Source organism: Squalius cephalus (genome assembly GCF_949319135.1).
Source record: "Squalius cephalus genome assembly, chromosome: 1".
In the NCBI taxonomy this organism is placed as follows: Eukaryota; Metazoa; Chordata; class Actinopteri; order Cypriniformes; family Leuciscidae; genus Squalius; species Squalius cephalus.
The window spans coordinates 48310044-48432654 of record NC_137122.1 but is presented as its reverse complement, the minus strand read 5'-3'; the positions used below and the strand labels follow the sequence as shown (position 1 = coordinate 48432654).

Genomic DNA, 122611 nt, shown 5'->3' with positions numbered 1-122611 from the left:
AAATATAGGCCTATACAAAAAAAAATTCTTCTGTAATACGGACCTGGGTTTTAGTAAATGCCTGCTAAATCATTCCAAATAAAATAATGGTCTAGTCCATAGCGCAGTAGATCTCTGGTGGTCTTGAGGTATAATGGCTCTGCAAAAAACACGTCATTTAATGGCCATTTTAAATGGTTTTAAAATTAGGGCTGGGGTTACTTTAGCAGGCAACATTTTAAATTCAATTTACCATTTGAAAGTAGCGTAGCTAAAACACCTGGGAAATGAATAATTTACAAAAAGCAAAGCTTTCGTGAGAAACAAAAAAAAAACAAAAAAAAAAACACCGTGGTAACATTTCAATGTAGCCTACGAAGATTTCGCAAAAGGACTCAATTAATGATCAATTTCAAGCATTATTGGTAATTAGGATGGGAATGAGGTAGAGGATTTTTTTTATTAGCCTATAACTGTTTTTCTTTCATCATATATGAAAAGGATACGAGAAAACTGAATAAAATTGTAATTAAAGAAAATATTTATTTTATTAATATTCCTTATATATATGTATATATATGTGTATATATATATGTATATATATATATATATATATATACTTACATATATATATATATATATGTATACATATATATATATATATATATATATATATACGTATATATACATATATATACATACATATATATATATATATATATATATATATATATATATAAATATTATTTATATATAGCCTACATATCCCATAGAAAGAGTAATAGAGATATGGCCTGCTGGACCACAGACACAGTGAGTGTCAGTAGGCCTATATGGGAGTGTAGACATTAGATGTAAAGAGAGGACATTTATGTGCTGATGAATGGGAGGGTGGTCAGGGAATGAGTGAACAAAGGGCTGGTTAGAAAGAGGTTTAGATAGCACATGTTGGGAGAAAGAGAATGTTTGGATAGAAGAGGGGAAAGTCACGCTAATTTATACTCGGCTAATTGGAACCAGCGCAGGCCCTGCACCTGAGATGCATTCCACACAACTGCAACATGGGAGAGGGACGGGGGGGGGGAAAGGGAGTATACGTGTGTGTTTGAAAGCGCAGGATGGTGTGTGTATCTCCGAGTGTTTTTGTTAAGTCAGAGGTCAGGGTTTTTTTTTAACATGGAGCAAAAGGTCAGCATCAATGGTGTCTTTGTTATCTAGCATCTCACAGCGGTCGGAGTGTGTCGAGAATCGTTTCGTCGTGACGGTCGCACAAAGCTACTCACAGTCAGACCACCCTGCTTTTGCGCACACACACACACGCTCATAAAGTTTCTCCAATCAGTTTGGAAAATCTGGAGCGCACAGTCACTATTATGATCTAACGAACAGGCCTTTATAGTGGCAGATGGACATCATCATGCTAAAATTCTCACTCAAACATGGATGCTTAAGTCATAAAGCAGATTGCCAGATGTTAAGAATAGGCTATATCACTGTATCAGTCCAGCTGGTATGAAGTGCCAACTTTGGTTTGTCTGCCATCTCGATGCTGAATAGAAGCGTCTGATAGCAATTTTAACCGTTGTACAGATGATCTATACAGTGGTGATGATGTGCCTCATATCTTGGCTCAGTTGGCTGGCATTAGACATCTGTCAAGGAGGCTCTGAGTTGTACATTAATCTGTCTCGCCTCACACACGCAGCTATGCAACCTATCAATATCCTGAGCTGTGAACGGATGGCCCGGCAGCGTGTACACGCTCACTGAGTACACACATATAAATCCCAGGAGAATAAAAGCTAGATAAATAGATGTGTGGGGAAAAAAACTAAATTCCATTAAAAATAAAAACATGAGCCGGGTTGAAAGACAACGGCTGCAGTCAGACATATGGGGAGCATATTGGTCACAATGCTATATCCCCCTCTCATTTTTCTGCTTTTTTCACCTCTCCCTGGAAAGGGAAGAATTGAAACAGAGATTCAGATGTGGCGGAGAGTGTTTTGTTTCCCTCAGAGAAGGGCTGCATCACTCAGGAAGTTCAGGACAGGGGTTTTTTCATGCTCTTTTGAAGCTATCTTTTCCAGTTTCATTGGCCGTGACAGACAGCTCGATGTTTACACACACATTAATGACTTTGTGCGTCGTGCTCGGTTCATTAGTGGTTGCTGCACAGACGCAAGCTCTCTTCGTGTCTATTCCCAGTCTATTCCCGACTCAAAGTGCATCAAAGAGGCCGCAGCACGTCTGCTTTTTCTGCCTTTCATGACGCATACACGCACAAACATGCCCATTTTGCCCCATTTCTGCACAATCACAGGACACATTGATAACAGGTGAAATAAAAACAGACTGTGAAGTCCAGATACATTGCACCTCTGGGTGCAAATTTGAACACAAATAATATCATTAATAAAATAATGTCAAATAATTATATATGAAGAGTGCCATCTGAAATCTTCTTCTAGAATGATCATTTTTATCAAGCTTGTATATTTAAGTTCAGTAATTTCACTTAAATGACAATGAACAGGTAATTTTCATTGCCATTTAAGTGAAATTACTGAATTTAAATATACAAGCTTGATAAAAAAGATCATTCTAGAAGAAATTTTCAGATGGCACTTAGAGGCTTTTGCATCCGAACTCTTCATATATACAGTGCTATGCATAAGTTTAGACACCCATGCTAAAGTTGACTAAAAAGAGGAATAAAAAATCATCTTTTGGAAATTGAACTTAATGCCTTAATTTAAAAAATTAGGAAAAATCCAACCTTTAAGGACACCAATTTTCTTTGTGAATGAATAATGTATCGTAAATAAATAAATGTTCTTCCTTAAAATACAGGGTGCATAAGTTTAGACACCCCTATGTTAAATTCCCATAGAGGCAGGCAGATTTTTATTTGTAAGTATTTTTTTTAATTTTTTTTTTTAGGATACTATGCATCCTGATAAAGTTCCCTTGGCCTTTGGAATTAAAATAGCCCCACATCATCACATAGCCTTCACCATACCTAGAGATTGGCATGGAGTACTTTCCATAAGATCATCTCTCAATGCAAATCAAACCAGCTATTAGGCTAACTGAAATAAAACCATGCCAATCTCTAGGTATGGTGAAGGCTATGTGATGATGTGGGGCTATTTTAATTCCAAAGGCCAAGGGAACTTTATCAGGATGCATAGTATCCTAAAAAAAAAATGTAAAAAAAATACTTAAAAATAAAAATCTGCCTGCCTCTATGGGAATTTAACATAGGGGTGTCCAGACTTATGCACCCTGTATTTTAAGGAAGAACATTTATTTATTTACGATACATTATTCATTCACAAAGAAAATTGGTGTCCTTAAAGGTTGGATTTTTCCTAATTTTTTAAATTAAGGCATTAAGTTCAGTTTCCAAAAGATGATTTTTTTATTCCTCTTTTTTAGTCAACTTTAGTATGGGTGTCTAAACTTATGCATAGCACTGTATATATGAATGTTGTAAAATCAAGTAAATAAATACACAATAAATACATAATTTTTGATCAGCCAATATGAAACAGGATTAAAGTCTATATGAAATGGTGTTCATCTATATTAGAAACAATCATTTCAAAAAATGAAATTTGTAATTTCAGATAGAAATGTATTTTTCATTAAACATTACAATTTTTCGTTCGAAAATATACCGATGAATTGTTCACTGAATAATGTGCATTAAAGTTGTGATGAACCAGGGAGACAAATCATCCATATTGTGACTTACATCAGAGTGAAAAGATTAATAAAAAAAAAAAAAAAAAGTTTAAAAAGGGGAGGGGTTTAAGCAGATTAAATGATTGGATTTGGAGGAGTCAATCACTTTGCCAGAGTGAAGTCTTTTCACTGGAAGATCAAGTAATGACATTTTGATTAAATAAAATTCAACACCATTACGAATCAGTCACAATAAGACCAATAACGCGCATTTAGAAAAAAGAAGAGTGAATTTTCATGCCGACATTAAGAAAAGTCCTTTTTTAGCTGGGTTCAAGCTTTCTTTCATAAATGAGCAACAGTACTGATGAAATTATCCTGTGAATTATTCCCCCAGGCAAATTGTAGCCATTTCTGTTTTCTATTTCCCCCTCCTCCCAGTCTTCTGCTGGATGCATGCTTTCAAAAGGACCACAGTAAAAAAATCAGAGGTCTGGCCTTTAGGCCCAACTCACTGCCTTTCATTTGAGATTTCAGATGAAGGACATAATTTTCTCTCTTTCTCTCGGCCTCCCTCTCATCATTTTCTGTCTTCCTTTTAATGGGTGGTGAGAAACTTGGGGTTTGGGGTTCTTATATGATTAGTTCGCGCAAAAATGAAAATTCAGTCATTATTTACTCACCCTCATGTCATTCCAAACCCCTTTGCTTTTATTTCTTTCTGGAACAAAAAAAAGGAGATGGTTAACACAGCTATTTTGTGTTCAACAAAGTCTGTCAAACACACATATTTTTGGGTGAACTGTTCCTTTAAATGAAACCAAAACTGGTTTCAAACCCAATTGCAGTGTTTCTCTCTGCCTTGACACCAGATGATCGCTGTTTCACAGTACTCTTTAGCTCAAGGTCTCGCGTGTGCATGTTTTGCATTTGAAGTAACACAACTGGATAGTACTTCTGAACACAAGTATCTAAACGATCTAATAGCCAGAGCATCAAAGAAAATGTGTTTTACAGGCTTTATGTTTCTTGTCATTTCAAACCCTTTTTTTTAGGCTTATTCCTTACGGTACGGGTCAACAAGCACTAACATCAGCCTCACGATCAAACATATCCATTAAAAAACAAAGACAGCCCTGCATGATGCAGTTGCCCCATTAGCATTTCAGTCTCCCTGGTTGTCAGATTGACATCGGGTTACGAATTACATGACGGTATCCTAACAGACCCGACTCTTCCATTACGCAAGTGTGCGGTCGGGCCAGGATTAAGGCCCTGATCCGCTGTGTTGGACAGGAGCAATCCTGGTCAGATCTGCATTGTATTAATTCATCCTTGAAGCGGAATCCAGATCTCTCGCTGCGTCTGGTAATGGGAGGAACAGTATGCTTGCTTTGGCTTGACCCCGAGCCGCGATCAGACCGGAGAATGGTGTCCATTACAAAGAGCAGTGAGCTCTCTATGCAATGTTCAAACACATCCCGTAGGCCTGCACTTCAAACGTGGGCTGTACCCACTCACCAGCAGCAGCATGTCAGTTAGTGAGGCCCGCACAATTAATCAATTAAGGGCCTGTGCGGAGCGCAGCGAGGCCCCCGTCCTGCTGCGATTTGAGGGAAGGATCATTAGTACTCACTCTTGAGTCACTTTAAGATCACTCAAGTCTGCATTCAGATGAGGTATGTGCGGTAAACGTTGTTTTTCATGGCATTAGGCTGTTAGAGGTTCTTAATGATCTGCATTATTTCTGAACAGTGCTTCTGAATTAATTCACATGTTCACTTTTTTTAATGAATCATCCAGAAAGGCTCATAAAACAGTCTTGATCCAAGTAATTGTTTCGAATCAGTCTAATGTGTCACTTACTGACTGAGTCTTTTTGATGAAAGACTCAGTGAAATGATAAAGTGGATACACTCTCAGAAAAAAAGGTACAAAAGCTGTCACTGGGACTGTACCTTTTTAAATATTGGTACCTTAATGGTACATATTAGTACCTAAAAGGAACAAATTAGTACCTAAAAGGAACAAAAGTGTACCTTTTGAAAGGGTACAGCCCCAGTGACAGCTTTTGTACCTTTTTTTCTGAGAGTGTACCTTGAATACAGTGCATCGCTTTGGAGAAAAGTCCCATAAACGATGATCATGTTTCTTGTAAAGAAAGTTGGTAATAATATTTCACAATATTAGTGTGAAATACTGACTGACCCCAAACTTTTGAATGGTACTGAAGTTAATGTTAACAGTATATGAAAAAAATATTCTTCAAACTACCATTAAATAGAACCACAATCAGACACCAAAGTCATTCAAATCGATTCGTATTACCAACTATACTTCACAATATGATGCACATTGCAATAAATATTTTGAATGTATTTAGTTTTTTTGGATGCAACATCATGACCTGATTCTATAGGGATAGTTCACCCAAAAATGAAGATTCTGTCATCAATTACTCTCCCTTTCGTTCATCTTCGGAACACAAATGAAGATGTTTTTGATGAAATCTGAGAGCTTTCTGTCCCTTCGTTGACAGCTACGCAACTACCACTTTGATGCTTCAAAAAGTTCAGTGTAAAACTAATCCATATGAATTGAGCGGTTTAGTCCAAATTTTCTGAAGAGACACGATAGCTTTATGATGAACCAATTTAATTTAGGCTTTTATTCACATTGATCAGAAAACATAAACACAACCTAAACCAAACCTGATGACGCGTGTGAACAAACCTCATTGGTTCTTCCCTTTGACTGAAATAATATGAATGTACACACAAATAAATGAAAAAACAAATATATAAGGTATCGGTGCAATATTCTGAGAATATTGTATTAGGAGCCTTATAGATTGATTGATTTTATTTCTAGTACTTGTGCAAAAAAAAAATATTTTAAGGTTTCAAAAGACTTCTATTTACTTTACAGTCCAGCTGAATGTAGACATTGCAAAGTAAACCTTTAAAAGTAAAGTGCTTTTGAGAGCAATACCTCATAGCTATAGACTTCAGTTGTGCACAAATGTAATAAATAAACACCACCATTTTACGCACTGAAATGTTGCCAGTGCCCCATAAACATTAAGTTTGATTGTGTGCGTATAAAAAAATAAGCACTCGACGTGCTATTATGAAAGCAAACTTTTGTTGGTCCATTTTCATTTTGTAATTTGGCCAGGGCTATTATCAATGCTTTATAGGTTGCCTGAAAGCCACACACACTGTTACATACTGACTCTAAACAATCACTGCTGTGCACACACACACACACACACACATGAAAACAGCGCTAATAGGAAAAAGATGAGGGGACTGCAGTCTCTCCTCCAGGGCTGGGCGCTGGACATCAGTGTTCTTCAGAAGATTACAGTCAAACAGCAGACGCGTGCTGTGCGTGTAGTTCATCTCCAGCATCTCTTTGATTTATAGTATGTTACACACGTTTTATGGTTTTTAAGGCTGTTTTTTTTTTTAAATGAAGCATTTTAACAATTTTGATACATGAAATATAATCCCATTTTAAACCTCTCTTGGGTTAAACAAATTATTAGTAATTCTAATAGGCTACACTAGCATCCCCATAAAGGTTTATCCTAGTTGAATGAATGACATTTTTTGACTGTTACATACTTCTATCTGTATTTTCATGGTGTTACAGTCAAGTTACATATTACCAATTTACTTTACTTGACAAAACAGCATTTTATTAAATAAAATGTTTGATGGCACATAACAACCATCTGTGTGATTTTTGTTAAAGGGATAGTTCACCCTAAAAATGAAACTGAAGCCATCATTTACTCACCCTGGTGTTGTTAGCGGGGTGTCCATTCAGAAGAAGAACAATGGCCAAGGTCAGGATTTTTGTTAAATAATATTACATTTAGATTGTTTTTTCCCCAAACCCTTCATAACACACGTGTTGCATCATTCTGTGATACTTTTGCATCTTTTTTAAAAGTTTGATGCTGGTCGCTATTCACTGCCATTATATGGACGAGCGCGAGGGGACGTTAAAAAAAAATTCTTCTTAAATTTTCCTTAAGCCCTTAACTGTCAGTCCCATTTCTGGGACACACTTGGCAGATTGTTGTAGAAGTAATATATATATATATAATATATATATATATATATATATATGAAAGTGAAATTTTAAAAAAAGTTATAAAGTTTAAGTTTATGAAAATGTAAAATGTACAAATAAAATTATTTTTATTTGACATAAAATATATATTTTAAAAAACATGTTTTACTCTAAAGCTTTAAAAATAATTCCAAGCCATAACTCTGAACAAGTTGTGTTCCAAATTTGAAGTTTATATCTCAAAAAAGTAGCTTTCAGTGAAATTTTGTTCGGGCGCAGTACTAAACTTTCCCACTAGATACCAACCAGTCTTTGGTGACCATATAAGGACTCTTCCATTTCAATATTTGAGTGATGTGAACCATATATTTCCATAATTTTCATACTATTTATGAAGTAGACATCCTATTCAGAAATAATATGGGCAGTTTGGCAGTACATGATTTGAATTCGACCTCTAACACATAAGACATACGGAAAAAACACGGATTTGTAGCCTATAGCTCACCACTGCATCACAAATGGAGAATCTATCATTTTTTCTTTATTTAAAACATTTTCAGAGCTTTTTTTTCTTCAAAAAATAGAATGGATGGTTTTGAACTCTTGGCATGAAAACAAGAGGTTTCTACCAATATTTCATGATTTTTCATGTTCAACGCTATTGTTATTTCAAAATAAAGGTCTAAACACGCATTATGAGTCTGAAAATATAGCCTACTTGTTGCAAATGAATAAATTGTTATTTGTATTGAGAATAAGACACCAAATATGCAAACTATAGATTGTAAGCTTTCAAATGATTTTTAGTTTGTCAATATTACTTAGGTTTAGATTAAGATAATGTTTTAAATGTATAGGCCTAATGGCAAACGTCCCACCGGTGACAGTTAAGAAGATTCGTTTTTTTTGTTTTTTTTTTAAACATGGAAACGGTATTTCTATGGTAAAATTGTAATCTTGTTACTGTATGCTACCTTATTAATTTAAAAATAGTAAGGATGAAAACCTAGCTACATTTATAATCGATCCCGCAGAGTCTCAGTCCTTTGCATAATAAACCATTTTTCACATTTCCGGTTTTCTCAGAAGCGGAAGTCGTCATAGTTGGGTAAACTTAGATATATCAGTGAATGAGAGACTACATCAAATATATATATTTGTGTAATTTGCTCAAATAGCAAAAGAAAAACTTCACCATAGTGTTTTCATAACTTTCAAAAAGAGGGAAAAAATAGAGAGGAGATTGATAACGGCAGTCGCAAGTGAGAAAGATGTCAACTTCACATCACTCCCACAGCCGCTGTATTAGAAACACCTTCACAGCAGCATTTCTTGTAATATGTTGCAATTGTAATATAATACAAAGTATAGCCTAGTGTTATAAATGTACATCAATTAAAAAAAAAAATTAAATATAAAAAACTTTGCAGGATTTACGATGCTGATGACCTTTAAAATGCGTCATCAGTCATCACAGTCTCGCTGCGCGAGCTAACGACTAAAAGAGATGACTTGCGCTCTGTGATAAAAAATTGTCATTCGGTTACATTCGCTTCGGCTTTCGTCTTTCTCAGCCCACAGGCCGCGATCATCAGAGAGCAATGTCGAGGCGTCTGCAGTTTGCTCCTGCTCCTCACTGAGTGCACCACAAGGCCCTTTATCAACAATATCTCCGCTGAGGGGCGAGGCGGCTGCATAACTCATCCTTACTGTATTAATGATGGGCCAGTTGCGACTCCGCGAGACTTTGGCCAGTGTTACGCATACCGGCACAAATCATCACGGTGTCAGTTCTCAAGGGCATCGGGTCCTTTTGAGAGCTAACCATATCACCACAGCATTCATGAAAAGAGTGTTCACAAGGTTTGTGGTGTTTTAAAAAAAAATTTTTTTTTTTTATTTATTATGTGAGGGAACAAACTAGTTTTGGTATGTTTATATTATTTTCCCTCCGTATTTCAAGTGTTTTTTTTTCTCTTCATATTAATCCATAGTTCCCTCCTTTTCATTCTTTCCATTGCTTTCTTTTACACATTTCTTCCTCATTTTCTCATCTTTCTCTCTTCCTGACCTCATCCAGACGCATGTCCAATAGGACAGAATAATATTTGGACAGGTGTTCCTTTTTAAACACGTTATCCACAAGTCCAAGTACGCAGGGGACCCCGCACTACATAATTCCTGCGCCGTTTCTTTAAGAAGATGGATCTGAGGTTAAAATATACAGTACTGGCTGAGTCATACACAGTCTGCTATACTGTAATCTATAGAGCACTACATCCGTAATCCCTGACAATAAAAATCTGTTTAGCACCAATTTTCCTTTATTTTTTAAACGTTCTTTTTTCCTGTTTCAAACAACTGCAAAAAGACACATCTGGAAGACAGATGTGCGTCCCACAGCAAGCTCTCTCTCTCTGCTTAGAAACATGAGAGCAGGCTTGTGTCTCTCTCTCTCCCTGGGCGGACCACCCACATAAGGAAACGCCTTGCTGTACTGAAGGCAGAAATACAGGGATGGGTTTTTTTGATGGATGGGTTTAGCAGACTATCACTTATGTCAATGTCAAAAACATAAAGCTGCTCTCGCAAAAGAGGGCGAGAGAGAGACGTGTTTGCATATGTCTGTCTGATGTCTTTCTGCAGTGGCATAAAAGCCTTTTCACAATATCCTTGTCTGCTCATGGCTTCTGAAGCTGTTAATAGACTATGGAGTGGACTGATTGAGTGTCTTTTTTTGGAAAGAGAGACAACATTTCTGTTTAAACTGATAAATCCCATACAGATGACATGTGGCACACAATAGATGTATAATACATATATGGATATATAGTCCAGTCATTTTAAGCCAAAATGGGGGTCAACCTTGAACAAATTGCAACAGAAGCAAACTCAACTGATTTTGTATCCTCAATATGTCCTGAGTAAGGGAAAAAAAGCCCAGAAGAATCCCATTAGGGGAAAGTTTCGAAAAAGACCCAAATAGCCTTTTCATTCTTTTTCTCACGTGAGGGTAAAAATTTTAACGTTTGGATATCACCATGAAAATTACCGAGTTGATTACTTACATCAAGACAAACAAAAAATGTATTACAAGTTTTTTGAAATAGTTTGTTAACATGGACAAACAGTGCATAATCTAATTACGTATACTAATTTGCATAAATACCACAATAGATCTAAATATTGGGTATAGCCAGGTAAAAATGTGTTCCATTCAGACCCTTAACATTAAGTATTTTACTGTTATGTGTCAACAAGATTCAACAACACATTTTCACCTGGCTATACCCAATGTTTAGATCTATTGTGGTATTTATGCAAATTAGCACATACGTAATTAGATTATGCACCGTTTGTCCATGTTAACAAACTATTTAAAAAAACTTGTAATACATTTTTTGTTTGTCTTGATGCAAGTAATCAACTCAGTAATTTTCATGGTGATATCTAAAGGTTAAAATTTTTACCCTATTCACGTGAGAAAAAGAATGAATAGGCGAAGCGAAACTTTCCCCTAATGGGATTCTTCTGGGCTTTTTTTCCTTACTCAGGACATATTGAGGATACAAAATCAGTTGAGTTTGCTTCTGTTAAAATTTGTTCAACCTTTTTTCATAAAATGACTGGACTAATATGATACGGTGGTACCTAAACAGTTTTGAGACACATAAACAGCACTTGATGTGTATAAATATCTTCATATTAAACAAAAAAACATGACATTAAATGGCATTTATTTTGAAGAATGATATAACACAAGCGCATTTTTAGTCAAAACGTTTAATATAACAAAGTCTGTGAGGTTATAAATAATAAAACAATATATATAATATTTGGAAACTTTCTGGTTGTTTAACATTATTGATCATAATTATAGCTAATGTTATGAACTACACCTGTGTGAATTTGAGGAGAACCGACTTACATCCATTAAAAACTGATAAAGTCACTTTCCAAATACTTTTTTGGTGCCACTAAAAATGATGATTTTATGTAAATAATAATAATAATAAATGTCATATGTCCAAATATGCTACTTATTTAATAGGCTCTTTAAATATAATACATACTTTTAAATGTATATATACTATAGTTAATAAAATATAATTTAAAATATTAAGAAAATACAATGTTTTCTAACTATTATGAAATATTTTTTTTTTAAAAAGCCAATTTAATTAAGTAAGGTATAATCCACAGCTAGCTGTAATTTAAATGAGGGCAAAAAAACACCCTCCGCGTGGATTATCCCGCTTATATACCACGGTAATTTGCCAGCATTGACAACTTAAAGCTGTTATTGATGTTTGCAGCGCAATATTTTTGTTATATATCGATCTGCAAGTGATGAATGCATCTGTGTGCTCATTAATATATAACAGTGATTAAACTGACTGGAACTACCTGTGCATTAAACAGCTTTATTGCACACCTTCCAGCCAATCAGAATCGAGTATTCAGACCATGGTGTAATCACAAATAAATATTGGAATATATATTTTTTATACATACATGCCTATGTGTGCGCATGGGATTTCATATTTGAAATATTATTTCTTAACTCCAAATGAACGACTGAAACCTGTAATTGGAGAGACTAAATGTGCATAGAAATAAAACACGCAAATTAGTCACACCATCACTGATTGTTTAAATTATGCAGTTTTATTTTCACACTCCAGAACAGCTGCAGATATATTTGAACTGCAAACCAATTAAGTGACAAAATTGCACATGAAAAGCGCTTATATGAGGAGCGTTATTAATTTATGATCATGCAGCATGCATTTGTTCCATAGCAGCTGATTAGTGCAGCATTGACCTAATAAAAACACTTTTGCACCTAGATCCAGAGATGTTTGCAGTCTGTAAACAAATTCGGACTTTATAGTGTGCTTCGAGTTCAGTCCTCACTTCAAAGAGTGTGAGTAGTGATACAGTGAGTTTAACTTGTGTACGTGTGGAGTGAAGCTTTTTGGTGACAGTGTTAACACAGTAATCTTCACTCCGTTACTCTGAAACAGATGCTTATTAAACTCATCCAGCTTTTAAGGCAAAAAAAGCTTTAGTGCAAAACGAAGGGTGCACACAATAAGAGAAATTAATCTCAAAGACACATCTAAACCCTTCTCTTCATTCACTATTAAAAGTAGTCTGGCTTTTTGGACTCTTTAATCACTCAAATGTTTGGTAACACTTTATAATATTTTTCATGAACAACATTAACAAACGGTATTACATTTTCCATGCTTAACGGATCAAGTTCGTGTACATTTATAGCTGGAATCCCTTGTATTTTGCTGTATTTTTATTAGATTTTTTTTTTGTCTAGATTTTTTTAGATTTAGATATTGGGATTTTATGCATTTATATATTCATTGGATTTTTATAAAAAACAAATAGTGATTTTTATACACTATTTCTTTAAATTTGATCGGTCTAAAATGAACATTTAAGGATTCTGAAAATTAAAATGTTTAAAATGTATTTAAAAAAATAATATTCTGCACTATTTCCGTATGAGAAATTAGTGTGACCCTTGAACTTCATGTTCATTTTTCAATTCAACTTTTCACTCAAATTGTTAAGTTGCAATGAAAAAAAAAATTGTATTTAACTAGAAACATGCAAAAGCATTTCATTGTGTTCATTATCCAATTCTATATTCACATTGGAATGTATAAGAAAAACTTTTTTGGCGTTTCATGGTAATGAAAAATACAATAAGCTGTTACCAAATTCAAGTGCTCAATTGGTTTTTCGTTTCCGTCTACCCATCTCCGTTGCCACAGAGCCCACCGTTGCTCCCATGGCCCCTCCTAAGGGCCCCCCGACGAACAGCCCCACGAACGACCCCAGTAAAGTACTGCCCCTCACCATATTTGGGAGCCACAGAAGCCACTCGACCACGCTGTCCCACAACCAGCGCAAGAATGAGGAGTCAGGCGTGGAGACGCAGAGGTCTGCGATTCCCTCAACCACCAGATCGTCCACGCTTCTCTCTGCTTCGGCCCTTATTCCCTCCGAATCGTCTTCCCCTCTGCTTCTCAAGATCTCCTCCTCCTTCTCTTTCACTCTCCTCTCTGCCTCCTTCAAGAGAGGGCAGGTGTAGAATTGAGTCCCGCTTTCTTCGGCCATCTGCTCCACCTTTATCAGCAGCTCCTCCAGCTCCTTCTCTCCTGCGCTCGCTCCTGCCCGCAGCGGGTGACGTCGATCCCCGCACTTCTGCACGAGCTCCAGTAAGTCGACCCGATCTGTGCTGAGATACTCATCCAGTGAAACGTCCTCAGGCAGGCGGTCCATGCGAGTGAAGAGCACCATTGCGTGCTTACTAACCGCTTCAGGACCAAACACCTTCTCGATGGTCTCCAAAATCTGGAGCTCCAGGTTGCTGGGCCGGTGAACAGGGACACAGAGCAGGAAAGCGTGGGGCCCCGGGGCCGATAAAGCCGCGCAGAGCGAAAACTGGCGGCGGACGTCCTCAGCGGGACGCTCGATGCACAGGCAGTCAGGTGTGTCCACGACAGCCACCTGCAAAGAAGAAAACCGAGTTTTAGAAACAGGACCTTTCAATAAACATAAAAGAACACTATGTAGAATAGCAGAGTCCACACACCACAACTGTAACGACAACCACAGCAAGAAACAATATGTTGGAATCACTTTCAGAACCAGCTGATAAATGATAAAAGCACTGACAGCCAATCAAAATCCATCCTGCTTGAAAAAGTTTAAGCATTTAGTAAAGTTCTAGAAGTTTATGCTCTGTATCATCTTTTCACTTCTTTAGTTCATTTTACTTTAATTCATTTTATAACTGTATCATTTATCTCTTTTAATTCCTTTTATAACTCTTTTAATTACCCTTGCTTTTATTTTGTGATTATTTTTATTCCTTTCTATGTAAAGCACTTTGAATTGCCATAGTGTATGAAATGTGCTATATAAATAAACTTGCCTTGCCTAATATAGTTTAATAGTATAAAATGCATAAAATATTTTATATACTTTTAATATTTAATTTTTTTATATACATTTTATTTATAATATATTTGGTAACACTTTGCAATAAGGTGCCATTAGTTAACATTAATGCATTAACTAACATTAACTAAAAATGAGCAATATATTTGTTGCAGTATTTATTAATATCTGTTAACATTAGCTAATAAAAATGCAACTGTTCATCATGTTAGCTCAGGTCTATCAAATAATAAACAACTTTTAATGTATTAGTAAATGGTGAATTTAACATTAACTCAGATTAATAAATGTCATAGAGGTATTTTTCATTGTTAGTTCATGTTAACTAATGTATATTAATTTATATTTGTTTCTCATGATCTTTTTGAATCAAAGGTTTAATGGTACAAAGGTTTTATATTTGTAGACAAATATAAATTGTGCTAACATGTGAATTTATTTACTAAACAAAAATTAACTAAATGTAATTCAATTTCCCAGGTGGCATCTCAATTTTTTAAACTATTGGTTTTATAATTGCACTTTTCTAAAACAACCAAACAAACAAAAGGCAGTTAAAGTTTGCTATTTGTAAAATTTGTATGATAACTGTTATGGTTTATGATGTGCATATATAAATGTGAACAGACAAAAATATTACACATAGACGTCATGTTATGAAATGGTTTTGATATGCCTAGTCACATAATAGGAAATCACATACTTGCCTTGATGCAACTTTATTTCTATGACCTTTTTTTAAAAACTACATGTGCTGGACTGAATAATCAGGTAGCCTCTCGTTGAGTTTAAGAGCTACATGAACCCACCTGTCGTCCTGCCAGCGTCCCGCGTCTCTTCTGACAGGCAGTGACTGGAGTCTCAGGGCCAGGACAGTCGGACTCAGATGTCGGGCCGCCCAGGATGGCATCGACCGCAGTGCTTTTCCCCGCACCCGCTGAGCCCAGCAGCACCAGTCTCAACTCTAGAACCACAGACAGAAACGGACAAACTGAGAGTTATTACAGACAGCCATGAGTTACAAAGAAACCACTGTCCTCTAAATAATAACTTACGAAAATACTAGGAAATCTTTCAGTTGACTTATTTAGATTTTAGTTGTACTCTTGAATAAATAATGCAAGGGAAATGGGATCATGATCCCCTGTCATGTTAGTGGTTTTATGAGTGTTACTGCAATAACTCATTAAAAAAATTCATACATTTAATTACTGAAAATTCCACCACAATACTGGCATATTAAATCGTTTGTAATTTATCATTGCATGGCAAATTCATTTTTACACTTTTTTTAAAGTCCACATTTGCTACTATTTACATCATTTTGAGTTTGATTTTAAAATCTTCTTATTCAATATTTGAATATTATGCCTGAATAAATATACACAATGTATCTTCACACTATAATACCAGCTGGATTATAGGAATATATAAGACATGCAGAAAATAGGAACAACAACATAGTTTATTTAAAGCTTCGTACTGTTAAATATATATCTTTTTTTAAATCAAGGTCAGTTAGTGGTGTGAAAAATTATTACAAATCTGGTTTTAGCAAAGCAACAAGCAAAAATTGTTTCTATATAATAATGTGAAAGACAATAGTGTTAGCATCACATAATTTTGATGCAATACCGCCACCTAAAGACTGAACTGATACATAACACCTTTTATGATACGAAATATCTGTAATGCAACTTAAAGGGATAGTTCAACCAAAAATGAACATTCTGTCATAATTTGCTCACCCTCGTGTAAATTTTGTAACCTTGTTTTGTTTCAAGCCAAAAATATAATTGAGCTAAGTGGCGGTCTAAAAGGGCCACATTAGTCACTTTTTTACAGTGATACTCCAAAGTAACACCATGGTAGGCACATGCCCAAAAGCAAGGTATTAGGCTGGTACCATGTCCACAACAACCTTGGTGATTTGTTTTAGTAAATCAGATTAAAAACATTATGCCAAACCTTGTTCCTTTGGCTCTGTCCACCCTCCTCCTCCACTGCTTTCTGGTGTTTCTTTCTCCTCCTCGTGAATTTCATCTTGTGTTGTAGTTCCCTCCATAGTCTGCACCTTGAAAGGACACAACAGAGCATAATGTATTGTGCAGTATAGACTATGAATTGTCATCTAATGGGAAAATGGAGGACATCATTCCATTCACATGACTCAGCAGAGAGGAACTGCCAGAAAAACACTGCACATTTCACATTACCTCAGCAGTCAAGCACTGTTCAAACTGCCTCATTTCAACTGACAGCTTAAAACTTAAGTGTTCAGCTTCCACTGAAAGTGTGGTGTCTGCTTTTGATTATGTGAAAGCTGATAAATAAAACAAGCTTGAAAAGCTTACCTTAACTGAGAAATTGATCTATTGTGTGTGTAGCGTCAGCTTATGAGCTGGCCTGCTTGTGTTCCTCTGCACTTCCTGTTTCTCCTCCTGCTGTTCAGCCAAAACACTGCTGGTAGTGTGGCTCTGCCCGAACATGTGATGCCTCCTCCTCCTCCTCTCTGTCTATGAAACACACCTCTTTTACAGAGACTTCTTAAAGGTGTGTCCATGAATGCTGTTTTCATAATCAGAGTGGATAAATGGCTAGTTTTACAGCATTTCTATGGTCTGAAACCACAAACAGGAAGTTGAGCACTCTTCCTAAGTTCACTGTTCAAACATGTGCATGCTCAATGTTTTCCCTGTTTAGCTTCCGTCTTGTCATTTCACAGGGTTATTAAATCTTGTGGTAACAAATGGTTCTTGGGAAAGTGGTAGGACAGGAATTTCTAGGTTGAAAAGGCTAAATATGAATGTATCAAGTAACAATAACTCCATTTGTGTTTTAACACATGCAATGTATGTGCATAAATACAATAATGTGTTATATTTACATTGTAATAAACTGCCAAAGAAATGTTCCAACTAACAGAAGAAAAACAATGTTTGAAGTGGGGCATAGTTCACCCAAAAACTAAAAATCTGTCATTATTTACTCACCCTATGACTTTCTTTGTTCTGCAGAACATAAACAATATTTTGTAGAATTTTGGTAACTAAGCGGTTTCAGTTACTATTGATTTCCAATGTAATTTTTGTCCATAAGTCAATGGGAACTGAAACAGTTTGGTAACCAGAATTCTTCAAAATATCTTTTATGTTCTGCATAAGAAGGAATCTCATACAGGTTTGGAACGACATGAGGGTGATTAAATGATAACAGAATTTTCATTTTTTTCTTTGGTGAACTATCCCTTTAATGAAAAATTATCATAGTGAATGTGATGAACTACACAAATGTAGTTACTCTTGAATCGTATAATCTGAAACAATCTAATACATTGAAATTCAGAAGTCTGGAAACATTAATGTTTTTGAAAGTAGTCTCAATCTCACTGAGGTGGCATTTATTTGATCAAAAATACTGTAAAAAAGTAATAATGTGAAATATTATTACAATTTAAATGAACTCGTTTCTGTTGTAATATATTTTAAAATGTAATTTATTCCTGTGATGACAAATCTGAATTTTCTTTTTTTTTTTTTTACAGTATTTTTAATCAAATAAATGATTAAGAGACTACTTAAAAAAAAACTTTAATGTTTCCAAACTTTTGACTGGCAGTCCAAATATTTTTTGGAGGCCACCGTATGTGCACATCAGGAAAATTCATTTATAAAAATATTTTATAACAACAAACCCACTTTAGATCTTTGAGATTTAATGGAAATAAGTCAATGCAAAATGCACATGTATCAATGCAAATATATTTTACTTATTTTTCCATCTTCTAAAACTACCAACAATCACTTGTTTGAAATGATCACTTTAAAGGTGAACTAAATGGTTGGTGCAGCAAGAAATTATTTTATGACTACTGATAGCCATCAAGTTGGACACCGCATCAAGCGACACTTCAGTTGATGCCACTGTAAAATATTCACAGGCATATTTGATAAAGTTATTCGGCAACCGGAAGTGAGCTATAATTGGCAGGTTAGCCAGATGTGATAAGTATTCATCTGATCATGTGATTTCAAAATGAAGGCTAGTGGGACCCACTGATATGACTGGGGTCTTCATGTCATGTAAGTGTACATTATTATAAAAATATTTGTGAAATGAGCTATGGTTTCTTAAGGTATAAAACATTTAAAAAAAACTAAAAAAAAAACTTAGTGCACCTTTAAAATGATTTTATACATGCTTGTCCTGTAAACGTGCCAAAACTTGAAAACTACAGGGGTTGGACAATGAAACTGAAACACTGGCCAATATAGAGTTGGAGGTTTCATGTCTGTATATGCGGGGCCTGGTGGCCAATCTTCACTGATTCCACATCCCATCAGTAAGAGCAGAGTGAAGGTTGAATTAGCAGAGCAACAGCACAGCTGAACATAAAATATTGCAATACACAACATAACGGGAGACATATCAGAGCTCAAAAGAGGCAGAAGTGGTGCGTGTTTTGCTGCCTCATCTGTGACCAGGACAGCAAGTCTTTGTGGTGAATCGAGAGCTGTGGGATCCAGGGTACATCCAACAGGAGTAACTGTCGACACAAGAGGAAGCTGTCTGAAAGGGATGTCCAGGTACAACCCAGATTGTATCCAAAAAACATAAAATCACAGCTGGCCAACTCACTGCAGAATTAAATGAGCACCTCGACTCCTGTTTCCACCAAAACTGTTTGTCAGGAGCTTCAGAGTCTTCATGGCAGGGCTGCTACGGCCAAACCTTTGGTCACTCGTGCCAGTGCCAAAAGTTGGTTTCATTGGTGCAGGCAGAGGAAATCTTGGGCTGTGGACAATGTGAAACATGTATGGCTGCGTTTGGTTTGGGCTGCGATATCATGGCATTCCCTACTGTGCTTGATGGGCGCATCACTGCCAAGGCCAACCGAAACATTCTGGAGGACCGTGTGCTCCTAATGCTTCAAACATTGTATCCTGAAGGGGTTTGAAGGGCATCAGCATGATAATGCACCAACACACACAGCAAGACTTGTGACAGAAGGGCTTGATGAACATGAAAGTGAAGTTGAACATCTCCAATGGCCTGCACTATCACCAGATCTAAATATTTTGAGCCACTTTGGGGAATTTTGGAGGAGAAAGTCAGAAAACGTTTTCAGCATCACATAGTAACCTGTCCACTGTTCTAGAAGAGGAATGGCTCAAAATCCCTCTGGCCACTGTGAAGAACTTGTGTCTGTCATTCCTAAGATGAACTGATGCTGTATTAGCTGCAAAAGGAGGCCCTACACCACAATAATAATTACTGTGGTCTAAAACCAGGTGTTTCACTTTCATTGTCCAACCCCAGTATATTATTACAACATTTACATTACAAAAATACAATATGTAAAACATGAAATGATGATAGCGCAGTTAAACTGCAGTTGATATAAATTAAGTCAATGTTAAATTAGAAAACAACAACATTGGGCCATAAAACTAAACTGCATATATTTGTATAAAACATAAAAAGCATGTGAATTTGATCACATATACTCAACAAACACATCTTTAAACAGACCTTGACATTTTGAGACGCCAACACAAACACAAAAGGGAAACTTCAAAAGTGTCCTCTAAAATAGGATTTTTTTTTTCTTTTTCTAACAACAATAAAAAAATGACTAACATTTTAAATACAATTTTTTAAAAACATGTCAGAGATTAAGAATGTCCACTGATCAGAAAAAGTTAAAAAACCAACTCTGGTCCTCTGTTTGGTGCTTCTAGGAATATGTCCAAATGTAACCCAGTCTCTTGTAAGTGCCTTTTAAGAGATTCATAGTCCAGGCATTATGTAAGCGATGTTGTCCAAAGTGTTTGACTGCAAAGAAAAAGTAGGTGAGGGTCAGGAGAAGAGTTGAAATCATTTGAATCGCAAATAAGAAGCTTTTGTAAACATTTTGTAGAAAACAAGTGAATTGTTCTGGACCCCATAATAAAAATTTGTGCAATGTGTGAAAGTGTGTCTCACCAGGACGTTGCGTGGACAGCCGTTGAGCTGGGGAACTTGTGCGGTCAGGCAGGTTAATGGACCAAGAGCACATAAAATCGAGTCCAACAGAACCGAAAGACTGCCAGACACCGCCACCATCCCCTGCAGGACGAACAGAGACGTTTATGGAGATGATCTACACTGATGAGACAAAACATTATGAACACATGCCTAATATGGCTGTTAGTCCTCTGTGTGTTGCCAAAACAGCACCGGCCCGCTGAGGCATGGTCTCTACAAGACCCCTGAAGGTGTCCTGTGGTATTTGACACCCAGACCTTAGCTGCAGGTCCTTCAAGCCCAGTAGGTCGTGAGGTGGATCAAACTGGTTGGTCCAGCACATCTTACAGATTATCCTGCTGAAAGAGCCACTTCCACCAGGGAACACCAGTGTCATGAAGGGGTGTACCTGGTCTGCAACAATGTTTAGCTTGGTGGCACGTGTCAAATTGACGTCCACATGAATGGCCGGACTCAGGGTTTCCCAGCAGAACATTGTCCAGAGCGTCACACTCCCTCCATTGGCTTGACATCATCGTCCCACAGTGCATCACTTTCCCATCACGGCCGTCCACATGATGTAAAAGAAAACAGGACTCAGGTAACCTTCTTCCACTGCTTTAAAGTCCAGTTCAGACACTCGCGTGCCCATTGTAGGTGCTTTCAAAGGTGGACAAGGGTCATCATGGGCTCTGATTGGTCAGTGTCTACGCAGCAGAGTGTGTTGTGACACATTCCTCCCATGACCATCATTGCCCTCGTGCACAGATGAGTCTTGGGGCGTCTAACACCCTGTCTCTGGTTTGAGGTTCGTCCCTCCTCGAACACTGCTGATAAATCCAGTTATGGCCTTGCCATAACAGTTTGGCCCGTGTCAAAGTCGCCCAGATCTTTTTTCCTGCCCATTTCTCCTGCATCCAACATGTTGATTACGAGAACTGATTGTTTGCTTTCTATCTAATCTACCCAGATCTTAATATGTGTGCTTGTTAGGAGATGATCAACGATATTCGCTTCACCCGTGACTGCTCATAATGTTTTGGCTCATCAGTGTATATGTGGAAAGCCCCCTAAAAGGGACATTTTTGTGATACAAACCTCCGTTTCCTGAAGTCGGTGTCCAATCAGAGACAGCGACTCGCCCAACAGCTGCAGGTGAGCTGCTGCATCTATGGGGTCCACATCAGGCACCCGCACCGGAGACAACGACATACCCAGAGACGAGCGGCCCTGAGGGGCCAGTCCTGCTCCTAAACTCACACCTTTACTGGAGCCTGAGACAAGCAGATACACAGGTACTAAAGAAAGGGCTCAAGAAATATGTCGATACATGAGAAAAAATTAAATGTGTAAGATAGTTAACTGAGAAAAAGCTTTGGTCTCACTTTTACTTTTATTGTCTGAGGTTGTTAAGGTTTTCCGCTTGACCGTCATAGCTTCAGCTTTATTCTGCTTGTGCTGGAGATATTGAGCTTTCTGTCTCCAAACCTTCAGTGTCAGAAAGAGGACAGAAAGAGAGGAAATGCAACACTGTCCCACATCTGACTGAAATTACAAAACGCTGCCATTAAGTGTTTGAAGCCAACATGAAACGACCCATTTTACTTGTTATTTCCTTCAGATCGTGGCAAGATGTGACAAATTACTTGCTACTTTCAGTTTTGTTATTGTTAACTAAAACTTTTAAAAATGGTTTTCGGTAATTGAAATAAAGCTGAAATAAAACATAAATATTAGATGAAAAATATTGCCTGTTTTGCTTAGTTTAGAAATGCTAACTAACTGAAATAGTTTAAGCTGATGTACTAAAATTAATTAAAATAAAATAAGTTTGATCAAATAAATTAAAGCTAAATATAAATAATAAAAAAATGACAAAAGCACATTCAATTACTAAAACTTAAAATAAAAGAAATTTCAACTAAAAATCTAAAAATACCTCATTCAAAATATTAATAAATTATTAATAGCATATAAATAATACTAAAATTACTCTGGCCTCTTTATGAGCATTAACTAGCATTACATATATATATATATATAGTGAGGAAAATAAGTATTTGAACACCCTGCTATTTTGCAAGTTCTCCCACTTGGAAATCATGGAGGGGTCTGAAATTGTCATCGTAGGTGCATGTCCACTGTGAGAGACATAATCTAAAAAAAAAATTCCAGAAATCACAATATATGATTTTTTAACTATTTATTTGTATGATACAGCTGCAAATAAGTATTTGAACACCTGTCTATCAGCTAGAATTCTGACCCTCAAAGACCGGTTAGTCTGCCTTTAAAATGTCCACCTCCACTCCATTTATTATCCTAAATTAGATGCACCTGTTTGAGGTCGTTAGCTGCATAAAGACACCTGTCCACCCCATACAATCAGTAAGAATCCAACTACTAACATGGCCAAGACCAAAGAGCTGTCCAAAGACACTAGAGACAAAATTGTACACCTCCACAAGGCTGGAAAGGGCTACGGGGAAATTGCCAAGCAGCTTGGTGAAAAAAGGTCCACTGTTGGAGCAATCATTAGAAAATGGAAGAAGCTAAACATGACTGTCAATCTCCCTCGGACTGGGGCTCCATGCAAGATCTCACCTCGTGGGGTCTCAATGATCCTAAGAAAGGTGAGAAATCAGCCCAGAACTACACGGGAGGAGCTGGTCAATGACCTGAAAAGAGCTGGGACCACCGTTTCCAAGGTTACTGTTGGTAATACACTAAGACGTCATGGTTTGAAATCATGCATGGCACGGAAGGTTCCCCTGCTTAAACCAGCACATGTCAAGGCCCGTCTTAAGTTTCCCAATGACCATTTGGATGATCCAGAGGAGTCATGGGAGAAAGTCATGTGGTCAGATGAGACCAAAATAGAACTTTTTGGCCATAATTCCACTAAACTTGTTTGGAGGAAGAAGAATGATGAGTACCATCCCAAGAACACCATCCCTACTGTGAAGCTTGGGGGTGGTAGCATCATGCTTTGGGGGTGTTTTTCTGCACATGGGACAGGGCGACTGCACTGTATTAAGGAGAGGATGACCGGGGCCATGTATTGCGAGATTTTGGAGAACAACCTCCTTCCCTCAGTTAGAGCATTGAAGATGGGTCGAGGCTGGGTCTTCCAACATGACAATGACCCGAAGCACACAGCCAGGATAACCAAGGAGTGGCTCTGTAAGAAGCATATCAAGGTTCTGGCGTGGCCTAGCCAGTCTCCAGACCTAAACCCAATAATAGAGAATCTTTGGAGGGAGCTCAAACTCCGTGTTTCTCAGCGACAGCCCAGGAACCTGACTGATCTAGAGAAGATCTGTGTGGAGGAGTGGGCCAAAATCCCTCCTGCAGTGTGTGCAAACCTGGTGAAAAACTACAGGAAACGTTTGACCTCTGTAATTGCAAACAAAGGCTACTGTACCAAATATTAACATTGATTTTCTCAGGTGTTCAAATACTTATTTGCAGCTGTATCATACAAATAAATAGTTAAAAAATCATACATTGTGATTTATGGATTTTTTTTTTTAGATTATCTCTCTCACAGTGGACATGCACCTACGATGACAATTTCAGACCCCTCCATGATTTCTAAGTGGGAGAACTTGCAAAATAGCAGGGTGTTCAAATACTTATTTTCCTCACTGTCTATATAAATGTATTGACAAATTATACATAATCCATTACAATAGCCTAAAAAACAATGACAAAATGACCATTAGTTAACATTAACCAGTGGAAAAGGAAAGTCATATGAGAAATGGAGCAAGTTACATTTTGATAAAAGATACTAAAGACACAATAATACACACAATGCACAATAACAAGTCATTTATTTTATTTGAAATCTATAAAGTAAAGGTAAAAGGTGCTGACCAGTTTGTCTTTTTCAGGCAGCTGTTTCCACACCTCTGCGAGTTTCTTACTCAGCTCCCCGAAGACTGAGGCGGAAAAAAAAAGAACAAATATTCAACCAATCACAAACCAGCACAGATGATTGACAGATCAGGTGCAGAGAACAACAGCACTCACCTAATCCAGGCTGCTCTGCGTTGATATTGACCCTGTACTCTTTACAGAACACCTGATAGGCTGTCATGTTCTTCTTCTTCGGCTGACAGGATGAATGACAGAACATTAAAATGACTGCAAAAATAAAGGTGTTTACACCGGTGTAAGAAAGAGATTTAATTTACCTTGTCCTTGTCATGTTTCTCTTTCTCCTTTTCCTCCTTCTTCTTCTTCTTCTCACCCATCAGTTCAATGCTTTGATGGTGATGGGACGAGGTGGGTGGAGCCATTGCGTACATGCCACCAGAAGTGCTGTGATTGGATGAGCTGTGAGAATGGGAGTGGCTTCTAGACTGATCACCTGATTAGCAGAGAGAGACAAGTTTAAATTCAGTAAAAATCAGATTCAGTGTAACCACAGTAAAATGAAAAACAACAATCCATCGGTTTTAGCTTTAAGGCAAGACGCAAAAACATTCACTGCATCCGAAATCACAACTGTCTGAGTAGGTACTACATTTGAATGTGAATTTACTTCGCAACCGTTAAAACAGTCTGTTCTGTATAGTATGAATATGGGTATTATGAATGAAATGGGGTGTCTTGCCTTAAAGAAATGTGTCTCACCTGGACAGCTTTTCTTCCCTCCACTTCCTTTGCTGTGTTTCTTCTCCCTGGATCCTTTCTCTCTGTCTCGCTCTCTATCCTTTTTCTTTTTGCTCTTCTTGCTCTTTTTCTTCTTTTTTGAAAGATGTGTGTACGAGTCGTCAATCACCAGCTCGCCGGCCTCTAGTTCTCCTCCTGAAGATGAGCTGTCTCCTCCCATGCCTCCGTAATGACCTGATGAATACCAACAGAAAAAATTATTGGTTAGTGTCTGTGAGGGTTTCATTTCTTTGTTTTTTAGAGCTTTTGGACAATTGGATGTTGAAAGTTTGTAATTATTCAGACACCACAAGTAAAGATTGACCAGTATTGACTTTTTATGACTGATACTGACACAGATTATGTTTCAGTTAAAGAAAAATAGATTCAGCAAAAAAAAAAAAAAAAAAAAAAAAAAAAAAATGTTTTTTCAATATACAATATTAAAATGTATTACTTTTTTATTTTCTTTAAATAAAAATTACTACTATTGTTGATATTTATGCCATTATATTTATACGTTGTTGTTATTCATCTAAATCTAAACCAAGGCTGCATTTATTTGATCAATCATTCAGTAAAAACACTAATATTGTGAAATATTATTACAATTTAAAATATCTGTTGACTATTTGAATATCCTTTAAAATGTAATTTACTCCTGTGATGGTAAAGCTGAATTTTCAGCATTATTACTCCAGTCTTCAGTGTCACATGAAGTCATGTGTCACAGTGTCCTTCAGAAATCATTATAATATGATGATTTGGTGCTCAATAAACATTTATTATTATTATCAATGTTCAAAAGAGTGATAATTTTTGTGTGATTAATAGAAAGTTCAAAATATGTTTTTACTGTCATTTTTGATCAATTTAATGCAATCTTGCTGAATAAAAGAATGTTTCTTTTTTCAAAAACAATTCTTACTGACCCAAAACTTTTGTGTATATCTTTGTTTTAGATATTAAAACTTTATTTCTCACTTAAAAATAAATGGTTATTATTCAATTATTATTATTAAATATAATCTTATTTAATGAAACAATACATTGAATAGGTTACTATACATGTGAATACAGTTATTGGGTGCTTTGCTTTAAAGATCCACCAATGTCATGTATCAGTAGACCCGTATTACTCGAAAACTCATATTAAAGAACAGATTAAACTGAAAAGTGTAATTCCCCACTCACCCACGACCTCCACCTCTTTCCCCACAACAGGCAGCGGCTCTCGGCTGTGCTGCTTTTTCTTGGGTGGCTTCGGCATCATTTTGTCTTTGTCTTTCTCCTTCTTCATCCCTCCTTTCTTCGAGCTGGAGGACGAATGATGGCCTGCCACACCCGAAGAGGAAGAAGAATGGACCGGGAAGGAGAATCCCTCGTTCGTCCCGACACCTTCGTTCTTCTCTTTTGAAGAAAGGATGAGCTTCATCTTCAGTCCTTCAGCTTCACAGAGCGTCAGCGGCTCTCCTTTTCCAGCTCCTCCGTGGAACAGCAGTGACTTAGAGGAGGAGGAATGCTTTTTAGACGAGGACGAGCCGGGCGGACGCGAGTGCGAGAAGGAGTGGCTGCTCTTAGAGCCGCTGTCCTGTTTGCGGTCTTTGGAGGAGTGCGAGGAGGCGTGGGGAGGGTAGGAGGGTTTTTTGTAGAAGTGCGGGGTGGGGTCGGTGCCCGTGGCCAGCGGGGAGGTAATGGCCTCCAGGAGGCCCATGGCTGTGTCTGTGGAGTGGGACGAGGAGGAGAGGGAGGGCGAGTGATCTGAAGACTTGCGCTTCTTCTTGTGGGGCGGCTGACCAGAGCTGTGATGGTCTGTGGGAAGAGTTTAGAAACCATTTTAAAGCTGCATTATATTGTTATTGAGCAAGTTCATAAGACATCAGTGTTCAAAACTGTCCTCTTAGCTTACCCCGATTCGTAACGTAAGCTTATAAATATGATTTAGAATTTGAGCTATAAGACACGTGCATTTCGATTCCAGTGTGAGCATTTTAATATGACTTTAAACCATTCAAGTGCAAGAAGACCCGCGCGCTGTTTTCTGTGCTGCGCACACGTACGCACAGAAGGCCGTCTGACATACTGAATAGTGTGCGATACTGAACTGAGTTCTCTTCCGCGTCTTTTTGTATTTGAACAGACAAACTGTCTTAAAGGAGAACTCCGGTCAATTTTAACATTGAGCTCATTTTTTTGTACATTTGGAGTGCTGTCAGTACAGAGAACAACGACAAAAATCGGTGTTGCCTACACCGTGTTATCCTCTTTTTAAAATTTGCACCCTGTTGACTTCAATGGGGCAAGTTTTAAACCTGCTTTTAGCCTCTTAACATCCTTGATGTGTCATTACAAGTGCCCAGCCATGTGAGTGATTCCTTCAGAGTGAACACGAGTGAGTCTGACTGCAGTAGATGTGCAAGATATGAATAAAAATGATGTTATTTTAGCCAGCGCTCATACCTGTATTTACATCCTGTTTTCGGTTGAAGTCCACAGTAATCGATTGTCGAGTTCGGGCGCATGATCGTACGTACTAAACCTATGCGCGTGAACTCGACAATCGACTACTGTGGACTTCAACTGAAAACAGAATGTAAATACAGGTATGTGCGCTGGCTGAAATAACATCATTTTTATTTATGTCTTTCACATCTACTGCAGTCAGATTCACTCGTGTTCACTCTGATGGAATCACTCACATTGGCTGGGCACTTGTAATGACACATCAAGGATGTTAAGAGGCTAAAAGCAGGTTTAAAACTTGCCCCATTGAAGTCAACAGGGTGCAAATTTTAAAAAGAGGATAACACGGTGTAGGCAACACCGATTTTTGTCGTTGTTCTCTGTACTGACAGCACTCCAAATTTACACAAAAATGAGCTCAATGTTAAAATTGATCGGAGTTCTCCTTTAAGTGAACATAAACAGCTGACAAAGAAAACGCATGTGTAAGGATCTGTGCAGCTCTTAAAGTGACAGCAGCCTAATGTTCCTGCTGCCGTCTTTACAATAACATTAATCAAACAACAAAAGACAAAGCTGTTCTTGACTGAATAACTTTTGTAACTATATTTGTAATGTATATTTTATTTATAAAGTACAGTGATATTTTACATTTGATTACAGTTTCTGTCCCTGAATTCTTTTTTTCGAATAGAAATCGATATAGGAATCGTTAAGAATCGGAATCCATATGCAATGACAGATCCGCTCTGATGTGGCGATCACAGATTCATCTGCGCAGAGGAGCAGTGCCGAAGCACAACCCACGTAAAAAAACAAAAAAACTAAAATAATAGTAATAATAACTCCACATTTAATTTGCAATTTTATGTTTCAAACAGAGATGGCGGTAGAGAGGCAAAAGTTCAGCACTGGAGCTTTAAAGGGATAGTTCACTTTGAAATTAAATTTTGGTATGTTTCAGCTTACCTCAAGGGCATCCAAGATGTAGGTGTCTTTTTTTCCGCAGTAGTTTCAATTTTGATATTTTTAGGTCAAACCGTTCTTGTCTGTCAGTCATATAATGCAGGTCTGTGGTCACTGTCTCAAAGAGCATGCACAGAGTCCAAATTAAAACAATTCCCCATCGTCCAAATTAAACAATTCCTCATCGTAAGTACACATTGATGGCCTAAGACACGAAACGACCGGTTTGTGTGAGAAAACGAACAGTATTTATATCGTTTTTACCTCTTGTAACACAGCCACGTCCAAGTGATCTGGTGCAGACTGGTGCATAGATATATACACTAGATGTCGCCTTGGCTACGGCAGTTCTTAACAAATGCCGTAGCCAAGGCGACATCTAGTGTATATATCTATGCACCAGTCTGTGTACACGTCACACAGCAGGATGCGCGCGCCCCCTCAGATCACTTGGACGTGGCTGTGTATAAGAGGTAAAAACCATATAAATACTGTTCGTTTTCTCACACAAACCGCTCGTTTCGTGTCTTAGGCCATCAATGTGTACTTACGATGGGGAATTGTTTTAATTTGGACGATGGGGAATTGTTTAATTTGGACTTCTCTGTGCATGCTCTTTGAGACAGTGACCACAGACCTGCATTAAATGACTGACAGACAAGAACGGTTTGACCTAAAAATATCAATATTGAAACTACTGCGGAAAAAAAGACACCTACATCTTGGATGCCCTTGAGTTAAGCTAAAACATACCAAAATTTAATTTCAAAGTGAACTATCCCTTTAAGTATTTGAATTAGAAAAAGTACTAACAGTGATCATAGGCGCCGATCGAGCACCCACAGAAAAACACAAGATGTTCTTCATTCATTTAAACCAATCAAAAAAATATATTGAGATTCGGGATCTCTCTGATTGGTGAATCCTACATTGGGTCCCAGCGGGTCAACAAACTGACACAAAAGCATGTGCTTTCTGTTTTTGTACAATGATAAATTGAATTCAAAGTTATTAACTCCAAAATCATCAGGTATATCAGTGAGAGAGCGACTCGCAACAAAACTCTTGGAAAGAATGTGTGTTTTTGCTTGGTTGGTAATGTATTTGCAGTCCATGTGTTGCTACTCACGAGAGATTCATTCATCAAGCACCTCGGTACGCAAGTTTTCATCAAGTATGTAAAAGTATTCATCAAGTATTCATACAGAAACAGAAATCTGAACTTATGGCAGTGATAATAGTAAATTTGTTAATAATATTATAAAATGATTAAAATTGTATACAGTTATTATATATAATAATTATTAATATTTTGAATGTAATTTAAAAATGATTTAACAACAAACTACATATATAATATTAGATTATTCAAAAAGCAGCTAAATATAAAAATATGTACAATAATATAGAAACAAAAATATAAAATGTTAACGTAATATAAAAATAAAAACGTAAGACTAACGTAAGACTACTGTAATCAATGAACAACATTCAACGTAGTGCACTATTTGCATAGTACACATGAAAAGCAATTTAACTGAGTAGCAGCCCATGAGGAATGTTTTAATAATGTTTCTGTAGCTTTAGAGGCTCGATTTCATTTAGAATGTTCCCTTAGAAAGTAACATCCTAGCAAGAAGCTCTGGAACACTTTTAATTTTGGATATGTTGGAACAGACAAAATAAAACAAGACAAAACTCCTCACCTCTGTGATAGTAGTCATCGCTCAAGTGCTTCTTTTTTTTCTTGTGAGAATCTCCTCCTAATAGGAAAAGGTCAGAATCCTAAAAAGACAACAGTGCGTGTTGAAATAGGCATGATATGTACCACAAAGATAATGTTAGTGAGGAAATGGTTACTGATCTAATACTAGAGCTACAATGGGAATGCTCTGAGTAGGGATGCTCTGATCAGGGTTTTACAAACGATACAATTACTGATAATTGTTATCTAAATCGGCATACGGATTCCCAATTATTGAAAGGTACGTTATGTAACTTGGTTGGTGATTTAGCTGCTCAATGTTCACCTTTCTCTATTGTTGTGACAACTAACCTTTCCACTCACACACCATACACACGTCAAAGTAACAGGAGCAACTTCCAGCGAAAAACCATCCAGCCCGGTCTAAAATATAAACTTACAATAGACTTACCATAGTGAATCAGGGTAAGACAAAACGCGTTTTGGAATAAGGATTGATAATGTATTGACTCATTATTTAAATGTTGTTAATTTTGAACAAAAAAGGTTACATAGTGTAACTTTAAAGCTACAATATGTAAGATTTTTGTAATAAAATATCCAAAAATCACTTGCACAGTGTGATATATTTCCTGCAGTTGTGTAATTACAATATCCCAAAAGTTCCCAAAAATTTTTAATTTCAGAGAAATTCCAATTTTAAATAATGGCTCGTCCCTGTCGCCCTGTCCCACTTGTCCGCGCAATATCCGCGTTATCATAAACATTATTAGATCCATCAGCATGATGGCAAGTTCCATAATTCGGTTTATGCGTCATCAACATATGCCTTTGTTACTGTAAGAGGTTAGCGAGCCCTAGCGGAGAAAAAAATTACATATTGTAGCTTTAATGAAATAAACAAAAATATACATTATAAAAAAGACATTTTTAAGAGGCTTGATAAAAATAAGTAGGCTTACACAAAATATTATCTATATTAAAATACATAACATTACGCAACTACCACTTTCAAGCCCCAAAAAGGTAACAAAGGCATCATAAAAGTATCTCCAACGCACATTCATGAGAGTGATGCGTGTTGTGTTGACGCGAGAGCAGATGTTGTTGCGTGAATGTGCGTTGGAGACTAGTATTTTGAAAATAAAGTGATAAATCATGTTTTTTTGTGCAAACAAAGCACTCAAGTCGCTTAATACAACTAAGGTTAAACCACTGGAGTCACAGTGGTCATCAGTTTCATGATCTCCTCTCTACCTTTGGTTTGAAAGTGGTAGTTGCATAGACTGTCAATGGAGGGACAGAAAGCTCTCAGATTTAACTGAAAAGATGAACGAATGTCTTCCAGGTTTGTAACGACATGATGGTGAGTAATTAATGACGGAATTTTTAATTTTGGGTGAACTAACACTTTAATAAGGGGAAACAGATGCTACTGCTATGGGAGTTGTTTAATATAGATCTGTGAATTGTATCCCACTTTGTAACCAACATTATTATTATTTTACTTACCCTTGAGGAAGACTAAGGCAGCACTTACATTTTTCATATTTTCTCGACACTTTTAATACTATCACGCAGGTGATGACAGGAAGTGATGCTGAGGGCATCACTTAATAGAAATAGAAAATAGAAAGCTTTTTGTCAGTTTATGTGATCAGACAAGTGGCGAGATGAGTCATAGGAAGTGAGTATCAGCCGAGTGATCGCAGCATCCCTAAGCAAGAGTCAATGACAAGTACCCTGAGAGGGAAAAACACAGATCCAAATCCTTCTCAGGCCAGATGTCATATCTAACTAGGTAACATAACATCAAGTCGCGTGTTTTATTAACATCATTAGAATCTACAAACAGGCAACACAGTTACGGAACATATATACTGGTAAAATCAATGGACGGCAATAATTCTTGTTAATGTGATGCAACTTGATGTTGGATGTCACCGTTAACTCCCTGCTGTTACCTTGTGGTGTTTCTTGGAGGTTTTGAGCACCTGCGCTGCGATTTCTTCTTCCTCTCTCAACAGGTCTTTATACGAGCGCCTCTTCTCTCTTTGGCTGCGACCAGCAACAAGACCGACCTCTCCTTCCATTCCCGAAATATCTACAAGAAATGCAGTTTCGCAGTAGGTTTTCAATGGACATGTTTGAGTGTATTAACATGCTTTTGTCTGACAATCATTACCCATCATTCCTTTCTTCTTTATCTCCTCAAAGGCCATAGTCATTCTTGGTTCTTCGGGTGGGACTGGTCAGTCTTGTGACTCTAATGCACAAAAACAGATTAAAATCATCAAGCTCAGTCAAAAAAACACTCTTGACTAGAACAAAGTATTTGAAGAACAAACTATCTTCAAAGACCTTTCCAGCTTAGGTAACTAATAATTCTGTTTCTTGCGCTTGCGCTTCGGTATGTACTAGTTATCTGTACAACTTTGTTGCAGCCATTGTTTTGCATGAAATTTGATTATAAATATTGTATTTTTCGGTTGGTCCTCAGGTTTAGTCTACTTGTTTTCTTATCTACCACTTTTAGAAATATCTAAGTCTTTTAGCGATAAAAGTGTATTACACAATATATCACTTTTGTGTTCAGCAGTAGAATGAAATTCATACAGTTTTGCAACAACTTGAGGGTGAGTAAATGATGACAGAATTGTCATTTTTGGGTGAACTGTCCCTTTAATGTGGAGTGACAGATAGACAGACAGACCTGCTCTTCAAGTGGCATGTGAAGCATCCATTTCACTACTATTTACAGCACAAAATAAACATGAATGAACATCAGAGGGTATGTTGAAAAATCCAGTAGGCCTACAACTTACTGAATGTATCATGTCTCATGTAATCGCTCAATCAGTGTTTCAACTGCGGATAAAACAATGTCATAACATTTACCTCAGAAAAGCTATTCAGCATCCATGAACTGTAATTCAATCAATTCAATTCAATATCGATACAAATCCCAATTCTCACTCCAAGCTGAACTCAAAAGTTGGCAGCCCTGATTTTATACTAAAAGATCATTAACACTTTATTTAGTATTTGTTACACAAGTTACATGTAGTTACTATAGTAATAGCTTGTGCATAATTTCAAAATGTAACTAACCCTAAACCAAACCAAACCCTAATCCTAACCTAACCCTATAGTAAGAACATGTAGTTAATTAATATTGCTCAGTATAATTACACTGTAACAGGGACACCTTAAAATAAAGTGTAACCAAGATAATTTGATTATGGACAAAAAGCCACAAAAGTTTGCAATTACTATACAAATAAAACTGAATTCAATAATATGATGCTTAACATATTAAAAATGTAAAACCAAATAAATGAAATGAACTAATACTGGAAAAACTATGGAAAAAAAACAGAACTCATTACAAAAACAGTTCTTCGTCTTCTGATTACGATAAAAGGTTTCTTCTAATATGATAATGTTGCATGCAGAAGTGTTAGACAACTCTGAAGATGTGCTACTGGAAGCACACACACTCATTAGTGACAGATCAGACTCAGCAACACACATCAGCTTTCCTCCAGCCGCAAGTTTAGTCAAGCTTCCAGTGACATTCGCCGGAATCCCAACAACACGAACGAGGAGATCTGCCTCCCTCAACACTCATTATTGCACATTTCCCGCCTACTTTTGAAGAAATGCACACTCACACACCCCCTTCCCCTCGCTTCATCAAGATCCAGCGCTTCCCTGTTTCAGCTCAAGTGTATTCGGGCAGCTGCGGACGTGTCGCGCGTCTCTGACGGATCGCCCAGCGCGCGCAGACCCGCGGCTGCGGTGCACATAGGCCGGTATCGGGTTACAACTCGATCAACGGAGCGTTCTCACCATGCAATTTTATGGGGGTTTTCAGTACTGCAAAAATGGCACGGAATGCATGCAAGCTATATGCAGAAATCAGAAATTTTGTGCAAAAATGTGCGAAATATTACCTCGGGTTGGATGTGGGTTTAGTTGGCGCGCGACGCCATCTTTGATGGGAGTCAACAACAAAGCAGCCAAAGATGAGGAGGAGGGACTTTGAGACCAGAGAGTGTATCACAACAATGAAAGCCCTCTTTTTTTACAAACCAACTGACAATAAAAGTATGAAATAGCGATATTTACTATATCAAAGCGATATGCAAATTCACAGCTTATGCTTTAGTGTTAATATTGTTACATCATTGCATCAAAGACAGAGTCCACATACACTCTTAACATTATGTAATTTATTTGGCTGTCTTTCAAATAGATATACAGTAAACAGTGACATAATAGGCTACCATAAAGGCATAACAGAAAGGAATTGTTCCAGGAACAAAAATAAAAGGCAGTTCATCATGTTCTCAGTCAAAATTGAATTTAAATAACCGGAATTACACAGTTGTGTTATACATGTAGGCATGTCATCATATATAAATAGTTTCTCCTATTTTCTAAACAAAAGCCACAGGTGTCCCATCCTCTCAGGTCTTTTCTTCCATCCATCTCTACCTGTCTCCTATATTCTGCATCTGAATACTGAGAGACGTGAAGCTGGCCAGCAGGTCCGTCACCTCGTCCACCTGCGGATCACATGAAAGATTTTGCAACGTCCCAAAGATACAATGATATCAGAGACAGAGAACGGTACTTAAAAGGATTCAGCAGATGCACAATATATCAGCACCTTATTGGTTTTGATTTTTTTTTAAATGTAATGTTGCATAACAATATTATTTTTATTTTTTTTTTCCTTTTTACAAATTAGAATAGTTATAACATTACCAATTTGTTGGTTATCGGCCAGAACATGCAAACAGAACGCTGACTTCTGAGTACATGCGCTCTACAGCTTGATCTTAGATGTGTGTGAGCTGTACCTGCTTTCTGGTGCGGGTGTTCTGCAGCTGGTTTGAGATGTGCTCTAGTTTCTCTCTCTCCTCACTCTGTCCCATTATATTCAGATATGCCCGCAGCATTTGAATGATCTACAGACATATTCAGAGATCATTGGTTCATCTTCCAATACAGCACATATACAACAGGAGCCTAGTATAATATATTATTATATTATGTACATATTAGAAACCTTAGTCTGGCTCATATTAATTAACATTGTGTTTGCCATGTAGTTATTACAATTACATTTATGCATTCGGCAGAAGCTTTTACCCAAAGCGACATTCATAGTAGACAGTAAGACTTCAAGAAGAATCAAAATTAAAATTAAATCGCAATATGGCTTAGTACCATAATCAAATGTGATTTTGTTATATAAATATATGTGCTGTGCAGTGCCAGTCCTCCCTATAAGCAAATTATGCAAGGTCCATAGGGCCCCCGAACCACCAGGGGGCCCCTTGCTCTCAAAGATTCTTTAAGTAGCATATCACTTTATAATGTAAACATATTTTTTATAACATGCAAATAGAAATGCGGATTCAACTTTAGCGGAGTCAAGTGGAAACTTTTTTTTTTCTAATACTTAATGATTTATATTTATTTAATAACTGTTTTGGACTCGGACATCATGCAGTGTGGCATATGCGTCTTGATTCAGGAAAAAAAAAGAAAATGTGCCAAGAATGAAGTACGTAAGAATTTAAAATGTTACACAAATGCATATTTAGCCTTGACAAACCAATAAAAAACAACAATGCTCAAATACAGATCTCCAGGTTCAATGTTAGAAACACCCCATGATGAAATGTAATTTTCAGTTTGTGTCAGTATACATCAATAATCAAAACGTTCTTGTGCATGGTTAAAAAACACATTCCTGTTCAATCATGCAAGCTGTCCTGTGAGTTCTGTCAAGCGCTTTAAAAGCAATGTCCATTAGTCTAAAGTTAGTACGTTTATATAATTATTGATGTATTTACATATGTTTACTTAAGCTTTCTTGGGTAAACTATATTTATCATGCTTTAGTTTAGTTATTGAATCATGCATTTGGAAAATCATTTCAGCGATTTTGTCCCAGAAGTGTAGGAGCGGCACTGGCACTGCGTGTTTCAGAGTGAAGCGAAGCACTGTGATCTGGTGTTTTCAGCGTCTCAGAGCGGTTCGGTTCTTCATAAATGCTTCACTTTAAGGACTCCCTGCGTTTTGAAAATTAAGAAATTTAACACAGCCATAAATATTAGTTTTGAAAAGTTACAGTTGTAATGTAAAATAAAACTATATTATTTTCATTAGATACATGTTTTTTTTTATATATTTCAGTGAAATATTACAATAGTAATATTTATTATATTTTGATTGACCTTTTTTTTTTAGTAATAATAAGAATTATTATTATAACTACAATTTTTTCATAGCCATATTGATATATAATAAAACATTTTGGCTATATTGTGCCAACACCAAAACATGCAGAGGAAACTAAGTTATGTCAGCCCCTATTTAAATGTTTATAATTATTTAAAAAAAACTAATTGGAGTGCAAACATTTTGTCATTTTAAATGTTATTACAAAAATGTGTAATTTACAGGTTTGTATACAATAATAATTTAAACTTTTAAAATTATAGTCAGGGTTCCCACTCTAAACCAAATGTCAAATTCCCTGACTTTTCCCTGACTTTCACTGACTAAAAAGATGAATTTCCATGACCTATAATGAACGGCAAAATGTGAACGGCTGCGAAGTGCACCCTCACCCATATTTGATAGCTCAATAGTAGTTTTACAAACTTTACATTTAGCTTTTCTGTCGTCTACTTTTAACACCCAGTCTTTAAATTGTTCATTTTGTAGCCAAAGCTCTTGAAATTTACATTTTTCTGGCATGTTTGCCTTAGTCGAGTGCAGTCACCTGTACCTGTTAACTAAGTGATTTCCAATTGGGCAGGAAGGGAATAAATATGGCGCTCAAAATAGCCTAAGCACAACAATACAGAAAGATTTGTGAAACAGTGCGATTAAAAAAATCGGTATAGAAAAATTACATTTTGATAAATGGAAACTAAAATTTAAAGCAACAAACTAAATTCCCTGATATTCCATGACTTGGACAAAAAATATATATAAAATTCCCTGACTTTCAATGTCTGGAATAGACCTTTTAAATTCCATGACATTCCAGAAATTCCATGACCCGTGGGAACCCTGTATAGTAATGTGCAAACTGACTGTGTAGTTTACCGCATTAGTTGAGAGACATTCTTTTGTCCTTGCCACGTAATGTTCCCGATGTATATTTAAATGAATCGAATCGCACTGAATCGTAACATTCGTGTCAATACCCAGCCCTAGCATTAAGTCCATCAGACATGTGTTAATGACCTGTGTGACCTCTCCTCTGAGGGTTTCTAGACTACGGGAGTCTCCCTCTTGTAAGATGTTGAGCTTTGAACGGGCAAGATGAAGAGGAGTCCTTCCAGCACGGTCCAGAGCATCAACACGGGCACCTGAGGGAACGTTCATAATGTAAATTTATTACGAATTTGTTAAGAGATATCAGAAAGATCTCGGATGAATAAGATTTAGATCCATTGGTTTTTCCGTCATAGATAATCAATCGTACCTCCTCGCAGTAAGGTAGTGATGACAGGCACATGGTTGGTGCAGGCAGCTGTAAAAGGCAATTTAAGTCACCGTAAGCTTATTAGAATATAGACTTAATTATACATAATGATGCAAATTAATATGTGACCAAACAAATTTGCTAATGCACATTCTTACCCAGATGCAGTGGTGTGTTTCCGAGGCTGTCTCTCTGGTTTGGGTCAGCACCATAACTCAGCAACAGCTGAACTACATTGTTAAAAGTGGAGATGGAAAGAGAAAATGGAAAATGTTTAAAGAGGACCTATTATGATCTTTAACAAAGTTTTAATTTTGTTTTAGGGGTCTATTAGAATAGATTGTCATGCTTCCAATCAACATTCTATACATCACCTCTCTTTCAAATGTGCTCTGATTGGTCGGCTGGACCAGAGTGTTGTGATTGGTCAACTGCTTCGAGTGTCTTTCCGAAATGCCACGCCCCTTACCATTACAGTGAGTTTCAACACACTAAACCAGGGGCCTCATTTATAAAGCTTGCGTACGCACAAAACGGGGCTGAAAACATTCGTACGCCAGTTCCTGCGCAAAAGGTGGGATTTATAAAGAAAAACTTGACGGGAAAATTTGCGCACCTGCACGCAAACTCTGACCCATGCGTACGAACGTTTTGGAGATGGAGCACTTTGGCGACACCGATGGTGAGCTGGAGTTAAATGTATTTTTGGTCACTTTTATACAGAAAATCTAAAGAAAATTAAACATATACAGAAAGATTATACAAATACAATTTCAATCACCAAGCCTGTCACTTGAAGCAAATATCCATTCCTTCTTAAATGTCCGCGGCAGCGAGCGTGTTGAGCCGTTTAGTGAAACTGACGCAAATAACAGTTTAAATAAATAAAATACTTCTGATATAAACATTTATATTAAATATGCCATTCAAATTAATGGAGTTAAACACTTAAACATGAAATCATTACTGAAGTTACAACATTTTTTTAAATTCAATCAATAGACATATTTGTTGTGGATGCGATTGTTTTTGAACACTTTTCCTGTGGCGTGCTTTAATGTTTTAACCACAGAGAGAATTGCTTATCATGATAATACCAGATTGTCTGAGAAAATAGTTTCGTGCAAATAATGCCCAAGACCTATCTGTTTCCATTAAAAATATAAATCAATTAAAAATACAATTCGGCCAGTGGAAAAGATTGAGAAAAACTTTCTCTGAAATGTATTTTACACTATTTGATTTATGTAGGCTATTCAAAAATAAGGCAAGGATAGACAACTACTTGATTTGTATTAATGTAATGTTTCTAGTACCGTTTATATCATTTGCATATGATTATTCATCCACGTGATAACGTTTAAGCTATCACGTGGATGAATAATCATATGCAAATGATATTTGTAGATGAGGATCTGCATAGTAAAACTAGGCGTTGTAAGCTCCATATATGGTTATTTCGGGTGGAGACGCATGTGCGCACAATCTTCCGCTGACTGGGATTTATAAAGTGAATTCTGCGCAGGTTCTGGCGTACGAACGGTTTTATAAGTCTGAATATTTTTTTGCGTACGCCATTTTTGGCTTTCGGGCGCACGTACACTTTTAGTAAGGTTCCTACGCACAGTTTTATAAATGAGGCCCCAGGTCTCGCCCCTTTATCTTGAGTATGCCTTGGGCGGCCGCGGGAGTGACTTAAATGAGAATATTGTGACGTGTTCATTCCCGGAAGAAAAATCAAGACTGCAATCGAGGCGTTTCAGGGAGTTCAGAAACAGTTACTAATATAAAGAATGACTCCCTTTGGAACGGACCTTGTGCTTTGCAGCGTTTATTTTTTGTATTTCTTTGCTTAACTGCTTTAAAATGGCTTTTTTGTTCACTTTTAGACAAAGCATTTTTAAAACGTAAATTTTTTAATTTGTAACTGCTGTTCGAACGTTATCTTGGCAAATTTGTTTGCGATCAAATATTCATTATCTCTACTCTCCATAATTAAGGTAGTTGGTACATTATTACCAGTTTAAACTAATATCAGGTCATTTACGTCTCTGCGAGAATTGGTTGATATACCAAGGGAGGCTAGCTTCTCTATGGAGAGACAGAAAGCTCTCAGATTTCATCAAAAAGATCTCCGTTTGTGTTTCGAAGACGAACAAAAGTCTTACGGGTTTGGAATGACATGAGGGTGAGTAAATGATGACAGAATTAAATTTTTGGGTGAACAAACCCTTTAATTTCAATCAGTTTTGTCTTATCTTACCAATACTCTCGTTTCCATTGCAGGAGGAGAAGTGTAAGGCCGTCCTGCCCTTGTCATCAGCAGCACAAGGATCAGTATCATCTTCCAGCAATCTACGAACTAGAAGGGAAAAAAAGGGAACAGACTTTAATTTCACTGTAGATCAAATCTTAGCATCAAGTGTGTCCACTACTGTCACGCTGATGATTCTCACCCGTGTCAATATCATTGGAGTTGGCAGCTTCTCTGAGCCTCTTCACAGCTTGAAGGAGAAAACGATACAGAATAATTGGTTAACAGAACAGATCATGGTTAAGACAACTGAATATAATAATAAAAACAGATCATGGTTAAGACAACTGAATATAATAATAAAAACAATCTGTTTTGACGATCAACACGTTCACAAAAATCACACAAATTAGGATTTTAAACACTAGCTAATTACACATTCAATAATACAAACATCACAGAAAATAAAACAGCTTATATATAAGTTTGGAAACATTACTATTTTTAATGTTTTTGAAAGAGGTCTCTTATGCTCATCAAGCCTGCATTTCTATTTTAAATAAATTCTGTTCTTTTTTAAGTTTTTATTCATCAAAGAATCATGATAAAAAGGTAATCGCAGGTTATAAAAAATATATATATTAAGCAGCTAAAATTGTTTCCAATATTGAGAATCAAATATTAGAATGATCTCTGAAGGATATTGTGACACTGAAAACTGGAGTACGGATTCTGAAAATTCAGCTTTGCATCACAGAATTAAATTATATTTTAAAGTATATTGAAATAGAAAACCATTATTTTACATAGTAAAAAATATTTCACAATATTCTGAATTTTAAATGCAGCCCTGATGAGCATTCCTGTTCCTTCCTGTTACCTATTTGTGTGGTACAAAATAGTCTAATAATTAACCAACATTTACATAGTAGGCAATACATGTATAGCACCAAGAAAAAATATATCTTTATTATTAGAGATGTAACAATTGTAATGTGTTATTTTGTCATTTCAGTTCATGCACACATACACACACACACACCATAGAGGTCTTTTCCAATGGGCCCTATTTTCCTCCGGGCTCTTCCAAGCCGCCTCACTCTGCTCGTTGTGATCTTGCCCGGTGAACTCCGTCCCGCCTGTAGCAGTTCACCGGGCTTCCATAGCAGGTGCAGATACCGGAGGTCCGTGTCCGCGGACGGTCGGGTTCGGTTGAGTCTCAGTGCGCTCAGCGTGTCCAGCCGCGAGATACTGAACCCGACCGCACCTGCAGCAGCCTCCATCGGCGTCTCACCCTCGCTTCTCTCGGGGTCTCTCACCGCAGGCCCGGTCGCTACCGTGTACTCGCCCTCCGAACTGGACCGCTCGCCGTCCGAGGCAGCGGCAACAAGTGGGCTCGACACGTCCATATCAATAAGGCGTTTACTCGACTAATGTCAGCATGTACCAACAGAATGTAACTGTATCTGTTGCACAAATCTAACGCAACATTGTCGCACAAGCGCTATTCTTCAAGACTGCATTTCAAGCGAGGGTTTTTAAATAAAGAAACAGAGCTGCTTTTGCGTTCATTGCGATTTAATATTGTGAGGTCGAATATGAATCGTTCCGTGTTCTAAAAAGCAGAGAACTATGAGCCCAATTGAGCCAAAATGGCGCAGTTTCAATGTTTTGCGCTTGTTTTTTAGTAAAACGCGCCCGCATTGCTTAGTCTGCAGTCATCGTGACCTAGATAGCCAATCAGCATCGATGTTGTTAAGGGACTCGTCCGTTCAGAGAAGGTATGGTGGTAGCGTAATGAATGCGGACTTGATTTCCATAAAAGGTGATTTCCCACTTATTATATTTGATAAAAACAAAGAATAGGGGTTTGAATTAAATGGCCCCAAATGCCTTAAAATAATAAGTAATACATATTTAAATAATTAAATGTTTATTAAAATATTTCAAATTCAGGAATTGTACATGCCTAGCTCTCATCCTACATTCATGATACAATCGTCAGAAAATGTGGGATTTTTTTTATTACATACTAATATTAGGTTTTATTTCAGAACCAATGTTTTTGAGAACTACTTTTCTAATATTCCAGTCTTTTCAATAACAAAATGACTACAATAACGCTTTTATAAACGTGTTTTTATTTTTTATGATACAATGCAATATTTATTTTTTTATTATATAATCTATAGTTTAGTTGTGATACTAAGGTAAGCACAAACACACACCTTTCTGAAATTAATTATTTAGAGATGGGATGTCTTTATTGTAGTTATAAATATATAAGTACATGCATGTCAACACATGAAAATACTTTATATAACTCTAACAATAGTATAAAAATATAAGTTATACATTGTACTGCAACACCAAACCCAACACCATAAAACAGTAAATAAAGTTAAACTTTGGCTTATAAAAACTACGGCAAGGTAATACTCATTATTTCATTGACATTTAACCGTATGTTTGATCATAGTCTGAGCGCGCTGGATGTGGGATGTTTTCTATAAAAATGTAAGCAGATTCCATGAGAAGTGGGAGGTAGATGAACAGATGATTTTATAAGCAGAACAGATTCAGTCTTTGGTACCATTAATGCCCCTCAAAGGTCAAAGTTCACTGTTGAAACGACTGCAGCGGCAGCATGTTTCAGGTTTTCAGGAACATCTCCCTGATGATCTGCCATGAGTCCTGCCTCACGGGCATGTTTCCATAGGTGGCTGTTTCCCACAATGCCCTGCTTTCTTAAGTAACCTTGGCGGCAGAAGAGGGGTGGTGTACGACTGGTGAGGGACAGAAGGAAACAGGATTCTGGGGGAAAAGGACACATAGAAGCACATATTAAATGATTAAGTCTTGCAAGAACAGTTGCAAATGTTATTTTTCTGACATATACACTTCTATTAAAAAATTTGGGGTCGGTACTTTTTTTTAATGTTCTGAAAGTCTCTTATGCTCAGCAAGGCTGCATTTATTTGATCAAAAATACAGTAAAAACTGTAATATTGTGAAATACAGTGCTATGCATAAGTTTAGACACCCATGCTAAAGTTGACTAAAAAGAGGAATAAAAAATCATCTTTTGGAAATTGAACTTAATGCCTTAATTAAAAAAATTAGGAAAAATCCAACCTTTAAGGATACCAATTTTCTTTGTGAATGAATAATGTATCGTAAATAAATAAATGTTCTTCCTTAAAATACAGGGTGCATAAGTTTGGACACCCCTATGTTAAATTCCCATAGAGGCAGGCAGATTTTTATTTTTAAAAGCCAGTTACTTCATGGATCCAGGATACTATGCATCCTGATAAAGTTCCCTTGGCCTTTGGAATTAAAATAGCCCCACATCATCACATAGCCTTCACCATACCTAGAGATTGGCATGGGGTACTTTCCATAAGATCATCTCTCAATGCAAATCAAACCAGCTATTAGGCTAACTGAAATAAAACCATGCCAATCTCTAGGTATGGTGAAGGCTATTTAAGGCTACTTAAGGCGTTAAGTTCAATTTCCAAAAGATGATTTTTTATTCCTCTTTTTAGTCAACTTTAGCATGGGTGTCTAAACTTATGCATAGCACTGTATTATTACAATTTAAAATAACTGTTTTCTATTTGAATATATTTCATTTATTCCTGTGATGTAAAGCTGAATTTTCAGCAGCCATTACTCCAGACTTCAGTCACATTCTGAATAAAAACATCAATTTCTTTAAAAAAAAAAAAAAAAAAAAAACTTTACCGACCCCAAACTTCTGAACAGTGATGTAAGACCAGCAAACAAAGTCTGTTCTAAAAACGCCACGGGAACAGTGAGTTGCAATGTTCCTAAAACGTTAAAATGTCCAGTTTTCTTGTCGTGATTAAAACATTATGTTAGTAACACGGTAATGTTAGTACAGCATTGTACAGTTAGTATGTTACAATATAACATTCTTTGAACAAGCAAATCCAAACTTTTGTATTGTAAAATATCCAGAATGTGGATATCATTGGCACTCAAATGTCGGACATTTGTGTAGAGTACGTACTGACCAGCATAAAAGGCCCTGAGGTCAGTTTGGAGGCAGTGCTCGAGGAAGCGTCTGAGAGGTTGGCTGTGTGATATGGGCTGATCCCATTCAGTCAGGAAGTCCTCGACCATGTGATGAACGGCCCCGGGTCGCGGCAGTGGCCAGCCAACTGGACGCTGTCTCATATCTTTCTCTATAGGAACATAAAGCACACTTATTTTAATATTCCAGTACATGGCTGTGGGACATCAACAGAAAGTCCAAATATACAATCTCATACAATTCCACATATGTGAGAGAAGCTCTTCACCTGTAGGTAGTGTGTTGTAGTAATACAGGACGGGATGGAGGAAGTTGGACCTCCAGGCTTTGGTCCATTCTGACTCAGCCCGACCGGGCCCAAGCGTATCAGTCCGGTTCAGTCCATACTGCATGACCAAGACCAGAAGACCATGATCTGAGAGAGGCCGACCAGATAGAGCAGACAGCTGGGGCAGAGCCTGCAGGGGAAACTCCTCCAGATACTCACAGTAAGACCTGTGGAAGGAGGATTCAGAGCAGCCACATTTCATTTGACTTACAGTTACAGCCCCTTCAATATGTCATCAAGGATAATCCTTGAGTTTTGTGTCCACTGGACGTTTAGAAAGACTTAAACTACTGTTGAAAGTTTGGGTTTGGAAAATAATACTTTGATTCAGGAAGACGCATTAAATTGATCAAAAGTGACAAATCTTTTGTAACATCATAAATTTACCATTTCAAATAAATGCTTTCTATTTATTAAATATTCCTGAATGAAAATGTATCATGGTTTCCAAAAATAATAACATGAAGCAGCACAACTGTTTTTCAACATTGATAATAATAGTAAATGTTTGATCAAGGAATGATTTTTGATGGATCATGTGACACTGAAGACTGGAGTAATGTTTGATATCACAGGAATAAATTACATTAAAATAGAAAACAGCTATTTTAAATTGTAATAATATTTCGCAATATTACTGATTTTACTGTTTTTTGATCAAATAAATGCAGCCTTGTTCTTTTAAAAACATTTAAAAAAAATCTAAAATCCAAACCAGTTAAAAAAATTTGACCAATAGTGTTTATTGAGTATTTCATCCGCAGAATGATTGACACCCAGATACGACATATTGTCTCTTGAAACATCTCTTACCCTCGCAGTAAAATAATGTCCCCAAGAACCGCAAACATTTGGTACGGTCCAGAGGCTTCATTCACCCTCTTAAGAATCCAAGACTGCAGCTGACTGATGGGTAATGTTGTAGCAGGCCAGGCAACGTTATGGTAGCGTTGCTCCAGGATTTTATGAACAGCACGCACTGTAGTGGCAAAACAGAGAAACTTTAATATGACCTACATTCTTATGATGTGAAATCTTATGCTTAAGTGAGGTGTAATGCTTACCAGTGTAGCGGAACCCATGAACAAATCCACCGGCGGACGATCGATAATCTCTGGAGTGGGCTGCCGTACCCAGGACAAACATGTTGGGCGTCCCTCGTCCTTCATACCAGGCTGTTACTCCTGGCAAGCGGCCTCGGGCACCGCTGCTTTGGGGCGGCCGCGCAGATCTGGATAAATTATGAAAATACTTTGTCAATCTGAAAATAATTCACATTCAGAAACGTAATCGTTCAAATCTTACCCATCAAAGATGGAGAAGTTAAAACGGAAGCCCAGGCAGCGGATCACTCGGTCGTACGGCTGTCTGAGGGAGAAGTTATCAGTGTGGTAACCAGGCAGATTTTGACCGGTGACCTCTGAAATGTTCTTGCCATTCTCGTCATCAAGCAGTTCAGTAAGAGTTAAATACAGCGGCTCCTTTCCCACCACCGATGTTACACTTCTTTTCTTTGCTGTTCTTCTTTTCCCACCATCTTTTCCTCTACGGACAATGGCGATATCCTCCAGTCTTCCCTCTACTAGACCATCTAGAGATTTCAACTGGTACGTGTCTAATAGCTCATTATTTACTGCCCTAAAAAAACAGAAATATTAAAGTCACCATGAATTCAGAATTCAGAACGTTGCAGTTTTTATTATAAATGATTTATCCATGCATGTCATCTTTTTTTTTTTTTTTATTCACGTGCACCCTGCAAACAACATCTCTTCAAGATGCGTGTCTCGATGGAGGGCGAGACTGAGGGGCCGTTTACACGACGCCATTTTTAACTGAAAACATTCCATGCGTTTTTGGTCCTTCATTTACACAATGTTGGCGTTTTGAGGGCCTGAAAACACAAACATTGGAAAATGGGTTTCAAAGTGCAAGTTCTTAAAAAACGATACCGTTACCGTCTCCATGTAAACTATAAAAACGTAAATTTGTGAAAACGTGACGTCAAGCGTATTGCGTGTTCAGTCTATAGGCACATAGTGTTTAATGTGACATCGCCAACTACTGGCCTGGCAGCTTAATAAAGTGTTTTAGTCGTTTTCGCGGATCCTTGTGAAATGGGATTGTTTTAACAACGTTGTTGCCTATACGCGGAAAAAAGCAAAGAAGGTAAAACTTTTCCGTGTTTAGTACATCGTTTTCGTGTAAACACCATAAATATCCTCACAACAAACTGGCATTCAGATCTGCCTTCATTTAATTAGCAACACCCAACTTCCTACAATCCAATCAATTCCCGAAGGACAAATTCCAGTCCTGCCCTACATTCTTTCTCATTCCAAAAGCCGTTTTACTTGGATCACAATATGGTATTTACTACTTCACAATATGGAAGCAAAGCCTATCGCAACTTCCATTTCATGCTGACTTTAAATTCAACTTAAGATATGTAAATTTTGACTTAAGGTGCGGTAACATTAGCCAAATTCCATAGGCAAAAAAGGTCTATTGTCAATATGTATGAAGTAGGAATGTGCGAGAGACTGCTATTAGCCGATATTGGAAATAAGTTTACATTTTTTATTTAGCACATTTATGTTTTGCTTTATTTTATTATTATTTGTTACAAAGGCTATGTTCAATGTGGCTATATGGGGGGATTAACCAACGAAAAAAAAAAAAGAAAAAAAAAAATCAACCCACGGCAGCAACTTATAAGTAGCCCAATTCCACGGGACTTGGCAACACTGATTGTAATCATCTCATAATCAGTGCCCTCTGATTTTAGTGGAAGGGTCAAGGTTTAGTGCTGTGATTATTTGAGAAGAACAGGATTGAAACGTTAATCCTACCTGCATAAATGTGACCATGGACCACAAAACCAGTCACATGAGTCATTTTATGAGATTTATACCTCATCTGGAAGCTGAATGAATACACTTTCCATTAAAGTATGGTTTGTTATGATAGGGCAATATTTGGCTGAGATACAATTATTTGAAAATCTGGAATCTGAGGGTGCAAAAAAAATCGAAACATTGAGAAAATCGCCTTTAAAGTTGTTCATTTATGTTCGCGATTGTGCTGCATTCACTCAGAAAAATACACGTTTTATACATTTACGGTAGGAAATTTACAAAATATCTTCATGGAACATGATCTTTACTTAATATCCTAATGATTTTTGGCATAAAAGAAAAATCAATAATTTTGACCCATACAATGTATTGTTTGCTATTGCCACAAATATACCAGTGCGACTTGTGACTGGTTTTGTGATCCAGGGTCACAAATCACTTGTGAATTTTTGGTTGCAGACTTGAAAACATTAATTGAATGCATTTAAATTAAATACCTGAGGTCCCCAACGTAGTGTGTCTGCCATGCGAGACGTACTGGGCTGGGACTATACAAGTGAATCCGGCTCGCTCTTCCCAAGATGCTTTGGGCTGTCTCAAAGGCGGAGTTTCCTTTGCCGAGGATTAACACAGCTTGTTCTTTAAACTCCTCGGGATCAGTGGGAATAGACTCATAACCCTCCACCAGGTCAGAGCCAAGAAAATCCACCTGCTGAGGAACCCAAAGGCCTGTAGACACCAACAGGACACTATAGAGACCAAAAAAATAATTAAATGACATAAAACATGTTATGAAGGCATTTCAGAAAGCACTTGAAAATATTATTAAATAAAAATAAATGAATGTAGTTACTATACCCGCACTGATAATTGACACCATTCTGATCGGACAGGATGTAGCCTCGGTTTCCATTAAATTCTGATGCTTTAATTTTCCCTATATCAGCTCCATATTTAACCTTCAGCCCCAGCTCTTTCTCAAACATTGAAAGGTAACGTGGGAAGTCATCAGCATTGGGGTAAAGCTCCCGGCTTATTCGCTGAAACAGGAGGTCGGGCCTGTCACTCAACAGGGAGTTCCAATCATGACGCAAGTTGAATTCCTTGTTCCGCCTCCCAGTGTATATTTTATTAATGCTGATGAGCTTTCTGTGCCGAGGATATCTGAAAGGAATACAGTAAAGAAACAATGGTTCAGCTTCAAGACAGAAAGTTTGCAACCTATATAAATAAATGTTAAGATACTGAAAGCAAATGAGTTGCATATTGAAACATATTGAATTATGTTTCATGTTACATTAGATAAAACTACCATAAATGTATGTTTTACTCAATTATGTTCCCTTTTTACTGCAGTATTTTGCAATAATTTAGTTCACATTCCTAGTTGAAATTGCTGTAGCTCAGTTTAAGAAAGCATCCTTTGTCATTCAGATTTTCACGTACATGTTGAAGAAGCTTCCAGGTCCTGTGTTTCTCTCCAGAATGATGTAATCTCTCTGGCTCCGGGACAGAAAGTAGCCCATCTGGAGCCCTGCAGGACCAGCTCCCAGCACACAGTACTCATGGCTCACGGTGCTGTTACGGCCGTGAAGAGCAGAACCAGAAGTGGCCAGGGACAGGACACACAGGAGCCTGGAGAGAAGCTGAATCACACTCATGAGGCCTTGGGATGGAAATAAAAACAGCAGTTTATTAGAGCCAGCCGCTCTACCTGTGATAAACGGTTCCCCTTTAAATCATTACTGATCATTAATCATGCATTTGTTCGGTTTTATTAAAACTAAAATTAACTGCAGATGGATGCATGCTGAGAATAATAAGCTTTTAAACTATAACTACATCATATAATAAAGCATACACAATAAACACATTACTAAGAATAAAGGTAAACACAGTAATTGAGAATAGAAATACAAACTATAAAATCATAGACATTATATAATACTTTTTTATATATATTATGTACATGTTTACTGTGGCTCCCCTGTTCCAATACTGGGATGCGGTGGCAACATCCAACACATGTAAGAGCGAAAAACACAGTATAGTGTAAATATATTGGCATTAAATCAACGTACCGTCAAATACAGCTGCTCCTGTGATCCTTTAGCAACAGAAAGTATGGAAATAAAAGGCAGGCATTTCGTAAACTACATCTTTGCGATTGCACGGATTTCATAACATCTTCCACGGACAGAGCGTGCTTTTGACGTCACGAAATGGATGGACGTCTAACCAATGAGAGACCAGAGGGGCGTGGTCTTCACGCCCACATAAAAGCTGGTTCTGTTGATTCTTATGGCAACTAAATGTTTTGTTTTTATTTCCTGCAATTTTTTAATTAAAAAAAAGAAAAAAAGTAGACTATATTTTTTTTTGAAAGTTACATTAAAACTGTTATTATGCACTCATCATTTATTTTTTTATTTTTTCAAATGCTTTCCAGATGTTTCGCTTTTATTGTTTTACCCTTGTCTCAGACCCAGACTTTCTTTATTATTTAATTGCGTGTATTTGCTTAACAAAGATTGCACGCATGTGTTGGACATTGTTGGCAGATAAATTAAACGAACTAGTATTAGTCGAACTAGATGAACTAGTCCTATAAAAGAGATATTTTTTTATAGAAAATATTTTAAATATTTTAAATTATGATTTTTTACTAAAATATGTATATTTAATAAAACTGAAATCAAGATTTTTATTTTGAAATCATTTACAAAAAAAACAAACAAAAAAGCAAATTATTGCATTAAACTACACTGTCATGTTTCTGAGATTTTGCTGTGTCATGTTTAGAAACACACCAACAAAGAAACAGTACAGTCATGAAATCATCGCCAACTATAAAATGCCCCATAATATATTTAAAAAAAAAAACTTTATTACTCTTAATAACAAACTTTGCAACACACTTTCTAACTTTATAACCCATATAAACATATTTGACTGAAACAACTTATGCTGATGTCATGAGAAACCATTGAGATTTCTCAGTCGAAAAAAATCTCCAGTCATGGTAAGTGTAAGCATGTGGAACTAAGTCGACATTTTCACTTCCCTTTTCACTAAACCTAGTGACTCAGATGGGAAGGAAAGCGTATAAAAACGAAGTGGCGCAGTTAGAGAGATCATAGCCTCTGTGGACACTGACTGAAGAACCAGAGACACAGCAACAAACACACACAGGGACATCGACATCGCAAGTAAGATGGTAAAACTTTATATAAATATGTTACAGTGGACATTGTGACATTTGATAACAAATATTTGTTGTTTTAGGGATGGAATCCATGAAAAGCAAACCGAGAGATGGCACTGACAGGTAAAAAAAAATGTCTATTAATTTAACCACATTAATTTCATAGTGATTATGAGAACAGCATTTAAGCCTTAAGTAAATCATACCAAAAGTAGACGCTACAGCAATTGCAGATGTAATGGATATTGTTACAGTGCTAGATATAGCCTACAGGCTCGAATCGAGTCAGTGATTCTTAAAAGCATGAGTATAAATCAGTGAGTGAGTGTGTCATGTGTTCTTTGCAGTGATCTGTCTGAGCTGATAAAAGCAGCCACCAAAGACAGTCATGTCCGAGCTGAGAACACACAACTGATGCTCAACTACCAGAGAGGACAGATCACGCAAACACAGTACAAGGTAAATATAACTGTACAAAGATCATATATTTCCAATCAGGATGCAAAAAAAAAAAACAATGGGGATTGTATTAATAGCCTATTATAAATTGAAACAATAAAGGGGTTTAAAATAAATGTTTTTAGGAAAATATGAGGAATTGTATTTTTAAAACATTCTAAAAGCTTACAATATAACCAACTAAAAGTACCAAAAATGATCACGAGAGTGCTGAGGTTTTTGGGGGCATGCAACATAGCAGTATGGTTTTTCAGACATGTACCATAATAAAACAGGGTATTTTTAAATACTTTAGATTACTATATAAATTCCATGGAAGATGAATTTAGTAATCATTCAACTCTATAATTTATATCAAAGTAACGTGATGATACCATCTGATGTGCCAACTGTGGGCCCTAACTAATGACTATTTTGATAATTGATTTATCAGTCGAACATGTCTTTGATTAATCAATTTATTACATTTTAAATTTGTGAATTTACAGATAATGTGCAAATTTAAGGCTATAAATTTAAATGTATGAATTATGCTACATATTGTTTGCAAAAAGTTTAAAATAGATTAAATATCTCTTAAACAGATATCATCAGATTTCACATTATCAATAATAATAATAATAAATATTATTATTAATATATTGATTGATTGATTGATTGAATAATAAATAGTGTTAAGAAGTCTGAGAAACTTCAACAAGAAGTCAGTACTTTTTTCGTAAGGTTAAGTGGGGTTTATATAGAACACTAGGGTTCTTGACTTCATTTTAAAGAACGCTTTATGACAAAATGGTTCTATAGTCATAATACTTTCATGTTTAACAGGTTATTTAATTTTTTTCCTAGTAATATAGTATGTTTACGAGCTGTTTAATTTGTAAAATTTAATTTCAATAAAAAATTAATTAAAACTAAATCCATAAAGTGATCCCATGATGAGAACCCCTAAAAGGTTCTATATATGAAGCGTCTGACAGAACCATTTAAGGTTCTATAGAACCTTTTCTTCTAAGAGTGTACTAACAGCTAACTTCATCTGTGTCATGTGTAATAACTTCAAGTTGCTCTCCATGTGTTTCCAGCTTCTGCTGTGTTCTCTGTATGAGATCTACCAAGCGCTAGAGGAAGAGCTGGACAAGAACGCTGACCATCCTTCCGTTCAGCCCATCTACTTCCCTCAGGAGCTGGCCAGACTGGAGTCTCTGGAGCTGGACCTGGAGCACTTCTTTGGTCCCCACTGGAGGAAGAGAATAACAGTGCCTGCCGCCACACACAGATACGCACAGAGATTGAGAGAGGCGAGTGTGTCAATCATCTCTTTCAGTGGAATCCATGAGGATGTGAAATTTGAGCAGATTCTCGTTCTAACTCAGCGCTCTCTGTTCCCTTTAGATTGGCAAGGACAGTCCGGATCTTCTGGTGGCACATGCCTATACACGATATCTCGGCGACCTGTCTGGAGGCCAAGTGCTGGGCAAAATTACCCAGAAATCCTTGGGACTGAGCGGCACCAAGGGGATTGTATTCTTCTCGTTTCCTGGAGTGACGAGCCCCAACAGATTCAAGCAGCTGTACAGGAGCAGAATGAACAGCATTGAGTTAACAGAACAGCAGAGACGGGAAGTGCTGGATGAGGCTACCAGAGCTTTTGAGTTCAACATTGAGGTCAGCACTGATATCTTCTTTTATATATATATATATATATCTATATATCTATATATATACATATCTATATATCTATATCTATATATCTATATCTATATGTATCTATATATATATATATATATATATATATATATATATATATATATATATATATAGATAGATAGATAGATAGATATTTTGGGGTCAGTTACATTTTTTAAAAATAAATTAATACTTTTATTCAGCAAGGATGCATTAGATTGATCAAAAGTAAGATATTTGTTACAGCTGAAAATTCAGCTTTGCCGCACAAGAATAAATTACATTTGAAAATATATTAAATTAGAAAACTGTTATTTTATATTTTAATATTTCACAATATAATTTTTTATTGTATTTTTAATCAAATTAATGCAGCCTTGGTGAGAATATATAACTTCTTTGAAAAACATTAAAAAATATTACTATGGATAGATGGATGGATATAGAACAATAATCGATGGATGGATAGATGGATATAGAACAATAATCGATAGATGGATATAGAACAATAATCGATGGATGGATGGATATAGAATGATTATCAATGGATGGATATAGAATGATAATCGATGGATAGATGGATGGATGGATATAGAATGATAATTGATGGATAGATGGATGGATATAGAACAATAATCAATGCATGGATGGATATAGAACAATAATAGACAGATAGATGGATGGATATAGAACAATAATCGATGGATGGATGGAGATAGAACGATAATAAATAGATAGATGGATGGCTATAGAATAATAATCGATGGATATAGAACAATAATCGATGGATGGATGGATATAGAATGATTATCGATGGATAGATGGATGGATATAGAACAATAATCGATGGATAGATGGATGGATATAGAACAATAATCAATGCATGGATGGATATAGAACAATAATAGACAGATAGATGGATGGATATAGAACAATAATCGATGGATGGATGGAGATAGAACGATAATAAATAGATAGATGGATGGCTATAGAATAATAATCGATGGATATAGAACAATAATCGATGGATGGATGGATGGATATAGAACGATAATTGATGGATAGATGGATGATATAGAACAATAATCGATGGATGGATGGATATAGAACGATAATTGATGGATAGATGGATGGATATAGAATGATAATTAATGGATCGAAAGATGGATTATTGATAGACGGAGATAGAACGAGGGATAGATAGATGGAGATAGATCCAAAAGTAATTCAAAGTCTAGACGTTCTTACAAGAAAATAAGGTTGAAAAATTAGGCGCGACTTTAAAAGTTTGTTTTTATGTCATTTCAGGTTTTTGATGATCTTCAGAAAATGCTGAGCATCACAGAGGAAGCTTCAAGTGAGTATCAAGAAATAAGTCAAACATTAGCTAGAAATAGTACATGTATACGGTAGTGTTTTTGTTACAATCTTGCTTTTTGTTTGTTTAGGTGGAAAAGGAAACGACGCAGCGTCCAAAACTCCAACAACCTTCTCCAACTCTCCGATGCTCCAGTTTGCATTAGGTGTGGGAATCACTCTGGCAACCGTTGGAATGGGAGTTTATGCTTTTTGATTCAGAACATTTTATACTCGTCTGTGTGTAACATCTTAATACCACGACGAGGTCAAACCTAACCTAGATCTTTAACCAACACTAGTCATGGAGATTAGAAAACCTGCACTCAGTAATAAATCAAGGTCATTTAAGTGATCCAAATAGTCATTTCTTTCCCAAATAGTTTTAGACATAACTTAAAGGCATCATGTCAGCACAATTTTCCTTTAAAATATTTAACATTTTAAAATGTGCATTTACATTTATACATTTGGCAGATGCTTTTATCCCAAATTTAGTGCATTCAATGATTTTATCAGTCCATCAATGTGATTTTTTTATATGTATTCCTGAAAAATGCAATAAAATTGAACAATACTGATTTGTATTTTCTGTTAAAAGAGACCAGAATATTCATTTCTTAAATTGCTTTATTGTTTCCATACAAAAGTCATATCTTTAGTTTGACAAGTGACATTAGATTTGTGGTGAACCATTTTGTTTTCAATGGGAAAAAAAACACACATTAAGACAGTAAAGCATAGTGTTGCTATGGTAGCATTTGAGATCATAGCAAGCTTTGACAGAGTAAGATGAGAATAATTAAGTAAGATTGATAAACAGGACATTTCTCCAGCGATAGAGTGTCCAACACAACTATGTACAATAAATCTGAATTGTATATCATTTTTGCGGAGATGTGTTCAGATCAGATTTCCGGCTCTGGTGACAGGATTATGCGTGAAGCAAACACACAACATCGTCTCTCTACTTGACTCTGTAAAGAACCTTCCTCTGCATGCGGTGCTGCAGCTCACCCCTCCTCATCATCAGATGAAGGACCTTGTGAATGGCATGTTCTGGGTATTTCTGTTCAGAGAAGAGGAGGAGAATTTAACTGACGCTGACAGTGAAGAATAGTGATGTGAGAAGTTGAGCTTCAACTCACCTGTTTGGTGAAATCCTGTATAATGCTGTGTTCAGACACCTGGGAGCCGATGGCGAAGCGTCTCTTCAGCTGTTTTTCTATGCGAGAGATCATCTCCTGATCCTCCTGAGTGGTGAATCCTTCCACACCTAACGTTACAGACATACAGCACACATCAGACTCTCCAGCTACATTTAGAGAGGCTAGAAAGGGCAGGGGCTCAATGACAGTGATCCGGCTGGTTTTTACTGAACATTTTTGGTACAAATTCCACTGTTGTAAACATGGCTCATGATCATTTATCTGGCCAGCTTAGCTGAGGTTTTGTCAACTGAGAGAATTACAGAAAAATTACACGATTTAGTAAAATTTTCACTAGAAAAATTCATCTATTCTCTGCTTTAGAGACCAACACACTTACCGGAGAGACTGCCGGACAGAGCCGCGTCTAGCGTGGACACCTGGAAGAGTCTCAGAGCCTCGTCCACCTCTTCCTCTCCAGCGATGGGCTGCAGCTTCATCTTAGCCAGAGACTCCGCAATGCGCACCACGGCCTCCAGCTGCCTGCAGGACGACGAATGATCAACCACTTTATAATAACATAGCCAGACAAGTGCTATGTTTGAAATAAGCAATGGTACTGCATACAGACTGGTGAATATGCCACTGGGCTCCTGTATGTAAATATACATTTTGAGGGACTAAATGAGTAAAAACAGGTTCCAGATTCCTGAATTCAGTTGTTACCTGACAGTGATGGGGATGGACGCACGTCTGTCAATCTCTCTCTCGTGTTCCCTCGCTCCGCTTCTCATCACCACATATCTGTTCTTCAGTTTCTCTGCGGCGGCCGCAGACAGGCGGGGTCCACATTTCCTGTTTAAGAGTAGACAACGCATTTAACTCTGATGACAACACTATGTTTCCATCCAAAGCTGCGAATTTAAAGGGGTGGTTGATTATGATTTAACTTTTCTAACTTTAGTTAGTGTGTAATGTTGCTGTTTGAGCATAAACAACATCCGCAAAGTTACAAAGTTCAAAGTTCAAAGCAAATATCTATATCTAATAGATATTTGCTTTTAAAGAAATTGTTTTTTAAGGACTACAACAAACGGCTGGTAGGGACTACATGACATTCCTCCTCGGTTAGTAACATCACCAACCCTAAAATTTACATAAACCCCACCCCCGGAACATGATTTAAAGATTATCATGACAAAATATGCTAATCAATGACTAGAAGATAGTTAACTCCACATCAGCTACATAAATTCATCAACTAACCATTCAGAAACGTCCTGTTGCTTCTACATGTTGTCACTTCTTTAGTTTCTCCATTATTGTCTGACTCCGGTTTAAACATAAAAGGCTAAAAGTTTAGAAATTTTCAGTGCATGTCTGTGTGAGGTAAAAGGACACAAGATGTTGAAGCTCCGCCCCCTGTGCCGGGAGCAGCAGCTCATTTGCATTTAAAGGAACAGACACAAAAACAGTGCGTTTTTGCTCACCCTCAAAAAGTGACAATTGTAACATGCTATATAAAAATATCTGTGGGGTATTTTGAGCTAAAACTTCACATACACACTCTGGGGACATCAGAGACTTATTTTACATCTTGTGAAAAAGGCATTATACCACCCCTTTAACTTATTCATAAAATTGGAATATTGCATAAAACAGGGAAATTGGCTCAAAACATCTGTAATAAAAACAGAACTTGCTGCACTCGGGGGAGCCACTGTGGCTCTTTTTCCCTCCATCTTAAATGAATCTCAGAGCACATAGACGAAACGCAATAAACGCCATCATGTTATCTTGCATTCGGATGCTGGTGCTTGTGAACGCAATCACGCGAGACGCTTCAGAGAGAATTAAACCAAATCATTCTGATGACAGACTTTGGCTCAGGCATTTCAGAATGACCGAACCAACATTTGAGATGCTGTGCAATAAAATCAGTCGCTGGTTAGTCAAGTTATCCAATCACATTCTCTGTTGAGGCTAAGTCACGTGAATTTTTTTGTTGTGCATCGAGGGATTTGTGTTTCCATCATAGTTTATATGCATGTCTTAAAAAATGATATGTCTCTATTGAGCGCACGTTTTTTTTTAATGCACATTTTTAGAATTTATGTGCATCTTTGGGTTTCCATCCAGAGTTTTTGTCATATCCCAAAAAAGTGGATGGAAACTGCTACTGATGAATGAGGTTTCACATTGCGTTTATGGACTTGGACCCAGACTTACACTCGAGAGTAGGCAACGTATTTCTTCAGCATGGCCAGAGGAATTTCTCCCTCGACTCCCTCCGTCTGCGTCCGAGCGCTCAGGTGAACGTTCATCACATGCCGGGCCAAAGTCTACATAAAATCACACAGGTATGCGCATTAGCTAACATGAAATCATTTAAACATGTAAAACTCTTCAATTAACTTCAGTAGTCTTTAAGCAGCACCATGTCTCGCTGTTGGTCGTGATGGTCTTTGATGATGAAGATCATGTCGAATCGAGACAGAATGGTGGGCATGAAGTCGATGTTGTCCTCTCCCTTCGTATCATCCCAGCGGCCGAACACAGAGTTGGCGGCGGCCAATACCGAGCAACGGGAGTTCAGAGTGGTGGTGATGCCAGCCTTTGGGAGAAAACACAAAGAATTGATGAGTCTGTCTGTTTGAAGAGACCGTAAGCTGAACAAATAGTGGATGTCTATTGGTGAGTACAATGCAGTGATAAATGTCTGGTACCTTTGCAATAGAGATGGTCTGCTGCTCCATGGCCTCATGGATGGCGACGCGGTCATCCTCTCTCATCTTTTGAAAAGAAAAACTTTCATAAGCATTTCATTAGACTGCATGAACACATTTAAGTTCAGGAAATCCGAACTGCTTGGAGGAAGTCCAACCTTGTCAAACTCATCGATGCAGACCACTCCGCCATCCGCCAGCACCATGGCACCTCCCTCCATGATGAAACCACGAGTGACGGGGTCTCGAAGAACCGAGGCTGTCAAACCAGCGGCACTGCTGCCTTTACCAGAGGTGTAGACCTAACCCACAGAGACAGACGTTTTAATCTGATTCTCATTCACGGGAAACAATTTCATTCATGCTTTTAGCAGACGCTTTTATTCAAAGAGACTTATTAAAAGGGGAACAAAGCATAAAAAAGAAAATGAAGACTAATTGATTAATTTTAATTAAAATTGTAAAATAATATATAATGCATTCTATATTAAATGTTTCTATTATTAAATATAAATTGCTTACAATAGATTATAAAATATACTGTCTCAATTCTCCATTAAAGGAAACAATTATGAGACTAAAATAGCAATGAATACTGATTACCTGCACATACATATATTTTTAATTATTTATAATTAACTAATTGTATTAATACATTTAAAATTATAATACAATAATACATGTGCATGTAATACTATTTTAAATATACTTGAATTTGAGATATTATATATATATATATATATATATATATATATATCTTATCTATAAATTACAGAAACGTCTGTCTGTCTGTCTGTCTGTCTGTCTGTCTGTCTGTCTGTCTGTCTGTCTGTCTGTCTGTCTGTCTGTCTGTCTGTCTGTCTGTCTGTCTGTCTGTGTGTGTCTGTTCCTCGCATATCTCTCGAACCGTTAGTCCGATTGATTTCAAACTCGACAGGTGTCTCGCCACGGGCACGAGTAAGTGCAGTGCCAAGTTTGACGTTGTTTGGATGAGAAATGCAAAAGATATCGTTAAATATATCATTTTTAAAAGGTTGTGGTTTAAAAATAAACATTCTGACATTAGAGGGTTGTATCGGTCAAAGAAGCCCCAAGAAGGTTGTGGTTTAAAAATAAACATTCTGACAATCTGTCAGCTACACTGTCTACTTCTGAATATTATAGTTTGGTTCCAGAACGTGATAAATCCATCTATCTATAAATTACAGAAACGTCCGTCTGTCTGTCTGTGTGTTATTCGCATATCTCTCGAATGTGAGATAACCACTAAATGTGTGAAAACCGCTATTTTCTGTTTCAAACTTTCACATAGCATCTTCTTTAGGTTATAATAACATAAATTCAAATCCAGACTTTGATTTTCAAAGATTTATTATAAAAACGGATAATTTTTCCCCAAAAATGCAATAAATTCATGACTTTTTTTTTCCAAAATGCAATTAATCCATTGAATCAATATAAAGTTATTTTTGATCATATTGCCATCGCAAGAAATATCTCCTGAACTTTTTTGACGGCGATCAGCTCACAAAAACTGATTTTGCACGGGCACTTTGCACTGCTCCCTGAATCGAGGCACTTATTCATTTGTGGATGTAAACTGAATCTGTAAGTCAGCTATGCTGTTTACTTCTGAATATTATATTTCATTCTGGTGCGCTTAACGTTATCGCTACTGTGTAATAGTAGCCTATGCTATTCACCAACTAAACATATCCTATTCAATGCGTTCACAGTCTCTTTCATGGGCATCATTTGTAGTAGCCTATTCACAAACTGTTTGCTCAAGCATAGCTTTTTCTCGGAGTTCACTGTGTGCTTTCTACCATGCACAAATAAAAATGTCACTGAACTTTTACTGTGTAATTGTAACAATGAGCACTCAAACACACCAAACCAACAATTACTAAAAACACACACAAAAACTGATTTTGCACGGGCATTTTTTGCACTAGTCTATCTATAAATTACAGAAACGTCTGTCTGTCTGTCTGTGTGTGTGTGTGTGTGTGTGTGTGTCTGTTCCTCGCATATCTCTCGAACCGTTAGTCCGATTGATTTCAAACTCGACAGGTGTCTTGCCACGGGCACGAGTAAGTGCAGTGCCAAGTTTGACGTTGTTTGGATGAGAAATGCAAAAGATATCGTTAAATATATCATTTTTAATAGGTTGTGGTTTAAAAATAAACATTCTGACATTAGAGAGTTGTATCGGTCAAAGAAGCCCCAAGAAGGTTGTGGTTTAAAAATAAACATTCTGACATAAACACTCAGTCAGCTACACTGTTTACTTCTGAATATTATAGTTTGGTTCCCGAACGTGATAAATCCATCTATCTATAAATTACAGAAACGTCCGTCTGTCTGTCTGTGTGTTATTCGCATATCTCTCGAATGTGAGATAACCACTAAATGTGTGAAAACCACTATTTTCTGTTTCAAACTTTCACATAGCATCTTTAGGTTATAACAACATTGAAAATCAAAATCTGGATTTGAATTTTTTAAGATTTATTATAAAAACGGATTATTTTTTCCCAAAAATGCAATAAATTCATGACTTTTTTTTTTTTTCAAAATGCAATTAATCCATTGAATCAATATAAAGTTATTTTTGATCATATTGCCATCGCAAGAAATATCTCCTGAACTTTTTTGACGGCGATCAGCTCACAAAAACTGATTTTGCACGGGCACTTTGCACTGCTCCCTGAATCGAGGTGCTTATTCATTTAGTGGATGTTAACTGAATCTGTAAGTCAGCTACACTGTTTACTTCTGAATATTATATTTCATTCTGGTGCGCTTAACGCTATCGCTACTGTGTAATAGTAGCCTATGCTATTCACCAACTAAACATATCCTATTCAATGCGTTCACAGTCTCTTTCACGGGCATCATTTGTAGTAGCCTATTCTCAAACTGTTTGCTCAAGCATAGCGTTTTCTCGGAGTTCACTGTGTGCTTTCTACCATGCACAAATAAAAATGTCCCTGAACTTTTGCTGTGTAATTGTAACAATGAGCACACACCAAACCAACAATTACTAAAAACACACACAAAAACTGATTTTGCACGGGCATTTTTTGCACTAGTATATATATATATATATATATATATATATATATATATATATATATATATATATATATATATATATATATATATATATATATATATATATATATATATATATATACACACATACACAATAAAATATTCTACATGTCATATATTAATGTATGTAATGTAGTATAAGAAAATATGAACATATAATAACATTTCAGAATTGATACATTTTATAACATACAGCATTTCAAATTATTAAATATATATGACATTAAAATGTCATAAAATTAAAAAGTAAATCATTAAGTCATTAAATAAACAAATATATTAAAAAAAGTGTGTATATATACACACACATATACATACATATATATATATATATATATATATATATATATATATAATATATGATTATATAATTTTTTTTTATACACACACATACATATATACATATATATATATATATATATATATATATATATATATATATATATATATATATATATATATATATATATATATATATATTGTATTAAAAAAAAATTATATATATATTATATATATACCACAGAGCTACCGTCTGAATCGCCAACGTCTACTATTTTCTCTGTTTTAAAAGTTTGTAACATGTAAGGCTATTTAGTTCTGAATATAACAAAGAATGCTTAAACCGACTACATCGGTTAGGAGCTGCAAGTCCTGAAAATGTTTTAATTTCACGGTAAATTATTTTAAGTTATTTCACTGTTATGTTTCAGTTAATAAATCTACAAACACATTAAAATAACACGAAGAAAATGACAAGTAACCTATTGACATAGCCTTTCTAAATTATAGAAAAACTGGGCACACAATGTTAACGTGTGTCTACTTTGTTTAAATTTAATGAATTTGAATTCGTTTAACCACAATATTTATCTTGAATTTATCTGTGACCTCAGCTCAAATTACTGCCGCGGCAGATTACGTCATAAAGAGAATAAACTGACACTTTTCAAAGTCTGTGATTACAGCGCCACTCAGCGGTAAAAGGCAGCAAATACACATCCCAATTTTGCCGCCGCGGGAATGGCGGCGGTAAAAGTCTCATTCTGGTTGACCACCATCTGTGTATATATATATATATATATATATATATATATATATATATATATATATATATATATATATATATATATATATATATGTGTATGTATATGTGTGTGTATATATATATATATATATATATATATATATATATATATATATATATATATATATATAACAATATATTATAAAACATCCTGCACATATCAGATATCTTTAAATAGGAATATATTAATGTATTTTTATGCTTTACGCATAAAGAAAGCCATACGAACGGGATGAGGGCAAATAAATGATGGTCCATCTTTATCATAATCTTACCCCAATGGGAGAACATCTCTCCACAAACTTCAGCAACTGAGACTTGGCTGTGCCTGGATCTCCCAACATCAACAAGTTAATATCACCTCTGCGCGTCAGACCATCAGGCAACCTGACAAAGGCCATTTTGAACAAATTAGAAAGGTAGCGGAAAAAACAAACGCAATGTGAAGAGGCGGCAGTTTCAATGTTGTCTCACCTCTTCCTGGAGCCCCCAAACAGAAGACATGCTATGGCCTTCTTCAGGTCATCGCTCCCGTAGATGGACGGGGCGAGAGAGCGAGCGATGGAGTCGTAGACGGAGGGAGAGGAAGCCAGAGCCCTCAACTCCTCTTCCTCCTGAGGGGAGACTGAACCAGTGGTTCCACGGCCTGAAAGACGGTGAGAAGGTCATGAGAATGTCTAAAGAGAGATGTTGTTTCAGCCCAAGACAAACGTTTTCCCATAATGTTTTGCACATGCTCACCTGCTCCTTCAGTATCCATTTCAATGCCGACCACACGCAGGTACGCTGCTCGGATGCCCACACCTGCGCCCTTATCACGACCTTTGGATTTGGCTTGAGCCACCTTTTTGATGGAGTAGATGCCCATGACGGTTACTCTGTTGCCTGGCACTACACGGTCACACAAATACCTGGGAGGTAAAAGTCATGGATTAGACACACTGCAGAAAAAACAAGCACGATGACAGCATGAAGCCGTGGGCGTGCGCATCCACCTGTCACAGTAGAGCTGCATGTGTCGTGGCATCTCCCCGTGGGGAACGGCATCCGGTGCTTCCTGCAGACGCTGAGTCTGGAAATCCACACACACGCACCGGTCCGGAATGATGAAATACGGATCCACAGGGCACTTGACACGACCCGCCTGCTCGCTGCGGGACAAAACAAGCAAGGAAAGGAAAAGAAAGGAAATTGGTATAAAAACATGCCCATTCTCTGTCTCTAGTAGGGCTAGGTTGATAACGTCAATTTATTGAGTTCAATTGATGCATTACACATTATTTGTCGTGCACCTCCCACCCAAAAAGCACTATCTTTGTTCGTACTTTTGATAAAGTCACAGCTTCCAAATTCTGTCTGTTATATCACGAAATTCAAACAAATACCATTTCGGAGCTCTTTAAAGGAGAACTCCGGTCAATTTTAACATTGAGCTCATTTTTTTGTAAATTTGGAGTGCTGTCAATACAGAGAACAATGACAAAAATCGGTGTTGCCTACACCGAGTTATTCTCTTTTTAAAATTTGCACCCTGTTGACTTCAATGGGGCAAGTTTTAAACCTGCTTTTAGCCTCTTAACATCCTTGATGTGTCATTACAAGTGCCCAGGTCATGTGAGTGATTCCTTCAGAGTGAACACGGGTGAATCTGACTGCAGTAGATGTGAAAGATATGAATAAAAATGATGTTATTTCAGCCAGCGCAAATACCTGTGTTTACATCCTGTTTTCGGCTGAAGTCCACTGTAGTCGATTGTCGAGTTCGGGCGCATGATCATAGGTAACTAAGCAATAGTGGAGAACTCGACAATCGACTACTTTGGACTTCGACCGAAAACAGGATGTAAACAGGTATGTGCGCTGGCTTAAATAACAATTTTTATACATTTCTTTCACATCTACTGCAGTCAGATTCACCGTGTTCACTCTGAAGGAATCACTCACATGGCTGGGCACTTGTAATGACACATCAAGGATGTTAAGAGGCTAAAAGCAGGTTTAAATATTGCCCCCATTGAAGTCAACAGGGTGCAAATTTGAAAAAGAGGATAACACGGTGTAGGCAACACCGATTTTTGTCGTTGTTCTCTGTACAGACAGCACTCCAAATTTACAAAAAAATTAGCTCAATGTTAAAATTGACCGGAGTTCTCCTTTAATGTGACAGATCGCTGTAGCCGCCCCATTTCAGGTTGCAGTGCAATTTAAATGTGTATTTCATTTAAGGGGCCGTTTACACCAACTACACTCGGAAAGCTTTTTATGCATCTTGGCCGTTCATTTACACTAAAACGACGTTTTGGGGGCCTGAAAACAGGTTTTAAAGTGCACATTCTTGAAAACGATAGCGTTAATGTCCGTGTTAACTATAAAAATGCGAATTTGTGAAAACGGTGACGTCATGCAAACGTGTTTTACCTGTTCAGTCTATAGGCATGTAGTGTTTATTTATAAAGTGACATCGCCAACTACTGGCCTGGCATGAATACAGCGTTTTTTAGTGGTTTACGCAGATCCGTGTGAACAGGATTGTTTTGACAACTTTGTCATCAGTGACAAATACATTTAACAGTCACTTGTCGCCACCTACTGGTGTAATGATTTTATTGACAAATCTTAATTTGAAGCATCAAGTCACTATTTTGATCGCTTCATCTGTGTTTATATCCAAACAAAATGCGGTTTTCATACCTATACATGCCAGCTGCTCTCTCTGGATCAGCGGCAGCACTAATGCAGATTTTAATGTTCGCTGTGATCATACTTGGCTTAAAAGACAGGCAAATCGTTGCCATTTAGGAGTAAAATCACGTGGGTGTCAAGATCGCGATCTTTTAACGATTAATCCTGCAGCTCTAATTACACATCTATAAGAGAGTCTTTAAAATTACTTCTAGTAAAAGATCATTTGTAACACCGTAATAGCTATACATTTTGTATTTTACAAGCAACTAACAATAAACAAAATCCTAACCCTATAGTATGCACATTAATTAATATTACTCAGTACTTAAATGTGTAATTGCACTGTAACAAAGAATTTGTAACAAATTAAGAAATAAGACCATCTTTGTACTGATAATAAAAAGTCTCCTGATATTGAAAATTATATGTAGACCAAAAATATGTTTTACAGACAAGTTAGTGCAAGAATATTTCTAAACAGAATGAAGTGTGTTAAAACTAAACTGAGTATTTGGCAAGACACTCACGTGTTGCACTTGCGGGGCAGAGCGTAACCCTGCAGTCCCGGTGGCAGAGGGATGTTACTGATGACCGCTCTGCATCCGCGGCACTGAAGACACACTTTAGTGGCTTTGGCCCTCACGGCCGTAGAGGATATGATTATACCGGGAATCTTCACGAGACGTGACACCTGCTCCGACTGCAAAAGATGATGGAGACAAGTAGAAAATAAACACTTTACCTAAAATGTCAATTGTTTTCACTGTAGCTGTATGGATGAGGCGCACTAAGGCACAAATTAAGAGTAAACAAATACTCCATATCCATCGGTTTTCATTTTTAATTGTCAAGTTGATAGGTTATTTTCTCACTTTCAGGTTGCGGATGGAGGACGGGTGGGCGTCGCTCTTCAGCATGACCTGTATGTCCTGTACGGTCTCTTCTCCTAGTGGCCGTGGACGCGTGACCTCATCAGCAACTTCCTGCGCCGCCTCCTCCAACTGTCAATCACAGAGCAACATCATTAAAGGGAAAACTTTATAAACAACAAATGTTCAAATTGGACTTTTTGCATTTCATAAATATAACACAGCATCCCGGAAAGTCATAATCACAATAATAAATTAAGTTATCATCTGAAATTACATTAAATGTGTAAATAGCTGATTATTAATTTATTACTGTGGTTTAAACTTCCTATTAAATATTTAAAACAAAAATAGAATTAAATAATGACTTAATCCAAATGAAGTCTTGCAATATTTCCAATATCTATGTGAAAAGTTATTTCTGTAATTCTGTCCTTACCAAAGGCAAATTGTCAGTAGGAAGTTTGTAAAGACAGTCTGACAGATCTTCATCAAAACTGGCCAAATCCTCCATCTCCACCTCAATCCAGTACTCTCCCAAAGTATAGTGCCTCTTGAGCTCATCTCTGAGGGGGAAAATACATTTAACAATGGAGCGAAGCATTAGAAAGATAGAAATAGCAGATGATAACCCTAGTTCAAAAAGGTACGTTTTATGTACACAGTTCACTTTATTAGTGCAAATGCAAAGTAGCATTAGGGAATCATTCATTTTAATCGATTTGATTCTTTCGAACAGTTCTGATCACTGAACCGACTCCGTCATGCAAAACATGTTCCAAATCGGTTCAACTGAATCACTCAGAACGATGCATATTGCACATAACTCCAAGATAAATCTACAAAAAGTGTAATATGGATTATGGAAAAAGTGGATATAATAACGACATAATGTGCAACGACTACACAGGGAAACGGTAACGTTAGCTACACATTGTGCAAAACGTATTGTGAAAAAAAGAATCATCACCAGGACGCAAGCAAACACATCTGATATCACAATACCTGTATTTGTAGGTGAATCCAGTGCGATCGGTGCCGACTCTAAATTGTCTCAAGAACTCACGAAACTTCTTTTTGATCTGGCTGCGTTTCAGGACCCCCTCATCGCCAATGCCTTCCCCTCCACCGAAACTGTCACTATAATAAACTCCTGGATCATCAAATCCCGACATTTTGCAAATGATCTGGAGTGGACTCCTTGTAATAAACGATTAATAAAATATCACTTCAAAAAGTGCAGAGAAGTCTTAAGTTTTGCTACTATTCTGTGTCGGTCAGAATCAACAATGTGTTTCCCTGACACACGCGCGCTGACTTTCGCGGCAAAACCTCTAGCCCTGCCTTGCGCTGAAGCCAGACTCCGCCCTCAGTGATCTTTCCGTCCCGCTTATTGGTCCACAAGCAGTTATGACGAGTTGCGTCACGAAAAAGGCGCTAGCAAAGCGGAGAACTGGCGGGAAAAACACAAAGCGAAGTGCTGGGACCGGAACTAGTTGCTCTGCTTGGCGCGGAATATCAGCATGGTTGAAGACTTGTCAGTTTACGGTTAACAAAACCTTATTTATATGAAAATAAATGTTAATAATGATAAATAGTCATATCAAATAAAAAGTAACATAATGCCGAAATAATTGTTGTGTATATATAGTGGAGACTGGGCTCAAAAACCACAATGACATACATTCAGACAAGAGTCAACTATATAATGAAGATAGATTTTAGCTGAAAGCTTCAACTGTAATCTCAGAATAACATAATTAAAAAGCATATATTAGGCTGTTGTGACATAATGACAGACTCTGCTGTGACAACATGCCCCACTATTGGACTGTTGCTTGAAGAAATGTTGTAAATGGTAATAAAATGGGCTTTTTGTTTATTAAACAACCAACTCAAACAATGGCTCAAGACACATCAAAATTGTGCCCACTAACGGTATTTATTGTAATTTAGGTATATGTGTATGTTCACTGTGGTACTGTTTAAGTATATGTATGTATACCAAACCACATCCAGCACTTTACTGTATTTATTAGTATTTTATCATAATTACAATGTACTTAAAGTACATAGAATAGCACTTTATTGTATATGTGTATATGTATGTGTACCCTGTATTAGATGCCCTGTCTGAAAACTGTGGTATCTCGTATAATATGTTGTTGAATATTGTGGCGTCTTTTAAATTGTGTTGTATCATATTTAATTTCAATGTTTAGCCTTGTTACTTGATATTGTGATGACCTGACAGGGGACTGCAGATGTAAAATAGCCTTGGGGCTAACTCTGGCATATTTACATTGCTGAAAAGCTAAGATGTCCATTAATATGCATTGTCCCTTTTAAATAAATAAATAATTAAATTAAATTAAATTAAACATCAAGAATTAGGTTTCATTTTATAAAACTGTATAAGGGACAGAGAATGTCTAAGGTCTTGTAAGTAGTTAATTAAAAGGTCATAATTCTATAAGAAATAACTAAATGTTGTGTGCAAAAGTTTTAGATAAAGCAGAGGAGAAATCTTTTTATTTTTTGAACCATCTATGGACAATTGTAGCATAAGCATGAACTGTACATGATTTTGCACATAATGTCTCAGCTGAAAAAAGTCAAGACCCTTTTGGTATAAAGCTGCTGTACAAGACTGCTGTAAAAGTAGCAACTATTAATCATAGAGAAAACATTTATTCTGCCAATACCAAAAATATACAAGTACCCCTTGACCTTTACTGATCTCAGTAACATTAGAAGAATCACATTTTTTTCTATGATATGTAACTTTAGCCACACTCTAACAGTCAGCCACTTTGTCCGTTCTGTTTCTGACATTAGATGACCCCGTGCTTCCTGCCTGTCTGAATGAAGGCATCTACGGCACGATCAATGTCCTCATCAGTGTGAGCCGCAGAGATCTGGACTCGAATGCGGGCTTTTCCTTTGGGAACGACTGGGTAGGAGAAACCGATCACGTACACTCCTGATGGCAAGGAGAAAAACACTGTTTTAAACTGGGCTGCTGGACTATTAGATGTATTCATTTAATTGGACATGACATATACGCCCGAATTCTCACCCAGTTTTAGCATGTCGTCAGCCATGAGCGAAGCCAGCCGAGCGTCTCCTAGCATCACAGGACAGATGGGATGAGCTGTGCCAGAAATGGTGAACCCTGCCTGGGTCATGTTGTTTCTAAACCTTTGGGACGGAAAAAAAGATGCACAATAGACCATTGTGTTGAGAACTGCCATCATTAGCTCAATGAACTCTAAAAATCCTTTCTTCTTAAAAGCATTCATACTGGAAAACTGGAATACTGAACCAGCAAAAGTCAGCTCATTTTGTTTTGACTGCAAGGCCGACTGCTGCTTTGAAAAGCATATTCTGTTAGTTTTAACCCTGCATATCTCCTTTCCACAAACGATAGATGCAGTGACACAAGCTAAAGGGTGTAACCGAATCTACAGTGCAAACATCGCAGAACACCAACTCCCACCCCTCCAGTCCTACCTCATGGTTTTAGCTGCCATAGACTGAGCGATTTCATTGGATGCCAGCAGCAGCTCCACAGCACGGGTGGCACAGCCCACCACAGGAGGGGGGAGGGAGTTGGAGAAGAGATATGGGCGAGAACGCTGTCTCAGAAGCTCAATTAAAGCCTTGGGTCCGACGGTGTAACCACCTGACAGAGAATCAGAAAAGTATATGTTTGAAAGGACTGAAATTGCTTCAGCCTTCTTAGCAAAGGAACTTTGCTATTTAATTTGTGATTTTACCCGACATAAGCTCTGTTTCCATCTACCTATTTTTATGTGAATTTTGCAATATCGCATAAAAAAAAAAAAAAATAAATAAAAAAACGCTGGATGGAAACCGCAAGATGCGAATAGATTTAACAAATAAATCCCTCAATGCGTAACAAAAAAAAACTTGCGTGACTTTGCCTAAACAGTGGCTGTGATTGGATAACTGGACTAACCAGTGGATCAGTTTCATTGTACATCATCTCAAATGTTGGTTTGATCATTCTGAAATGCCTGAGCCAAAGTCTGTCATGAAAATTATTTGGTTTAATTCCCTCCCAGAACATGATTGCGTTCACAAACACCAGCATCTGAATGCAAGATTTCGCCTGCGCGCTCTGAGACATTATGGAGGAAAAAAGAGCTACAGTGGCTGTAGCAACATCCATTTTTATTACAGATATTTTGCGTCAGTTTCCCAGCAAGGGACGATTTTGTTCTCTTGAACACATGGGATGGAAACAGTGCTTTATTCGCAAATGTTTCATGCGATAGTCCAATTTTGTGCACAAGTTAAATTCACAACTTTGGATGGAAACATAGCTGTTGTAGCTTGACTACGTAAACTGTTTACGTGATGTTTAATATTTAGAAATGCAAGACATACGCACCAGCAGCACCTCCCAGTGCTTTTCCCAGAGTGGAATTGACGATGTGCACTTTGTCCATCACACCCAGCAGCTCATCAGTTCCTCTGTGGGAAATAAATGCACAGATCTTCACTTGTAAGATATTATGACATGATACTTTCTCACACTGTTTAAATGAGTCTTTAAACATAAAGACATATAACTGCCTCAATATTTTAGGAGGAAGGTCCTTTTTAAGCAGTGGTTCTAAACCAGGGGGCCTCAACAAACTTCCAAGATAGCCTCAAGATGACGTAATTATTTAAAATAAGCTAAAAACACACACAAAAAATCTAGATTTTCTTAGTATTTGGTTACTTTTATAATGAATATATCTTTCTAGTCTCTAAAATATTTTATTGGGTAGAAATTGTGAGTGGGGGGCCTTGAAGTCAAAATGTTGGCTTCAAGCAAAACATATACCATGGATTAACAACCTCGTAGCTCGCAGTCTGTCTATTTTTAAAGGTTTATAAGTTATCGTTAAAAATCAATTCCCCTATGGAGAAGTGAATGGGATGTTTCCTTCAGGAATCAGACTGTTGCACTCTTATTTTTGCAAGTGCTACCAAGTGTTTCTTCTGTCTACTCACCGGCCGCGAGCACCCATGAATCCTGTGGCATGACACTCATCAATGAAAACCAAAGCTCCGTACTGCTCAGCCAGATCACAGATACCCTTCAGAGGAGCCACATCCCCATCCATGGAGAACACGCCGTCTGTGACCACCAACCTCAGACGAGAGGACTGTGGGGTAAAGTGAGTGAATCAACACTAAATTCTCCAAAAATGATCTAGCTCCTCTCTAAGGTGTATATGAACATAAACGAAATGCAAAACTAAAAGTAATGCAATTTTTGTCAATTATATCAATTGTTGACAAAAGTTGACTAAACATATTAAGCTGCCACACAGTAATTTTATTACAAACTTTATTTTCATATCACCATGCACATAAACCACTTGCGGTGCGACCTCTGATTTGCATGAAAGAGATTTAAGGGATAGTTCACCCCAAAATTTAGTCCTCATTTACTCACCTTCAAGTTGTTCCAAACCTGTGTGAGTTTCTTTCTTCTGCTGAATTACCAACATTCTTCAAATGTAAGAAGATATTTTTCAACATTCTTCAAATGTAAGAATATTAATGAAGAATGTTGGTAATCATTGACTTCCATGGGGTCCATCAACTGTCTGATTACCAACATTCTTCAAAATATCTTCTTTTGTGTTCAACAGAAGAAAGAAACTCACACAGGTTTGGAACAACTTGAGGGCGAGTAAATGAGGACAGAATTTTCATTTTTGGGTGAACTATCCCTTTAAGTCATGAGAAAATTCCAGTGATACCTGTGATTCTTTCAGCTTTTCTTCCAGGTCATTCAGGTCCATGTGCTTGTAGCGGAACCTCTTGGCACGGCACAATCGAATGCCGTCGATAATAGAGGCATGGTTTAGTTCATCAGACAACACGGCATCATCAGGACCCAACAGGACCTAAAGCAAAGAGCACCAATGTATTGAATTGTTTCAGTGCATTGGCAGTGTAACTGTAACATGTTTACTTAAGTATATAATATGACGATTGGTTAAGTCACCTCAAACAGACCAGCATTGGCATCAAAGCAGCTTGCATACAGAATGCAATCTTCTCGTTCATGAAACTGGGCTAGCTTCTCTTCCAAGTCCTTGTGAAGGCTCTAGAGAATAGAGATTAAAAACAAACATTAAGGCATCGATAAGCAATCAATGTGTTCAAATACATTATTTTCCCTCACCTGGGTGCCGCAGATGAAGCGAACTGAACTAAGGCCAGCGCCATACTTCTGCAGGGCATCTATTCCAGCCTTCACCACCTCCGGATGACTGGATAAACCCAGGTAGTTGTTTGCACAGAAATTCAATATCTCTACAAAAGAAATAGGGAGGCGTGGGCCATCAGAAGATGAAGAGGAGCAAAAGATCAAATCCTCTTTATTCACAGACATGTGGATATGCTGGACACTTGCTGGATGCTTTCCTTCACAATCCGGTCCAAAACATTTACAAAAATAACAATTAACTAAAATATGTTTGTCCACCCCAGTATTATATTAGTATTGAGGTACTAACATAGTTTGTATTAATATTTAAATTAGTTTGGTAAAACATTATTAAAATCAAAAGTTGTATTTGTTAACATTAGTTAATGCAATGTGAATTAACATGAACAAACAATGAACCGTTGGATTTTTAATATCTAATGTTAACAAATAATAATAAATACTGTAACAAATGTATTGATCAGTTAGTTAATACATAAACTAATGTTAACAAATAAGACCTTATTTTAAAGTGTTACCGTTTGTTTTTCTTTAGACATTTTCCATTTTCATAGTTTATTTCTGTCACTTTTTTGTAATTTTTATTATCTTTTTAAAAATATGTCTATATTGTTTTTTTTATTATTATTTTTTATTTTGTACATCGAGATAAACTAAATGAAAATGCTAAATATTTCCTCCGAAATAAAATAGGCTCCAAATGTTTTTATAGTTTTGGTGATAGATAGATAGATAGATAGATAGATAGATAGATAGATAGATAGATAGATAGATAGATAGATAGATAGATAGATAGATAGACAGACAGAAAGATAAATAGACAGACTGACAGACATACAGACAGACAGACAGACAGACAGACAGACAGACAGACAGACAGACAGACAGATAGATAGATAGATAGATAGATAGATAGATAGATAGATAGATAGATAGATAGATAGATAGACAGACAGAAAGATAAATAGACAGACTGACAGACATACAGATAAATAGACAGACAGACAGACAGACAGACAGATAGACAGATAGATAGAGAGATAGATAGATAGACAGACAGAAAGATAAATAGACAGACTGACAGACATACAGATAAATAGACAGACAGACAGACAGACAGACAGACAGACAGACAGACAGACAGACAGACAGATAGATAGATAGATAGATAGATAGATAGATAGATAGATAGATAGATAGATAGATAGATAGATAGATAGATAGATAGATAGACAGACAGACAGACAGACAGACAGACAGACAGACAGACAGAAAGATAAATAGACAGACTGACAGACATACAGATAAATAGACAGACTGACAGACAGACAGACAGACAGACAGACAGATAGATAGATAGATAGATAGATAGATAGATAGATAGATAGATAGATAGATAGACAGACAGACAGACAGACAGACAGACAGACAGACAGACAGACAGACAGACAGACAGACAGACAGACAGATAGATTTAGAGGAGGACATTTTTTAAATAATAAGGATTTAAATCCCCTTGACAGGTGTCTCCAGGAACGTACAACCTAATCATAACATTCTGCCCTGAAGCATAAGTATTTGTGTCGGTCACCCAGGGTAGCCAAACACCCGCCGCTCACCGCCTGCGCTGCCGTCCACGGAGATATGAGGGCCCTGTTTGGAGGTGATGACTCGCTCCCCCTTCCATGTGCCCGCAGCGCGGATAGAGTCCAGCTCGCTCTCCAGGACACTCCGCGCTTGAGCCGCAGCCGCGTACGGTCTGCTCGCGCAGGGCTGCAAAACACTCCTCAACGGAGCCCTGAGGCCGCGAACAGCTGTGCGAAGTGACATTTCTCACACACTATCGCAGCAAGTAGTACAGTAAAAGTACTTGGACTCGAAATAAGTGACGTTGACGGCGGATATGTAACTCACATTCACATGGGCGTTGAAACACCAACCAATCAGACGCGTTTGCGTCTAGAGGGCGACTCGCTCTTGATCCAATGGCAGAGCAGCTGATTCTGCATTTTTAAAGACACAGACTAGACTGACATATGTTGTGTAACTCTACAGTTCCAAACTATAATGTACAAATAAATGGTTATTGTCGGGAACTACTGTTGCAAGCTCTATTATGCATCTGATATGAATCGCGGTTGAAAAGGTTCAGAGAAAAATGCAATGCGCTTAAAGTAATAGCAGAATTAAATAGATAAACGCGGGAAAGAGGCGGACTGACTTCCCGTCTGACCACTATGTGCAACATGTCATATACGCGGGAATATATCTTCCATTTCCCGGCAAATGTGCATGAGTTAGTCAGTCAGCTCTCTATAGTAGAGAGAGAGAGAAAAGTTTGAGTTATGAAAATGTTGGCAGGAACACATTGCTTTTTAAGACTGTCAAGGACCTTTTTTTCAGTTTATTCTATATGGACCTTTGTTCAGGTTTTTTTTTTTTCATGATTTATACGACGGTTTGCAGTGGAGTGAGAGGGAAAAACTTTAAAGAGTAAGTAATTCTTCTGAAAATATTATATTTTATCTTTATAACAAAAAAAAAAAAACATGTACTTGTAGCCACACATAAACAACACTGAGTAGTTTAGGTTATTTATATTATCGCTTTGGTTATATCAAGTTTAGATTAATAGATTTAATACAAATATTTGATTAATTAGTGCACCTCCTATAATGTTTCTTAATTAAAGTATAAAAATGCACATTGGGTAGACTGATGGCGTGAAAGATATAATGTTTAATATCTTGGGAATTCAGCCAGCACAAATGTTCGTTTTGCGGTGTAAATTGGCTAAAACAATGCACAAATGAATAAGCGCTACTTCAACTTCACACAAATCAAATTCCTAAATAAATAAAAACTAAATTAAAATAGTCAAAAAAAAATAAAAATAAATAAATCTAATTCCTCTTGTCGTCATCAGAAACGTCATAGGTGGGCGTTTCCCTATCCGCGGGAAATCCAAATCGTGTGTTGTTGCGTTCACAGAAAATAACTAAACGCGGAAGTTCAGATAACAAACGCGAATGGAATTCTATATGGATATCAATAACACAGGTCAGAATTATTCTGTTTCATCCACATTTGCATTCTCAAACTATGGCTTTGATCACCCGGACTGTTTGCTTCCTGTAAACTGTATTGGTCAAAATGGACGGCATTATTCATCGTAACTTATTATAGCAATTTAAAGCGTTTTTATGCAACACAAAACGTGTAAATGGATAAAGAATAGTATTTCGGATTATTAGACATCGACGAAGAGACTTGTTGTGAGCGCTCGCGATGACAATAAAATACATTTTAACGAATGATGATCGAAGCGAGTATAACCAGCTGGCTGTATATATAGATCAGAGCTATATTTGATCACACAAAATATGTCGCTTTCTTATAATTATCCTAATTTAAGTATTTCTCACCACAGATAGGCCTTCCATAATTGAATGCCTACGGAGGGTCCTAAGAAGAGCCTGGACATTCCTGTGCTGCGGTGGACATGATAACTCTGGTGTGTATCTATATTCTTGAATATTTTTAAAAAGTTTATGAACGCATTGTGAAGTCATGCAATGTACTTTTCTAAAACAAAAACAGAGATTCAGCTCTCAGTTGAAGAAACAGCGCCACCTCTTGGTTTGAGCACTGTACGACCATGGAATGACAGTGAATATGGAGGTATTCCTAGAAGAACGGTTTAGGTGAGACGCTTTCATTCACTAAATGGACAGGCTTTTATTAAAGTGAAATTAATTGCATCTGAATTCCTTAATTTTGAGTGATTCAAATGGATGACATCACGTTGAAGTGTTCCACTGTACTAATGGCCACTCCATTCATTCCATACAGAATACTTGGATCAAGATGAAGAAACAACTTTATAAGTTTAGCACTTCAGAGATGGAGGATTGGCCCCCTTGGCCAATTTCAAGACATGGGGCAGAGTTACATGCGCTCACGCCACGTGTGTGCACAAGGAGTTTTGGACCTATGTTGCGTTTGGTTTGGTCCATGCAAGCCATCAATAGAGCATTATCTTGTCTATTTGATGGTGATAGGGAGTCCTGCCAAGCTGTTGGGCCTAAGATTTAATTTGGCCAACAGTGAAAAATTAGATTTCTGTAGACAAATGAATCAATCATTCATTCACTCTTCATTGTGTAAGGGAGAATATCAGGGCTGGTATTCAGTACACAACTGCGAGTGTGATATTCCATTTATACCATAATTCAGCAAGATAGTATTTAAGGCCAGTTAGTAAGTACATTTCTTCTCTTCCAAAGAAAATAGAAAAAAGAAAAGCCAAAGCATCCAGCTTTCTTCTAGATCTGCTAAATAGCAGAAACAAACTTTGTTGCATTATTTTCATGTTATCACTGTAAAGCTGCTTTGAAACAATCTGTATTGTAAAAAGCACTATATAAATAAAGGTGACTTGACATAAGAATAAATGCTTTTGATGTTGGAGAATCCCACAAACACTTTCCCAGCCATACAGAAAATCAGTCGGACCAAAACATTTCTGACCAAACATGAGATCATATAACGGGAGTGTGTTGACTGATGAACCGTGGTGTTATATGCAAACAAAAGCTGCTTAAGGAATTGCAGTCACATACAGTTTAAACAACTCTTAATCAACGACCCCAATGATAGGTTTGTTGCCGGGCATCATCAGCAACATGAACAGGGCATTTTAATGTCAGAATTGCAATTGTGAGGGAAAAAAGGCAGAATTGTGAGATAAAAGTGGGAATTATCTTTTAATTGTTTTATTCCGTAGCTGAAACAAGCTTTACACCTGTTTCACACATATGGGAGAGCGGGACACAACCTAAAACTTTTTGACTTTCTCAGTTTGTGTAAATCCACTTGGGGTTCAGAGTATTTGTTTCTTTTCCTACATATATTTTGTCAATAAAATACAATTAGTAACTTTTTCATAGAAACAAAACAAAATAGGCTACAGCATATTAAAAACAATAAATAATTTCTGAACTATGACTCAGTCTTTATTCACCATTTCTCATGGTTTCTCAATAGAATTAATAAAAGTATAGAATAGAATAGCATAGTTCTAATAAAATAGGGGCAACATGTTAGGCTACTACATTCCCCCTGCGCAACTGAGATAGTAGACACTATAGTGTCTTCAGCTGGTTAGATCAGCATTAAATAACTATCTCAACTGTTAATAACAGATTGGAGATTAAAATGATATCAGATTTGTCTAATTTTAAATAAACAAAAAAACTGATGAACAAAATTAACATAAGAAATTTACTTGCTATGGTTAAATAAATGTTCAATGATATCTTCCAAAGATTTCTGAAATTTGGCACAAAATGTTCTCTATAGTAAATACACTAAGTTCCGTCATGCTAGCATGTGTGGATTGGAAGTAGCCAATAATGTCAAAAATGTGATGTGCAGTCAAGTTCGGGTGTGTGTATGCTGTTTAAATGAGTGTTCAACTTCTCACCGACACGCTTGTTGTGATTGGCGGAGTTTGATGAGTTTTATAGACTTGGTATTGTTTCTTATTCAAAAGTGGTGACACCCACAGCTTCTCTCTCTCTCTCTCTCTCTCTCTCTCTCTCTCTCTCTCTCTCTCTCTCTCTCATATTGGCCCACATTACAGTTAATATCCATTCAGAACTTCTACTTGTCAAAACAAAATTATCAGCAACAAATGAAACCAGATTATCAATATCCCTTATAGATTTGCATACATTTATAATCTGATTCATTGAATGGCTTTCGGTTTTAGGTCAATCACTGTTTGCGGATAACAAAAAAATAAAACAGGGAATAAAAACAAAAATCTCAGTGACGTCTCTTAGCCAATGATACAGCCCCTTATGAAAAAAGAATACTTCAAGTTAATTTTATGAAGTATACTTAAGTAATGTTCAAGTATATTTTTAAGTATACATTATGCAGTAAGTATACTAATGTCAATATGTACTTGTAGTAAACTTGTAAGTTTACTATTTTAATACCGCTTGGGACTAAATTGGCCCACTTTTAGTATATAAAAGTATATGTTTAAGTATACTATAAGTGCAAAAGTAGTAAACTTTAAGTGCACAATTAGTTCACAATTATGTTTCTCATTTGTACTGCAAGTGAACTTATGGGTATACTAGTAGTTTACTATTTTAATACTTGTAGCAAATTTTTTGTTTATGTAAGTACACGTTGAAGTATACTTTCAGTACATTACTAGTTTAGTAGTTTTATACTACAAGTTTTCTTTAAGTGAACTTAACATTATACTTGTAGTTTACTAATTATATATTCTTTTTGCTCTTTTAGTGTAGCCTACTCTCAGTAAACTACTAGTCTAGTAGTTTTATACTGCAAGTTTTCTTTAAGTGAACTTAACATTATACTTATAGTTTATTTATATATTATTTTTGCACTTGCAGTAGGCCTAGTCTATACCACTATGTTCAAATTTTATTTTATTTTTATCCTTGAAAAATACCTTTAACTATACTTTAATTTTAAAAACATTCATCCTTCATGCATCCTTTTTTATTAACACTTGAATGTTGGTAAGTTTCATAAAGAAAGGCAACATTTTAAACAAAAAAGTTGAGAAAATCACATTTTTGTCAAAAACTACGCCTTGATCAGATTCAGAACGATGATCAAAACACAGATGGAGCAGATCGAGTCCGACACCCCCAAAGCTTCACAATCGTTTTCTCTTCACGGGTTACGCTTCATTTCATTTGGTAAAATTAAGCAGGTTTGATTTACACGCTGTTTAATGTTTGATGATCACGTTATTTTATATCTTCTATCATTTGTTTCAGCTTCTGAATCCGGAGTTTTCCGGAGTGTTTTGATCCGGAGATTCTGTACTAGAAGATGTGTCATAGCGCCCCCTACCGTATAACAGTGAAAACATGGATAGCTGGAAAATTCAGTCAATGGTGGGGAAAGAGTAAAGTAGAATCAGAGAATGGAGACGGGCTCTGGTAGAATTAAAGTAAATTTCTATACGCTGCAGTGGACTAGCCTAAACAAAAATTCAGATACACAGAATTACAAACATATCTGTTTTATATCAATATTTTAATCAATATTTTCAAACAATGTAAGTTTCATAAGACTGTAGGCCCTATATGAAAAACTATGTAAAAAAAAGTATATTTAAAAGGCTACTCAAAAGAGTTAACACAACTACAAGCCAAGTAGGCCTATACTTTGAATACTTAATTATACTTTTAAGTATATTTCGATCAAAAGACTGAGTACAAGTACAGGCCAAATATACTTGGACTTTTCACTCAGTATAAGTCAAGTACACTTAAGTGTAATTTATATATTTCTGAGAAGTATATAAAGTATATTTTTGAGAAGTATATAAAATGTAGACTGAAATTATGCTTTCTTATTTTTAGTTGAAAAGAAGTGTACTAATAGAACACTTTAATAAACTTTAAATTATTATTATCATTTGTTTTTTATTATGACTTTTAATAATTTATTTAATTTAATTTAAAACATATTTTATTTTTAAAAGATATCATTTAAACTTTTAAGATTATACTTTGAAATAAATTCAACACAACATTCACAATGTCTCATCCTGATCATAGCAAGATATTTATTTGATCTAAATGTACCAATTTGTGTGACTCTCTCACACACACACACACACACACACACACACACACACACAGACAGACACAGACACGCGCTTTGACACACATAGACGCGCGCTCCCTATGTTTTGAGACAGTGTGAGGTCATTCAGGAATGTCTATATGAATTCAGTAAACAAGTTGTGTAAAACGATATTGTGAACCCATTCATAAACTTGTTTAACTCTCTAAACATTAAACATTTCTATTCTTTTAAAGAACAGAATGTTTTTCAACGTTTGTGTGAGATACACTTCCACAGTTTTGTCTTATCACTTTCACAGCAGCCCCGGATACGCTCAGGAATATGGAGGAGGATCCTGTGACACCAACTTCAAACGATCAAACTGTCAGTACCAAGACGTATTACACCAACTTCAAAACCATGAATTATTATACCAACTTCAAACGATCAAACTAACTGTCAAAACTACATGATCTAGGGCTAGCCGGGTCAGTAGGTCAAACTAACTGTCAAACCACATGATCGATGGCTAAGAAGGGCAAAGGTTAACCCCCTGATCCCCTATACCGGAAGGGGAGGGGTAACCCTAAGGTCAAGAGGTCAACCTGTCAATCAATCATTTTTGACAGGTGGTGTATATTATCACTACTGCTCTCCTGGAAAAGACCTTCCCCAAAGATCCGTACCTCCGGTTCATTCATTTAACTTTTACTCTGACACTTTATATTGCCATGGTACTATTAAGATGGACCATCTACACTGTCCCCTCTTTACTGGTTACCACTCCAGTTTAGGGTCAGGGATGACATATTTTTGTAGGACAACCTGGAATCACCATGGTTTCCACGAGATTTTCACTTTTGGATTATTGTAGAAAAAAAAGTGTATGATTCTGAAGCATAAATACAATCGACAGAAGTACAAAGGTAAATGTAAGCTATAAACAAACTACAGCACGATCACATGACTTCACGGACTACTCTTTCAGTCTTTATTTCAAAAGCATTTTCCCTGAAAGTTTGAGTTAGAATAGCTTGCAAGATCATGATTCATGATGATCTTGTCATCATCAAGATGATGATCAAGACAATGAAAAACCGGACGAGTGAGTAAATGAGTTTACATGTTTGGCTGATGACTTTTTACATTTAATGTTGAAAACTTGCCTTTTTATACAGCTTCTTTTGTTTTATGCTTTATGTCTATCTATGTTATTGTGCACACATTTTTTAAGCACCTTTTATTTTTGTGTATTAAAATCTTATGTAATGAGACCTGTAAAAATGTATACTTCCGAAACTGAGCATAATCAGGGGAAATTGTGGTTTGATTTGCAGCTCAATGTGGGTAACGAAACACCCACACAGTATTTTAGTTGGTTCAGCAACTTGTTTCTTCCTTTGTTGAATGGCGGTTGAAACTGCGAAGAACTTCCGTTTGAATAAAATTGAATTGAAAGACGTTTCTTTTTTTCCATCTCATAACAGTCAGCTACACTAATTTAACTCTCTAGTCATCAAAACTTCCAGGAGCACATGTGAAAGATTGTGGAAGCCATATAATACATGGAGGATTGTCAAAGGATTTCATTGATAATTCAAGGCCTGATGAAGGTCATGAGACCGAAACGTTGCTAATAAATATTTTTTGATACTTTTTGCAAGTATTGATATAGGGTGCAGGATTTCCTTTTGTTTTTTAGATTCATAATTCAAGGGAAATTCCAAATATTCTGCATGCTGTTGATTTACTCAGGAGCTCTCAGTATGACTTCATTCAGCCTTTGTGGTTTTGTTGTTACGCAATAGTGATGTTAGAAACTGCTGTCATTCATTCTGACACGTTACATCCACTTAGGTCCATTTAATATTCATAACAGATTGAAACGATTATTTTTTTATCTTGATCTGCTGAGGAAAAGATTAGCCTAAGATATGAAGCTCTTAAAAACCTTTGCAAATTATGGATTGTGTATTTGTATTCGCATGCTGTTTTCCTATAGATTCATGCATTCATTTATGGTCGTCTAACATTTATGTCTGTTTATTTTATACTCACTTAAAAATGTTGGGTTAAAAATAACCCAACTATGGGTTGGAATAGCACCTTCCCAACTGTGGGTTATTTTAACCCAATGCATTGGGTTAAACTTTAGTTGGGTTAAAATAACCCAACAGTTCAGTTAAATATTTATTTGTATTAATGACCTTATTTTAATATATAAAATACACATAGTTTTCAAATACAGATTGTTTATTTGTATAAAACAATACACGTTTCAACAAATATATTTTTAAATGACAAACTATATATTGGGGAGTCAATATACATAATTGTGTACATAAATTCAAAATACACAAGTGTACATACAACACATAATAAATTCAAAACCTATGTACAAATAGTACACATTAAAAACCTACACAAAAACGTACATAGAGTACAAATACATCAAATATATACATTCAGCACACAAAAATTAAAAACGAACACTAAATTTAAAACTACACATACATTTAATTCAATAAACTATACAAATATGGACAGAATACACAAATTAATAACATTAAATCCTAATCACAACTTTATTAAAAGGTCTTCACTGTACACTGAATGCATAGCCTAGATGTGTTGTTGTAAACGGTAATAAAACTACAAATACATAATTTGACCACACTGGACCTAATGATGATGATGAAGATCAAAGATCTTAATGAGGCAGGAACTCCTCCGGATATATTAACGTTTGCAGGCTACAACAACTCCCAAAATGGGTGCAGAGGTCTTGAAATAGTTTGTCATAGATGTAAAACATTTTTTAAGCACATCCATTGCTTGAAATAAAGTCTTCTGTTCAACTGCTTCCACAATGAATATGATAAAAGCTTGCGAGTTCTCTTGGTCTGAACTGAACTGAAAATGTCATTCAGAGCATACTTCTACATGCTTTGTTGTTATTCATTTGATAAAGAGAGAGATCAACAGGGGGCGCGATGCTCCACATTCCTTCTCAACCAAAAAAACAACCAAAGAAGAGCGACGCCCAAACATGAGCGGGAAAATCCGTTTCTCAGCAACAGGGCAACGTGGTCATCACTCTCTTCAGGACTTATTAAAACAACGAGATTTAACCATTATAATGGCGCTCTTGGTCAAAACACCGAAGAAAAGAAGATGCCGAGTAAGGCCATTTAATTCTGCCGATATTTTCACAAAAAGAAGAGAAGGAAATGAGTGGAGTTCATTCATTTCCTTATTGCAACAGCTGGCTAAATTGAGAAGGGGGAATTAAAAAGGTAACTTAAACATTTCTCTAACATAATAAAGTTTTTCCATTATTGTATTTGTACAATTAAAAATACATACAAACACTGTGAGCACTTGTTGAAATTAAAGTTTAGCAGTTTAAAGTTTAAGTTTAACTAAAGTTTAGAAATGTAAGTCATCACTTGTTTGATTTATTATAAAAAAAAATTGTATCAACAATGACCTCTTTAATAATGTAAATATCTTAACAAACCGCAGTGTTTCTCAATGGGACTTCTATGGGTAGCCAATGTAACTTTTTGGACGTTGATTGTTACATAAATTAAGAATAGCCTAAATGTTGCGGAAGCGCATAATTCGTTACATCTCGGAAGAGAAACAGGCAACTTGAAGAAACAAGTGCAATATAAGCATTTTTCCAAAATGAAGATATAAGTACAGATTAACTCTAAACTGTAATTTGCAGAAAAATATATTTTCCCCACCAATATATGCTTTAGCGTAAATATTTGCGGTGGTAACGAACGTTATTCTGGCCAGTGAAAACATTTCTGCATAAAATGCATTTATTCATTTTAGATTTTTGATGACATATAAGTTAAGTATCGTTTGATTGGTTGTATGTAAAGTCATCTCCGATTGGTCAATGAGAAATGTTTGGCTTGATTCGGAATAGGGCGCTATTTCTGTTATGTCTTTATATGTTAGAACTTAGAAATGGTTGGAGTAACGTTAGTAGCTGTGTCTGTGTGTGTGTGTGTGTGTGTGTGTGTGTGTGTCAAAACACTCGTGCACGTTTTTTTTTGTTTTTTTTTTACTGTTGATGCTCGTGGTTGCCATGTACATTCACATTCCCCAAACAGCGCACGCACCTGGAAATGGAAAACTGCGAGCACCGACGTATTAGTGGGGCAGGGGGTCGAGCCTGATTAAGACAGAAACATATGGAGGAAGGAAAAACAGACATGCCGAATAATAATGACATTTTGCTGGGCGTAACTCAATTTATTAAAAAGTCAGGACATGGCAACCTAAGACGTCACGAGCGATACTTCGTCAGTGCCACCAATATTTATCCCTCCCATTTCGAATTTGACCGGCGCGCGATCAAGCTTCCCGCACGCGCACACTACCGGGAGAAGTTTGCTTGGACCTGTCGCCTTTGTAAATTAAGTTTATAAAGGACACATTAACACAACAATCGCTTCATCAAATACTAACAGTATGGAAGCCAACAATAGAGGTGAGAAATGCATTGTTTGTTTTACTGTAGCGCTCTTCTGATGAAACAGCGGCGCGCGCTCTCATCTTCCAACCTGATGTTGACGCGCTCAAAGATTCCCCGATATTGCTTAGATCAAATAATCGTCCACTATAACTATTTAGGAGTTGATGTTGCGATTTCACAGTTGATTTTGCGATTTCAAACTGTTAAAAGCAACATAAACATCGAAATAGAAGTGACTTGAGGACATCGAACAAACATCTCGAGTTGTCTGTGCCAAAACACGACGACGTTTTCGTGATGGATTCCGTTCAAAAGAAGTTATTATAACCTAGTTTAAGTCTAGTTTATGGTTTAATCTGTTTTCGAGATGTTTAGTAACAATCAGTGGTCAGTGCTCAGATATAATTATCTTATCTTATCGCAGCCGCAGGTGGTGTGTTTGAGTGTGTCTGGAGGCCTCTGCGGAGAGTCTGGAGGAGGCTACTGTGCTGCTGCGGTGGCCCTGATGAGGGCTATGTGGGTGTGTAACGTTATCTAAAGGATTTCTACAGTACCTTTAGGAAACACTTCATAATAACTTTAAGTCATTAACTAATGTTATATAGCCTAATGCTGGATAGATCAGCAGCTCATGAATGAGAATAACAAAAAAGAATGTATATGAGAATGTAAGTAATCATTTGAGTATGTTAATATTTAATGTGTGGTTTAGTATAAAGTGTTATATATTCAGATCTCACTTTATAAGTGTATTTAACTACTATGTACTTACATTTAAATGAATCATTTGATACAATGCACTTTTTTTGTAAACTTTATGTTGGCCACTGGGGAAGGGTAGAGGATGATTATCTCCCTGAAAGAAATGTTTCAGTGTCTAGACTTCCTAATGTCCTATACTGCCAACTTTTGAATAGTAGAATTTTTTATTTGATTTGATTTGATTTATTAGACAGTAAAAAAATAAATGCATAACATGAAGTCATCACAGTGACATTATACATTAATCAGAACTGTCGAGGATAACACAAGAAAGTTAAAAACTTATTTCCATTGTGGTCCTCGTTGTAGTCTGATAAAGATGGTCAGGCAAGCTACAGATGACTAAGGTACCCTGTACATTCAACCACATACAAAATAAAAATAAAATAAACAAATACATACACTTCAATAATAAATATTCCTTAAGATCACATAAAAAAAAAAAATCTAATTAGCATTTAGCAACCATTCACCACATGCTCTATTAAAACAATGATCTGACTGGCTTAACTTAATCTCAACTGGGAGTTTATTCCATTCCATTGCTGCCGTGTACAAGAAGGTGTTTTGCCCAGAACAGCTCTTAAATCTACAAGGAACTATGTCTGTGGCACTACCTCTAGTTGAATAGCTATGAGAGTTCCTAATAAGCTTAAAATAATCTTTAAAATACTTTGGCTCATTCCTATACAAAATCTTTCGTGTCAATCTCAGTTTCAACTGTCTCACCCTGTTTTCAATTGTCAACCATTTTAATTTCTTACGTTCGAGAGAGCCAACATGGTGGCAACTCATAATTAGTATATTTTTTTTTAGACCAATGCAAAGCAATGGACTAATGTATAGAGGAATGATTTGCCATCAGATGTTACATATTTTTTTAACAAGTAAAATGAGGTTTAAAAAATCTTTAATCGAATGGCACAATATATAGTAAATTGTTGATTTTGATATTTGGAATGAATGATTTTGAATTTTGGGTTTATGTTTTATAGGCTTGACTTTTATTGTTGTTGATTTAATGTAGTTTTGAGTTTTTACTTGTCGGACCCCAGGAAGAGTAGGGGATCCAAATAAACGAACTAGCCTACATTTTTTTAATATTGTACTTATATTTAAAAAAAACCTGCATGTAATAAAAGTTGTAATTAATTTCTGTAATTACATCTATAATTACACTGTCGACCTTCCCTTCCCCCTTAACCCCTCCTTAAACCTAACCAGACCACCAAACCTGTCCCTAACCTTCCCCGTTCACTAGCCTGGCAGTGTTTTGCAAAACAACATGAACACAATAAACACATGGTTCCTAACATTTTTTAAGCAAGTGCATAGTAGTTAAAGACACCTAAAATTCAGTGTGACCCTTATTCATTCTAAACACCATGAAAAACTGTGGCAAAAAGTAATTGATATGTAATGTTTTACCAGAAATAAAAGTTTCAGTGGAAGAAACTTCACCACTGTTCAATGGCCAAAGCTCCGTCCGTCCATGGTGAAGATCCTGAAGTTGTTTTCTTCACAGAGGTGAGACAAATTAATTGTGACCTAGCCTGGGTTTCATGCAGAATTGTGGTAATGTGAATGTATCTGTTAGAACAGTCACAGTGCTTCTCAAACCTGTCCTGGGAACCCCCTATCAGATGTCTTCTTCCTCTAACACACATGATTTAGGTCATCCCTATAGCAGAGGCTGTAAGACTGGAATTGGGTGTGTCTGATGGAGACAGGAAAAAGCCCCCCCCCAAAAAAGTTTGAGAAGCACTGAAGGGCTTTAACTACTATTACTAGTAACTAGTAGTATTTTTTTTACTATTAAATTACTAATAATTTCCTGATCAGTCGATTAATCCTTTAGTTAACCTACCATAACGACATTAATCTTTCAACATTTTATTCAAACATTTTCTCATAAAATACACATTTAAAATAAAGTGCCAAGAATTAAAAAGCTTCTGTCAGTAATACAAATGTCCATGATGACTGCATTCATAGTCACTGTTTGTGTTTGACTGGTGTGAGTCTTGAAATATTTAGTTCATTCAGCAGATTAAAGCTGCATTCAACTTTTTTGGGTTAAAATTTGAGGAAGTACATAAACAGCCAGTGTTCAAAACTATCTGCTTGCCTTCGCTCGATTCAAAACGGTAAGCTTGTAATAATGTTTTTAATTCGAGCATGTCTTTGCGTCATTACGTCACATACAGATGTGACGTAGATTATGTACAGACACATAAAGAAGGTGTCTCGGCTATACTGCGTGTGAGGATGTTGGAGGTGGAGATTTATAGCCTTTTCTCACAGCACTTGATATAATTAAGCATCAATTTGATGGCGGATCCAGAAAGGTTCAAACGACAATCACCAGTGACAACTGGAGATTCACCCGTTGTAAAATGCAAAAGACTTTGAAAAATTTCACATTTCTGCTTACTAAATGATCTTTATATAGGCTATCCCATCTACAGGGGCATTTGGTGTGAGGTTGGGGGTATTGGTACAGTGTTAACTTCCTCAATTGACGAGTTCATAATGCGGTGAATTCCCGCTCCCCTTTACTTCATATAGAGAGACACGCGTCGCATCTGTGCACTGCTGTCTCTCCCTTGCGCTCGACATGCAGGAGTCACTTGGAGACTCTAAAACTGTGGAAAAACACCTTCTGTACTGAAATTGGAGGACCAGATTCAGTATACAGTGCACCTTATGAACCATAGCATTAACTTGAACTGCGTTTCTGTCAGTGCGTGACTACAGCTCATTAAAGGGATACTTCACCTCTGGAAAGATGAATGTGTATTTAAATTGGGTTATTTATGTAGTAGAAATGTGAAATTATTTTTGAATTTGGAGCCTTCTAGAATGAGAAAAGCCCGAAAATTTATTTTTGACTCATGTGGATGAAAGACAACAACTCCCAGAATGCACTTGCTTCGCTGCCCTAGGAGGCCACTCCCAAGCCACACCTACCGGTTAGAGAGCAGTTAAAGGGTTACTTCAGGATTTAGCATTAAGCTTTGTATTAGTAGAAAACCTGTAGTATTTTCGAATTACCGTGCTTTCCACCCTCATATCCCCCTGAGACAAGAGATTTATGTATTTTTTTGTCTGGAAAAAATCCTCCGATGACGCAAAAATCGTCATTTTGCGTCATCGGAGGATTTTCTGGTCAGAGGCTAAAGACTACAGCCAGTAGATGGCGTTGTTCCGCATGTTTTCAGCCCGCCCATAGAGGGTGGGATCTCACTCACAGAATGTACACAGTGTCAGCCGTCTTTCTTTGGAAGCTAAGCTAGTAGGCTCTTGTTCTGTGGAGAAAGCTGAGTAGTAGGAGAAAGCTGAGTAAGTAGGGGTAAACAACAACATCCTCCTTTTCCCGGACTTGCCCGGCGGGCGAGATCGTTCAAAATGTACGGGATTCAGCTTTTGCGTTCTGCAGTCGCCATTCATTGTTTACATGCACATGCACCTTTTGTTTCAATCTAACTGAATTCATTCCGATTGGTGAATCTGAATGTAGTGTTTACATGAACGCTAAACAAGTGATCGGTTGACGTGCGTTTTACCATTGCTAAGAAAATTCCCGCTCCTCCGTGAGAGATGAGATACCCGGCGCGTCTCAGTAATGACGCCACCGGTCTCGCGCCGTTCTCCCGCGGCCGTCAGCCTCGTCCTGCTCGCCACGGTAAACATGATGAATGGCGACTGTAGAACGCAAAAGCCGAATCCCGGACATTTTGGCCCATCTCTAAATCACTGGCAAACTCATCACGTTGGCTAGCCTTGTTGTTTTCAACTACGCACTCTTACCGGTGGGCGTGGCCTCCTAAGGCAGCGAAGCAAGTGCATTCTGGGAGTTGTTGTCTTTCATCCACATAAGCCAAAAATGCATTTTCTGGCTTTTCTCAGTCTAGAAAGCTCCAAATTCAAAAATTTCTTCACATTTCTTCTACTTAAATGACCTATTTTAAATACACATTCATCTTCCCAGAGGTGAAGTATCCCTTTAAACAACAAAGCTAAGCTACTAGTGAGTCTCCGTGACGACGAGTCTGCCCGGGTTTTTGAGAGGAGGATCCCCCTCCCACCCTCCGCATTCCTGAGCAGCGTATATAAATGGGGTACTCGAAGAGGGTCGTGTACCGCAGAAATTGCAGACGGATCAGGGAAAGGAATTTTTTAACAAACATTTTCAACACTCATTTGCTTTGTTGACGTCCACAGGTCTCATTCTGATACTTCGGTGATAACTGGTGTTGTACCCCTGCATAATGTCTTGTAAAACATCTATGTATCGTCGGGAATTTGTAGCCGTAAAAAATCTCCACATACGACTTTTTAATGTTCTATTAAATCGTTCCACGACACTGGCTTTCAAATCGGTAGCGGTAGCGAAATGATTAATTTCGTGCTTTTTCATTACATCTTGAAAATGTTTGTTAAAAAATTCCTTTCCCTGATCCGTCTGCAATTTCTGCGGTACACGACCCTTTTTGAGTACCCTATTTATATACGCTGCTCAGGAATGCGGAGGGGGATCCTGTGACACACATCCTATATAACCCTTCTTGACACTGTCTTCAAACATTAAACCATTCATCAAAACCATCTGTCAAAACTACATGATCGAGGACTAGCATGGTTAAAAGGTCAAACTAACTGTCAAAACTATGAAATATAATAGGGAGTATCAATGGGTCAAACTAACTGTCAAAACCACATGATCGAGGGGTAGGAAGGTCAAGGGTTAATCCCTGACCCCTATACCAGAAGGTCAACCTGTCAATCAAAAAGGCCATCAATCATTTTGACATTTGCTGGGTCTTATCACTACTGTCAAATATATCACCAATGAGGCTTATCATGTGTCACCTAGCAGCAGCAGAGCCGCGTCAGACACGTTTCTGGTGTGCAAAGACCTGACACGCAACAGAAATGCCACGCCACGCAGCCAGTGTGTCGCCGGCCTTAATGACAGATATCAGAGCAGCAGGTTTATTAGGCTACTGTCACTTTAAGACATGCTGCTCCTGCACATGACGCAAATCTGACGTGCATCCCATTTTCTCAAAACTCTTTACAACACTGGTTCAATGTAAACATTATTTAACTAATTTAAGACTGCTTTAAAAAAAATACTGGACACAACGGGCTTTTGGCATAATTGTGTTTGTTATTGTTCGTCCAAGCGCGAAAGAGAACTCTATACTGGTGCATGTCTTTCTGTGCGCACGAGCCGTGTGTCTCACATAGGCCTCGTTTACACTGCAGGTCTTGATGCCCAATTCTGATTTGTTGCCTATATCTGATTTTTTTTTTTTTTTTTACTGTCCGTTTACACGTTCTTTCAATTGTGACCCATATCCGATTCATGTGTTTACACTTGCCATACTATCTGAAACATCGTGCATGCCTAAAGGGGGTTCTTGCATAGATAGACGAACGTGAAATATGCTTGATGCTAGCTTAGCGATATAGCCTATGCGAAGTTCACCAAACATCACCATGATTTTGAGGCGGAGGAGGACGAAAAGGACCATCCTCATTGCGCACATGCTTCAGTTATTGTGTGCTAGAGAGTTCTCAGGACTGGTGGGAGGGAGCATATTGTGGCGGGCTTTAACGAGGAGCAGTGGGTCATTTAGGATGAGCAAGCCAACCTTTGATATGTTGTCAACGTTTGTCCACATTCCTCTCCTATGACGACACAACGTTTCGTCGGGCCATCCGTCCCTTTGCAGATGCACGTCGGGTTGTTATCATTAAACCGCAAAGACGTTGCCTAATGCCTCAGAAAATCCAATTTGCTCGTTTACATGACAGTCGCATTGGCACATATCTGATTTATTTCCACATATGAATGAGGCCTAAAACTGATCTCGAAATATCTGAATGCATGCATTTTTTCCCCCTGGTTACACGGTCATAAAACACATCCGATCTGTGTCACATATGAGCAAAAAATCGGAATTGGGTCATGTTTCACTGACAGTGTAAACGAGGCCATAGACTGGAGATTCTCAAGACAGTGCGTTCTCTTGTCTTATTCCGCTTGAATGGTTTTAAAAAGCTTTTTCATGAATAAGAGCGTGATCATAGATTGTAACACTAGCTAAAGAATGACGGAAAAAACAGATGCTGCATTAATTGCATTAAATATTTTTTTTACACGTTAAACTGGGAAAAGTTTATCGTAGTGATGTCACGATACAAAATTCCAGTAGTCGGTACCGATTCCATTAAAATTTTTCGGTTCTCGGTACCAATTTCGGTACTATTTTTCTATTTTATTTAACTATTTGGAAAAAAATATTAAATTAAATTCAATGACTTTATTTATGACGGTAATCATAAGTAAATAATACATATAAGCATTAAAGGCTACATGCTGTTTAAACGCAAGTATTGCTTAAAAAAAAAAATCCCATGGAGACATAGCTAAATCTACTGTACAGTAGCTTAATATAATTCTTTCTGTCGATTTCTTCAAGTTAAACCGAACTTTTATTTTGCCGTGAAGACCTTTGAGTTTCTGTGTGTGTATAATATGACGATGTTTTTTTTTTCTCAAATTAAATGGTAAAATGCTCATGAAGTGACTCTCAGAGTGGCTCTGGAGATGAATTTCATCATGTCATCATATCGTGAGGCAGCAGAGACTGAAAACAGCGCGAGCATCACTCGTGCTTCAGTGTGTGTGGTAAATGAAACCGCGTGTCTGTGCCATTCATTCACACAGAGACAAGCAGAACATGCAGGGTTAATATTTAAATAGTCTTTTAGCAGTTTAATATACACAGACACTATATATATCGGCTACAGACAGTGCTCCAAGTAAAAAAGTTAGTCGGGAGTAGGCCTGTCGCGATAATTAAATAACCGTCTGATCGCGATTATTTGATCTAATGATTATTGCGCTCTTTTATAGACCTACGGCACAAGGGGGAGTCATGAACCAAAATAAATAGACAAGCACTAATTACGTTTTCTAGCAATATATTCAAAGTCATCTGAAGCCATTCCATTGCTTAATGTGAGGGACAGTAGTATATTTACATTGTTAAATTAAAGTTCACAAACTCGTCTGCAGCTGTCAATCATTCCGTTCAGCATTCAAACAGCGCGCGTCGTCCGGTTACGACAGGATACACGGTAAAACTTTCTCCAATGTGACATTGACGTTATAATGCTTGATCTGTAGATAAAGGGCTGTGGGTTTGCATAAAATGACTTTATTTTGCTGGAGTTTTTTGCTGTTTCTAAATGACTCGCTCGCTACCGTGTGCCTACACAGCACAAGGACTATGAATTGGCATCAGACGCACAATAACTGGAGTTTAAAACTGTGAAGAAACAAATGATCAATAAACTGTTGGACTGATATACACTAGGATTTGTGCCCTCGACATTTCTTCGCTTTGTGCCGTGAACTTTTAAATGCGCACTTGTGCAGCGCTGCGCACTGTGACTCCATGTTGCATTAAGCACATCATTCTGCACCCGCGATGCGCATACGCGCTTTGTTCCGCTCTGTTTTGAAGCGTATCATATTATCATGGTTTGTGCACATTTGTTTTTATTAACACTTAAATTACTGTGCAGATGTTTTCAAAAATTACTTTTTGCTGCTGATTTATACACTCACTAAGTTTAATAAACAAATTGTCATAGCTATTGAATATATTTATTTAATATTTAAAGGTGTTAACTGTAATCTTACACTGCAAAATGATAACTTACAAAGGATTAAATTCATCACAATTATTTAATGAATGAAGCACAAAGCCCTAAAACAGACAATTAATCAGCATAATCGCCAAAGCCCTAACACAGACAATTAATCGTCAAAGCCCTAAAACTGACAATTAATCGGCATAACCGCAATTATTTTTTAGACAATTAATCGTCAGCCAAATTTCATAATCGTGACAGGCCTAGTCGGGAGCCCCGCGCTTAGATAAAAACACGGAAGCGACTTAAAGCAGCTGCCTATATTAGTGGATACCGAATATACCCGGTACTACAGAAATGCTGGTATCGTCACATTTTCAGTACGACTTGGTACCGAAGTACCGGTACTTTGACAACACTAGTTTATCGCATGTGTTAATGTGTTAAGTTTGACAGGGAAAAAAAAGCTAAGAACTGATTCTGAATTAGTTTATTGCTGTTTCCGCATAAGAAAATTCAAGACTTCACATGTATTTCTTTAGTACCTTGAAAAAACAAAACGGTTATTCAAACTGGGAATAATTTATTATAATCACTGAAATTGTCTACACTGCAAAATCAGCACTTTGTTGTTTATGACAAGAGAATTTGCGAGAGTGCAGCCTAAAGCCTGTGATTGGCCATTGCATTTGTAAGCTCAACAGAAATATGTGTGATTAGTTATAATGCTCAATGCTGCAAAAAACATGTAAAAAGAAATCTAATTCAATGTGAGCAAATGTAATTATAAATTATAATATAATGCCTTGAATTTGGGGGTATTTTTTCCCCCAAATCCCCTTTGATTTCTGAGCCTGGTTATGCATGGCCATACGTAGATTAAACTTATGTAGGATGTTTATGATTACATCATACTTGAGATTACTAATTAAAGTAAAAACATTTTTAGTGCTTTATTAATAATGTTGTTGGGTTTTTAAATTTTCATCAACAGTGTTTGAATTCAGATATTTTAGTTATTTATGTCATTTTTGTCTTTGTTGTAGTGTAGACAAAATCAAAAAACCTTCAATTAACATTTTTGCCAAAAATCTTGTTGGCAAGTTTAATTTGCTATTATTCAGTGCAAATACAACAGGCCAAACCTCCAAACAAATACAGTATTGTAGTAATTTATAAATAATCCATTAATAAACTATTAATTATGTAACTAAAAGGTCCATTCACACAAGGATGATCAATAAAGATATAGGGTCTCATTCATTAAGCATGCATACAAACAATTTTAAGAACGAATCACGATTCACCAAACATTTCTATGTAAATATATTTTCAATTTAGGGGAAAATATAGGAGAAACTGAAACCACACGTACGCAAAAAGCACTTGCTCTGTACGACCTCATAATCGTGTTAAGAAGTTATATTTCATCCTAACACGATGATAATTATATTGAAGTTTGTTGCATTAATTGTATTAGGCTATATAATCGCTTATAATAAACAATGTTATTGTTTGTTGGCGTGGACGCTAATATATTTATCTTTATAGTCATCTTTGTAACACTTTACAATAAGGTTTCAGATGAACAATACGCCACATCATTTATCAATCTTGGCTCATGTTATTCTCAAGATTTACTAATACATTAAGATCAAAATTGGTATCTGTTTACAGTAATTAATGCACTGTTAATAAATGCTGTAAAATATATTGTTCATGTTAATGCATTAACTAATGTTAACAAATGAGACCTTATTGTAAAATGTTACGGTTATTGAATGGGTCTTAATGCCCATGTTCTTATTGCTCATGATCTCTTCACCTCTTTTCTATATAGATGATCCTTTTTGATGAATTGATGACCAGTAAAACTGCAGAATACTTGGATGAACATTTGAAGCAAAGTTTAAAGACTCAGAAGATGGATCTACTTCCCCTCAAATCTGCTCGACATGTCCGTCCCACCGACATACTGACAGAATGTGATGTGTACTGGTCAAGGAACTTTATTACTACTGTGCACTCAGGAGAACACGCCATGCACAAGCTTTTCAGTGACTGACCTTTCACTTCGACCCTCAGGGCCAAACTAACAAAGGTCATGTACACTTTTGGACCTTGGACCTTGAATGTCCAGAACACTTGTATGAGCCAAGAGGGAGTTTGATCTAGTGCACAAAATGGACCTACGTTGGTTTAGGTCAATGCAACATAATGCAACAATGCAAGATCGACAGCTGCTCAACTTGAAGAGAACAGAGCACTGTACCTATGAAGTGTCCTTAATATATAGACAGATAGATGCATAAAAAACTGCATGAATGTTTTCACACAGAAATCATGATTAATCCATAAGTTCATGATTTTGATCTGTTTTTTGTGTTGTTGTTGTAAAATTAGAAAACGTGCACCAGCTGAAATCACTCCGATATCTTGCTTTGTGTGCTCTCAGGTGAGAATTCCCCTCTAGGCCGTTTACACCTGGTATTAAAGGGCACCTATTATGCTAAATTATGCAAAAGGTTTGAGCATAAATGTGTTGGCAGTGTGTGTACACAACCACCCTATAATGATGATAACTTTCGGTCTAATTGACAAAAATAAGTACATGTAATTTACATATGAACACAACCGGAGATGACGGAAAAACATGGAGAGCAACGGTTTTTGTTTCTGCTCTGACAGCCGCAAGACCACACCCAACGCCGTGTGTGTGTTAGAAATCAGGAATGGTGAGAGAACATTATTCTTGGTACGTTTTTCATCTTCAAACCAAATTTGGGTCTTCAGCCGACAAAGTTGAAATCCCGTCTGGCTATAGCTCACTTCCCATGATGTTTACGCATTAGGCCAGTAGGCGGAGAGGAGCCGGTCTTTTGCGGCTGTTCGACCACACAAGTGTTTACACTGCGAAAACAATCAGGCCAAATGCGTTTTCGACTACCTCTGGAAGTGGTCAAACTCAAGTTTTAGACCCCGTTTACACCTTATTCAGTGTCGTCCACTTGTTATCCGATCGACCAAAACGCATCTTAATACCAGGTGTAAAAAGAGCCCTAGTGAGCGTGCTTGAGCAAAAACCCTTATGGAGGTTTTATGCAAATCATTCCCTGCATGAGTGCATGTACACATTCCCCCATTTGGAATAATAAACATTCTCCACATGAATCTCTTAAAGGGATAATTCTGTCATTTACCCTTTTGTGTGTGTGTGGAACATTTAAATAGTTCACCATTTTGGTTAACATTCACTTTCAGTGTATGGACAAAAAAATCTAATATTTGTTGTACGCAAGTCACCAAACAAGGTTTTTACCAAACATATGCCTGATTTTAAATGGCAAAACAGAGGAAGAGTTAATGTTTCTCAAAATATCTTTTATGTTAATACTGAAGAAAGTCATACAGGTTTGTAATGACATGCACATTGAGTACGAGACATCATTTTGGCTGAACTGTCCATTTAAGCAGAGAGTAGTCACTCAAAGCATGACAGTTTACATTCAGTCTCAGGATTGGAAATATAATTTATAATATGTGGAAATATCTATCTTCTGAAACTTGAGATCTAAAATAATGCCTCTTAGTAGGATTTTAGGTGAATTCCCTAAACACCGGAAGTTGCCTCTAGCAATATATATAATAATATGATTTCCTCAAGAGTGTTGCAACAATCACTTGCTCTCGCTACTCGAGTATTTAAAGGCTTGCGGGTTAGTGTTTGTCCTGACATGACGAAGTGTTGTGATTTCTCACAAAGTGCCTACACTGAAAGTTAGTAACAAAGCTGTTAAACATGAAATGAGCAACACTGCATGCCCAGCCGCTAACAGTGATGACAGGTAACGAGTTTTGTTGGATTCAACTCCAAAATATAACAAGCAGATTAATGTTGTGAAACTCAACTCAACATTATGAATAGTGGCTGACTGAAGTCTGTCCTCTCTCTTATGGCTTATTAGCGCTTATCCTTTACATGCACTGTCTCTAACCTAAGCTTCATTGTGCCTTCTTTTGCGAAAACTAACATGACTACTGGTTAAAGGACTTTTTTACTATAAGGAAGTGTTTTATATTATGAAGTTGCTAATTATTTGGGTAAATAAAATATCACTATTTATTTTCCAAAAAGAAATGCATGAATGAAATACTGTGATATCCTTTAAGAAGTTGGCTTTAAAGTCTTGCATTGTGTGGTATGGTGTTTTTTTTATTTTATTATTATTTGTCTACAACGTGGGTTTTGCAGCCTGAATGTGTTGCATGTTTTGAACAAAGTAAAATGATCCGAATCAATTTTGCGGCTTTTATTTATATTGCACTAGAGGTCAAGCAGCACAAGCAAATCTTTTCTAACAGGCTTGCCTCAGGTTATGTTTGCAAAACACGTGTTCAGTTGGAGTTATTCTGCACTGCGTACAAATATACAGTTGAAGACTGTATACGCTGAAGACTCATCGGACAATTGCTGAAGAGACAGAATATCATTGCTGCTTTGTTTCACTAATATATTATTCTGGTATGTTTTAACAAAATAACTATATACACAAAAAGATAAAGATGACTTGTAATAACCTTAATTTTATTAAATATATTTTAACATAACCCCTAATATGAGCTGTTTAAGGTTGTACATAGATTACAAACACTAATAGCTCATATACTAGAGCAAGGGTGGCGAACGTAGGTCTTGGAGAGCCACAGTCCTGCAGAGTTTTGTTCAATCCTAATCAAACACACCTGAACAAACTCAACAAGGTCTGAAGTTACAAGAAAGCTAAAGGCATGCGAGTTTTATCAGGGTTAGAGCAAAACTCTCCAGAACTGACGTTCGCCACCCCTTCTCTAGAGACATGCAGCATCCTGCAGACAGAAACCACAATTATTGTAAGAAAGAAACAACCTACAAACTTCCATTTTTCACTTCCTTCAAAACAGTCTAATATAATACATTTAGTCTATACACACAACGGCTTCAACCTCAACGATCAAGATCTTTAATAAAGTCACCAAGATTTTTACCTCTACAACTGAAATGACTGTACTGAAGAAATTAGTGTCTAGTTATAAAAAACATTTCATAAGATCTGCAAAATCAAAATTAGTGTAATGTGAAACATCCACACAACCCGCGCCTAAAGTTAGGTTCCTAACATGGTTAGAAATAAACCAAAAATACTATACACAAACCGAAAGTAAGCACATGGTTATTAACTGAAATACAAATGTTTCATGTAGAGATGTAAATCCAATCCAGAGCTACAGCTGTGAACGGCCGGGGTCGTGGGGTGACGCATTTACTGAAGGAAGACGTTCAGCTGCTTTCGCTCTCTCCGCTAGAAACTTGTCGAACTCTGAGGGTGAGAAAGAGATGAGTCAAGAGATGAGTCATGAAATGATCTCTTGCACACGTCTGTTGTATGAAATGCTGCTTGCCTAGATTTAAACATGACTTGAGACTATAAGAAATGCCATATATATATCTTCATATAAGCAATTGCAATTGATGAAGTCTAATATCTTATATGCTGGGTTTTGGAAAGTACCAGCAAGTGTGTAAAAGATGAATCACCGAGCTAAGCGTTTTCAGATTACCACCAAATGTTAACAAGAGGAGATGTTCAGAGATTGAAAACCACAAGCAATAGAAACGACAATGCCACAGACTTAAATAGGAAGTAAAGATCACGAGTATGTGTAGGTGTAAGGTGATTAAAGGGCATTCGGCAGGTCAGACATGACACAGACTGAAACTCTGACAAGAGGAAGACAGGATCATATGAGGCAGAATGGGTTTGGGGGAAAAAACATTAAAGGTTGGCCAATGATATAACCTAGCATGCAGAAGAAAAGATGAGCGAACATAATCATGGCATATGGCCCAGATGGACTGAAGTTTTTTTTTTTTTTTACACATTTTCTCTGTTCATTTAAATCTGCGTTGATTTATATGTGGCAAAATGCATGACTTGCTGCTTATAGTATACTGGATATTGATCCCATAATAGTACTAGTCTTATTTGTAGCTGAAAGCGTTATCATATTAGCCACATTATTTCCTAAGCATACAAAAAGAAGAGTACCTTCACTAGTCACTCCCTCCGAGTCATCTTCCTGCAACGCAAAAATATACTTATGAAATACAGATTTCAATACAGTAAACAATAATCAGTGTTTTAAGATTTCAATTTCTTCCTAAATATCTCTGGTTTTATTGCAAGTTTCAGTGCAACATTTCGTGACATTCACAAATCTTTAAATTATATAATTTTTTTTTGTTTTTTTCAAGTCTTTGATTAATAGCATATTCAAAAGAACAGCATTTATTTGAAATAGAAATCTTTTGTAACATTATAAATGCCTTTACTGTCATTTTTGATCAATTTAATACATATTGCCAAATAAAAGTATTAATTTCTTTCAAAATAAAAAAAATCTTACATCTTACAAGTTTATAAGAGAATTTTGATATTTCAAATGTTGTTTTTAAACATTACTACACACACACACACATATACAGTGAGGAAAATAAGTATTTGAACACCCTGCTATTTTGCAAGTTCTCCCACTTGGTAATCATGGAGGGGTCTGAAATTGTCATCGTAGGTGCATGTCCACTGTGAGAGACATAATCTAAAAAAAAAATCCTGAAATCACAATGTATGATTTTTTAACTATTTATTTGTATGATACAGCTGCAAATAAGTATTTGAACACCTGTCTATCAGCTAGAATTCTGACCCTCAAAGACCTGTTAGTCTGCCTTTAAAATGTCCACCTCCACTCCATTTATTATCCTACATTAGATGCACCTGTTTGAGGTCGTTAGCTGCATAAAGACACCTGTCCACCCCATACAATCAGTAAGAATCCAACTACTAACATGGCCAAGACCAAAGAGCTGTCCAAAGACACTAGAGACAAAATTGTACACCTCCACAAGGCTGGAAAGGGCTACGGGGAAATTGCCAAGCAGCTTGGTGAAAAAAGGTCCACTGTTGGAGCAATCATTAGAAAATGGAAGAAGCTAAACATGACTGTCAATCTCCCTCGGACTGGGGCTCCATGCAAGATCTCACCTCGTGGGGTCTCAATGATCCTAAGAAAGGTGAGAAATCAGCCCAGAACTACACGGGAGGAGCTGGTCAATGACCTGAAAAGAGCTGGGACCACCGTTTCCAAGGTTACTGTTGGTAATACACTAAGAGGTCATGGTTTGAAATCATGCATGGCACGGAAGGTTCCCCTGCTTAAACCAGCACATGTCAAGGCCCGTCTTAAGTTTGCCAATGACCATTTGGATGATCCAGAGGAGTCATGGGAGAAAGTCATGTGGTCAGATGAGACCAAAATAGAACTTTTTGGTCATAATTCCACTAAACGTGTTTGGAGGAAGAAGAATGATGAGTACCATCCCAAGAACACCATCCCTACTGTGAAGCATGGGGGTGGTAGCATCATGCTTTGGGGGTGTTTTTCTGCACATGGGACAGGGCGACTGCACTGTATTAAGGAGAGGATGACCGGGGCCATGTATTGCGAGATTTTGGGGAACAACCTCCTTCCCTCAGTTAGAGCATTGAAGATGGGTCGAGGCTGGGTCTTCCAACATGACAATGACCCGAAGCACACAGCCAGGATAACCAAGGAGTGGCTCTGTAAGAAGCATATCAAGGTTCTGGCGTGGCCTAGCCAGTCTCCAGACCTAAACCCAATAGAGAATCTTTGGAGGGAGCTCAAACTCCGTGTTTCTCAGCGACAGCCCAGAAACCTGACTGATCTAGAGAAGATCTGTGTGGAGGAGTGGGCCAAAATCCCTCCTGCAGTGTGTGCAAACCTGGTGAAAAACTACAGGAAACGTTTGACCTCTGTAATTGCAAACAAAGGCTACTGTACCAAATATTAACATTGATTTTCCTCAGGTGTTCAAATACTTATTTGCAGCTGTATCATACAAATAAATAGTTAAAAAATCATACATTGTGATTTCAGGATTTTTTTTTTAGATTATGTCTCTCACAGTGGACATGCACCTACGATGACAATTTCAGACCCCTCCATGATTTCTAAGTGGGAGAACTTGCAAAATAGCAGGGTGTTCAAATACTTATTTTCCTCACTGTACATACGCATATATATATATATAGCCTCTCTCTCTCTCTCTCTCTCTATGTATGTGTATATATATATATATATATATATACACACACATACAATTGTAAGTGGAATTGGACTTAGAATTATAACTGTTATATATCTTTCAATTCCCATTCTAAGAGGAACGTTTCACTCACATCATCCACGTCAAGCCATTGTTCAATGTCATCCATCACTTCACTCTGATTGACTGGGATCTGACAGCAGAAGAAAAAATATGAATTAATTCACTTTAGCATAATAAATTACAACTATCAGTTCCAAACCACACCCATCACAAACAAGCTTTACACTACTTTATAGTATAAAAGAGAAATCGCTATGTTTCAGTCCTGAGAATGGGAAATAAGTTGGTTTGAAATGGGAACACCAAAAATAAAAGGTATGGATAAAAGTATGGATCTGTCAGGATCCAGGCCTGAGGGACAGAATCAACTAAACACCAAAAAGTCCCACCGAACCTTCAGCAAATAAAGATAATGAAGCTCAAAACATGCAGGCGACACGAAAGCAAGACAGCAGACACTCGTCGTTCACCGAAGGAGAAAAAAACTTTGACATGCTGAAAGAAAAAGTAAAAAACGAGCCCAGAGCAGCAGGCAGGTACACAAGCTCAACCAACAGCACGTCACACACTGCACTGACTGTCCGTCTCATCAGCCAATCAGACCCACCATTCCCTTTTCAAGCATCCAATGAAACTGAGGTGAGCTGCCGAGGGAGGTGGAGTCTAGGCTTTCATCCTTAACATAGACAGACAATAGTTTTAAGTGATGGACACATATCGTGGCATCCAATGAAAGGAGAAAACAACCACAGGAACATCCTGACTGCTCTCACACATTAATGAATGCTGCTCTCTCATAATACAAAGAGGTGCTATTTGAACACCATTTCAAACATGACATCCCTTCTGTAGGATTTAATCATTCAAAGACACTTACCGCTCCAGTGTCCTGTCGCTCTCTTCGTGTGGCTGCCAGTCCCTCGAGAGCTGCACAGCTTTCTGGACTATCAATAAATCACAACTGTAAATTGCTTTGGACATAAAAAAACAATACCTCAAATCATGCAAAATGAGCTACAGAAACTTTCTATACAACACACTCTTTATTTAAAGCGCCCCCTATTATGCTTTTACGGATTTGACCTTTCATGTAGTGTGTAATGTAGCTGTGTGTGAATGTAAAAGGTCTGCAAAGTTACAAAGATCAAAGTGCATGTTAAATCAAGTTATTGTCCCCCAAAAGAAAGGACCGATTTGGAACCACCAGTCAGTAATTCCAGTCTTACTTCCTGCATGAACTTACGTAGGTTTGTAACAAATTTGCATAATGCCAGTCTATGGTCTTCACTGGCTGCATGTAGGGCCGGGAATCGAATACTTGATGTCAGGAATCGGATACTTGTTATAAAATTAAAAGGTCAGGTATTAATGGTCGGCGGCGAGGCGTGAACCGTCCGACGCGCAGCGGTTGCCTCCGCCGAAGTCCATTAATACCTGACAATGGACACCTCGAAGGGCATTAACCCACTTATACCATGGTCACTTGCCAAATAACACATTTTTAAAACATTAGTTTATATTTTAATTAGTTTTACAATCGAAATCTAAAGTTTTTACAAACAATAACTTGGTTTCCCTGGTTACGCCTGACGGTTTATTTAGCAACCGGAGATATTTATATTCCGCTCAGCTCGTAGAACCCTTCAGTTTAATGCCTGTTGCTATGGTTACTCACAGCTGATGTAGCCAGCGCATTTATTAATTAATTTCGAACGGTAAACAGTCGGTTTCACCAGAACTCCTTTACTAGGTGTCCTCTATCATTTTTATATCATATCTATTTTTTTTATTTGTTCTTTTTTAATGACTGAGTGTTTATTGTCTTTAATAGTGCTTATTAGTTAGGCTAGTTGTTTTTCTATGGGATTTTCAAACCACAGGCAAACGGTCCTTGTGTAAGTGTTCTTTTAGCCTGTTGATTTTTGTTCATGGTATTCAGCTACAATTAAATGTTTTGCAATAAGACTAAATGTGAATGAGATCTAAGATTGTTCTTTTTTGGCTTATTGGAATCGAAATTAGGAGTCGATAAGAATTGGAATCGGTAAGCAGAATCAAAATAAGAATCGAAATCGATCAAATTCAAACGATACCCAGCCCTAGCTGCGTGCGAACAACGTCTACTTTGACCCGCAAACACTGAAGTTGTAGCTGAGGCCTGGACGAGTTTGGTTTGTGTTGTCGAAATGTCAAGAAGATGCCGTTTTCTGCGCAGCGAAAGGAAATCCACTTTGCACACATTTCCAAAGGACGAGGAGTCGAGGACTCGTGCTGGAATCATTACCTTTCATTTCATGTTGTCGAAAGTCTTCTCTCTTTTTAAAAAAAAATTCCTCAAGTCAGGGAGTTCCAGATGCCAAAACGTATTGGTCAAGACAATAAAGCCGAGATCCCTGCAGAACATCTAACAGTCCCGGTCGCAGCTTCCACTTTTAAACCATTTTTTTTTTTTTTTGCTCATGTTCAGAAGTGCTTTCCGGCCTTTCTTTTTGGCTCATCTTCAAACTCTTGCTACAATTATTTATCTTCTCACAGTCACTTTCGTTTTAATGGTGACACACTACCCACTAGTCTATTTTTATGAGTCAAACAAGGATATACAAGTTGACTAATGTTTCCTGGTTTTGCTCATATTATTTCCAGGCTATTCTAAAAACATATACTTTATTTCTAATAAAAATATAGCAGTGAGTAAGTAAATTTAATTTATAAAGCACATTTACACACAGCATAAAACCGACCAAAGTGCTGTACAGTGAATAACTAAAAAACACATAGGATCAATAATCATAATTATACAAAACATGAATAAAAAGAAAACCTTCAATATGAATATATTACAAATATTTTATAAAAATCCTTTTTAAAACTATAGTTTTATAGTATAATCCTACTATAGTATAATAATCCCACTATAAGTAAGGGCTAATGCCCGACGAGATGTCCATTGTCAGGTATTAATGGACGACGGCGAGGCATGAACTGTCCGACGCGCAATGGACACCTCGAAGGGCATTAGCCCACTTATACCATGGTCACTTGCCAAATAACACATTTTTAAAACATTAGTTTATATTTTAATTAGTTTTACAATCGAAATCTAAAGTTTTTACAAACAATAACTTGGTTTCCCTGGTTACGCCTGACGGTTTATTTACTAGGTGTCCTCTATCACTTTTTAATGGACACCTTGCAGCCAATCAGAATCGAGTATTCACCCAGACCATGGTATAATATAGTATAATCACTGTGTATCCAGTGCTGAGGAAGCCTCCAGAGATGAAATTAAAATAATGGCCATTTGGTTTCCGACATGCGCTGTAAGCAATAGACCAAATCACAACAGATTGGGCCGTCTGACCAATCAGAGCAGAGTAGACCAATCACAACAGACTAGGCAACAGATCTGACCGATCAGAGCAGAGTAGCTCTCAGAGAAGAGGGGTTTAGAGAGAGATTGAATCCTTTATCCAATCGTTTCAGACATTGTGAGAAAAGAGGTGATGCTGCAATGTATATTATGAGAAAATTAAAGAGTTTTTTGACGTTGGATAAATGTAAATCTATTGTAGGAGACCTCCAAAACAAAGTTAGGAACTTTTAAAATAGCATAATATGGGCAATCAATTTAAACAATCAAGTTCACTTTATTGCCAATAACTTCACTTCCTAAAAACTTCACAAACATTTGCTCACAGCTCTAGTTTGTAATGCTGTTTTATAAAATGAGACTTAAATTATACATATAAACTGCTTTAATTCTTACCTTTTTTGTAATGAGCTGCTTTTATTTAGTTTTGGCGCATCGGCTTTTGTGCCTGTAGCAAATCATGCAACAAAATGATTCATTATTAACTGAAGATTGAGAATAAAATGTGAACAAAATATAAATATAAGCACAATTGGCACTTACTCAATCCTGCCATCTGATTGGATAGTGTGGTCACTGTTGATTGGCTGACTGGATTGTGAGCACCATTTGCTGCCTTTGATTGGTTGGGAGTACCCAAGTCAATGAGGTTTGCATAAACTGGATTCTGAAATATAACAATAAAGTAAGAAAGGAATCTATCTATAGATGAATCCAGCAATATTTAATATTACATTTATAAACTCTTACAGACTGTGCACTGCTCTGTCGGTTGAGGTGTCTTTCAAATCTGAAAAAAAGAAGTTGGGTAACACTGATGAGACAAGTTATTAAATTGCGAATAGCGAATTAATTTTCATGAGTTCCACAGTAGTTTTAAACAGGATTTTTACATTTTTAAAAAAAAGGATTAGTAATATATTTACTATAAATCAACTCTATGTTGAGGATTTTAATAATTAATTAAATTAAAAATTCTAATAAATAATTATAATTTTTTTTAATTCTCTGATATGCCTACGTTTTCCATGATCGTGGGAACCCTGTCATTCTAAATATATATATATATGACATTTCATAATTACCATAATTGCCAATATTATCTAGAAAGGACAATTGGAACATTTCAGGAACATTAATTTGAATTAACTTTCGTTTGTATGTTTTCAGCTCTCAATTTTTTTATTTTTTTTATTTTGTTATGTGCTTTTGTCATTTGAATTATTATTATTTATTTTTTTAAATATTACTATTATTGGAGAATTTCATTTGTCTCATACATGAGTCCAGATGCATGCAATAAATATTAGAGAAACTAGGCCTAAAATATGGGAGGATAAAAATTATGGGGAACAGAGACAACAGGTCAAAAGAGGACAAAAATTATGGGAGACAATGAGAACAGGTCAAAAGAGTATATGAGGATAAAAACTGGGTAAAAGGTTGTGAGAGGACAAGAGTGGAAAAGTACCCCAAAAAACATATGTGAAGTCATTGTCAAAAAGCGCATGCGCAAGTATGGCCACCAATAGAAATTAGACATCGATGCAGGTGTTTCTAATCGTGGCGAAGTGACGAGGAGGAGCAAAAAGAAAAAGATAACTGTATGAATGCTAATTGGACACCAAGTGATAAAAAAAAAAGGTATAAGACTTGAGTGCAGACCATTGTAAGATCAGATGTCCGGATGGCCAGCCGGCTTCTCCTTTATTGTCTGTACAATAAAGTTAATTCTTCTGAGACCTGAAACTTCGACTCTGAAAGATTTTTTGAAGACCTGAACCAAAGACAGAGAATTGGCCACCACACTATTTAGGTTTAATTTATTTTTATAACGGTTTTTATTCATCTCTAGTTAGTATTTTTAGTGCTTCAACTTACTAAACTTATTTCAGTTAGTTTCCGAGTCAACTTTTTTTCCATATAACATTTATTTTATCAGATTTATTTCAATGAACAAAACAGCTTTTAATAGTTTTAATGGTTTACACTTCACAATAAGGTTTCATTAATTAACTACATTAGTGAAAATCAACTGAAAATGAACAATACTTCTACAGCATTTATTAATATTACTCTAATTACTAATACAATCTAAGATCAAAAGTTAAGCGTGAACATTTGTATTATCTAACATTAACCAAGGCTAATTCATGCTGTAAAAATATACTGTTCACTGTTAGTCAATGCATTAGCTAATGCTAACAAATGAGACCATATTGTAAAGTGCTGCCATTTTAATTAGCATAACATCCCAGGCCAATGCATTTTTTGTGTTTATCATGCAATATATTTAATGTCCACTGGGTGGCAGTACACTGGCAGATAAACATAGTGCCTGAGGTCAGGAGGTCAAGTGTCTTGGTAATAGGGGATGTGTGCACACAGTGTTTGATTGGATATAGCATACTATTCTCACTATTTCTAACTATTTCTAACTATTTTTAATATCATAAATATAATACCATCTATCATCAGTCAGATGCTTGTTCACCATATTTTTTAAACCTTGCAGGTCTCCATGCGCATGACATGAAAGTTTACACATTAAGTATTCACGGAACGTTCTCAACATCACGCCTCTAACCTGTGATATTGTGCAAAGGTGGTGTTAATGTCATCATTGGCAGTGAGTAACTGCTCTATGAGCTTCTCCTCGGTCAGTCGGGGTATGAGCTCCACCATCCGGCCCTGCATGTCCTTGCTCATGGAGTACAGCTGCTACTGACCGCCAGAGAGAGTAGAGAAACAGCAACAGCCCTTCACATTTATACTCTGGAGGATGAGTGTGTACATGCAGGAGAAAGTAAGGGGGTGTGTGTGTTTGTGTCCGTGTCTGATTCCAACCTGTAGTAGCTCTGTGTCCGTCGGCTCGAGACTTCCAGGCTCCATCTGACTCATCATGTCTGACATCACAGATATATTATTACGCGCCACCACCAGTTCAGCCTTCAATGTCTTCATCTGAAACACAGACACACTTGAAACCAGCAGTATTCAATATTATAGTAATACAAACAACAATTTTACAGCATTCACATACTTATCTTGGTTGACGTTCATTTCTACAGATTAAGTTGTATAAATTAACATTAGTTAGAACAAACAAGAATTACAGTGAGCAATAGTATATTTATTTATAAATTAACATGAACCCAGTTTGATAAATGCTAAAAAATTACTTCATGATATATAATACATTAATTAATGGCGACAAATTAATCTTAATTTAATATTTAACCACCATAATTCTTCATTGGTCAGTCACAGAATTAATAATCATAAGAGTGCATAACAGATATATATATATATATATATATATATATATATAAATAATATGATATAATATGCTATCATATATATATATTCCAAATAAATTTAATTAATAAATAAATAAATAAATAAATGTGAGCATGACTGTGTATCACAATGTTGCCAAAGCATTAACATGTATAAACATGTTGTGTAGCACATTAAATAAATAAATAAAATTCATCTAAATAACCTGGTTGGAGGTTATTTTTGCATTGACCATCACACCATGTAATATGCAAATTATTATGTATATATAAATTATTAAATAATATTAACATTAAACAAAGTATATATTTAAAGCTAATCTGAGGCCCTCTGGCTGGTTACTTTTGTAGTCTGTTTAGTCAGTTCAGTCAATCCATAACAATTTGTTCATTTCTAAAATCAGGGTTTCTGCAGGTTTTACGAAGGTAAATTTAAAACTTTTTCAAGAAAATTTTAAGAGTAAGTAAAGGAAATGTAAGAAATATATTGAAGGGAACTCAATACGTCAATATGTTCTCTAAATGTGAATGTCTAGGGAGAAAAATAATGAGTTGTGTTAGCAAAACTTTAGAGTTTGAAAATACAACTTCCAACATCCATTACTTTACGATTGATTTTACAAAGTATTATACTCACAACCACTAGAATATGCACATAACTTTTACTGTACCTTCTGATCACACACTGCACAAAAGTGATGTTCTTCCTCAGTACAACTGTCAAAAGATTCTTACTCATTTAATAAATTGAGTTTATGCTTAAAACAAGAACAAATATCTGACAATGGGCTCAGAAAAATCAACTTCATTCAAAGGGAAGTTTTCATAACTCATTGACTGATATTTGCATCAACTCACTCCATTTTGTTCAACTTTTCAAGACTTAATTTTACATTTGCATCTCAAGTAAATGTATCAAAGATGTTTAGATATTTGTATTGGAAAACAGGACAAAAATACTAAGGAAGATATACATTTTTTTCTGATTTTTCTCATGACTTAAAGGGATAGTTCACCCAAAAATGAAAATTCTGTCATCATTTACTCACCCTCAAGTTGTTTCAAACCTGTATGAATTTCTTTCTTCTGCTGTACAGAAAGGAAGATATTTAGAAGAATATCAGTAACCAGACAGTTTCTGGTCTCATTGACTTCCATAGTAGGAAAAAAAATATACTATGGAAGTCAATGGTACCAGAAACTGTCTGGTTACTGATATTCTTCTAAATATCTTCCTTTCTGTTCAGCAGAAGAAAGAAATTCATACAGGTTTGAAACAACATGAGGGTGAGTATATGATGACAGAATTTTCATTTTAAAGTGGAGTATCCCTTTAAGCGTGACATGCTAGATAGCTTTGCTATGTGTGCGTGTTACCTGTTGAGGTGACAGCGTGACGGGCGTCTCTGTATTCTGTGGCTGTGAGGATTTGACGAAGTGACTTTCTGTACGCGCTGTTACTGAAGGCATGGACTCAACAGTCTGTTGGAATCAAGCATTAATTAATAAATCAGAAAATAAGCAAACGCAGTGCATGCTAACACTCTAGAGAGGATCTACTGTGTGCAGATTTTTTATAAAAAATTGTTTATAAAAAGCTGGTTCAACAAGTATTTGAAAATGCAGCAGTTATACCCTGTTGGGAGTGTGAATAGGGGAATACCCATTCAGTTCAGTCATGGGAAACTCCAGGCCTTTTCTCCTGAGATCCTCATACACGGTTACAACACCCGTCAAATCTGGAGAGCTGCGGAAGGCATCGGACCACGCCTAGTAAGAGAGAAAGACACACACACACACACACACACACACACACACACACACACACACACACAGCTCTGTCTAAATACTTCACACTGCAGAACACAGGCACAGAGCCACATACTGAGCCAAACGTTTCAATGCCAGTGGAAGAGTTTTCTTTGAAATAAATGAATACTTTTATTCAGCAAGGATGCATTAAACTGATCAAAAGTGACCGCAAAGTCAAAATAATAATGTTGCAAATAAATGCTGTTCTGTCATGAAAACTCAGTGTTTGGCATGGTAATGGATATGTTTGGAACAGATGCCGCTGCTGTTGGTTATTGCTTCTACTGCAGAGCAAGTACAGGACTTGCTACTACCAATACATACACAGACACTTTGCTGTGAGCAAGTAATGCCCGGTACACAATGTACGATTTTGGGCTGACCCAGACGAAAGATGACCAATCGTGGCGATTTCTGAGGTCGTGGCTCCTAAACGGTGGTTCTACGTTGTCGTTGTTATGATCTTGCGACAAAAGACAGCCTGCGATAATTTTCTGACGGTGTCGATTCATCTCGTTCTATTTGTTTTCCACTAGTGCATGCTGATGACGAATGCATCAACAAATACTTGACAAATGCATTCACGACCTTGCAACTGTGCTATTGAACTTTAATACATAAAGTAATACATCCTTTCCTTTCAACTTTTGGCTTGCAACATTAGTATAATAACAAACAAATAAAAAATAGTTTAGCTTTTAACACCTTTTACATGACGATACTATTTCTTTTCATGGCCATAGGCTAAAATAAAATAAAAAATCAGTTGCCATTAAAAAAAAACACTATTTCAGTAAAAAATTATTTCAGTCCTCCAGATGGTCTGTACACTTTCCTTATGTAGGCTTCTAGGTCGCTAGCACCTTTATTTGACACTGACACGTTCGTGCCAGCTTTGCAGGTCATGCATTCTGCTTCACACGGATCCCGACAGAGACGAAAACACTGGAATTTTCTCTGTAAATCATCTGTGAATTTACATTTGGGCTTTTTTACGCTGTTCAGGAGCCACTGTTGACAAGTAAGCGCTGCTCTGTCTCTTGGCTGTTGCCGTGGTGCTGAGGGTAATGATTGACATGCAGTTTGACCAAAGTTTGCGTTACGTACATGAACGACCGACCAATGGTGGCGTGCGAGAAGGTGGGACCTAAAGCAATGCAAAAACGCACACATTAAATGGCGACTGTAGAAAGCAAAAGCCGAATCCCGAAACATTTTGGGCGATCTAGAAATCCCGGCCGGACACATTTTTTTAGGTCCAAAAAAAGAGGACATGTCCGGGAAAAAGAGGATGTATGGTCACCCTATCTATACTAACTTGCGTCATAACCTATGATTCAATAGGCCTATCTATACTAACTTGCGTCATAACCTATGATTCAATAGGTATCATCATTGTACAGTCTACATACATGTCGTTAATTAGATCCATGTTGTACAGTGTGATTTCTAATGATCTTGTAGGATTGCTGAAATCACACAGTCTGTAGCAGACATAAGACATGCTGCTGCTGCTGTACAATATAACATGTATGAATTACCCGTGGCAGATCTATACAGGTGGAGCTGGGGAAGGTGGAGGGTTTCTGAAGGTGCACTGCAACTGCTACAGCAAATGCTAACCAAGTATTTGAAGGTTGAGCAGCGAGCTCATTGGCTACTGATACAGCAAGAACCAATCAGCTGTGCCCTATGGAGAATGATGTGATTGCAAGCAGATTGAGTTAAACGTACAGTATGGAATTTTTCGCCGCTAGGGGTCGCTAACCTCTTTACAATAACAAAGGCGTAGTTTGATGACGCAACATTTGCTAAGAATTATGGATCTTGTCGTCAACGTCAAGCCGACCGATCTAGTAATGTTTATGGATGACTGAATACATAGATGCTTTTATCATTACTGTGATATGAAGCAGGTCGGGATTGCTAAGAGACAGCTATCAGCTCCAAACGCGACGCGAGCTCCCGCGGATATAAAAGGAATATGGACATTTCATTCTACCGAACTACACGCAAGTGCAGAATTACTACTCACAGGTCAGTTTATTAGACAAATTAAACTTGTGAGGTAACGCAGCGCTGTTTCACTTGTTAACGTTACACTATCACACTAAACTGCATTTCAATGTTGAAATTGATGTGTTAGTTTGTCTGTATGAGACTAGCAGTAAGCTAGATCAACATTAGAATAACATAACGTTACAGATCATATTCTAACATTTTATCATTGTTGAACTATATAACATTGATTAGTTTTATGTAAATGTGCTCACCTGTTTAATAAAGTACATGTAGGAGCGGCCGAAGTCTTGGACGTGGAGCTCTAGGCATCTCGAAAACACCGCGCTGATATTGATACTCGTTTTAGTTCTCCTTTTTTATACAAAGTCTGCTTGCCATGGTCCATAATGTTTGAACGAAACAACAACAGCGTGCAAATAGACATTGCGAACTACACAGTTGTCTGCGTCTGTCGCTTTGGTTACTATCAGAGGGCTCTGGTTACTATGGCAGTACGAGCCTGGTACGAGCGGAAACCAGGGACAACGCGGATATGACGCCATTGACTGCGACAAAACGGAAATAAAGAAACGTGCCGTGTCTTCGAATTAAATTAAAATTTCTCCTGGTTTGAAAGTTGTTGGAAACAGTCGGGATAATGTAAGTACACAACTAAAAAATATATATAACATGGATATAGTGATTTTTGCTATTTTTAAACCAAAAAAAATACATATTGTGCCTTTAAAGTCAGCCTGCGCCATTTTCATGTCAGTTTCATGACAGAACTTTGTATTTGTTTTTTTGTTTTTTACTTTCTATTGATAAAAGAATTCGTGAGCAGCAAATTAGCATATTAGAATGGTTTCTGAAGGATCATGTGACACTGTTTACTCAGAGCACTAGCTGAGTTGACAAAGGGTTTATTTGCACCTGTATCATGCTCAAGACTCTGTCCTGAAGAGCCACTGGTGCGTTGTTTTTAGGCAGGATGGTTTGGACCAAAACGTTCTCCACAAAGTCTCTGGTGGACACGTAGATGTGGAACTTGTGCCCGCAGTTCTTCACACACGCCTCCAACACCTGCAGCAAAACCAAAGCGGATACTGAAGAATGCACAATTCAAAACGTAATGTGAATTATTAATGTGTAAACATGAGGAAGAGCCTTTGATGGTACTGACAATATGTTTGACACTTACACTCAAAGCCAGCATGACCTCTTTGAAATTCCTATTACCCAGAATTCTCTTCTTTATTGCCCTGACTGCATCTTTAGGTCTGCAAACAGAGCAGCATAACAAAAATGATGTTAAACAATGTATGTTATACAATCTAGAAACTCAAAGTTGAATGAACTATTCAGATTTGGACACTATTATTGTATGCAAATAATGACAGCTTAAGCAAAAGGAGAGGTTTTAAATGTTAAAACAATTGCTATACAGCTCAAAATAAAGACAAACGGTATTTGTGGTTGTGAAACATTAGCTTTTTATTGTGACTTGTTATATATCCACTGATGTATAATGGATCAGAGTACAGTATGCTGCTAGTTCAATCAAAATAAAACGCTATTTTTTTTTTTCTTTAATTAAATGAAATATTTTATTTGTTTACCTGCATGTCATGTGAGCATTAACCAACATCACAGAACCGTGAATATGTGCATGTGTTGTTAAATTTATGAAATGTCAACCTGAAAATCTCGGACAACAATTGTGGGAATCCTTGGTCTAATACAACATTCAGATGTTTTAAGTGTAGTTTAGGTGTTTGGGAAAGACTTTTAAAAAAATCCATTGTCATGACTACATAAACAGAAATCTGTCGTCTCTGACAACATACACACCCTTCATCTGTTTCATTGACAATGTCACAGATCTCCATGTTGAGGCCCCAGTCCTCTGATGGGAGAGAAGAACTGGTGGCATGTTCTGAAAAAGAGACCAAGAAACAAGTTAAACAATCATAAAGGGTTCACCCTAAAATAACCGGATACAACATGCTGTAGTTTAAAATAGCTGTTACATGCATACTTTGATCTCATACTTATCGTTCTTTTTTTAAAAGCATAACTGAACAAAATGCAGATGAACTCAAAGCAATTATGTAGATGTTTGCAAGCTAACTAGTACTGTTCTTTATCAACAGAATCCACAGCACAAAATAAACTTTATGATAAAATCACTGAACTGTCTGTCTGCTGAATGCCCTGCTATTACACCAGGACATTATTGTTATCTTACTCATCAGCCGAGCGCTTTATGATTCACGGCAACACTATCAAAGTTACAAGCACTGAACTTGTGTTGACATAATAGCTGCTTATTGTCACGAAGAGCCCAGACTAACTTTACAAAGAGGTCTCATATTTACGCTCCACTCATAATGGATTAGTGAAATCCCACCCATAAGCTGAACTGGAAATTTTAACTAGCTAACTAGTTAGTTAAGTAACGAACAAGCTAGTTTAACATGACTTGTCGCATTGTTTACAATGCTTAAGGTTCCGCACCTGGGCAGGGAAAACAGGCTTTTCAACAGTTTGAAAGGGCGAGTTCCATTACATAAGGGGACTACCCATCTTTAAAGTCACCTTCTGGAATATTGCAGTATTTATTATAAATGATTTATCCATGCATATGGTTTATCATATCTAAATTCATGAGCCCTCATAATCTTTAATCAAAATAACTTTGCCTCCCTCTTGTAACTATCAAGTCCTACATTTTTTCTTGTTTGAGAAGACGTTTCACTTGGATATACATCACAATAGGGAAGAAAAGATTATTGCAACTTCCATTACATGGCATACTGACTTACTAAACGCTAAAGGAGATGATGATGTGGATTACAATTCTTTTCAAATGTTCCACAGAATTTTTTTTAGACAATCTGACAATTCGAAGGATGAGCAGAACATTGCAAAGATCATTTTGCTGCTAATGCATAATTATGGCGTTTGGCTGGAACATGCAGTTCCTCCCCAACTAATTGCTCTGTGCTGAGATGAGACTAGTCTAGCTGCAACGACACAATCAAGTGCACAGCAGAACAAGAGGCCACCCCTTAAAATGAATGAAAAGTAGACCTATTATTGTATTTCTTGCGAAAACAGCATTAACATCTGGACTAGGTTACATAACCGTTTTAATTCTCAGATGTAAATAGCTCTTTTCTAAACAAGAGCCACAAAGAAATGGGTCAAAACGTTATTAGGATGCACTGAGACGTGCAAGCAACTTCCAACAAACCTCCTCGTCCCTATTGGCAGATGGCGTTTGATTGACACGCGGCTCCGCCAATCACGAACGCGTTGATGGGGCGCCTCCGATTCTGGTTCGCACGAACGAGGTGTCAATCTTAATTTAATCGTATCAGTTGCTGTCATCCGTAATTAAACGATGTATACGTGTTCTGTTCATGTGTGTCTACTGTCTAGCAAGAAAACCAGGAGCGAATATATATGTGATGTAAGCTAAACATCAAGCAGCCGTATTCCATACACATCAAGTTAAAGTGCACTTGCTGATCTGTGCTAAACTGACGCCCGCTTAGACGTACTGCGAGTTATTTTCGACCTCATCCAGCGTGTTACTCACCTATAAGTTGACCCACGGGTGAAGAAAAAGGGTTTCCTATGAAAAACTCCATCCTCCGACCGAGTGTCTCTGCTGCTCAGTGTTTCGGCTTCGGGCTGACCAGCTGGAGAGCTAAACAAACTTAACCGATTACATCATCTCTTAAAGTGACAGTAGCACTATGAGAATACGGGGCTCTCCCAGCCCCAGGTGTTTACTGTATTCAGCGTACTGTTTTCATTTGTATGCGAAACACTGCGTTATGCAACAATAAACGTTTTAACCGTCTTAAACAGATTACAGCAAGCATCAGTCTGCATGTTTAGTCCAAGTAGGCACGTTCTTATCTTTCTTAAAGGGACAGTTCACCCAAAATAAATTTTACAATTTCATTTGTTTAGTCATCATTCAAGTTATTGCAAACCTGTATGAATTTCTTTCTTATGCTGGACATAAAAGATTATATACTGTTTGGTTATCAAATATCTTTATATGTTGAACAGAAGAACTTGTTTGGATTGAGTGTGAGTAAATTATGACAGAATTGTCCTTTTTGGGTGAATTATCCTTTTAAATGGGATTTTAACTCCGTTTTGTATTGTTTTAATCTAACTGTATAATAATTAAAAATGAAAATTGCCTCTGATATTACTCAGATGTGCACGTCAGGCATTGCATTGTGGGATGCAGTATTCCATGATTTAAGCTCTTAAATATGTTGTCATCCAGATATTCAATGCATACAAAACAATTCATGCATTGTGCACCTATAAATACTGCATATTGCATATTGTAGTATGATTAGCATGGTTCAACACTATTCTGAACATAGCCATGGAAAAACACGACCAACATTCTTGTCATTTGGAATTGCATAAATGATAAGGTGTGGTGCTCTTTAACCAACTAAAATAAAGGCCCTGCCCTGTATGTGTTGCCCACATGATTTGATTTGAGAGTGCATAACAAGCAGTCTGGTGACCTGTCAGGGTGTGTGTGTGTGTGTGTGTGTGTCTATGCTCTACACCACAGAAACACATTGATTCCTTGGTGTATGAGATGCAGTCTTTGGTCTTGTTGGGCCTAATCAAATTATTTATAGGATCTATTGTAAAAATGGTAGCAGGAGGTCAAGCTAATTTTGATGCATGTCAGTCTTTATCATATCTGAAATACTGCCTCCAGTAATATTAGTCTTTTTGTCTCTAAAGGTCAACATCTTTCTGTTGTAAACACTACAGCCTATTGAACAGGCCACAAAACTAATCCCAGTCCACGCCAAGCCTTCCAGTTTCAACAAGGACAGATGTAAGAGATTTTTCTATATTAGTTTTGGGAATTGGGGCTACTAGTGAATGTTTGAAAGGGTTAGAAATCATCGATATTTATAAGAGTGTGTTACGAAGTCTCTTATGCTCACCAAGACTGAATTGAAAAACTTTTCAATTTAAAATGTCATACAATTTTAAATATTCCATTTGAATATATTTTAAAATGTAATTTATTCCTGTGATGCAAACCTGATTTTCAGCATCATGGTCTTCAGTGTCACATGATCCTTCAGAAATCATTCTAATATGATGATTTGATGTTCAAGTAACATTTCATAGCTTTTTTTTTTTTAATGATCAGTGTTTAAAACAGTCGTGCTGCTTAAAGGGGACATATCATGCTAAATCCACTTTTTTAGCCCTTAAATGCATTTTGTTGTATATTTGGAGTGTTTAGAAGTACAGAAAAGTTGAAATTATTCTCTTCAGGTGCTTCGTTGATATCTTTATATTCTGTTTTGGCCTTATTTTTCAACCTGTTCCGATTTTTCTGTTATCTATGACGTTTTGTGAACTATTACGTCACAGTATTTGCAGCGGAACTGCCAAGTAAGGACATTGACTTCCGGCCCAACACTTTCGAGCAATCCGCCATTTTTATTTCTCGCTGGAATTTTGTAGTCCAAGCTAAAAGATGCAGAAGTTACGAGAGGGTAAGTTAAAATGTTCGGTTGTTGGATGTAGTAACCCACACGCTTCATTACACCGTCTAATGTAGATGAACTGCTGCGCTTGTGACAGGGCGCATGTTTAACTGAAAGAACGAGCAGAGAGAGAGAGACCCGGTCGCACGCACGCACTCTCTCTCTCTTCGGAGCCAGGCGAAAGTGTAAACAAGACACCGTCTCCAAACTAGACGCTGTCTTGCTCTCTCTCCCTCGCACATATTAATCAAAATAAATCGACACGGTGGTAAAAGGTCGGAAGACCAAAGTTTAATGTGTAAATACAGTAAGTAACACACCATTGCGATACATCCATATGAAGACGTTGTTCTGCAGGTTCGTCGTCTTCATTTTCATCTCGCTCCGGCTCCGACTCTGGCTCGAACATGTAAGGCTGGCTGGACAAGTCTTCCGTTGTTGACATTTTGTTAATAACGTGTGAATAAAAAGTTTCTGTGCCGCTAGATAATCGTATCTCTGCTATCAAACTACAAAAATGGCCGAACGGGGTGGAGTTGAACCGAGTGTCACCTCTACAACCTGGAGAGGGGGCGGGGTATGAAGTGTCTCATTTGTATTTAAAGAGACCGCACCAAAACGAGTTGCTCTCAGACGCACATCAGAAAAGGGGTAGAAAAGGGGCCTGTGGAGCTATAATAATGAGGAATTCAGACCCAAGCATTGCAGTTCCGCTTTATATAGACTACAAATGTATGATTTATATGTAAAAAGGAACGATTTAAAAGCATGATATGTCTCCTTTAATATTTTGTGGAAACCATGATTAATCACCATTTGGGGTGAAAAATAAAATAAAAAATATCCAGCAAGATGCATTAAATTGATCAAAAGTAACAGTAAAGACATTTATAATGCAAAATATTTAATACTTCACAATATAACATTTTTTTTACTGTATTTTTGATCAGTTAAATGCAGCCTTGTTGGGCAGAAGACACTAATTACTCAAACTTTCGACCAGTAATAAACAACATCTCTTACACTGACTGGTTGTAGTGAAACCTTCTTCTGTGAACTGGTTAACTTTCATGATAAACCACATGGTGGCGTTTGTCTCTGTTTAATTGTCAACTGAGTATTTAAGGCAAAGCATGCAAACCAACACCTATGGTAGTGGCATTTAAAATACTGCAGTTGTAAAGGTCAGAAATTCACATGACACATCACTGAGATACTATATCAAAATGACGGATTCTTCATCGCATTGTAATTTGTTCATTTCATGATCTTAATTTTCCTTGAATACATTGCGTTGCATGTAATTTCAGATAATTAGTGGCAAGAACATGACAGCTGAACTGCAATAGTTTTTTTTTGGCACGCATACCTGGTAAAATCTCAAAGCTTTTCGCAGTTCTTTATTGCAGTCAGAACTCATCCTGTAATTAAATTGGTCAGGAATGAGTCAGTTATGACTCACAGCTCATTACTCTGTGTGAGATGCAGATCAACAGAGGAAAATGTGGATTTTTTTTGGTGTTGAAAGAATTTTTTATTCAGTAAGGATGCATTAAATGAGTAAAATGACAGTAAAGACATTTAAAATGTTTAAAAAAAGATTGTTCATTTAAACTTTCTATTCTGTCCTGAAAAATGTATCCGTTTCCACAAAAATATAAAGCAGCAACATTGATAATAATCAGAAATGTTTCTTGAGCATCAACTCATCATATTAGAATGATTTCTTAAGGATCATGTGACACTGAAGACTGAAGAAATGATGCTGAAAATACAGCTTTGATCACAGGAATAAATTACATTTTAAAATGTATTCAAAAAGGAAAAAAAGTTATTTTAAATTGTAATAATATTTCACAATATTTATTCTGTTTTTACTGTTATTTTGATTTAATGCAGCCTTGGTGAGTATAAGATACTTCTTTTTTGAAAAACATTAAAAAAATTGTTCCGACCCCAAACTTTTAAATAGTAGTGTATATCTTCAGACCGACAGTTTTAGGAGCTCAAAAGAAAAGAAAAGTCAAAGAAAAGAAAATCCTCCATGAATCCACAGTCAATAACCTGCAGATAATGGACATAAAACACACTGACTTGTCTTGTCAGCAGCCCGTAAGCTTCCCAGTCCAACACAAAGCAAAAGAAAGTACTCTTGTAAGAAAAAGAAATGCTCTTTGAGAGCATTTCATAGAGTGGATAATGCATTTGAATGATGGTTTAACCTTCACATTTTCAGCTGAATGCCAGTAATCAACTTCATATGACATACTGTCAAGGCCAATTAAGAGATATATCACACACACACACACACACACACACACACACACACACACACACACACACACACACACACACTTGTACATCTATCTTTATGAGGACATTAATTAACACAATGCAATCTCTAGCCGCTTACCCTAACCTTACCCATCACAACTAAGTGCCTAACCCGACCCCTGACCCTAAACCGACCCTTAATCTCATTATAACCTTATCCCTAAAACCAAGACTTGACCCTCAAACAGGCCTTTAAAGGGGTCTCAGAAAGTGAGGACCGGCCAAAATGTCCTCACTTTACTGTCTTTGTCCTCACTCCAATGGTCTAAAACTCAAACTGGCCCTCACAAAGATAGTTGTACAAGCACACACACACACACACACACACACACACACACACACACACACACACACACACACACACACACACACACACACACACACACACACACACACACACACACACACACACACACACACACACACACACACACACACACACACACACACACACACACACACACACACACACACAGGATTTCCCTACAGCTGTGGACAGTCTTCAGCCAATCAACACAAATGTCACGGACGCTGCATCCTCTGCCAGAGCTTGATGAAGAAGAATCATCATCTAAACAAAATCCTGATTATATTGTCCAGAGCGAGAGTCTGGACATTCAAAATACCAGCAGATTTGATTTCATCACCCATTTAATTCCTCGGTTCCTTCCTGCCTGCTGTAATAAGGAACCTGTCAATAAAGCCACACACTCAGTGACCTTGGCTTATTAAAGCTGGTGCACAAGATGAGATTTGTTGGCACTTTTCCTGGGCTATGGAGACTTCACGAATGTGAAATCAACATAAAATCAGATTTTTTTTACATTTTTAATAAATGTTCACATTCAAACTTAAAAGTGCAGACTATTCTATAAGATGTTTTATTCAGTTTATATTAAGTTTGCAACCTTGGGTTTCATAATTTTGTTATTTGTATAGCAATAAAAGATGATTTTACGAGTCTGTATAATCTAAAAGGCAATGAAGCATTGGTTCATTCATCAGAATTCCTTTTTATTCATTAGTGGAAAAATATCATTTAGAGGCATGAAAATAACAATAGAAGCATCAGCACACATAAACTAAGCAGCATTACACACGTCAAGTGTCTGTGAGCATTATATTAATACACATTTCTCAGTTTCACAATTTGATTTCTTTTGTAAAGATAAAATACTTTCATCTTTTTTTTTGCATAAACACTATTTAGTTAAAACGATGCATCACAAACACACTACCATTTAAAAGTTTAGGGTCATTAAGTCTCTTCAACAAGACTGCATTAATCTGATCAAAAATACAGTGAATATAGTGAAATAATATAACAATTTGAAGTAAAATGTTTTCTATTTGAATATATTTGAATATGTAATTTATTCCTGTGATGGTAAATCACATTCCTCCAGTCTTCAGTGTCACATGATCCTTCAGAAATCATTCTGATATGATGATTTGATGCTCAAGAAACATTTCTGATTATTATCAGTGTTGAAAACAGTGGTGCTGCTTCATATTTTTTGGAAACTGTGATACATTTTTATTCAGGAATCTTTAATGAATGGAAAGTTCAAAACACCATGCAGCATTTATTTGAAATATCTTTTATAATATTATAAAAGTTTATACTGTCACTTCAGATCAATTCAGTGCATCTTGTTGTATAAAAGTATAAATTCCTGAAAACATCTTACTGACCCCAAACTTTTAAACAGCAGTATACATGATTTATACATAAATAATATGCTAAAGCACTTTACAGTGGGGAAAGATAAGCAAACTAAAACTGGGTGAAATATAAATATATATATTTTAACTTTCAAACTGCATTTTTGTGTCATGCTGGGCACCACAAAACTATAAAGCTTTCATCAACATTGTAGTTAAAAATGCAGATGTAAAATGTGAAAGTATACATTAGACGCAATGGTGCATATTCACATTGTACACAGATCTTCTGGCTGTCTCTGTTGTTCAGCTGTATGGCATAATTTTGCTAATACTCTTCAAATGATCTAAATTTATTAAACATTTGGGAAGGTTTATTACTGTATCTCCAGTCACTTGGGATTGCCGGAAAAACTTGTTGGCTGCATCCGAAATCGCATACTTCCCCACTATATTGTAGGCGAAAAACAGTATGTGACAGAGGATGAATGTCTGAATTCACAGCACTCAAAAAAGTATCCGGATGACCTACTACTTCCAGCGAGAATAAAGTGTGTATACGATGGATTGGACATATGGACATATCCCATGAGGCCACGGGAGACGATTTGTGAATGGCAGAGAAGCGACGCAACTGACGCTGGTATGTCACATGATGATGACAGCATGGCGAATGTAGTACGTAGTCCGGATTACATTCATACTACACACAATCATAGAACGTCCTTTTCTATATATAATCGAAAAGTATATTTCTATCTAAAAGTCGTGAATAACTTATTCAAAGTAAGGACCAACTCAAGAGAGTATGCGATTTTAATTATAATCTCGTAAAATCTCGTAAATGGCGAGGACAGAGTTAATATTTTGAATTAGTATTTATTTTTCCATTTTCATTTAATCTTAGTTAAAATTTTAGTAATTAATTTGTGTGAAATGTGTTTAATGAAAATGAGAAATGTCACCTTGGTTAAAATAAATAATATTAACTACTTTTAGTTTTTTTTTATAGTTTATTTAATTTAACATTTATTTTATTTTAAGTACCTAAATATATTTTGTTTATCAATTCTCAAAGCTTATCTGGTGATTTACCCTGTCCAAAATCTGCTTATCACCGTCCTTCTCATCAAACACTGACTACATTTTTTGGTGAACTATTCCTTAAAAACCTGAGGACGATGTCAGTGTTTTTGGTTACACACATTGTGGTTGGCAGGTGGAGCAACCCCACAACAGATAATTTGCTCTTTTGCAAGAAGGAAGGGAGAAAATATTGTGCCTAGCAAGAGAAAGTCTTGTGTCTGACGTTAGTCTTGTGCTTTAAAGGGATAGTTCACCCAAAAATGTAAATTCTGTCATCATTTACTCTCCCTCAAGTTGTTTCAAACCTGTATGACTTTCTTTCTTCTGCTGAACACAAAAGAAGATATTTTGAAGAAAGTCGGTAACCAAACGACTGATGGACCCCATTGACTTCCATAGTAGGAAAAAAAATTACTATGGAGTCAATGGGGACCAGCAACTGTTTAATTACCAGCCTTCTTTAAAATATCTTCTTTTGTGTTTAGCAGAAGAAAGGAAATCATACAGGTTTGGAACAACTTGAGGGAGAGTAAATGATGACAGAATTTTCA

At 36.9% G+C, this 122611-nt stretch overlaps 8 protein-coding genes and 2 long non-coding RNA genes across 13 annotated transcripts; 3 read left to right on the top strand and 7 right to left on the bottom strand.

Annotated features, from left to right (window-relative positions):
* Nucleotides 1-12402: 12402 nt before the first annotated feature.
* Nucleotides 12403-17415, bottom strand: LOC307169072 (GTPase IMAP family member 7). Its single transcript, XM_079889471.1, has 4 exons — nt 17097-17415; nt 16711-16816; nt 15552-15706; nt 12403-14289 (listed from the first exon to the last, which is right to left on the bottom strand). Exons 2-4 carry the CDS (start codon nt 16805-16807, stop codon nt 13507-13509), a joined length of 1035 nt encoding a protein of 344 aa, XP_079745597.1. The 5' UTR covers nt 16808-16816; nt 17097-17415; the 3' UTR covers nt 12403-13506.
* Nucleotides 17416-17977: 562 nt separating this feature from the next.
* Nucleotides 17978-34561, bottom strand: hmgxb4a (HMG box domain containing 4a). Of its 2 annotated transcripts, none has more exons than XM_079876468.1 (13): nt 34498-34561; nt 32727-32807; nt 32506-32645; nt 30543-30621; nt 26602-27219; nt 25390-25602; nt 24948-25123; nt 24784-24865; nt 24628-24692; nt 22134-22236; nt 21847-22022; nt 20728-20850; nt 17978-20577 (listed from the first exon to the last, which is right to left on the bottom strand). In XM_079876468.1, exons 2-13 carry the CDS (start codon nt 32767-32769, stop codon nt 20533-20535), a joined length of 1863 nt encoding a protein of 620 aa, XP_079732594.1. In that variant the 5' UTR covers nt 32770-32807; nt 34498-34561; the 3' UTR covers nt 17978-20532. The 2 variants fall into 2 exon arrangements, with proteins under 2 accessions (XP_079732594.1, XP_079732595.1); XM_079876469.1 differs by having other exon boundaries at nt 32536-32645.
* Nucleotides 34562-34929: 368 nt separating this feature from the next.
* On the bottom strand, nt 34930-42040 carry ankrd54 (ankyrin repeat domain 54). The gene is made up of 8 exons (XM_079876456.1): nt 41354-42040; nt 40514-40561; nt 40321-40419; nt 38216-38287; nt 38058-38105; nt 37817-37941; nt 35410-35517; nt 34930-35112 (listed from the first exon to the last, which is right to left on the bottom strand). Exons 1-8 carry the CDS (start codon nt 41718-41720, stop codon nt 35038-35040), a joined length of 942 nt encoding a protein of 313 aa, XP_079732582.1. The 5' UTR covers nt 41721-42040; the 3' UTR covers nt 34930-35037.
* Nucleotides 42041-42439: 399 nt separating this feature from the next.
* On the bottom strand, nt 42440-49777 carry foxred2 (FAD-dependent oxidoreductase domain containing 2). The gene is made up of 10 exons (XM_079894727.1): nt 49642-49777; nt 49007-49226; nt 48419-48724; nt 48058-48309; nt 46008-46340; nt 45767-45933; nt 45516-45681; nt 44643-44869; nt 44355-44525; nt 42440-43125 (listed from the first exon to the last, which is right to left on the bottom strand). The coding sequence occupies exons 2-10, from the start codon at nt 49219-49221 to the stop codon at nt 42917-42919; spliced, it is 2046 nt and encodes a 681-aa protein (XP_079750853.1). The 5' UTR covers nt 49222-49226; nt 49642-49777; the 3' UTR covers nt 42440-42916.
* A 798-nt stretch (nt 49778-50575) lies between these two features.
* On the top strand, nt 50576-54862 carry hmox1a (heme oxygenase 1a). The gene is made up of 7 exons (XM_079853644.1): nt 50576-50769; nt 50846-50888; nt 51113-51224; nt 52307-52522; nt 52617-52889; nt 54219-54267; nt 54359-54862. The coding sequence occupies exons 2-7, from the start codon at nt 50848-50850 to the stop codon at nt 54481-54483; spliced, it is 816 nt and encodes a 271-aa protein (XP_079709770.1). The 5' UTR covers nt 50576-50769; nt 50846-50847; the 3' UTR covers nt 54484-54862.
* A 125-nt stretch (nt 54863-54987) lies between these two features.
* mcm5 (minichromosome maintenance complex component 5) lies at nt 54988-67264 on the bottom strand. The gene is made up of 16 exons (XM_079853531.1): nt 66901-67264; nt 66335-66461; nt 65899-66027; nt 65554-65726; nt 63337-63492; nt 63083-63252; nt 62816-62987; nt 62617-62728; nt 58299-58442; nt 58141-58206; nt 57852-58028; nt 57644-57756; nt 56141-56269; nt 55815-55957; nt 55415-55542; nt 54988-55335 (listed from the first exon to the last, which is right to left on the bottom strand). The coding sequence occupies exons 1-16, from the start codon at nt 67068-67070 to the stop codon at nt 55234-55236; spliced, it is 2211 nt and encodes a 736-aa protein (XP_079709657.1). The 5' UTR covers nt 67071-67264; the 3' UTR covers nt 54988-55233.
* Nucleotides 67265-67913: 649 nt separating this feature from the next.
* Nucleotides 67914-74091, bottom strand: gcat (glycine C-acetyltransferase). The gene is made up of 9 exons (XM_079871765.1): nt 73774-74091; nt 72110-72240; nt 71930-72031; nt 71682-71828; nt 70924-71078; nt 70313-70395; nt 69409-69580; nt 68975-69096; nt 67914-68878 (listed from the first exon to the last, which is right to left on the bottom strand). Exons 1-9 carry the CDS (start codon nt 73982-73984, stop codon nt 68730-68732), a joined length of 1272 nt encoding a protein of 423 aa, XP_079727891.1. The 5' UTR covers nt 73985-74091; the 3' UTR covers nt 67914-68729.
* Nucleotides 74092-74144: 53 nt separating this feature from the next.
* Nucleotides 74145-76599, top strand: LOC307158829. The gene is made up of 4 exons (XR_013821285.1): nt 74145-74647; nt 75585-75668; nt 75755-75858; nt 76007-76599. It is a non-coding gene; the product is annotated as an uncharacterized lncRNA (long non-coding RNA).
* A 6232-nt stretch (nt 76600-82831) lies between these two features.
* On the top strand, nt 82832-95884 carry LOC307161649. 2 transcript variants are annotated; one of them, XR_013821770.1, is made up of 4 exons: nt 82832-83076; nt 84700-84795; nt 86469-86564; nt 94549-95884. It is a non-coding gene; the product is annotated as an uncharacterized lncRNA (long non-coding RNA). The 2 variants fall into 2 exon arrangements; XR_013821771.1 differs by lacking the exon at nt 82832-83076 and adding an exon at nt 84130-84290 and having other exon boundaries at nt 94549-95877.
* Nucleotides 95885-96998: 1114 nt separating this feature from the next.
* Nucleotides 96999-115349, bottom strand: tom1 (target of myb1 membrane trafficking protein). Of its 2 annotated transcripts, XM_079876499.1 has the most exons (16): nt 115022-115329; nt 113269-113353; nt 112619-112697; nt 112351-112500; nt 109240-109374; nt 108982-109086; nt 107153-107269; nt 106893-107026; nt 105056-105095; nt 104849-104972; nt 104702-104753; nt 101813-101879; nt 101543-101611; nt 101006-101065; nt 98795-98825; nt 96999-98065 (listed from the first exon to the last, which is right to left on the bottom strand). In XM_079876499.1, exons 1-16 carry the CDS (start codon nt 115071-115073, stop codon nt 97971-97973), a joined length of 1395 nt encoding a protein of 464 aa, XP_079732625.1. In that variant the 5' UTR covers nt 115074-115329; the 3' UTR covers nt 96999-97970. The 2 variants fall into 2 exon arrangements, with proteins under 2 accessions (XP_079732625.1, XP_079732626.1); XM_079876500.1 differs by lacking the exon at nt 101543-101611 and having other exon boundaries at nt 115022-115349.
* Nucleotides 115350-122611: the final 7262 nt, after the last annotated feature.

Bases quoted from the DNA above. Each gene is read 5' to 3' on its own strand.
- gcat (XM_079871765.1), bottom strand. From the start codon at position 73,984: ATGTCACTTCGCACAGCTGTTCGCGGCCTCAGGGCTCCGTTGAGGAGT. The intron at 72,241-73,773 runs GTGAGCGGCGGG...TTTCTTTTGTAG, and splicing joins CGTGGACGGCAGCGCAGGCG to AGATATTGAATTTCTGTGCA. The intron at 70,396-70,923 runs GTGAGTAGACAG...TATTTCCCACAG, and splicing joins TTCATGGGTGCTCGCGGCCG to AGGAACTGATGAGCTGCTGG.
- mcm5 (XM_079853531.1), bottom strand. From the start codon at position 67,070: ATGTCGGGATTTGATGATCCAGGAGTTTATTATAGTGACAGTTTCGGT. The intron at 58,029-58,140 runs GTACCAGACATT...TTTCTCCCAAAG, and splicing joins AGACCATCTCTATTGCAAAG to GCTGGCATCACCACCACTCT. The intron at 55,336-55,414 runs GTGAGTTGAAGC...TTCTCTGAACAG, and splicing joins TACAGGATTTCACCAAACAG to AAATACCCAGAACATGCCAT.
- ankrd54 (XM_079876456.1), bottom strand. From the start codon at position 41,720: ATGGACGTGTCGAGCCCACTTGTTGCCGCTGCCTCGGACGGCGAGCGG. The intron at 40,420-40,513 runs GTGAGAATCATC...TTTCCCTTCTAG, and splicing joins CTCCAATGATATTGACACGG to TTCGTAGATTGCTGGAAGAT. The intron at 38,106-38,215 runs GTAAGAATGTGC...TGCCTTTTACAG, and splicing joins AAACACACCACTGCATCTGG to CTGCCTGCACCAACCATGTG.
- foxred2 (XM_079894727.1), bottom strand. From the start codon at position 49,221: ATGAGTGTGATTCAGCTTCTCTCCAGGCTCCTGTGTGTCCTGTCCCTG. The intron at 46,341-48,057 runs GTATTTAATTTA...CTGTTTTTTTAG, and splicing joins CACTACGTTGGGGACCTCAG to GGCAGTAAATAATGAGCTAT. The intron at 45,682-45,766 runs GTAAGCATTACA...TTGCCACTACAG, and splicing joins TCATGGGTTCCGCTACACTG to TGCGTGCTGTTCATAAAATC.
- hmox1a (XM_079853644.1), top strand. From the start codon at position 50,848: ATGGAATCCATGAAAAGCAAACCGAGAGATGGCACTGACAG. The intron at 52,523-52,616 runs GCGAGTGTGTCA...TGTTCCCTTTAG, and splicing joins ACGCACAGAGATTGAGAGAG to ATTGGCAAGGACAGTCCGGA. The intron at 52,890-54,218 runs GTCAGCACTGAT...ATGTCATTTCAG, and splicing joins CTTTTGAGTTCAACATTGAG to GTTTTTGATGATCTTCAGAA.
- LOC307169072 (XM_079889471.1), bottom strand. From the start codon at position 16,807: ATGGAGGGAACTACAACACAAGATGAAATTCACGAGGAGGAGAAAGAA. The intron at 15,707-16,710 runs GTTTGGCATAAT...CTGTGGTTCTAG, and splicing joins GACAGAGCCAAAGGAACAAG to AGTTGAGACTGGTGCTGCTG. The intron at 14,290-15,551 runs GTGGGTTCATGT...TCTTCTTTGCAG, and splicing joins GGACGCTGGCAGGACGACAG to GTGGCTGTCGTGGACACACC.
- tom1 (XM_079876499.1), bottom strand. From the start codon at position 115,073: ATGGAGTTTTTCATAGGAAACCCTTTTTCTTCACCCGTGGGTCAACTT. The intron at 112,698-113,268 runs GTGTGTATGTTG...CTCTGTTTGCAG, and splicing joins GTCAATGAAACAGATGAAGG to ACCTAAAGATGCAGTCAGGG. The intron at 109,087-109,239 runs GTATAACTGCTG...TGATTCCAACAG, and splicing joins CTATTCACACTCCCAACAGG to ACTGTTGAGTCCATGCCTTC.
- hmgxb4a (XM_079876468.1), bottom strand. From the start codon at position 32,769: ATGACTATGGCCTTTGAGGAGATAAAGAAGAAAGGAATGATGG. The intron at 32,646-32,726 runs GTAATGATTGTC...CATTTCTTGTAG, and splicing joins AAAGAAGAAAGGAATGATGG to ATATTTCGGGAATGGAAGGA. The intron at 25,124-25,389 runs GTGAGACACATT...TCTGCTAATCAG, and splicing joins AGGGAAGAAAAGCTGTCCAG to GTGATCAGTCTAGAAGCCAC.